At 46.1% G+C, this 144,179-nt stretch overlaps 1 protein-coding gene and 1 long non-coding RNA gene across 5 annotated transcripts; one reads left to right on the top strand and one right to left on the bottom strand.

Annotated features, from left to right (window-relative positions):
* Nucleotides 1–16,510: 16,510 nt before the first annotated feature.
* LOC135904749 (uncharacterized) lies at nt 16,511–74,924 on the bottom strand. Its single transcript, XR_010565197.1, has 3 exons — nt 74,682–74,924; nt 49,361–49,416; nt 16,511–16,652 (listed from the first exon to the last, which is right to left on the bottom strand). It is a non-coding gene; the product is annotated as an uncharacterized lncRNA (long non-coding RNA).
* LOC135904747 (muscarinic acetylcholine receptor DM1-like) lies at nt 16,536–103,308 on the top strand. Of its 4 annotated transcripts, none has more exons than XM_065435710.1 (5): nt 16,536–16,676; nt 19,646–19,757; nt 73,341–73,434; nt 78,492–79,934; nt 90,514–103,308. In XM_065435710.1, the coding sequence occupies exons 4-5, from the start codon at nt 78,537–78,539 to the stop codon at nt 91,042–91,044; spliced, it is 1,929 nt and encodes a 642-aa protein (XP_065291782.1). In that variant the 5' UTR covers nt 16,536–16,676; nt 19,646–19,757; nt 73,341–73,434; nt 78,492–78,536; the 3' UTR covers nt 91,045–103,308. The 4 variants fall into 4 exon arrangements, with proteins under 4 accessions (XP_065291782.1, XP_065291781.1, XP_065291783.1 ...); XM_065435711.1 differs by lacking the exon at nt 19,646–19,757 and adding an exon at nt 20,007–20,058 and having other exon boundaries at nt 16,592–16,676; XM_065435709.1 differs by lacking the exon at nt 19,646–19,757 and having other exon boundaries at nt 16,541–16,676.
* The last annotated feature ends 40,871 nt before the right edge of the window (nt 103,309–144,179 follow it).

The raw sequence follows: 144,179 nt of genomic DNA on the forward strand, positions 1-144,179 counted from the left end.
ATTCCATGGCAATAAACGCGCTAGGGCGGTAGGCTTAGAGCTTTATAACCACCTCCATCCCTCCCACTGCCGCTCGCAGCTCCTTCGTTATTGGAAGTGCTCTTCAAACCAAGCCCAACGATGCTCCACCAGAACCAGTGAACTTCACCGAAAGGCTACAATGTTAGATACATAGCGGTAAATATACTCCAACAGTCATTGGACACTTTTGCCTTAACCGGAAGGAAGTTGTGAAGCTTAAGTGGGAAGAAGTGGCGTGAGCCAATAATGCCCATAACTAATTAAGGCTTCAACCCTACGAGGAACATGCTAACACTTACAAAGTGTGTGTTTTCAACTTTTCCCGCCATTATGTGTTCTAGAAGTTTCAGATACCTTTTCGTTCACCTTAAACGCTCAAGATCATCTTCGGCACATTTGTTCATTTGCGACTGACTGTAACACGAGTACAAAAGCAGCATCGTTATCACCAACACTAGCAAAATCGTAAAATTTTGAAGGACCTATATTTGTGTATTCGACGCAGATGACGAAAACATTTTCTACGAATGGTAGACAGTTTTTGACCACATTGTAAAGGTGGGCCGCGCACCAGACTATAACAACAGAATACGCTTCACTTGCCCGCAAGAAACATTTTCCACTCGCACGTCAAGAGTAGCGGTGGCTGTAACGACACAGAAAGAGATGATGAATATTATGCATAAAACGTAGAATAATATTCAATAGTATTATTTAAAGAAAAAATTTCATCTATGAAAATGTCATTGGTCGTCGTGGTGCTAAACATCGCAAAGACATTTATTGTTTAAGCTGCTGCACCCCGGATCCGTATGCCACCCGTGAACTGCGAACCCTTATGGCCACGTAAACAGACATACGATGTGGCAATTTCGCTGCTGAGCACAGAGCCAAATGATACCACAGCAAAGTATACCTTGTAATCACTTCGCTTCAGTTCGAACTCTGTAGTAGCCCGAAATATCCATAGTGTCTTGGCTGCAACTCTGTCGCAATGGCTATTTATCAATAGGCCGTGGTCTATTCGGAGGCCTCTGTAGCGAATGGGACGCTATAGCATCATTATATTTAAGGCCAGATAGCCATTGCGTTCACTCACAGCGCCTATTTCTGGGGGATTGGCCAAGAGTGTGCACATACTAATATGACATAAGCACTGCCGAAGTTATTTGCACGGGCACGTAGCCAGCAACACGAACGCACGGGCTCATGCTGTCAGCTGGTCCAGACAGCAGCCACCCCATATTTCAGCGCCCAAAACTAGTAGAAAAAAGATGTAGGACGCTTAAGCCTCGCCTTCAAAAGTGGAACGCGATTGCATTCATATAGGTCCCTGACCATAGAGTTTCTAATATATGAAACTCTATGTCCCTGACTGATTCTCACGCTTCCCGGCTACTGGGGCGTATGTAACCGTAATGTTTGCTGGGAAACGCTGGCCGCGAACGCCGTGCATGAAGGCGGGCTTTCTGATAGAAACGCGGCATCTTGCGTGGGCCACGATGTGGAGGAGGCGAGTGCCATGTAGAGGTATTGCGAGGAACCACGCGCACAGCTCCGTGGCCCCCGAGATGCCCACGCGCAAATGGCGGACGCCATTGACTGTCCATGAATGGTAGAAACGCTGGAAAAGGGGTTTCCGTGAGTTTTTGCGTAAGAGAAATATGTTTTCGCGGATATTGAAATTGCAATCCGACGCTATCATGTCTGCAGGTTGTGTGTGAGCCGTACTTTACGATTTTTCTGCGTATTTTAGTTTGACAAATTCAATTAGTTCCGTAACTTCCTTGCTCCACATGGAGGGCCGGGGTATGGGTGGTTCAAGATTTCTTTTTTATTTGAACCGACGCTCGACGACGCGACCCTTAACGCTATCACGTTAAAACTTGCCTAAATAGGTATGTGCTGCTGCTTATTGTGCAAGATCGTACAACCATTCAAAGTGGCGGGAATAGCTGAAGGAAGTTATCGCTTAAAAAAAATGCATTATCCCGATCCACCACCCATGTTGGAACCACTGCGAAGCCATACTTAAGTAAATAGGTTAATTAAGTGCTAGATAGCTAATGGTGATGCGTGACACATGTGTATGTACAGAAAAATACTACATATATAGAGCATCATTTTGGAATTCCGCACACCTTGTGTCACAATCGGCAAAGGTGGGTACACCCGAAGTTGCACGTACACCATGGGCAAATCGAAGAATGTAAACTAAATGAAAGCATTCGTGAAATAACGATTCTATAATCAAATCGGTGCGGTTGAGAGATATCTGTGAGCCGACATTATAGTTTAATGATCTATGTACAAATCGCACTTAATGGCACGCGCCCAATCTGGAGGCTTGACCAAGAGCCCAAAGGCGCATATTGAGAAGCTAATGAAATAAATAAAATACTCCAGTAAATAGGATGCAGCGTTCTAATAACAGATCGGTGTGCTTCAGGGTTGCCTGTCAGCCGACTTTGTATGTGCAGGTTTTATGCAGGAAGTCATTCTTTGTCGCGCAGAACATAGTTGGACATATATGGACAGCATGCAAGGTTTATATGAGTCATATTATGTGTACCTTCATACAAACTTCGTATACATATATCTACAAATACGTTACGGAAAATATCAGCCATGGTCAGTTTTGTATTGGAGGTTCTACATTAAAATGTTCACATCTGCTTTCGCAACATCTGTCTGCTACAAGCTTGCTATTGTCGTTCCCGGAGAAAAAGTGTCTGTATTTATTTGACTATTCGGTTCGCATCCACAACGTTTATTTATATATACAGAGTGTTATTTTTTTACACTTTACACATTTTTTTTTTTAATAAGAAGGCTATAAGCGCGGCGAACGTGGTATTTTTTGCGAGCAAGTCCCTTGGTGAGGCGGCCATACTTTGGTGCAATTAAGATGAGTTTCGAAATACTGACTAAAAAAAATTAACTTTTTTATTAGTGCCTAGGAACACCTGCATTTTACTGCACGCGCATTCTTTTTCATCTTGCAGGTCCCACCTAATTAGACATATTTATCATCGAATTTCAATGGTAAATCCTGGTAATATCAAAACCAAACGGCACGGGAGCTCGGAGTAGGCGGCCTGGTTATCACATCAGACCGAAAGTCCCCGTCAAGACAAGCGCGAGAAAGTCTGAAACCGAACATATTGGCCAGTTGCTGCAAAATCAAATATGAAAGCGATTCCTACGAAAAAAAAAAAGAAACTCAATGCAAGGTGGCTAACCACATAGCCATCGAACTGGCCGTCTCAAGAAAGCGACGTTCGGAGACGTAGCCGGAGCTAGGTCTCCGCTATGGTTCATGATGCGTGGAACGCCTCCAGAAGTGTGACATTCCCAGTGGATTAAATGAAGCTGAATATGACTTTCTATGGTCGGTAGACAGCGAAAAGGAAGTGTTGTCGGACTCCAATAGCCACCATAGTCGCTAAGATTCAGCCGCGTGAGTGTCTGTGTGACTTCGTGTGTTCCGTAACATAGTTTCAGCAGCGTAAACGTCGACTCGGGTGCCGTTACTCCATTTGCGAGGTAGAATGGGCACCAAGTTACGTATATCTATATCCTAGCTGGTAATAGAACTGCGCGTTACAATCCGTGGGGCGGTAGATTCCTGCAAGAGTTTTTGTTATTGGTTCCGAAGCTTACGTTGATATATATATATATATATATATATATATATATATATATATATATATATATATATATATATATATATATATATATATATATATATATATATATATATATATATATATATATATATAGTAAAATATACGCACGCACGCGCACGCACCCCCCAGGCACATTTAGAGAACAACATGAGCTTGTGCATGCGCTCACCTTTTACTTTGTTCCCTTTCCTTCTTGACAAAATATTCTCAGGAATGCTCTCTGCAGGCCCTCCAGTTTTCTTATGCTGCTGTTTTCCCCGTCGTCCTGCTTTATCAGTATAATGAGGGCGCATGAGCCTTCCACTGAGACATAATATAGTTAACCATTCGAAGCTAGTAACAAGGCTTTGCTACGAGTGGGGCGCTCTTTATCAAGCAATGCTAGCTGCATATATATATATATATATATATATATATATATATATATATATATATATATAGAGAGAGAGAGAGAGAGAGAGAGAGAGAGACGCATCCACTTCCTGAACACGTATTGGCCACCAAGACAAATTTCTTTTCCTCTGCACCGATTCCTGTGCCCTAGCGCCCTCGATACTTCGATACTTCAAGAAACCGTCCAAACGGGACAGTCCTGGCTTTCCCGAGTCAAGCATCATTAAGCGGAGCACGCGTGGCAGTCATTCGATAAGAGTTCCCGTGGAAAAAAAAAAGAGCAGTTAGAGGTTCGTTGGAGGTTGCATATGAGCTTTGCTAAGGGAGCCTTTCGACAAAAAGCTCTGGATGAACGAAATAAGTCGATTGCTCTTGAGCTTGCAGGGCGTTGGCTCATAAAAAGGCCTTTGAAAAAAAAGGGCTTATTCGTAAAAGCGCCGATAGAACGTCATTTGGTGCGCCCACAAAGGTAAAGCAGCGAGGAGCACTGAGGCCGGATGATGTAAGGGAGTGATGAAGCGTCTTTATTGAAGACTAAATAAAAAGAAAGAAATGAAAAATTATGCATTGCCGCAGGATCTGGGAAATAAATACACTTTTGAAACTGGTTGCTCCCTATAAAACCTAAGAGCCTGGGCTAAACGGCCTTGCTGTTAAATTGCGCCATTCTTTGTAGACCTCGTCATCTGCACCACGGATACTGAATATAATGCGCAGCGCGGACAAAGGACAAATCGAGACAGGACAAGCGCAAGGCACTTGTCCTTTCTCGATCTGCTCTTTGTCCACGCTGCGCTATGTATCTATAGTCCTTGGAAGGTCTGATGCCTCTGGGCGGCCAGAAGTTAGCACTCCCGCAAAATATAAGCTTCAAGCGTGGAGCGGTTGTCTCACTCTTGCGGTCAATAAGCTGCAGGGCTGCTCTGTACTTGTCGTTGTCGATAGGTCACAGCTGCGTCATAGTGCTCTGTGGTTTGTGGGTAGGGAAGATATTCAAAAGTGAAAGCGTGTTCGAAGATTACCTGGATCGAAGACGTCAATAAATGTGTTTACTGTGACAGCAGTTAGAAGTTCGAAATTCGGTTTGACTCGTCCGTCCGTCCCATCCGCCCCCATATTCTGTTGCACACAACACCGAACGACACAATCGACCACACAGAACGAAGAGTTTTTTTGTCCTCATCACACAACTTAGGCAGCCCCGGCACCGCCCTGACCACAGCTTGAAAAATGGTATAGTCTTTCCCAGGAGTTGTTGATTGGGCTCAGGCTCAGCAGCACTCTCCCATGGCTCGACCACAACAATCATTGGTTCTTGTAGGTCACCGATGGCTCTCACCTTCTCTGCCCCCCCCCCCCCCCCTCGAAGGCTCTAGATCAGTGTTGGAACAATAGCGCAACAGCAACAGCAACAGTCGGTGTTGTTGCTCGTTGACATAAAAAGTGGCCGCACACAGGGCCTTCAGTTTCCCAGCTGGGATAGCGTGTAGCTATAAAGAGTCGAACACCACTGTGGCGCACATTTCTGGGAATCCTTCCTTCTGCAATTGTGGTAAAGTAAACGCCTTCGCTTGGAGGTGCTGTCCTCTAAAGAAACATGCCTTACATGCGGTCGGATGGCAAACGCTTATCCCATGACCAGGGATGCTCTGCCCCTTGGACGATTATGCATCAAGCCTAAGGAATCCGCAGGTACAGCGCGTGGCAAGTGGTCTGGCTGTTCTGCAGGCTGAGCCATCGACTCTCGTTGCAGCGTCCCCGCCGTCGCCCTGTTCTCTCCTCAGTCCACAGAACATTGCTAACGTCAGGAGCCAACTCGCTCGACGTGCTCCAGTGGGCTTGACATACGGATTCACAAGATACAAGCCGCACTTTCACCTCAGGCTTGGCGGTACCCACGACGGATTCAAAGCACGGCACCGAACAGGAAGCTCCCCATCCTGTGGACCCCAGACCCCTCCTCTACGAGAGGCAATGGTCACGCTGATATCACGTCCCGAGATCTCGCACACCAGGCCACAGAGGAGACAGCGGAACCCACATCCCTCGCGACTTACCAAAAAATTGCACAACTCTTCTGACTCAGTAGAAGAACACTCCTCGCACCACATCGAGGCCTCCCGAAGAGACAGTAAACCACAGTCCGATTAATACAGATTAACACAGTCGCGCATTCAATCAGCATGCACCTGCTGTTCCCGACAATGCCTAATGTAAATTCTGCAATCAGCCAGGCACTCTTAGACACATCAAATTAAAGTGTGTCAATAACCGAGGGACCCTATAACGTAAAGCTGTTCAAATCTGTCTTCATTCCAATCTCCTGACGTCACTTGTACGTAACCGTCAATGTAGGTGCCGGGCGGTGACCCAGAGCTTTGTTTGAACGACCCAATCAAACGCTCACATCGTTTGTAGGCAGTGACCTTTGTTTGATTTCAAAGCAAATAGAATTGCCGACTTTGACAGGTTTTTGTTATCCAATTGGCTGAATTGAGGCGACGAGCACGCAGAAATGAATATTCTTTCGGTGGAGCCAATGGAATGAGATCCTCGGATGTGGAGTACGGCGCAGGCTTCTGGGGATTGGCCCGCTTCCCATTGCTTAGATTACGGTGGCTTGTCGAAAATCGCGGCTGCGCGGAACAGAAGGCCAGAATGTCACTAAAACATGTCCTCAGCGAAGCAGACTTGACCGAGCGATGTCGTATATACGTGCCAAAAAGGCTCGACAACGTTATACTGCTACGTAAAACGTTTTATCATATGCAAATAAATTCTTTCTCCCCAGCAGCTCCGAGTAGCCAGACAGACGTATTCTATTCCTTTCGGAAAGGGGCTATTCCAAAATAGCTTCCGCTTTGTTCGATATATAACTGCATGTTTAATGCGTACATGTGAGCTTGATGTGGCGAGTTATGTCGGTTTTGCGATGTCCTATGACAAAAGAGCGAAGTGGGCGCAGCTCGAAAACTTTTGATCTACTGGCAGATATTTAGTGCCAAAGAAATGTGTCGAATCAGAAATATCTTTTTTTTTATTTGGTCTAATCATGCATAGTAAGCACGCGGACTTCATATTAGATACTGAGTTTACACGGTTTTCTTTACGTCGCGTGGCATACTGGCGAAGCGGGGGTAGCCCGAAGAATTTTTCACCAATCGTGGAGGGCTCATAGCATTAGCGAAGCACAGGCAGTTCGGAACCGCTTCACGTAGTAGCGCCGCAGACCTACCACCCACTTCCACTTCCCCTGAGTGTTGGGAGATTTTGCTGGGCAGCTCCCCACCTCGAGATCGACTCCTGCTTGTGGAGAAAGCAGGTACGGCGAAGATGGCAAGTGGCTCCCTGGAATAAGGATCCACCGAACTGACGAATAAATAATCTTTTGTCTCCCTTTCCTCCGCCACAGCAAGGGCGCCATTTGCGCTTCCGGTGTTTGCGGTAGCGTTGTGCTCGCACAGATTAGCGCTCTCGCCGAGAAGCCGCGTGCACAACCCACAAGGGTGCATAAAGCCCATTCCCCCCCCCCCCCCTTACCCCCCCCAAAAAAAGAACAACAACAAAAAACAAGGCTACGGTAGAGGGGCTAGCTTGATTCTACGCCGCGTCCAGCCGAAACGGCGAGTTAAGCCTGCAATTGTGGCACACTTTACAAGGACTTCAGATGGCGCCGCCGATGAATGCGAGAAATGCAAACAAACGTGGAGAGCGAGCCGTCGCTGCCCTGAACCTGCGTGCGGTGTGACCAGGACACCTTGGTCACACCGCACGCCCTTAGCGCGCGCGCCTTTGGGGCCCGCCGCCTACTTCTTTCTCGTCTTGTCCGCTCCCATGAGTTTCAACAGCTTCCGGCCGCGAAAAGTGTTCTCATCATTGAAAGGAGCTTTCAAGTTTGTAGATATGTTGTAGTGGTCTCCGAACGAGTTTTCCTTTCGTTTTTAAGAGACAGGATCGCGACTTCGTGTCGACTACAGAATATAGTTCAGTGACTTTAGCCAGGTTCCAGAAGGTCGTGCACGTTTCTATACCCCCATCTCTCTCTTTCTCTCCCTTCTTTCTATTCCCCTTTGCCCTTCCACCAGCGCAGGGTAACTGACCGGACTCTTGACTGGTTAACATATCTGCCTTCCTTTTATTTCTCTCTCTCTCTCTATTTCACTATCTCTCCCTGTAGTTACGAGGCATGTATCCACCCGGAAGGGCACGCGCGACAGCTCAAGTAATTATTGCATTCGCTCCTCTGGTTCGTCCATCAGCTGAAAGAATGCTTCGAAAGGCACCTTTCACTTCCCCCAATACGCCTCCTCGTTTGCCTGCGCAATCCATCATTTTTATCTTTTTTCCCCTCCATGTGAATGGGGTCCGCCGACACGAGTGGAGATGTACTTGAATGAACATGTCTCCCCACCACCTACTTACAATGGCCTGAGCAAAACGAACGGTAAACGTCAAGTTAAATCTATCTCGATTCTTTCTTTAAGCAAGCACGAAACGTTGACGTTTTTTCTTCGGCTTGATCTCTCACGCCTTTGAAATTCGGCCCCTGAAACGCCACTGGCTTTCTTCCTCATTACGCCGGCGCAGTATGACCCCTTCAGCGCGATGCCAAACAGTGCTATCACTTTCAAACTGCCGAAATTGTCAACCTTTTATTTTGTTCATTGCTTACAAGTTATAAATATACGTAGTAGCGGAGGGTTGTGGAATATATGTATACATATATTTCAGATATCCCGCAGAGGGATATCCTAATCTAAGGGGCGCGTCAAACTATCTCGGAATGTACCGTTTGTTATTTGAATTATTGTTATTTTACGCGCACAAACAGCGCTCCGAATGGCACCTCGTGTACGTTGTCACCACGATCAGCTAGTCGTGAGAGGCGGATGATTAGAAAGGAATAGAAAGGGCGAAAGGAATCATTACATCGCACTGGACCTAACTTGAACAGACGCCTTTTTTTTCTTGACGACCCTATAAAACCCACGACTTTCTTGATGAGAAGCAGATCCGCATAGCGTCTGAGCCAACACAGCTCACATATATACTGTGACTACGAGCAACTTAGAAGTAGTGTGCATGCTTTCACTCACGCTGGTGCGTCGACTGCGAGTACTTGGGGCTGATCTGCGCGTGTAGGTAGGCGTAGCCGTGGTGGGCCAACTCAATGCCAACCATACTCTAAGAAACACGACGGCCTTTGATCAGTTCAGGCCGAATCTGCCTTTTGTTCAGGCATATTAATTTACTTATCACAACGACCTTATATTGGCACTGTTACTTTCTCCACTATCGTGCGCGCGTTAATGTTTCGGATGTGCGGTACTTCTGTACGCGAAAACGCTTGCACGTATATGGCGTGGGACGTATGCGAACGGCTTTGATAACGCCCTTTTATGTGCAATGGCAGACGGGTGAAGTACTCTGCTGACACAGTTAAATTACGAATGCGCTGGTTTATACGAAATTACAAGTGCTTGCATTTTAACAGTGCATATTCTTTCCCCGACGCTCACCTTGAAATGCGCGACGATATCGACCATGCCCCGGCACTGTTGCTAGACTCGTTCCTATATAGAAAAAAAGGTTATGCGTAATTGTCTCCCGGTATAGGCAACCTTATGCTAACCAATCCACAGTGCTGTGCCACGACGGCGTCGTCCAGTGATGTACGCAATACCGATGTCATCATCTCTCGTGTGGACGTCTCCGGCTTTTCGAAAAGTGGCTCCGCCACCAGACACTCGGCCAACAACGCATCTACGACGGCTGCGGAAATGGCGCCCGATATGCGGCACCAACGTTGGGCCTGGAAAATCCGAGACGGCCGCCCAGCTTGAGTGTCTCGGTTCGAGCCCTTGGTGTGAGCCGGGCGAAACCACAGGCGTTCCCGTCAACATCCGGCTCTTCGTCAGCTCCCGGCAGTGCGAGCGTAATTGAATGGCTGGGCCTATCCGCGCAGCGGGCCACGCTTTCTAGCCCGGACGGTGATTGGGTTAGCCTAATGGATCGCGCGTGACGTCGCTTTCCACCCCCCCCCCTCTCACGCACACACATTGTGGCGCGGCGAACGAACAACAGCCCAGGTTCAGCCGTCTTCATGAGATGGCTGGAGAATGTGATACCGGCGTCATTCGTTGGTGAAATTACTATAATGCATTTTCATCTGTCTCTCACCCAGAGAGGTGTCCGTCGCTGGTGGGACTGCTGATAACATGGAGATTCGATTAGCGAGATGAGATTGCTCAGACCGTGCCGGCTAGTACTATGCGGTCGTTTCTGGCTCTGGAAGGGAATGCAGGGCCGTGCTTTGGGCACTGCTGGCGGTTGCACAAATAAGACTGCTGGCACATGGGTGCTGAGGATAGTGATGTAGGCACGTGAACGCCTAAAAAGCACATGGTTCCGAAACCCTGGGGACCGAATGCCAGTTGCAGTTCCTTTTTTCTGCGATTGCAGGTTCGTTTATACGCCATCCCATCAATTTGTCACATCCCATCGCCTACGATATTGCAGAGGAAAAAGCTCTAGGACATTGGTCCAGACGGGCTTCGGCACTGAAGGCCTTAAGGGCTTTGTTGAAGTTTTTAAGGACATGCGAATTGTGTGACCGCCTTTGAACGTTGTAGAGCGTAGTTTCGCGTTACTCTGTGAATTTTCTTTTTTTTCTTTTTTTACTCTTCTTCTTTCTCCTTTTATTCCCTTTACCCCTTTCCCCAGCACAGGGTAGCCAGCCGGTACTATACACTGGCTAACCTCCCTGTCTTTCCCCTCCTTTGTCTCCTCTCTCTCCTACGATATTGCCTATCTATTGAGAGCTCTTTGACGTCTCCTAAGCGACCGGAGAGTAAGAAATCGCCTTATGCCCGGATGCATTGCAGTCATGTCAGGTATCTGCCTTGCGAAACGATTCACAGGAGCCATACCCATATGGTAACTCCAGCCATTCGTCAAGGTGGTGTCTTCTAATCACAGTCACGCGCAATGGGCTTGTTCAAACCATGACAATTTTATCTATACGGCCAATGAAGGAAGAAAAATAAGTGTAGAACATATAATTTAGAGATATTGAGTGGCTGCGAAGGAAGTTTAAGTAAACAAAATTGTCACCAAATACTCTCACTGTTCGCAATCGGAGGAGCAGAGTATTATTTTTAGCGTCGACTTTGTGCCATTCCTGCTTCTTTTATAGTTTTTGTGTTACGGCAATGTGATGGTCTAGGTATTGCGCGTTGGTCTGTCACATGTAGTATCAGTAACGCCGAAAGTATCATCTCTCCGCAAAGTGCTGATTATGATTGAAAAGATAAACGTGTCGTCTGAGCACCATGCCATCTACTCTTACGTCAATACGTACGACCTATTAAACATACCTCTTTTGTGACTGCAATAGAATGGCCAAGTGCAGGGACTGCTCCCAATGTGCGTGAGTGCCGTTGAACACGTGACCAACGTGCACTAGTTGAACAGAGGAGAAGACGAGCTGATATTCTATGAAAACGAGACAGCATATGGAACAAACACGGGGTACATTAAAGGAGAGCCTGTAAAGTAACATTTACTGCAGGGAGAGATCGAACCTGCTTTAGCACATTTCCAGGCAAGGAGCTTTACACAAACAAGCTGACCTTGCAGATAGCCCAATAAAGATGTCTTGTATTCTCTTTCAGTTTAAACAAGAGGATACTAGAGTAGTTTTCTTGGTAAGCACCATCACTCGTTTCTTTTTTGTTTGATGATGTACGAAACAAATTCCGGCAGAACCCATCTCACGATGACTGTAGATAGTAAAATGGTTAACATTCAAGTAATGTAGTCATATCTGTTGCGATCATTCTGAGATTAACGTGGTTCGGCTACATGTGAGTAACACAAGCTGTCTACGGCATCGGCCCACTTGCTATGACACTCACTTGCCAAGGTCGGCCATGAGCATGATGGCATGATGACGACGAAAGAACTACATCGACGGAACGACAAAGGTGCTATGACGATGACGGCGTGATGACAATGAGATTACGATGCTGAATAGATGACCGTTGTATAACGAAAGCGTGACAATGACGATGATATTACAATGGGATGACTACAAATGCATGGTGACAATGATGTGGCGACGTCTGTACCACGAAGAATGTATGGCGATGAAAGCGTCACAGCCAGATGACGAAACTGGAACGATGACAATAGAATGACCCCGACTGCATCACGACAGCGGTAACGCAGCCAGATGACGAAGCTGGAATGATGACAATAGAACGACCCCGACTGCATCAAGACAGCGGTATCACAACGAATGCACGACGACCAGTGTAGGGCGACGATGCAATGACAACGATACCCACCGCGGTTGCCCAATGGCTATGGTGTTGGGCTGCAGAGCGCGAGGTCGCGGGATCGAATCCCGGCCAAGGCGGCTTCATTTCGATGGGGGCGAAATGCGAAAACACTCGTGTACTTAGATTAAGGTGCACGTTAAAGATCCGCAATTGGTCGAAATTTCTTGAGTCCTTCACCACGGCGTGCCTCATAATGAGAAAGTGCATTTCATACGTAAACCCCATAATTTAATGATGACAATGGCCTGAGAGTCTTATGAAGACACTAGAATGATGACTATGGTTTTACTAGGATAGCGGGAAGATGGTTCTGCGACGATGACCCTATGGCGACGATGTAATTCCATGACGCCGAGACGATGACATGACGAGGATCGTATGATGAAGGTGGAGCGATAATGATGGAGTAAATATAACGATGGTAAAACGACGAATGCATAGTGACTTGTGGACGATGATGATATGACGATGACGGCATGATGAGAGTCGGATGACGAAGCTACAATGACGACGATGTAATGAACCCGATGTAATCACGATCGCGAGCACATACTTTTAAGCCTAGGACAACATGGAAAACTGGGTCGGCGTAAACGGTGTGACGACAACGCCACGACGAGATGCGGGTCACACAGGACCGGTGCGACGACGATGGAATGGCCATGGGGGTATCACACCGATGGTGTAACAACTAATGCATGACGAGTGTCTAACGAGGATGGCGGAGCGAAGATGGCATGACGAGTCGGATGACGAAGCTGGAATACCAAGGATGGGACAACCCCGATGACACCATGACCACAAGCATATGACAGTGGCCCGAGTTATACTGGACAATTTGGGCCACTGGATCATTGTCCAGTATTGGCCACTGGTCCATTTGGACCATCGAATGTGAGCCACTGTTAGCTCACATTCAATTTGAGTAAACCCTATTGCAGCACAAAAGTTGGTACACTCTTGAGCAATATGAAATGGAATAGCAAATTTATTTCATAATTCGTGAGTTTGAATCTTGGTACTCGACACGTGACAATTACTTTTCTTTTTGTCAAAAATTTATCCTCCTCGAACATTTTTATCAAGGGCTTGCATGTTTAGCCCTTAAAGGCATTTGAGAAATTTCGGTGTTTGCTATCATATTGCTGACGACTGTGTGCGTAATAACTGTTTATGCAGAGCATACATCGTTCCGGCAATTCTCAGCGATTGTCGTATTTTACGAAAATGTTTATTTAGACTCAGTTTGTACGTACAATATTTTTTTCCCATCCATTCCTGCGATATTTCGCACTGAGAGCGGCAGCATCTTCAAATAAAGAGAAATCTTAAAGCACGCATTTAATACACCTGTCAGCCGAGCTGATGGCGGTCGCCGTGAGGACATCGGCGCAACTGAACACGTTTGCCCGCCCAATCAGCTCCGAAAATTGCCCCACTATGAAGTGCCCCTTTCGCGGACGCAAAATGGGCCGCCACTCTCCCGTGGCTTCGAAGTGACCCACGAATTCGCGTAGTTTAGACACAATACCTCTTTTTTCGGCCAGCTCTGTATGCGTATTATAAGGTGTGGAAAGTCTGCCCGCAACGACGACCTCTAGGTCGCCCTAGCGATAACGCATGCACTTAATGGCGAGGCTGTCGGCATAGGGTGCTCTTTTCAGGAAGTTTAATCACTGGCCACGGCAAAAAACACAAACACGCAAGAAGGCTAAAACTCCATATAACAGGACATTAGTGGAAGAAAGATGCTGTGTTTGAAAAGATGAAGCAAGATGTCTCACTTGCTATCCTCTACTTGTCCTACGGCTTAATGCTGTTGCCGTAGAGACAGTTTCTTTCTCTTTTTTTGTGGACCTTGCCTACGGTTGGCTTGGCTTGAAAGGAAGGCTAATGGGACAAGACCTCTCCGGGTCATGCGGGTAAAATCTGTCGACAAAGCGGGGAGTTTCTCTTCAAAAGACGGGCCTGGCTTCTTTCATTGGCGCTCTCTTTTGTGTTGCGAAAACAATCAAAAGGCCAAAGCTCAGTTTAAAATATGCAGAGAAAGTTCCTGCCAGGGCACGTTACACTGCTCGCGCCCCACGTGTGCTGGTCCGCGCCAAGCTGTCGCCACCTGTGCAACTTCATAACACTGGAATGTTCTTTTTTTTTTGCTCTCATTTCTAAGGAGAAAACTGTGGTCTTTCGAGTTCTTTTTTTGTTTAAATTCTGTCACCTAAACTTATGTGTATCTTCCCTTTCGTGCTACTCTAGCCATCACTTAGTATACATGAGTCATTATACGTGACAAAGAATGTGGCCGGAAGTTCATTTATGTGGTACATAGTAAGTTTGCTTTTGGTCTGCCGGTATAACCAACTTCCTGTTTCGTTTTCTGAACTTCGTTGGCTAAACGTCGCTCCCTGCTGTAAGAGTTAGTAGGACTTACCGTGCGCCGCTGTTGAGTTAAACCGGGACAGCTTTGTTCTTTGAGTGGAAGGTAGGAAAGTGTTTAGTGGAAGGCCCATGATGTTCTCCGCAGTGAATACATTTTGGAGGCTTCTCAGAGGAAAAAGCTGGATTAGTCTAGCGACAAAGGAAGGAGTGGTTCCTGTTTTTTTCGTATTATTCGCCCACATGCGGATATTGAAGGTATAAAGTACACTGCGTGTTCTTGGATTTACAATGGTGATTTCTTATGCTTCTTTTTTAGCTTTGGCAGCAGGCTTTGTTAGCGGATCTGCAGTGCAATGTCGCATGGCCATTTCAAAAGTATGCGCCTGGAACGATTAAACAAAATTTGGTGATACAATTTGGTAAAAAAAAAAGGTGCGGAATATGAGAAGAGAACGGTACTTTAATGGGAGCTGGATATGTTAGCGTAGCGAAATGCCTATCATGCTATTCTGCATGAGTGGGGGCAAGAAGTTAGGTAACAAGAAACTTGATATGCAAAAAACAAAAATAAAAAATGACGAAAACTAAAAAGTAAGGTAACAAAGACTGCACTGACCCTCATTTATGATAGAAAGAAAGAAAGGAAGGGAGAAATAAAGAAAGAAAGAAAGAAAGAAAGGAAGAAAGAAAGGAAGAAAGAAAGAGAGAAAGAAAGAAAGAAAGCCTGCGGAATTAATTATAACGGTCTTATCGGGCAGTTGTTTGGTCGAAAAGTTTAATTGGTTTTTTCCGCTCGTAAAACACAAGGAGCTTCATTACCGCCTTGTTATGCTCATGTTTTGCAGCGCATTTGTAGCTCCGTTGGGTTAAGGCGGACATAAAGTACACGATCACCCGAGAAACTGGATGGAAGCGCGGCTAACGTGGTAGCTAAATTGATAATGCAGCGCGAACGTAATGTGCGGAAGCTGCGGATTTGGTCCGTAGCTGCGACAAGTTATCCTTCTTTTTTCACTTTGTTATGCTATTGTCCTAGCATTTCTACATTTCTAATAAAAACTATGCAATAAATGTCACCTATGCTTCACTCTGGCTTCATTCTCTGATACACTTCATATTGCTTGAGAATGTTGATCAATGCAATGTTCGTTTGTTTGTCTTTTTCAGGTTACCGCGGAAGCTCTGCGGGCGCAAGTTCTCAAAAGGACGGAAACCTTCTCGGGTTCCTGGCGGAAGTCGTTAGCGATGACGTCTCGGCTTCTGTTGCCTTTGCATCGCATTGATTCTCCAAGATGCGAAGAAGACGACACTTGCAGAAGCAGCCGACCTGTGCAAACATGAGCGTGCTTGCCTGGAAAAAAGGAAGAAATCACGAAGTCGCACGGGACAACGTGGATAGCTCACTCAAACACGCCCCGTTGTGCACACTTCGCAGCGGGGAAACAGATATCTCCTAAGCCTCACGCGGCGTCGTGGTGACGAAATCGTTGGTGTCATTGTGCTACTTCTGCAAAGCTAGGTCGTCTGCGGGCTGACATTACTCACCATCACCATCGTCGAGTTCTCTGCCCGGCTCAGTGATACGTGGCCGGCGTTTGAAGCGAACATTTCCCCTTTTTTAAAGTTTATTTTGACAATCTGAGGGAACGGAAGCAAGAGGATTGTTTTGCGTAGTTTGGATCTCACTGGGCATCTCGCTGAAAAAAAAAACGAACTCTTCAGCACAACTACAGGTCGTCAAAGAGCGGCGCAAGCATCCAGCCCGTGTTGCCACGGCCTTGCATTGAAGATTTCTTTTTTTTTACTTCTCGCCCGGTCGATTTCACCGCTGCAAAGAAAACAAGAAGACATGGTGAGTTACCAGTATTCAAACTCTTCGTCCCTTCTTAAAAGGAAGCATGACAGGCCCCGATCCAAATTATTGCATCAACTGGCATATTGTCGACTGGTCACTCACGTAAGAAAGGGGTCAGCAGCCAGATAAAAAAGTTGCGTTGCGTCAAAGCCCACAGCTGGACGTCCCAGCCGGACAGTCACAATATTGGTAGAGTGTGCTAGACCGTCCTAAAAACGTGCTGATGGATAACATTCCGGGGCACTCGGGCAGGGCAAAACCACAGAGCAGGCATGAGCGCTAAAGACAGGAGTTGCCAGCGTCATTTTACCACGTCCCATTCAAATCTCGGACCCGCACCAAACTAACTGTAGGAACGACTCAGAACACTTTTTTTTCTGCCGGAACGAATTGGGCCTTTGGAAGCGGAGAAATGAACACAGAGCCGCCGTTTCTAATGTATTGTATAATATTTCGTCGACATTAAACATGATGGTCGAGGTCCGGGGTAGATGCCGTAAGGGACTGCTTGACAAAGTAACGGAGACTCGCTGGTAAACACGTTGACCCTGTGGCAGGCAGCGATCACACTGTGGCCGTGCAACCACTGAACAGAAAATTCGCGACCTTTCGTCCACAGGGTGAAGCTTTAGATTTGTGTGCGTCAACTGGTCGAGAAATTCATTACGGAGGACCACCATCTGTACACTCTGCAATGCGAGCGTGGAGTTTCAGAACATGGCACGTTCACCACGACTCTCTGAATCAATTAACTAAAGTGCACCGCGCTGAACCGCGGGTTCTGTGGGAGCAGATATTGTGACGCGTAAGGTCTTAAATCGCAGTGCCATTCCTCCACAACCGCAGCGCCACTAGGTATAATCCACATAACTGAAATAATGCAGTGGACGCGAAGCAAGAGGAGCGAGCTAAGTTGTTTTAGTGCGGACGGTGATAACGGTCACACTTTTTTTCCGAAGTGCCGGAGTTACGGGGTGTATTGAGGACGGCTCAAACATCAGGTGGGAATCAACGGCTCGGTCACGGAAGCGAACATTAACGAGAGTGAAGTGCAGTACGCAAAGGCTGCACTGAATGTCGTGCTGGGACTTCCAGCAGGAAGAACGGTGACATGGAGGGAACGGGCATTGGCTCAACGGTAATATGCATCGTGATTATGCAGTCTTGAGCGATGAGAATAGTTCCAACCACCGGCGCGTTTCGCGGTCGTGTAATGCATATCCTAAGGTCTCGTGCATTGATACTCTGAATTATACGGAGGTTAGTCCGGCGGGTGTCGCCGTCAGTCCAACAGTTTACTCGAACGTAGCGATTTCAACAGTGCCTTCTGGCAGACTTTTGGCGTGACGGTCATGTGTAGCGAGAGCGGCCGATCATCGATATGGGCCAGCAGGGTCAGAATGGCTCGTGTGCGTTATACCGACGACAACGCCATGAAAACATTTGTGTATTCCATAACTACGTTTTAAAACAATGTAATACAACTTCACGCACCTACGTTGTGACTATCTGGCATGTAAAGAAGGAACTGCGCGTTTCCCGCACCGTCCCTCACACACCGTTCAATCGACGCCACCCTCAAACTGCAGCCGTGGACTCGTCGATGAAGGCCCGGGAAGGCGGGGAAAGAAATGGGTGACGAAGGAAGGCTGGCAAGGGAGCGCGTCAGGATTTGTATTGAATTTGCGCCCATCGAATTTCCGCGTGTGCCACTCCGCCGGAAGGCAGGTGCTCGACGAGCCGGGATGTATAAGGGGGGCCCGCGCAGATCGAATTGTGTGCGATGCGGCAGCTGGGAAGGAAGACGGCGCCACTTTTTCCCGTGTTTATGGGGCAGCGAGCTATCAGCGTTGCTGGCGTCTCTTACTCAGTCTCATCGTAATGATAGTGGCCTTTTTTTCCCCCTGCTTTTTGGAGCGCAGGAATGTTTACAATGAAAAAAAAAGGTAATAATAAGTAGTCTTGCTATAGCTGCGGACAGAAACATAGCCTTGCAACGTGCCACGGGCAATGCAATTTCTCCGCCCCAGCCCGGCTTTAGGAATGTGTCTGAAGCAACGGTACTATTCGAAATTGCGACGCCTGAGACAGGTTGATGCTACCGCAGTAGAAGAAAGAAAAGAAAATCTTTCCCTCGACGTTTTCTCGTACTCCTATTCTCCACATAGGATAAACAAAAAGTTCACCTTTTCTCCCCCTTTTTGTTATTTTTTCTTCTTTGACCTTCCTTCTTCCAGGAACATTTTTTTTTACCTTCGTCCCCATCGTCCCCTAAGCAGTCTTATATTTCCGAAACAGCGCAATCTCGGAGCACATTAAAACAAAAATCACCATGCGGAGGAAATGGGAGGAGCTACACCTGGGGTTGAAGGCGCGATCGGCTGACAATCTTCAAGAAAACAACACGCGCGTTCATTGAAAATACGTGTCCTGATAAGTCTCACATGTTCTACTTAGCGTAACCTGGCTGTTTGGACGTGTTCGGTATGGTGTGCGATACAGTGCGTGCTTATCTGTACATGTATAATCAGCTACAACCACCAGCCCAGCCTCTGACTGTACAACATGTATGTTGCAGTCATGAGGGGAGCTTGTAAAGGTTACTGCAGTAATAGAATAAATGATGTATGGATACTTGTCTCTAAGATTACGAAAAAAAGTACCTTGTTCGTATTTTGGCAGTTATGCTTCGCAGTTGGTTCCCGAACCTGTACTCCTTTAAGATGGAATGCGGTCCATCTTTACCGTTAAAAAAAAAATAACTGGGGCAAAAACAGACGCTCTCAAAATGCATGACGCCACGGCAAACTGGTGCGGGGACCTGAAGGTGGCGTCACCACCTGCCTTTCGTATTTGAACTTATTCGGCTTACGAAGTCTTGTCTCACATTAAAGGTGGCTTCTGCAGGTGCTGCAGAAATGTAATTTACAAACGCAGCCTAACCCCTCCCTTTTTTTTCACTTCAGTTTCCCTCTAAACACGTGGACCCATCCGCACGTTTGCGACGGCAGCATTGCGATAGGGTGAACACAAAAGGAGGGATGCACGGCATGAGGAGAAAAAAAAACAACAACAGAGGCGAGTATAAGAAGGAAATAAGTAGGTTGGTGAGACAAACTTCTTCACATTCCTGCTCCGGTGATGGTAAACTTGAGCCAACGAATGTCATACCTCGGTGTTGCGAGCAAAGTAATCGTGATGACTTTTTTCCCGCATTTTTTTTACATTTCTTTGGTCGAAGCGCCTACGCAGCCCCGTTGCCAAACAGTAGCGTAGCAACGCAGTCACAGAGCAACAGTCTTATTTTGATTTTTCTTACAACTATAGGACTCGCAGTGAACGTAATCCCTATAACGATGTCATCTTTCTGATAAGAATGGTAAGTTTCTTTTTTTTTTGTATTTCTGTCGTATAGCATCCATCTGTAGGCGAACATTGCTGAACACTCGAGAACCCCAATAAGCTTTCCGAGCAACATTTTTCACTCAGTGTAAGAGTGGACTTTTTGATATTGGTCTACCTGATGTCAATGGAACGCAGATGTGCAAGGAATCCACTGTCAGTAAGACATACACACAAGAAAACGATAATCGGAAAACATTCCTTTAAACTTTTTTATTTATTGACCACGCATTTCCACGCATTTCCTTTGAAAGAAATAAAAGTTCGAGACATTTGCTTGGACGACGGTTTCCAAGAGTGTGTTGCCACATCGCAGATCAACAATTTCAGTAGTGCTTGAGGCGTTTCAATATTACGCCTTTACTCCCGCTTGGCCGCTTCGGGAGCTCCTGATACGAGATTCTCGTAGCTCTATAGCGTTCTTATCGAAAAAATAACCCAGATGCCAGTGCTTTTTGCTATGCTGCTCGAAACGTTTTCGCGGCCATCAGAATGGGAAAAGCATTCGTGTTAGTAGCGTGCACAAAAATTGTTTGCACAGCGTTTCTTCGTCAAATCGCAGGCTTCACATATGGGCAGAAGTTGCAATAGTTTGCGGCAGTAGTATCTTGTGTGTACACGTTGCATGCCATAACATGTAGATGTCAAAATGCACCCACAGCGTGTTTCTGATACGCAGGGCCCTGGTTTCTTGCATGTTCCTGCACCAAAGTTAATCTATTGTGCCACAAACCAATGGAACATCGTGTGGTGAAGTTAACGTTATGGTGTGCCATGGTATTGGTTAGTTTTTCGCAAACTTTCCACCATTTACGATTTAACGTGTCACCCGATTTGTGGACGCTTTTAGCAAAGCTGGTCGCGACGTCCAGTGAGAATTTGTGCAAATAAATTGCGCTTGATAAAAAGCATTTATGTCCACCGATTCTTCTCGTCGAAGGAAAAGTCATGCAAGGACTCGGCATTAACGATAATGACCGCACCAATGCATTACGTCCGCACTTAAGTAGTGTAATGCGGGCCATTACTCTAATATCTTTGCGCGCTCTTTGTTTAAAACCTGCGTCGCAGGATGCCGCTAACAGCATTCCTCTTTTTGCCATACATTTCTCCGGCAGCCTGGAATTCCGCAAACGCATGTAAGCTTGAAAACCAACTAAAACTCTTTATTGCCTGAACGCACAAAGTAGTATGTCTGCGTGGCGGCACAATAACTTCCATGAGATTGTTGCGTTCACTTTCCTTCAATTGCGCTGCAGGGTGCCGAATAATAAATGCAACCAATTTCTGCTGGAGCTTTGTGGGCTTGTGGCATTATATACGAGAGTTTGTGGCATTATATTCCCCCCATCAAGATTAACTAACGGCTCATACTACAGTGTACACTGGTCTCGTGTATTTTTTTGCCGCATACCTGGCGAACTATCTGTCAGCGTCTTGGATTCACCAACCTTCGCCATTTATTACAGCTTCAGAGGAGTTGACCAAAGTCTTAGTAGACATAAGTGATGCTGTTTATTTATCTTTTTGTGCGTCGTCATGGCACAGCCCTTCAACAAGTGACGTATACTTAGCACTTTGTTGTGAAACCCAGAATCCGACATTGCCTGAAAAATGCATTAGTATTTCTTCTCTTAGAGAAATGATCGCAGGTGGATATATATATATATATATATATATATATATATATATATATATACATATATATATATATATATATATATATATATATATATATATATATATATATATATATATATATATATATATATATATATATATATATATATATATATATATGCCATTGTAGGTTGAGGACGCACGTACGAAAGAGACGATATATAATTGCCTGCGTTCTGGGATCACCTTCTTCAGCTTCCCCTTCCCTGAAGATGGCTGAGCCCCGGCCGTAACCTAGGATATAGCGTGTCCTTTTTTTTTCGTACGAGCGTCCTCAAACTCAATTTACTAGTGCCTATTCACCTACCGGGTCCCGGCATACACTAACTTTATATATATATATATATATATATATATATATATATATATATATATATATATATATATATATATATGTGTATACATATATATAGACCGATTGATGATTCTTAGGTTTGGAGTAAATTAAGAAAATCACCTGCGGCTGAAAACAACTGGATTATTGAAAGAGGCGGATATTACTTGCACAAGCAATCGATGAGCAAAAACTCATTAATCACGTGTTTATTGAGGTAATATATGGCACATATTGGAATTGCGAATTGTAGCCGTTGATTTTTCAAGGCGTAACCTCTTTCAATTTTTTGAGGAGGACAGCAGTTTCGAGAAAAATATTGCCGAAGTATGCGACGAAATGCGTGGGTGTTCCAGTTAAATTTGTGATCCAATGCGTAAAAAGACACTTTATTAAAAAGTTAACTTGAAACAATCGTGCTTTTTTATTGAGAGTTTGACAGCGCTTAAAAACTTGTGCGATTCTCAACGGCATGTGCTGGTTAAAGACGTCGCTTGCCCGCTTTAACGTGAATATGCCGTGTGTTGGGCGTCGTAAAACATAACTCATTCGTAGACCTTTTTTGTCTTTTACAGTTTTTTTTTGTCACCTGCCACATACCATCGAGTAAGAGGTACCTGGCAGGTAAGGCACCAAGGCAACCAGTAGCTAAGCTCTCCCAAGTTACAAACGACCTACTAAAAGAACGACAGAGCATGATAACGTCTCACTCAAGCGATCAGATTGAATTCGTTGAATGAAGAAGAATAAAATAAGGGTCATTCCAAATTGTAACGTAGGAAAGACTCAGGAACCAGTGAGAAATGAAAGCAGCTTGAAAACACTGGGAAGGAAACATGGCATATGACAGGGCAAGATGTATGCGTTGAAATATAAGCAGGGTGATGCAACCAGCAATTTGGATGATATGGTAAGAGCAGAATTCTGTACTGACCTGTGGAGTGCCTTGAGCAGCCATGCAAAGTTCAATGGAAGCATTGATGAAAAAGATACAGAGGCTCTTTCTATTATATGAGGTAAAGTAGGAACCCCTTGCAATACATCTCCCGGCGAAAAGTGGCAGAAGATAGAATAGCAATCAATTTATTCAAAATAGAAAAGATATCATTGAGAAGCTTGCGATTCTTTATACACTATCCCTCATGGCTTCAAGTGTACCAGAAAGCATTTTGTTGCAAGAGAAGATGGAATAACAGCCAGTTCAATGAAAGATTGAAGGGATAAGCTTGGGGAGCTTGTGGTTATTTTTATACGCAATACTTCGCGAATTCATGTGCGCCAGAGACCTGGAAGAATGCCAACATTACACTGATCCACAAGAATGGAGAGGTTAAAGAATTGAGGAATAACGGGGCCATAGGCCATCAAGGCCAACAATGCAGTGAAAACACAGCGCATGGCGCACTCGGTCCCGTCGCAGATGGCTTTCAAGATACAGCGGCAGGGCGTGCGCGCGCGGCCGCCCGCTGTAGAACCTCACCCACCCCCTACTCCCCACCCTTCCCCCGAAGCCTTGCGCGCGGCAGAAGACGGCGCGCTTCCTCCCGGCTTTCCACCCTTCCGTGCGCGAGATTCAGGCGCCATCGTCGGCTCACCCTCGCAAGCTTTCACTGGCACATGCAGCATCCGGCGCGCTGCGACTGTGCTATCGCCCTTCGACTTTATACGGAAGTGCACGGCTACGGCGTCGTTACGGTAACGGAAGCGATCTGAGGGTGACGTAGGCGTGACGGCGACACCGGCGGAAGAAATGCGCTTGGTGTATCCATATTTTTTCGGGGTATCCATATACCCCGCACCTCCACCAGAATGTTGCGTGTGGAAAGACACAGCAGAAGAGGCTATTTACAGGCTATTTACACTGGAGCCAGGCAGCCAGGCTGACACTCGCTCGCGCCAAGCGCACCGACCAACTTCGTCGTCGTTCTCGCGGCGGCTCGTTTCTTGAGCATCGCTTGAGCATATCGTAATAATATAATTGCCATCGCAATAGAATGTTAGGCGAAAAGTTGAGAAACAGGCAAATAGCGGCGCAGATCAGATAGCAAACGGGCACAGCTGATATTCTATGGGACATTAAAGAAAGAAAGCGAACCTGGGCAGTTCATGCAATGTCTAGGGCACATAACCGCTGGACCATCGGCGTTCCAGAGTGGGGGCCGAAGGAAGGGAAGCGCAGTCGAGGACGACAGAAAATTAGGGGGGGGGGGGATGAAGTTACGAAATTTCCGGGCGCAAGTTGGAATCAACTAGCTCAAGACAGGGATAATTGTAGGTTGCTAGGCCTTCGTCCTGCAGAGGACGTCAAAAAAATTATGCTGCTTACCTAACCCATTTTTTATAATGAAGCGAGCCTCACCTTGATGTGAATACTGCCGGGGATTAACGCAAGTATCTCAGAACCGAATATGCGATCTAGAAATTTTCACTTTGGAATGTGGTGCCAAAGGAAAACTTTAGGACAACGCCTTATTGTGCCTTCGTTTTAATGTTATATATATATGTATGTGTGTGTGTGTGTGTGTGTGTATTCTGACGAAAGCGGTGCCACGGCCGAAACGTTAATTTTCGTAAGTGTGCTCCTTCGTTTATTCAACCACCTATGCACCGGACCTACAGAACCTTTCCTTGAATTATATATATATATATATATATATATATATATATATATATGTGTGTGTGTGTGTGTGTGTGTGTGTGTGTGTGTGTGTGTGTGTGTATATATGTGTATATGTACATATATAGGATATACGTACAACCTGCACTCATCTGGAGAACAATCCAAACGACGGAACATTCGAAAGAAACTCCCAGAACAATAGTGCGAACACAACATCGCTTCAAATTGCAAATGCTAATTGCAACATGGAGTCAGAAATAAAACACTGAACAAGAAGTCTTATTTGCAAAAGACACCCTATGGAGCATATACATCCACAAAGTTGTTCGGTTTGTTGCGTGTCCTTTGACCGCTTTTTCTTTTTCTTTTTTGAAAGGTTCCGCAGTCAGTTTTGTGTGCGCACTTCATTTCATAGACATGCCCGCTTTCATCATCAGTGCTTCTTTTTCGTCTCAGGCCGAGTTCGTTGGGTACACTCAGAACTAAGTGATACGCCGGCCTCCACCTGCGACGGAGATTTCTCTTCGCGCAACGGAAAGAAACTACGCGAGTGTACCAGGAAACGTAATTATTCCTATACGCGTATACTTTTCACATCACTTTATCTGATTTTTTTACAGGAATGAACTAAAAGCGGCAGAGCTAAGACAAGTAAAAGGAAAGATAAGCATGAAGTATTTCCTGCAACGAGCTCCTCTTATTCTAGACTACTCGCTGGAAATGTTAAAAAAAAAAAAGATGCATGAAAAGGAGAGTGGCAACGCTGCACCGTCGAATCGTATTATCCGCACCATTGCGCTTTCGATTGTTGTAATTCCAGGAGGAATAAACCCTCGCAAGCTATATGCCACACAGAGGCCCCAAAGTATTGAACTTACGCCTCGCTTTCATAGGAATCATCATCTCGCCGTTACTGGGTACATTCGTTTCGGGAGATTCAGCGTCGTCCCTTTTCCACGGAATCTTATATTTTCTTCTCCTTCAAGACCTGAAAGGTCGCAATCGTATCGCGATTTTCGATACCTTCAACGCTTTTTTGTTTTTGCTTCGTTCACGCTTCGCCAAAACGGTCAAATGAAAGGCAATAAGCGGCTCAGACTGCGTCGCTTTTAGCGGAAATTACCGACTTTTCCGAGAGGTCTTCCGCCGAAGCCCCGAGTGGGAGATAAGCAACGAAAGAAACAGCAAGAGAAATTAACTCGCATTAATTAAACGCTGGCTGACATCGCCAGCCGACGCGGCAGTGCAACCAGGTATATGTATATTTTCTAGAATCTCTTCTGTCGTTCCTCCGTCCAGTGTGTAACGACGCTTACGCGAAGGGAACATTAGTAACATAAAAAGAAGGGAGCGCCGGAGCTAATTATGACGCATCTGCGGTCTCCTAGGCAAATTTGAGCGCACCGTAGCTTTTTTCTTTCTTCTTTCCTGCGTTCTCTTGCATTTAGTTACACTTTTCCTTCGCCCCGGCGCAGGGGAAGGCAGGGGGCATCTGACTCGAACTTCATTTGCAGAAGCCGCACTAATTATTACGCTTATGGATTTTCATTTCCCTTCTAATTACTCGGGCTGGGCTGTGCACTCTTAATTTCACACTGTCGGCCAGCTGCGTAGCAGAGCAGGGCAATGCTGCGCATACGATTACTTGAGTCACGAATGGGGAGACTTCGTTTTATCTAGCGCCGTTATTTCGCGTGTGGCACCACGATGTTAACGTATTTGTACTGTAGGAAAAATTCAACTTTCCTTTTTTTTTGCCTTCGTGTACACGTTTGGCGGGTTTTAATGCTTGTCCTTTACGAGAAGTTTTCGGAGCCACCCTCGAGTGCATATGTAGAGTCTCTCCAACGTGAGCTTAGTGTAATAAACACAGCCGGATTTAACGTCCCAACTCAGCGCACGAGCTACCGTGGTGCTTTCGTGTATGCGGAACACTCCTTCTTTTAAACAAAACTGTCATATCTAGGCGCTTGTCGTTTTTGTAGACAGGTTACGTGTCTAGGCGGGCACAGCAAGAAACATTTCGATAATTGCTTCGCTAAACAGCTCAAATTTTCTAGTCACTTCTGTTTTTAAATTGATAAATAAGGGCACTTATTCCGACTGCGGAATTTACGTCGAGTAGAGGGGAAATCATGCCTGCTTAGCCTGAATCCTCTAAATATCACCACTGTTGAGACGTGTGACCTTAAAGTTGGCTACAAAACAAATTGGCGTTCCGTATAAAAGGTTTTCAAGAGCCTGCCTCTAAGAGTTAGGCGGAATCCTAAATGGAACGTCGAAACATTCTTTACGTGCGATGTGTGTGGGCTGTAGTTAATCCAACTTGTGTCATAATGTGTAAAATAACGTGTCAGTGCGGCTTTAAATAAATCAACTGGAAGGGCCTCTCCTTTTGTCCGTCAGTGGTCCTATGTCTTCCTTTATTTATGTGTGTTTTAAAGCGGGAGATATGCTCTTCATGAAATGCGGAGGGATCCGGCAAGTAGCAGCTGGAGAAGATTGAAGGGAAGATACAGGCAAAATGTTAGGTTGAGCCAGAATGAAAGGATAAGCCTCTCTCATAACAGATTCATCACTGTAAGCGAGAACAGAGCTTTCGTAAGCGAGAAAAGTGACTAAAAATAAAATATGAGCGGCGCCACCCGTTGTGCAGCATGGTACGTCTTATATGACGTGAGCACTGGCCAATCCGGCGAGAGCAGCATACAGGAGGGTCACGTGGTTATCACTTGAACTCGTCCTTCTTTCTGGCGCGGGGAGTTGGAAGTGAGGATGAGGTGGTGGGGAGGCTATTTTCTACGCAGGGAAATTGATATATTGCCACACACACACACACACAAAAAAGCGATGACATACTTCTTCAAGCAGGGTCTATTCACCTAGCTCGACCAAATATTTTCGTTTAGTGTTTCGTTAACCAGGCTATATAGTATTGAGATAACAACAACAGCGGAGGAATATTTGGCAATGCAATCGCTCCCCTTGCCCGGAGCATTTACTTGTTACGTATGCGACATGCAGTCGGGGTCGCTCAACGCCGCGTGTATTGGTTATTTGTTAGGTTGTTGCTCATATTTAGTTTTGTGACGCACAGTCGTCTAAAACAAATGCGTAGCTTATGAAGGAAGCTACGTTACAAGGCTCAAGAATATATTGTGCAACGCAATCGTCTAGGCCCTGCGACTATAGAGTAAGGTTCGCTAGTGTGTTCGTGCGTTCTGGTGCCGTATATTAAAGTAGGCCATGGTGGCCGGAAGTCGAAACCGGCGCCTTCTGCTTAAAAGCTGGACACTGGAGGCACCTACGCAACCCTGTTGGTTCCTTAACACTTACATATATTCACATACGCTAATGATACAATTCTTTGCGAAGTGTTCGTGTGCGCTAATAGGAAACCAGAGTTTAGATTATGTACGTCGATAATTTGACGACAATATCTGGACCGGGACAATCCTTATACGATATATATACATATATATACATATTTCTTATTGCGACCAGTTCTTCCTTATTTTCCCTTGTTCTAAGGCAATGGTGCTTTTGTGGCGCTTACAAGTTGTGTTGAACTAACTTTTTCCCGGTGATTATTCTACAACGCTGACAATTAGGCTTCAAGCGTACGCGTACGAAGCTTCCGTTCTATTTTTGCACGATCGACCATGTACTGGCGTCTTAGGAACGAGCCAGTCCAGGATAATCACGGCGCGCAAATCGTGTTATGGCAGCTTACTGTCGGAGCGGCCGCGCTAAATCACTGCGACGAAAGGCAAAACAGTAGGGAACTGCAGTGACCTCTGATGCGCGCAGCTGGCCGCTGGTGGCACGCTGTATTTTTCGATCGAAGGCAGGGCACAACACCGTTGACCGAAGTCAAAACAGCGCCGGGTTCTTAACGCAGGCAGCTGCCTCGCCAGTGGCGCCACCTTCGATCGACAACAGCGCCGCCGAACGCTGAGTATTGGCGCCTCTAAGGGGGTAATCAATGCGAGCTCGCTCGTCGATAGCGGCAGCACCCTTCTTTTGCCTCGCGTTCCTTTCCTTCGGGCGTCGTTATTTACCTTCGCTTCCCGCGCCCTTGTACACGAATATCGGCAGAGCCGAAGCAACGCAAGCTGTCGCAGCATTCGCTATCAGCGCTAAAGCAAGACGGAGCGCTAAATAAGCAAAAAAAAAAAGAAAAACGTCGGGCAAAAAAACAAAGCGAGCAAATTCGCCCGGCACAGATCTTCTGGAACGAGACACAAGGCGTATCGATTGTTTCTCGCTCGTCGGAAACCCGTTATCAGAGAACGAATGCCGTTCTCCTGCCGCCATTTTTCTTTTTTCCTTCCCCGAATGGTTTTCCTTTCAAGTTGGGGGCTGTCCAGTTCTGGCTGTATACGCGGCTGAGCTTTTTGTGCAAGTGCGTTATTAGTGCAGCTTAGGGAACCTGTTGTTTAGTTTTGAGGAACACGGAGTGCGTTATTAGTGCAGCTTAGGGAACCTGTTGTTGAGTTCTGAGGAACACGGCGGGTATATAAACATCGCATGCTTCAGCGGGGCAATCTGATAAGGAATAGGGTGCCTTCCGAAAGGTAAACGCAATGTCTGTATAACTCTTGCAGTTGTATATCTATTGGGGTGAAACGAGGGAATATCGCTGTATTGCTCCCATACATCGGAGTAAATATCAAGAATGGGGAGGTTATAGGGCACACCACCTGCTAAAAACTCCCAGGTGGGTTTATTTTCGTTTATAGTGTGCTACAACTGCCATTGCTAAAGAATGCACTGCGTAAAATTCTTATACACTGCTACCTATCCCTTCAGACAAGACAAGATAGACTGTCGATAAATATGTGAAATTTACATAATTTTGTGCGAGCGTGCTGGAGGCTCCACAAAAGCAAGTCAAGATGGGAGAATGTCTGCGCGTATATTATATGGTGACCCATCACAATTACAAAGTAAATAGATATTTACTGTATACACTCAGTCATGCTACGTTTCTTCATTAAACATACTGAATCACGTTTTCGAGTTACGTGCACATGTAAATATTGGTTACAAGCATTATAACAAGGTGAAAAAAAAAAGTATTTCGCGGTTACAACCAAAACGCGCCGCGTACTTCAAACATCCCGTCAAACACGGCAGTGCCTTCACCAAAGGGGTCGTCTGAAGTGATGCAGTTCACTCAGAAGTGATATCGGTGTACTTTATGAAAGCAGACTATTCAATTTACTCAAAGCTTAATGTTCGTTGTCTATTCTTTGCAACTACTGCACAGAAATGGCAGAAATAAGTCGCGTCCACAAACCTGTATGCCGTGACTGAAAGTGCCTAATAGCCGGTTGAAAGTTTTATTTCAGGTTGAGCGTTCACTAATGCCGCTATTGAGAAGTATGCTTTGTAAGCACAAATAATTTCAACACTTGGCCGATTTTAGTCCGGCGTATTTATTGTAAACAACAACAATAAAAAATGCGATAATTTTTCTCGCAACGCAGGGCGTTATACTTATGCATTCTGGTGGGCAGCCAGCTGCGGTCTCGCTACGGCTAACGGATGCCAAGGTCTCAGTCGGCGTTCGACAGAGGTTGGCCAGTGACCGAAACCAATGCTAACTCCAGAACCATCTGTTTTCATCTTAGCACGCGCGTAAAGCTGGCTTCTACTTACGGGACGTAGGGCTATTACCACACGCTTCCTGAACTTTTTGCACAGACTAGCGTTACGTTTAAACCTAATGGAATATAGGATGTCTTTCTTTAGGCCGTACCTAATTTTTAAAGATGGCCTGGGGCACATAGCACGATTCTAACCCATTATTTAATTTCCCGTAGCAGAGTCTTAGTCTGGGTGGAATATCAGTGCAGACTTTAAATAATGATTTACTATTCCACTAATTTAGGACGAATAAAGTGTCACTTTATTTGAGGTGCGAATGTACTCTACAATGGTCAGAAATAAACGTAGACAAGTAGCTTTACTTTAATTTTATTGTTCTGGAGTAGTGTTCATCCTTTGTGGGGTTGAATGTTACACCGATGAGGGTTTAGCTTAACAAAGTACGATGTCGGGCTAAATGGGGTTCTATAGCTGTCCATGGTTCATGGCGTATCGCCTGAGTAAAGGCTGCGCGCCCCAAGACGCCCTCGCGATGTTAGGTGAGGTGCGGCCATGTTTCAGTCGCGTGAAGCGCATGTTTAAAACAATGTTAAGTCCGACATGGCGCTCTGCCCTTGCCCATTTCTGTATTCCTCCGCTAACCTTTCGCTCCACAAACATCGACGGGTCGTAGCTCGCTCAGCAAATAATAATAATAAAAAAATAGAACCTTCACTTCGTTTCTGCAAGATCGCAGTGCAGAAGACGAAAATGTGTCCGTCGGTAATTTTGATGACGTACGCGGCTTGCTGTGCCGTTTGTGTCTGCGCTCTGGCGGATAGTCATTATCGCTACTTCTGCGTTAGTAAAGAAAATTTTTGGGCGCTGTTTCCTAGAGGGTGCCCATTGAAAATTTTAATTTTTCGACAGTTCTTTCCCTTTTTTGCGTGTGTATGAGCGCCGGAGAAGATTACACACTATACAGATCAGATTCGTGGTCCTTCGGTGCAAGCACTACAATAAGACCGCCTCGAAAAGAACGCGTACAAAAGAAAACACTGCAACACACCTCTGCCGGCAGGCGGCAGTGTGATCGGTGGCTCACTTCTGGCAGCACCGCGCAGTACACATATTCCTGCACGTAGACGTGATTCTTCAACTGGCGAAACAAACAAAGTTTAAACAAGAAAACGCGTCAAAGCTTAGGCATGGGAATACTATAGAATGATGTAAATAAATGATACTAAATGATGCTCAACGAGTGTCTATATCTGCTATGCCAAGCGAAATATGTCAGTGCCATTAGGCATACGTACTTGTAAAGGTAATGAGAAGGAAACCGTGGCCTGCTCTTTGATCTCCCTCCGGAAGCCGTAGGGCTTCTTCTCATGATAAATACTAACGGCATATAGCATACTTCGTGTCGAAACCCAAGACAACAAAGCAAAGAAGCCTACATGCAAAGTACGCACCAACGAACCGCCCGTTTAATATCGGTGAAGCGGTATAAGATGATGCAACGCCATAATTCATTATGGCCCAGTACGCCGCGTCCCATTTTCTGTTTCTTTCCTACAGCGATTCGCGGTTATTCCCTCGCCTGACTGCTCCCCCAAACTGCTCCCAACAAATTCGTCTAGCTCCTCCAAGGACATCGCTTTTGACGCAACCTTTATGATTTTTAGTGGGACGGCATTTCATTATAATTTAAATCACCTCGCTTCTCTCGGTTCTTTCCTTTATTTCCTTTTTTCTTTACTTTCTTTTTTTTCTTTCGTTCTTTATACGTCCGTGCTGGATCTGCTTCCGCCCGCACCGGATGTCGTATCCGGCCCTTTCGCTTGGACAGCACCACTGTTACGCTCGAACGCATCGCTGGTGTCCACAGGATCCGGCCATTCGCTCGACTTGTCCGCCTCTGGCTACCGAAGTTATTTCGTTGTTCGATGGAAAACAATCGCGTCGGCTCGAACTTTCTCTCTCTCTCACTGTCTTTCTACCCGCCCCATAGAACATGCCGACCCTGAGGCTTCTGGATGTGCAGCTAGCATTACACTGTTTCCTCAACTTGTTTTTGTTCTGATTCCTCTTCGAGGGATGCTGACTGGATGGGTAAATGAAAAGCGCTTGGCGTGTTCACCTTTCTTTCTTTCTTTCTTTCTTTCTTTCTTTCTTTCTTTCTTTCTTTCTTTCTTTCTTTCTTTCTTTCTTTCTTTCTTTCTTTCTTTCTTTCTTTCTTTCTTTCTTTCTTTCTTTCTTTCTTTCTTTCTTCCTTTCTTTCTTTCTTTCTTTCTTTCTTTCTTTCTTTCTTTTCCGCTCCTTATTATTGGTGTCTCCTTGCTCTACGAGGTGGGTGGACCTCAGGCAGCGGTCGCATTGATTGCTCCCGCCCTTTGTTCAGGCGAAACTGCAGACTTAATTTGACGTCGATACTGCTCTGTAGCGAACCACTGCTTCATAGGAGTGGCTAATTAAAATCATCGAGCTCCTATTTGGTAAACTGACCGCAGTGGTCTGAGGAGCGATAGATTAATAGGTCCGGTCACCGTGCCTTTCACGAGTGTATAGGTTCAATCTGTGAAGGTATAGCTTTCAGTCCGTTGTGTCGATCTCTATGTTAGCGGTTTGGCGAACTTCGGAAGGCGACCTAATGAAAAAAAAGTTTGCGACAATGTAATAGCTTCTGTCACCGTAATTTTTGTATCATGCCCGTAGCCAATCAGTTGAAGTTGCCAGGCTTGCCCATGGATGAACTGTGACAATACCGTACGGACGTCCTTAAGCTGCGGCGTACTTTTCTTTGGCACAACTTCCCACAAAAGAGAGTCCACGATCGGAAATCACAACTTACGAATTCATTGTTAGATGAACATCTGCAACGATCTGCTCATGACAGTTATGCCGTTAGCTGATAATCTTGAATTGAATTGAATTATGTAGGGTTGCGCGTGCCAGAAGCCACCATTTGATTTTGAGGCACGCCGTAGTTAGTGACTCCGATTTTGAACACCAGGGGTTCTTTAACGTACCCCAATGCACTGGACACAGGCGTGTTTTGCACATCATCCCCGTCGAAATGCGGCCGGCGCGGCCGGGATTTTCTCTCGCGATCTCGTGCTTAGCAGCGCAATACCGTAGCCGTTAAGCCATCGCGGCCGGTAACCAATAACTTTGAACTTTATAATTGATGTATCGTTTGAATAGCATCGATCGGATCGATGTAATAAACATTTCTGCGGCATTCCTACAGCTTTGTGCTGTTGGCTTCCCTGTCAGAAATCCTGAGCCTTCGTATCGTATTCTTGGACTCAGAAAAAGGTGCAGTGACTAAAGCATGATAAGCCTCTGCCAATGAAAAAAATACGAGGGCAAGTATACGGCAAGCATTTCAAAAAAGATTTTAAGAACTGTTTTTCTCACACCTATAGGCTGTAGGTAAAGAACGCTTCTTGTAGAGTTTTATGTGTATTCTTGGAGGCAATGTCACTTTTTTGTATAAGTAATCGACAACGAAATATAAGTGCGCGTTGTATTTTCAGCATGCATTGTATTGTACTTCTGTAATTGTCTGATGACTATCGATTCTTTGTGCGTAAGTGAGAGTGTCTTTTTACGCTGATGCGATAACGTCTAGTAAGCTTTTTCCAATAGAGCCATGTGCAGTGGCTCTACAGGCCTGTGTCAAACTGCTGACCACTACTTGTGGCTCAGACGACCATTCCAGACATCTTGAAAAAAAGAAAAAGAAAGAGAAGCCATTTGATACGACCTTCAAAACTACGCAGCTAAAAAAAAAAAGACAGGACTAGCGTGACATAACAGTGACAAACATGATCAATTGGTTTTATCGAAAGGAAAAGTGCAAACGTTCAAAAATATAACCGTGCCAACTTTTCCCAGCTGTCTATACTTTCGATATTATTTTATTCGTCATTAGTCGCACACACCGTTTTGCTTGAGTGTAGTGAAGCATCGGGCTCTTCGGGATTTCGGTGTCGCCACAGGGTTCGACGGGTATTTACACGGCGCGAGCTCCTTTTCCAGAGTAATTCATCGCTAGTGGAAGCCGAGGTGTGGACCGGTGGTGGACGCCAGTGTCCATACGGATCACCGGTCGCTTACCGGTGGCAGCGCGGTTTTGAATCCACGACCGCCTTTTGCCGAGGCCGACGTTCAACCACGAGGTATTATCGCTCCGTGCGGTGTGACGAAAGGAATCATACAAACGTAATTTTGATTGTGGTAATCGGTGCACCTTGAAAGTAAAAAAGAAAAACATAGCTAAAAATATTTCTTAGCCTTTATTTCTAAACAACCTAAGGCTGGGGTTTGCCTGCTTAAAAGACAAAAGAGAGAAAAAAAGAAATGGGCGAACGAAACCAGCAACTGCGGTCGGCAACGCTTTATTTCTCTGCGGCATATAGCCAGGTGGAAGCTGTGGATGAGAGGGCGTCCTGACCACGGCACGATAATTTAAAATAAATTCATTCTGGTGTTTTGCGTGCTAAAGCTGCGGCTTCATAATGAGGCACGCACTAGTGAGTGACTCGGCATATATCTCGACAAACTTGGGCTGATCAGCGTGCAGCTATATTTAGAGAGAGAGAAACGAAAGGGAAGGAAAGACAGGGAGGTTAGCCAGTGTAAATACCGGCTGGCTACCCTGTGTTGGTCAAAGGGGTAAAGGGAATAAAAGGAGAAGTAAGAGAGAGAAAAAAAAACAAAAAATGCACACAGTAACGCGATGTTACGCGCAACAATAGTCAAAGGCGCTCGCACAATGCACATGTCCTTAAGAACTTGAGCAAAGCCCTTAAGGCCTTGAGTGCCGAAACCCGTCTGGACCAGTGTCCTAGAACTTTCTCTTCTGTGAAGGGGCGATTGTCCAGTTTTTCGAGCACGGTCACGAGAACTTTTCTTTGCACGTTGTAACGTGGACAGTCACAGAGGAGGTGCGCGATCGTCTCTTCGCAGCCGCAGGTGTCGCAAGCAGGGCTGTCGGCCATTCCAATATTTAATGGTAATGTTAGCCATATTTACGTGCAGCTCTAACTAAGTGCAAAAAAAAAGAAATGCCGTCGTGCATGCACGAGGGCTTCGAAATGCGGCCGCCGGGACAGGGATCGAACTCGCAACCTCGAGCTCGACAACGCAGCGCCATGACCGTTAGGAATGACGCGATAACGGTGACGACTTTACGACGACAACGGCTGTCTTCCTTGGCACACGAGAAAATATAAGGACCGAGAGAAAGAAACACAGTTGCAAGCTTGTAAATGATGTTGCAGTAACATGAAAGAAAGGATTCGTATACCAAGAGGACCATATCTGCGATACGGATACTCGTACGATATGCAATGGCCACTTTACCATTTTTTTTCACTATTACGTGGGACTAAAGGCCACTATAGAGTAAACAGATAACTTTTATCGGCGAAATTGTCTTTCAGCATACCGCAGCTATAGGCCAAAATGCAGCCACTTGTGCCGTTGTCGATGATTCCACCTTTCTGCTTGTGTGTTCGTTTAGGGACAAAAAAAAAAATGTCAGTCAACTGGGCTAAGAAACAGTTCTTTGGAGCTACGTGAAATGAAGGTAACTGTAGACGAATTTCCGCAGAATTAAGGCAGGCAAATACAAGCGCCCGTTAGGGGTATCCCGTTCCCCAGCTTCTTGCGCTGCATGCATACTGCAAACATAGCCAGCATATTCTGTCAAAAATGACCTAGGACATTGGCGGGTTTCAGTGTGTCTTTCAATGTGCCTGAGGGTATACGCATGCCAAGTTATAGAAACATGTAGTTAAACCGGCCACAGTAATTATAACCTCAGTAATGACATTCTATGTAACGTGTGTTATGCAGACGAACGAGCAACATTGCGTTCACGAGGCGATAAGAAAATGATTTGCTCGAGTAACCGGCTGCCATGCAAGCTGCATACTGTCGACTGTAAGCTTGTATTTATTTACGAACTTACTTAATTACATCCCTTTTACTCTATCTTATCTGTCGTTCATTCTCATCTTTTTTTTTTAATTTTTTTTAGCATTGCAATTGTTATTTTCCATTTTATTGCACTCATTCATGTCACAGCGTTTTTTTTTATTTCGTGCCTTTCTTACCCGCCTTGGTGTCTTAGCGGATATGGTGTTGGCCTGCAAAGCACGAGGTCGCGGAATCGAATCCCCGACGCGGCATCCGAATTTCGATGGAGCGAAATGCAAACAAAAATAAAATAAAACAATGCCCGTGTTTTGTGCATTGGGGGCACATTAAAGATTCCCTGGCGGTCAAAATTATTCTGGAGTCCCATACTACGGCGTGCTTCGTAATCAAATTGTGGTTTTAGAATCACTTGTTTCAGAGTATGTATGACGTGTTCTAAATTTAAGGCTTGACAAATTGATTTTGTCTGAGTCAACTGATTATTGGCCAATTATTCATGGTCACCATGTGCCGCAGATACTTCAGGTATCACCATTATACTTACGCCTAAACTTTCTTGGGTTTAAATCATTCTCGTTTTGGTGCTGCAACATTATTCTACCTACTGCTATAGTTGCTTATAACCAGCAGAATGAATCGTAAGAGTCACCTAGCTGCTATAGCTTTCAGCTCTCTTCTCCATAGACGATCGATTCTTACTTTTCAATAGGAGCTGAATGCACAAAACATTTCCGTTCTTAAATGTATTTTGCTATTGGCCGGGCAGTATCGCTACCGATATGACCAGTATCGGGATTGGCTTAAATTATCTCTTATGAAAAATTCTGGCGTAAGACCTTTTTCTGAACACGAGCCCAGATCCTTCGTCTTGAATCTTTGCAAGATTGCCCTCAATAGTTACCGATTTTTCGCGTGTGACCTCTCTCAACAGTGGTTATTCCTGTAGTAAGCAAGATGAAGAGCATCCGCAGTTTATTCAGTAGAATTTGACTGCTGCATAAATTCAAGCACTTTGGATGGAATTATCTTTGCTTCTGCTTCAAAAACTCCGAGCACGTAGCCTTGCCTCAGCAACAGGAAAAAAAAGGTTAAAGATTTCCCTTCTATTCAGGCGCATTAGCACACCGCTAGGCTCTCCGCTAGTCATATACTATCGTCTTAGCATCGCAATCTTTCATAGCATGAGATGAGCTGCCTGACTTCAAAAATATTTGTATACGTTGTGATTTCTCGACAACCAAGATTTTTTAGGCGGCCTTGTCTGGTAGATGCAATCATGAATATTCACGTCAATGTTTGAAAAAAAACCTGATTCAACGTGCGTATTCATTAAAAAAGCTCTTGCACTGGAATTGTTCAGAAATGGATACTGCACACAATTGTGTTGCTCCGCGTACTAGTGAATGCGGCCGACCAACTGGAAAATGTTCCTGTCGACAGACCTTTTTGTGCATTCCACTCCAGGTTGGCACGTTGTTTAGAAAGCTGCTCCCTGTCACCGTCTGGCAACGTTGAAAGCAGTGGCTCGATCCTGCGCTTTCAAATCCAACCGAGTATTTTTTTCTTATCCTTGTAGCACGCGTTTTCTTAAAGTCGTACGGAATCGAGACGCGGTTATGCAGTTACATCAACGGAGCGCACTAAAACGAAGTGAGTGTAGGTGTTTAGTGCAGTATGAAATGGAGCTTTACAAAACGCTAATAAATAGTTTCTGAAGAATAATCTGCAGTCGTGGAAAACGACGAAAAGGCTACCGAAGGCTTGCTTGCTGTACTACGTGACAGAGCCCGTTGTGAAGAAGCCCCATGAATGGTCGTAGCATAAAAGATAAAAGTGGTACTTGATTAGACTGCCAAAGAAAAATAGGTGACCGACTACAATCAAAACTCAAAAGTTATGGTACAGGCTTCTACCGGGAAACCGTGAACTTGCATTATCCATCTTGTACCTGAACTCCTAAAATATTTGTCGTTCTTTTACTTCTGATAATTTGTAATACTTTGCTTTGCAGGAGGAGATACGGAACAAGACTTTTGTGCTCGGTTGTTGGAAAGTATTTGTTTTGTTTTGAATATTCGGAAATACCAAATAGTTCCTCGTCAGGTGCGAATACGAAAAGTTGGTGTGCAATATTTGTTCCGTGTTCGAAGCTTCGTATATTTGCCCAACCCTGCTAAATATAAAAACAGACAAAACCTAACTAGCTCAAGAAAAAGAAACTGTGTATTCGTTTTGTCCTTATATTTAATTATCATTTGTTAAAAGTGATGCTATTGGGAGAATCACAGCTGTATACTTTTTGAAAAATACACAATGTGCACTTTCTGAATATGTCGAAAGGATTTCTTTTGTATCAAGGCCGTTCATTACAAGTCAGCAGCAGAGCTCGAGCAACTAACAGGTGCAGGCGCGGCTGATACTTCAGGTGGACCACGCTCCCCGTTTGCTAGGGAACAAAAAGGGAAGAAAGGGAAGGGATATTAACGCCATCTCAACGACACCTGTTTCCGACCACCAAACGATGCCGGCGGTGGGGCGATATCACACCGCGACGGATATAGCGCGGGTTGGGGCCGCCGAAATAACCGAGGCAATTAGGGACACCGACCGCGTTCGAGAACACAGTCAGCTCATCCCTTTCTCCCGTTCTTTGTCCCTCTCCTAATTTCTGCACCGCGTTCCCTCTTTTTCATTCTCGTGAACTCTTTTTTTTTTCTTCACTCTCTGTCGGTACCGGCTGCCAAGCTCTGAGTCCCATTACACTCTCTTCATTCCACTCATTCTCTCGAGTGGCAAGAGGCAACATATTAATAAAGGAGGGCAGGGAGAGGGGGTGAAGTGGGGGGTTACTGGAAAAGGCCAGCGCTTGCACAGTTAATGCGTCGAGTAGACAAATGCACGGTAGTCATTGGAGCAATGTGTACCTCGGTGAGTGTGACCGGCAAGTGAATGTGAGAGTTTCTATGATTAGATGCGTGGAGCTTGGTAACAGCTTCGGTTGACGTCGAAGGGTGAGCGGGATGGGTGAGGGTGGCAAGGACCGATCTGCGCCGGATGGGTGAGAGGGGAGAGCGCAAGAGAGATCAACCGCAGGTCTTCCTGTCTTCGAGCCTCGGAGAGGAAACGCTCCCGCTTCCTCAGGCACTCGCGCGCTAATGGCTTCGTAACGATGTAACGACGTGCTAACGGGTTTACGGCCGGCCTTTCCGTCGCACTCGCAAGCTCATAACGGCAGCGCTGCTCTCTTAAGCCTCGCCGGCCTAGCTTGTCGATAGGAGGAGTCCCCCTTGTGCCAAGCGCCAATTCGTTTACCGCTAAACAAAGGTATTAGCAGAATGCGTAATTAGAGACGTTGTATTTGTGCTGAAGTTCTAACGGCTCGTGCTCCATAGACAATTCATTTCCGTTAATTTTGACGCTGTTATCACAGAAGGCTAAGACAATTTTGCTTTCGCGCGCAGTCGTTCCTGCGAAGGTTCATCGTTTGTGCCTTCTGCGCCAGCCTTTCTGAAGTTACTCGTGTGTACAGCTCTCTGCGACCGATTATATGGATGTATATATCTATATGGAATATATGGATATTTTATTTATATCCCCTAGTGATCTCTCTTTTCCCCTCCTCACGCCCTTTCTCCAGTACTGTGTAGCGAACAGGGTGTGCTGCTAGTTAACCTCCCTGCCTTTTCATCCTTTTGTCTCCTTCTTGGACGAGGTGTGACTACACATTTTCTTTTAGACGGCTTCGCATAGTGCACGGTAACCTCTCCGAAGTAACTTGATCAATGCTGTGAAGCGACGGGATGGCCACTGTGCCAGAGTGCGGGATTGGGCGCGCAGTTTGTGTGTTGAGGGGTCCAGCGATATTTAGCGGCCCTTGACTTTGGATAAGCTTGACTCTGGATTAAGCTGGCGCCGTGTGGCCACGGTAGCACTCCTGAGCGAGATCAGCTGCATTGACGCCCACGAAACCGTTGGCATGAGCATCGCCGTCCAGGACAGTAGGTCTGGCCCCGCTCTAGACGAAGCAACCCAATGAAAAAAAAAAAAAAAACGCGGTACACACACCCACATCCGGATAGTTCTGAACGCACCCGCATTTGCTGTGCATGGTTATTAGCGCTCTTTAGACGTGAATTCCTTTGCGAGAGTTTGTCCAAGCACAATTTATTATGGAGCGTTTTACTTGCGAGATATATGAGAGGGCAAAGCTAGAGAAAAAGGAGCACTGTTCATCGAGACCACACATTGTGGTAACCGCAATGATAAGAGCGTTAACACACACCAACAATACGTTTTCGTGACTCCACCTTCTAGAGAGAGAGGAAAAAAAAGAAAAACTGAATGGCAGCTAAACAGCCGACTTTTGTGCTTCGGCATTTTGTGTTGAAGACGCGCCCAATGCCGATGAAATTTTCCCATTATCTCGCAGGCTGTTCTAGTTGTCATCAATTACGAATTCTAGGTGAAAGTTATTCATGCATTTTGTAGTTGTAGCGCAAATATCACAAGGACGTCGAAGGAAAAACAGACACACACACAGGCGCTAACTCCCCACAACCACTTATTCCCGGGGCGGACGACACTTTTACACCTTCCTGGTCGCATGTCCTTAGGATGGAAGACCACTGCCGAACAGGCTTCAAACGTCTTCAGGCCAAAACGTTTCTCTAATACAAAAGGCCAATTGCCCGCGCTCTACATACGGCTCTAGCGATGAGGGTGACGGATCCCGGGGAACTGCAGAAATCGGCGCACGCCAAGCTTGCATGAACCAGCAAGGAAAAATGGCGCTTTTCAACAAGAGATGCGCTGCTGATTTCAGTTATACGAACACGTCCGCGGCCACCACGGATGACTTTGCAGATCACTGTTCCCTTTACTCAGCCTTAAAACGTATTGAATCACACACCAATGCGTGCTTGACCTTGCAGAAACGTGTCTCGTCGCCACAGTAGGGTGAGAGACGCGCAGCAAATGCCGGCGACGAATGCCTCCCATAACTTCCATTTTACTTCGTCAGGCAGAACATGCGCATGGTCACCTTTTGTAAGGAAACTTGCTGCTATGCGACGCTCCTAACGCGCCAAGCGTCTCAATGCGTTGGCTTGCTTGAGGGATATTTGTAGAGGTGTTTAATTCCGTGTTTTACACCAGTCGAAATTTACGCGCGTGAAAAAAAAGAAACATAACAAACAATAGCCCCTGGCATATTGGTTAGAGAAATCAGCTTTTGTGCTGGGGAAACATGATTCAAAACGAACTGCGGAAATGTATTTGACACACACACGCACGCACACACACACATGGCCGCGTACGTACTGTACGTACTGTATGTCTGTATATATATATATATATATATATATATATATATATATATATATATATATATATATATATGTATATATATATATATATTTATATATATGTATATGTATATAAATGAGAAGAGAGCGGGTTAACCGAGGGTCCCGATTTTTATTAGTCGTATTATAAGAAGCCAACAAACACTGACGCCAAGGACAACATAGAGGAAATTACTTGTGCTTAATAAATGAAATAAAGACACGATAAATAATGGAAATCAAACCCACAACCTTCGCGAAATGCGAAGGTTGTGGGTTCAGTTCCTACCTGCGACAAGTTGTTTTTTCATCCACTTTAATTTCCATTAATGTATCGTTTCTTTCTTTCATTTATTAAGCACAAGTAATTTCCCCTATGTTGTCCTTGGTGTCAGTGTTTGTTGGCTCCTTATGATATATATATATATAGTCATATAATGAGAAGCCAACAAACACTGACACCAAGTACAACATAGGGGAAATTGCATGAGCTTAATAAATGAAATCAAGTAATGATAAATTAATGGAAATTAAAGTGGATGAAAAAACAACTTGCCGCAGGTGGGAACCGAACCCACAACCTTCGCATGTCGCGTGCGATGCTCTACCAATTGAGCTACCGCGGCGGCGTTTCCCCATCCACTTTCTTGGGTATTTATGTGTACTAGTAGAACCCTGGGAGTGTTAGCCAGCGCCCCCACTCACAGACCTTGGCGGCGGACGTGGAACGTCATTTTTGCCGCAGGCGTCACGAGAACGTGATCTTTTTCGGGTGAAGGCAACTGGTAGAGCATCGCACGCGACATGCGAAGGTTGTGGGTTCGGTTCCCACCTGCGGCAAGTTGTTTTTTCATCCACTTTAATTTCCATTAATTTATCATTACTTGATTTCATTTATTAAGCTCATGCAATTTCCCCTATGTTGTACTTGGTGTCAGTGTTTGTTGGCTTCTCATTATATGACTAATAATTATCGGGTCCCTCGGTTAACCCCCTTTCTTCTCGTTTATATATATATATATATATATATATATATATATATATATATATATATATATATATATATATATATATATATATATATATATATATATATATATATATATATATATATATATATATATATAGACTCCGCAAAGTGGGAGGAAGGGTTAACGCTAGTTACCGCATCCGTAGTTGTGGCTGAGGAAATCACGCTGGCCCCGGTAGTAAAATGAAGAAAAAGAGAGTACGACGGTGAACCCCAGTATCCTTACCTTTCTTGTAAAGGGTGGCTTCTTTGCAGATTTGTTCTGCAGCAAAGCCAAGCTGAGAGGACAGCATCCATCTCATTTACAGCAATCGGCAATGATAGTCCCGCTACCAGCACATCACGCTCGGCGAGTACCATGTAACGAAGTCCTTTGGTTGCATTATTTTGTTCTCTTTGCATACTGTTCACAGTCCTGTGCTGCAACCTATAGTGAATCGCCCATCCATTAATTGGCAGCGGTGACTGGCGGTTCCTTCACACTGCCTCGTGCTTTCCGGGCTCACATTATGGAGCTTTCATACGCACGCCTACGCCATAGCAGATAAGCGTGAACGTGTACGAAGGCTTCCTAGCTCACGTTGTCAAAGTTCCGCGACTATAGGACGGCACGCTAAATGCAATACGACGGTAATCGAACAGCCAGTAAGAAACTGATCCCACACGGCTCCTTCTCACAGGGAAAGTCGATCTTTGGGCCGCCAACGATGAACTGGCTAAACAGTGACGAAATGCAGAATGTCACATCGCCGAACGCAATGAACAGCTGAAGTACTTAGGAGGCGCTATTGCGATGTTGATACTGCACCGTAGCCTAATTCAATTGAAGCTACATAAGCACGTGGCGCTCAAATCAAATGTCTTGTCATTTTTTTCTTGTACGGTTGAGAAGCTGAGCAATAAATGTTGAACATATATATTGGCATTATTGTGAGATTTGTGGACTAAAGTTTCTTTGACTTCTTTTTTTCTTCTTTTGCCACAGGCTGTTTCTCTTATATCTGCCGGCGATTGGTCCCCTTCGTTCTCGGGGTAAACCTGCCGTAATGCAGTCTCAGCCGTCCTTTCTTTTATGCGAAGCAATTACGAGAGCTCAACCCAGCTCCTCAGGCGCGGCGGTGTCGCCTTCAATACCACGTGACACCAGAGGAGAAGTGGCTTTGGCTCAACTCTTGCAAGACGGGCTGGGTGGGAATCGAACCAGGGTCTCCGGAGTGTGGGACGGAGACGCTACCACTGAGCCACGAGTACAATGCTTCAAAGCGGTACAAAAGCGCCTCTAGTGAATGCGGTGTTGCCTTAGAAACGAGCTGTTTCTCAGGCGTGCGTCGCTTGCTCAGGCGCACATTTCGTTGCCGCGCCGAACGCTGCGTTGCTCGACGCTCAACGCGTCCAATGCGGGGCGCGTACTCGCTGCGCCGTAGCCCATTGTCTCACACCCCTTGGCGGGTCGACGGGAACGCTGTCGCGTTCCACTCTTGAAGGCGAAGCAGAGTAACGCATGAGTTGTTTCTTCGTCTAGCCGAACCAAATTTAGCCAAGCAACAGCAGTTCACCAGGCTAAACAGTGGTTCAACAACTAAAATAAAGGCTAGTATGCTTCGCATCCTGGGCTTAACCTTAGCTAAGCCACAGCCATTTTTTATCTTTCATCACAATAAAGCGTTCTTCTATAACTAAGCTTTAAATGACGATTTTTGCGTTCAGTGAGCTGATATTTTAACTTTTATAGCTCCTTCCTTACTTTACCGTTCGTTTCTGGTTCTTCACTCATTCGGCGAAGCACTAAAATTTCATTCGTATTGTTTTTCTTTTCCTCACTGCCATGTTATTACACACACACACACACACACACACACACACACACATATATATATATATATATATATATATATATATATATATATATATATATATATATATATGTATATGTTGTTGGCTGGCTTCTGATGATATATATACATACATATATATATATATATTCCACACTTTCAATCCTTCATGGGATTATAACAGAAAGGGCAAGTGCAAATGGTAGTATTCGAGAACAAAGCATACATAGATACATTATACAATCACGAGCTGTTATTCCAAAGGTTCTTGCTTCGCTAAAAAGAATTAAGGACTTCATCACAAATGCTATATATAGGTACAATAGAGTATAACCAAGAAGAATCTGAGAAAAGAAGAAATCAAATAAGAAAAACGCACCTGTAAACACTTGTGATATAAAACACGCAATGAACATGATAAACAGGATGCAGCCATGCAAATAATGCATAATACAAAAAGAACACTTATAGAATACAGTGTTAGCCTTTGAAGATCGGTAACACACGACAGTAAGTCAATCAGAGCTGTAAGGCGACGATATATATATATATATATATATATATATATATATGTATGTATATATATATATATATATATATATATATATATATATATATATATATATATATATATATATATATATGTGAGAGAGAGAGATGCTTTCCGTACCCCTCCAATTCTCTTTTTTTCATTCCCACGGCGATGTTTCCAACAACGTGACTTGACGAAAACTAATGTCACTGACTGTGAGTGCCACCTGGACGGTTCTGTCGCCACCAAGATTTACACTATCGGATGGAGAAACAGAAAAGAACCAGCGAACTAGCACTATTTAGTGTTGCATTCGCGCTAATACTGACGTCGTTGTAGGTGCATGGCTTCGCGTGCCGTCGCCCTTACGTTCCCTTGCTTTTTCTCTTTAACTGCACTGCCTCGCATTTCGTGCAAATCCTCCACCTGCTTCACTCCTTTGTAAGTGCGAACATAAGTGATTGGCGAAGCTTAACCTTCGCTTGCCTTTTCATGCCATCAGTTGGTTTACTTTCCTTTTGCCCTGACATACGCATTGGTTTCCCTTCGTCAATCAGCGACTGCTTCATTTTGGTTTAAAGTTCAACAGCACACACCTTGTAGCTCAGTTTGGGCCTTTAGCTTCCTTCGTTGCATCGGTAACTCCCGTGGAGCTGAATGTTCACCCTTACCTTCCGTCTCTTTTTCGCTCGGGCTCCGTTTTTCTCCTGAATTCGGTGTAACACAACAGCTATACTCTTTTTTTTTATTGCGATGAAGGCTTGCCCTTAAGGCATAATTCTTGGAGCGTATACTCAACACAACAGCTATACTCATACGTCCTCTTGTCAAACCACTATACGCAATAGACGCAGGTTTAAAGCGATGCTCTCTGCGGATTATGTACCAAGAACTCCGACAGGTATACATGTCACCATTTGTTACTTCGTTTGAAGACTGTACTACCGCAGCCGACGACTCTTTATCCGTTCATGACCTGGCCTTTGACCTCTACAATGGACGACGTCCACGCGGAAGGCGTTTTCTCTTGTCCTTGTGTGCTAAGACAAGTGCGTATGACGTACATCCAATGCCCTACTTGGTCAAGAAGACTTCTGAGTGGAAACCGAAACGTCTTCTAACTGTCCTGAATACGCCGATTTCTTAAGCGTTACGCTAACGCTTCTCTTGAGATGAGTTTACTTCCCGATTGACGACAACGTGCACGTCAGGTGACCCACTATTCTATCTTGTTGAGTAAGAGGGAGGTTAGGTCAGAGCAGCGAAATCAACTGGTACTCTTTAGGGAACCCTCATCTGTGGAAAGAAAAAAAAAATGAAAGAGCAAAGCGTAAATACGAAGAGGTCGGAAACATGGGCGAACTGGAAGGTCGAGCACTACGTCATCGACCATCGCTCGACCCAGTTAAATTCAATAGCTGCGTAAGAGATATTGTTGCTTTCTGTGGCTGTGATTTGAGAGGCCGTACAGATTTATCACGCGCCTTTGGCAGCAGTGAGCAACGACAAACTTCCAGTTCCGTGTCCTGTCGATCAACTGTGCCATAATTGGACATGTTCTCAAGTATGTCCAACCTATGACGCACCCCTTTGTACGTTTTCAAGTGACAAGTGCGCACCAAGCCAAAGAACACAGTCGAGCTGCCTGTGCGCTTAAACGTTTGCTAACGCGAAATTCCTGTTGGAGTTTGTGATTTCTGATCGCGCACTGCAATTGAATTTGTAATTGGCGCACTACAGAGAAACGCCATCGCCATTCTGTCCCGCTCTGCTTACGGGGTGAAACTGTAAGCCTGTCGGCGGCCTCGTTCATAGACTTGGAAATGATCTATGGTACCAACACTTTTCTCTCCGTGAAAAGTACTCCATCTAGATTGTTATTATACTATAAATCTCCTTTTCCCAGTAACTCGAGCCTGGCAACATGACGTCTCCACAACGAGAGAGATATTTTCTCATTTGCGCAGGCAGCGCAAAAACGGGCAGCGCACTTTGTTAATTCACGAATGTGATGAAGCGTCGGGTGAAATCTGCCTCTTTGCACCAAATAGTCGCACTGGTACAGTGGTCGTGTACGCGGGAATACTAGCTCTTGGTTTTATTTTCTATTTTTATTGTGGTAAACTTAATTCATATAGGCCCACCGCAATTTTTATCTCCCTTATCCGAGCGTTCTTGCGGTGTAGAAAGGTACTGCATAATCTCCAGGGAAAAAAAACATGACCGGGTAGAAGAGAGACCTACTTGGAAGTCAGTTTTTATCGGAGCGGTCAATTCACCAGTTGAAAAGAGTGCTTTACGAGCTTTCTATGCAGGCACGCAACACGGAAAAGAAACATCGCATCTCTAAGAGGCATACTCTCAATGTCCTGCGCGACGGCGACGAGCAGTTCTTCACATCTTTGTGGGAATTGGTTGAAGTAGACGCGTACTTAGGTGATTTCGGATTTCCTCTGCTTTGCCGTCTCATTCAAACGGTCAGCGCGTATCCGCATTCTGGTGCTTCCTTTCTAACGCACAACTTGGTTTCCTATCGACGTGCAATATGTTTTCCTGTGCTGCGTGCCACTTTCCTCGGTTTGTTGACTGACCACTTTGAATAAACCTAATTGCGAGTGGTGTTCTTTTCTGCTCTGCCATTGTGAACGTTTTCTTTTTGGGTGTGATTATGCGTACTTTACGCCGCCAGTCAATCATTACGAATCGGCTAACCCGGAAACGAGTAGAAATGAAAAAAAAATAATATTAAACGAGCCGCTTTCATAACATCGTAGTTGCTTGGCGAATGGCCTTGCTTCCCATTCGAGTTACAATGCTTGCGCGTATCCAGCTATTCTGTGAGTATTGCGGGTTACAACATTATGCGTCTCCACTACAGTCCTAATGGACGTCGTGACATTATCAGAAATAATCTTAGCCCATTACAGTTATGTTGCAAGCAGGGATTTCAATCATGCATTTTGCGTCACTCCAGAAGGGCAGATGAATTTAGGAGCTTTATATTAGGTTGCCTTTTTTGTTCTTTTCTACTGTGTCATCACTCATCTCATTGTTTCGTTTCTTCGCTTACTACAGATTCTGAGACTCGCCCTGTGCTTTGTTTTTTGGTTGTTCAAATGAAGACGCAGCTCAACAGGCTTCTTTAGCTTCCCTCCGCCCCCCCCCCCACCCTTTCTCCGCAATCCTTGTACATTATTCCCGGCTGTGGCTAATGGGACTCTGGAAGCGCAAAAATATGCCATCGGATGAGGGAGAAAAAAAAGGACGTATAGAAATGCAGAAAGTTGAGCCAGACAAACCTTCAAAAGCAAGTTGGGCAGTCTCGTGTCATTTTTTATTCAGCGTACCAACGCGAGATAGGGAGTTGCGCCGAATCCTGACTGAGCCGCTCTCGCAAGCCGTTGAAGCTCCAGCGAGTACAGCCGAAATTACGGATGAGCCAGTCGTCGAGACAATCGCAGGGATCACCGGTTTAGCTTCGATTGCATGCAAATCCCTTTGAAGCTCCTCAGACCTCATCGTCCACGGACTACCTACCCAGACAGCATGAGACTCCCAAGAAACAGGCTGCTTGGTAGAAAAGAAAAGGTTATTAGATCGGTACAGCGAATGCAAACAAAAAAAAAATACCGAAGGCTGACAGTCGCAATCCTAACAACGATATCTTCCGTTTCTTTTCATTCTTTTTAACTTTCTGTTTACCTTAAAGCCTCTTGAAAAAATCACAAGGTCTGAGTTACAAGCGACTTTCTTCCCTGACCATCAGCGTAAGGGGAGACGAATTTCCTGGACAGAGATAGATTTGCTTCTAACTGGTCTTTCTACGAAGAGATGGTAAGACGAAGACGTTGCAGATCAGCTGGCCCCCGGAGAGCCAGATGGTGACTTGTCTCCGGTTTATCTCTTTCTTTTTTAAAATATTCCGCCCTTCCATTTGTGCTCCCTACAGTTTACTGCACGTTTCTTTTGTCCTGAACTCGTAGCGCTTGTAATCCCTCTCAGTTCTTCCCTTGCCCACCTTTACAAGCCCCCCTTCATGTGTAAGGGTGTATTCGCGCGGCAAATTGAACTAGAGCGTGGCAGTGAACATTAGCGTGGTTTGGTTAGGTTCGTCACATCTCAGCCTTTCGCTGGTGCGCACCGTTGTGTAATCCCGGGTGCTTTAAAGGCCTGGCAGTGAGTTCCTCGTGCTCATTTCCATTTGCAAGGCAGTGTTTCAAGTCCGGTGTTCTGCGCTCTGCTTTAAGCTATCCAAAGCAAAAAAAAAATAAACAAGGAAAACAATGCTAGATGAAGCGTAATGGGGTAGTTGGAAACCTTGAGTAAAGGAACGGTTCCACGTGTATATTTAAAAGCTAGTGTACTTACTTACTGGGGATCTTATCCGCCAGTCTTGTTCATCTTATTTCTAGGAGCTCTTCTTCCTGCAAAGTTGAAGAAAAAAAAAAAAAACAGTGGAGACTGCACTCGCATCTGTAATTGCGAAGTCATACGGCCCAGTGGTACTCAGGTTCTTTAAGCAGTCCGACATGCCGATCTCTGGCTTATATTAGTCAAACATACTTAGTTCGCGTTTGTTCCTGATGTTGAGCGCTGCTGCTTCATAAAGGTGTTAGATTATCAATGCGGGTTACATCAAAACTTGCTGTAAGATTAGTTACGCATAATTACAAGCTACAGTCAAGGCGATTTCTCGTCCATGTTGCCTAATGAAATGCAAATTAAGAGGCAAAAGATCTGAGAATGGGCGCCACATCGCAGTGCGCGAGATACTTTGTGTGAATAGGACAATTCCCATAAGCAACTGTGTTTACGCTTGCAAACTTCGCGGACACGACGGAAATAAATCTGCGACTTCACAGTGAACAATTGGTGCCGTGTCATTTAAGTAAAACGGGCTGCGGTACCCACAGCGCTAGGCATTCATTTACCATGAGGGAGAATCCTTTCGATGTGCGCGCTTTGCTTTATGTGTGCACTTAGCGCTTTCTTAATAAATACTGTGGCCAGCGCTTCAAACAATTGCAGGCAACGACAACGTATTGCAGACAGCACGGGCAGAGTCATTCATACGTTGTCAACGCTCACGCTAAGGCAATAACGATGCGACACCTTAATTCTCATGTCAGTCGTTGCTTGGGATACACGGCTGCCAGTTGTCGCGCACAATAGCCCAGTCTCTGAGATCCTGAGAAGTCTTATAGCAGCCGTGGTGGCTCAGTGTAAGCATTGCTGTTCAGAATGAGCTCGAAGGTTCGATCGCTGGCCCCGGAGATTGTATTTTCACAAAGGCAGCATGCAAAAAAAGAAAGATAGAAAGAATGAAAATGTAGATACCACGCATTATACGAATCAATGTTGTGCGAAGTATTTTACAGGTAGCTGGGTAAGCAGCACTGCTTGGGGTTCCGCAAAATGACACCAGGTGGACCAACGCATTTATGTAAATTACGTAGCTGTGTGTGCGACGTGAGTGTATGTGTCGATGACGGCAGTAGCAAGCCGACCAGGACGGTGATTACGATGCTATGACGGCAACGGCATGATTCTTACTGCTTTGTTCGATTTTATTGCGACATGACTATTCGTGTGTTAGTGGGTTCTAGGCATTGGATGGGCCTAAGCGTGAGGAACATGGATTTTGTCAGCAGCGGCGAATCGGTGCCAGGATTCGGCGGTGTGAAAAAAAAAATGTACACCGGCAGCGAAGTAAAATACAGTGGTTACTGCAATATTAGCTCTGCGGGTGTCTGACTGAGCTCTGTGCCACCAGGTGGCTGCACCGCTCCGGCTACTTACGTGTACATCCCTACCCATTCCTCAAAAAGTAGCGTCCGCCTGCGTTTGCAGGAATACTGGTCACGCTACGCTCTTTAATAATCGTGACCGGTGGTAATCGTCGTCGCCGAGAATGGAGCGAGAGTCCCCCCCTCGCAAGCCGAACTGCGACAAAAATTGGGGTCACGTGACCGTTGAGAAACCACATCTCTCGGCAGCTTCGAGGGCTATGGAGGGGGAGACTCTCGGCGCTCTGATCGGGAGTCGGACGATCGGATACGACCACCCGAGTGTAGCAGGATAACTCCTTTTCGACCTTCCGAACAAGTTCAGCCTTTCGGGAGCGCTCTAAAGCACTCGACAACGACCATGCGAAGGGGGCGTTATTCAATAACCACATGAGGGCGAAGGGAAGCATATTGCAGTCGAAGACCACGGAAAGACAGAGAGAAAGAGATATAGAAGAGATGAAAGGTAAGGAGGTAAACGAGACGCACGTCCGGTTTGCTACCCTGCACTTGGGGAACGGGTATAGGGAGGAAGAGAGAGAGAGATTGAGGGAGAGGAGATAGCTAGAGCACAGTTTCGCGCACATTGAAAGGTTCGCACTGACTCTACACACGGCTGCCAAGACATGCCGACTTGAAGTACTTTAACTGCGCTTTCGTGTGTTCCTGTGCCGTCGACGCGTATGGCCATGGTCCAAGGATCATGATGTGCGAAAATGGTCTAGAGTCCAGCTGGTCCAATGCTGTCCGGAGAGCTTCACGCTCGACGTCGTGCCGGGGACAGAGACATAGGATGCTTTCAATCGTTTCTATAGTTCCACAAGACTCGCACATGGGCGTATCCCCCATTGCAATGCGGAGCGAGCCAGTAGGCTTTCGTAAAAGACAGCAGAAGATTACATGTATAGTGGTAAGATTAATATTGAACTCACTTGTTCTTTTTTGAGAGCTCCAAAGATATCCTGGATGCGCGCATAATATTTGGTTGCTCGTTTTTCAGCACACGGAACAGGTTGGGCTTGTTCTCTTACAGCGGCCCGTTAATATTGCGGTGACCTGGTTAGAGGCCCTTCATTTGTTGGTGTGGCGTCAGCCATGGTGGTAGCGGACGGGTGCCTCGGTGGTGGTGCGCCTTCGTTGTTTGGAACAGAAAAAGCACTATCGTTTTATCGCATTTAACCTTTCACCTTCCGTTTGCTTTGACCAGCGTTGGCACGCTCGGCTCAGGCACACCTTCTCTTGCTCCAACCTAGAGGGATCTCCGCGTCGGTGCAGTCAGATTCAGAGCACTGTAGGAACCAGTCAAAGGTACCGTAAGAAAGACCTTAGTATGGGGAATTCATAGGCGCGCTTCAGTAGTACGATACCTATGGGAGTTGGCTCAGAGAGGCGGCCTAATTGGGCTGCACTGAGGACTTCGACTTGTTATTTCTGTTGTGACTGTGGCAGTCCTTGCTCGTATATTGATGTGTATGATCCTTAAACAATTGAAATCTATTCATTGCTTTTCGTATTTCCTTAGAAATGCCTTTAAGAGGAAGCTTAGCTCGGTGGCTCCTATCTAAATATATGGGAACGGCGGCGCTGTTTTTTTTTTCGGCAACTACTGCACCGTGTGAAACCTTGTTTCACTTAAATTAAGAAAGTAATATCTAGTAACAATCAAAGCAGGTTGCGATTCACATCGTCAATTTCTTATGAAACATGTTGAAAAGAGGTAAATTTTAGTAAACGAAACTTTCAGGTTTACTACCCTGTTGCTAAGCCATGAAAAGCGCAGTACTGTAAACTGCACCTAATGATACATTTAAATTGGGCAAACTGGACGCATTAGACACCGATCTGAAATATACCATTAGTATGTGGGTAGGACTTCTGCAAAACCACTGTAAACATTCTAAGGAATTCACGTAAGCTTTAAATGCATGTATAAATTTATCCGCTTAAGAGGCTCTAACTGATGCAGTTTACATAACCGCATATCTGGTTTTGGCGAAGCGGTAGGGCATTTTAAAACTTAGTACTTCTGCTTTTGTTTAACTTGGCGATTTTTGTCAATTTTTGTAAAAAATTGCAACTCTCAGATCAACGTTTTGCTTGCTACGCTCGCTAGAATTTATGTTTCTTCTTCAAATCCAGCAAATTTATTCCAACTTATTCGAGCGGTTGTCTTATCAACTATCTGCGTTGTACGTGCATTTGAATAGGCGGCATCGGAGTTAGCGCCAGGCTGACACCCCGTCCTAATGCCGTAGTTTCTAAATTCTCAGCGGTACCTGAGTGTCCTTCATGGAACTTCTTAAACCATACTGTACAAAAAATAGCATTTGTTTCTAATTTTACACCTAATGTAAGTAAAAAGACACATGTCTCTGCTGAAATTGCTAAATGTTGCTTGACGCTTCACCGCCATAATGAATATTAAAGAAGACGCGCGTCCAATATTACAATCATAGCCTGGCAGAAATTGGAGGTTTCAAATTCTGTGCAGCTGTGACTGAACATAGCAGGCTGAACAAAAATTAAGAATCGTTTTTCAGACCTAATATTCGCCATTAATCTAGACGGCTATTGTCCATCTGGCCTCAAGTTACCCGAAGAATAGCAGGGAGATATCACAGAACTAGGGGAATACGCTCGATAAACCGGCGTGTCAACAACATTCGCAAAACGTATTCGTCTTTCTTTTTTCGCTGGTTTCACGGTGTTTGAAGGTGTGTCGTGCAACTGGTGCTGTCAGTTCACGCTAGTAAGCGGCCGCGTATGCTTCCAGTAGCATGGAAGTGCGCAATGTCGACCTACCTTAAGTAGGCACACCATCAACATTTAAATTCTTACGAGCATCTGGTGACCACGGCTTCTGTTCCTCTACGCACGCACCGCCCTCTCCGCTAAACGGGATTCACCCATCGACGTCATTGCCTTTCTGCGCAGCAAAACGAAGCAGTTTTCTTGGCTAGTGCCATCTTAAGCGAAGCAGCAGGTGGCCTGTAAGCACTTTTTATGCACGTTGAAGCAAGCTGCACTCCGTAGGCGACGAGGCGTCACATGCTAATCCGACGCGAAAGACAAACTATGTGCGGAAACTGCGTCGTCACCTCACCGGAAGGCCTACACCACCTACACCAGGCTACAACGCATTGGAGACTCCGCTGCGCTGAGACTACCGAAGCGCTCACTGTCAGCGTTTTTCATTCATTCATTCATTCATTCATTCATTCATTCATTCATTCATTCATTCATTCATTCATTCATTCATTCAGTTCGTTAGTGTCAAGATTCAGTACTTCACTTCACCACTCCTAGGTGGTGTCGCCATCGCTCTCAACAATTTATATTTTACGCGTTCGACGCCGACGTCACATCCGCAACAGGAAGTTGATCGTGGATCCTGACATAAAACACATTCGTATATAAAAAAAAGAAAAATGATAATTACAGCACACAGAAAGGTCCTAGTACGCAGTCTTCGATCAAGATTTCCAGTGTACCGTGGGGAGCAGCTCGGCAGTCTAATCTCGATGTTCATGTCGAACAGCCGCTTGTTCTGTGGGAAGCGTCCCTACCGCGCATGCGGTTATGGCGTCGTTAATTTCTCTCTCTCTCTCTTTCGCTCTCATGCAATCTCTTTCTTCATTTTTTTTTCAATTTCGGTTTCAAAGATGTGTAATTACGCGAGCCCTTCGTGACGTGTTCGCTCGTATTTTAACCGTAATATTTTGCACGGATAGAAAGAAAGGGTGAGACAAGAAGGAAAGACAGGGATGTTAACAAAGGTCTCGGCCGCTTGGCCACCCTACCGGTTGGGAAGGGGAACTCAAGATGGAAGGAGCATGTAGCGCCATATCTACACTATCTGAAGCTGGGCGTCTTGCTTGACGAAAGATTGTGTTGCATTCGGCCTTTATTCAAAGGAGGCTTTACCTTGGGAGCTCCTATATATATATGGACATGGAAATGGAGAAATTGTCTTTTTCGATAGCCTGTGCACTGATCGTGTTAAGGTCCATTGCACTTAAAATGAAAAAAAAAATGCCTGCATAACCTGATGAATGTAGGAAGCAAACTTTCAATTTATGCCATCAAAAGAATTCTCGGAAATTGCCAAGAAAGTGCGAAGAAAGATCTATCGTGCTTACAGTTCTGTAACTAAAGAAAAAAATATGTGTATATTCTTGAAAGTTCCCGTAATAATACACACAATGAGGACAAAACGATTGTGTTTCCCAACGTTCTAAAGTGTAACAATGATATGCGAGTAGGAATTGTGCAATGACCTTGTAAACACTAACGGTTTAACGTCAGCTGCCAATCAATGCATAAAATTTATCTTGCTCAAATGCTCTAAGACATGCAGTTATGCGGACGGTGATATGAGTTTTTTTGGTGCAAAGTGAAGCATTTGTAAACTTTCTGCACAAATGACTTTTTTGCCACTTGCAGGCAAAATTTGTAAAACAAAATATGAGATCTTAAAGAGAACTTTTCAGGCGTATACTTTCTAGAATTCAATTCCATTTCTTATACAGGACCTGGAATGTTCATAGCTTCTTTGCTACGTACTATTAAGCCACAGTGACTCCTACAGCAATGGGTTCATTTTGACTAGCTCATCAGTTCACTCTGTTCGGCCATTATTTCAGTCTGTTCGCCAATGACACACGATCATTCATTTTCGCAGGAGCTGCTCCCCTGTACATTTCCATCTGTAGAACCTGCAGCCAGAACAAACTAGTGACATTGCGTTTCTAGAGCACAGAAGCTGGCGGCGTTTCAGCTGCAGTGCAGTACAACAAAGCTAGACTATGCACCGTAGCAATTTCATTGTAGGGACGCCGCCGAGCTCACACGTAAATGCTGCAAAATGCACAATGTCGTGCTGGGCTAATTGAAGGTTGAGAAACTGATGCCGGGGCCGTTTGGTGTCGTAAATGGTAAAATTAAGTCACTTGCATGCGCGCACATTTTGCGGCACTTAGGAAATTTTGTAAGAGCCTCTCAAGTGTAAAGTATTCACAGACTACGGAATCGTCTTATTGTACCGTATAGGGTAATATGTGTTCGGTGTGTGAATATCCTGAAACCATCGTATAACCTTCGGCAATATCTGCATGGACACTTCCGTAAACCAGGCGGAAATTTCCGACGTCGGTCCAGTCAACGAGTGCGTATTCACCACCGATAATTACGCTGCCGTAAGCAACTCTTCGTGCAGTGAATTAAGCTGACACAGCTAGTGAAAAAAAAAAGCACGTCGCACTTTCAATGGAACGGCCGCTAGGGGAAAAAGCACGTGAAGCGTCCTCGTTAGGAACCACCGTGCAAGCATTCACCGTTGTTCTCGACCCTACGGATATAACACAGCAGGGCCTTTACACTTCGGGCGCAGGCCTCGCAGTGCCCTGAAGGTCACGCCTCCAGCTTTCTTCGGAGCGCCGGCGTTGGGTCCCACTTAGCCCGTACAAGCACACCCCCCGGCGCGACCTCCCTCCCAACTCCCCACGCCATCTTGTCGAGCCGCGCCTCCTCCTTAACAACTCTTCCGCTCGCTTTTCCCTTGTTTTTGAAGAGCGTCCTTTCTCCTTCCCCCCTATTCCCCAACCCCTGCCCAAAACACGCACACACCTTCCTCAAGAAGAACATCTGCGCGAAGGTATACGTCTCGTCAGCAGGCGTTGATGATTACATACAAGCGGCGAAGTGGTTTGGGAGATGGAGGGCGCTCGGCGGGTTCTCTGCGAGAAAGGGTTGATCGTATGCGTGGGTTTCGCCGTGGAGAACAGTAGGTGCTAGCGTTCGTGGCGCCGAGTGAAAGGAGGCGGCGTGGGAGAGGGTGCGAGCAGCTGCTCTTGAGCCCGTCGTTAGCGACTTGCTTAGCCTGTAGTGGAGGAGAAAGACTAAGGTGCTCTTCTCGGCCGCGCTACGTCGCCCCAAGATATTCTCGTTAGCGCGTCTGCAGCTTCTGCTCGCCGTCGTACAGGGGCACCGCCACGTCGATAGTGGTGAAATCCCTTTAGACAGCGGCTTCCAGCTCGGTCCCGTATTACTTTGGTTGCCGGGTGGTCGGTATGGAAATTCGGTATTAGGAATATAAACGGCCGTATTAGCGATGTTTGAGTGATTCTGCTAAATAGTACCTCTAAAGGGACTGCGTACTAGGCCATGCGTAACGCCAAAGGTTTCGGACACTTCATTTCTGAAAATGTCTATGTGGTATTATATATATATATATATATATATATATATATATATATATATATATATATATATATATATATATATATATATATATATATATATATATATATATATATATGTATATATATATGTATATGTTGTTTGACTGAAGGACTACTGCGTTGGTCGCACAATGTCCATAATCTGTAGCTCGCGCAATATCTGGCGTAGTTGTTGCAATTTAGGAAATTCCTGCTCTCCTACACTGTTGTTAATACACGTACCTGTATTCTACATGTTTAGTATAGTGTGCGCATATGTATTATCTGTGCACGAAAGCATATTATTGTTAATCTTTGCACACATAGTAACTAACCTTTTTTTTCTAAACTGAATGTACCAATGTAACTCCTGAAATCTGTTACTGTTACGGTGCTGACGAGCTGTAGATTGGAGCTAACGGTGGCGCAAGCTGGAGGCGAACAAAGAAGTTGGCTGGGTAGTACAGATAGTCCCGTGTTGCCATTCGGTAACATGGGCCTACGTACAGTAACATTATTCGTTTTGAGTTCTGTGCGCAGTTTTTTTCTCGGACTCAAAAAGTGCTTGAAACGTATACACGACCTTGTGATCGACCACTTTCAACACAGGTCATGGAACGCAGAAGTTTTTTTGCTTTGACAACCCGTGCCGGAGTCAGGCGGCCCCTGCGACCACACGACGAGCGACGCCCAGTTCCCAAGCGATCAGATTGGCTTGGCGGTACAAGTCGCAGCTCTCCGCGTTGAGTCACGCTGCCATCGGGCTGTACAACCAATCTCGCTTGCTTCGCTTATGTGTTCACGCTACACGTCTTTCTTTGGTTAAGTGATGTTTGACGATAAGCTGTTAACGACAAGCCTCCGAACCACATAATTGACTATAAGGCGCTCCTGATAACAACGCGAAGCACGCGGCGCTCTCTGCGTACGTTTCCTGGTAAAGACTAACGTAGCGCAAGCTGCCGTCGCCGAGGAAGCTTGGGCAACGTGGAGAGCGACGTCTCTAGCCTTTAGCATATAAATAAAAAAAAACAGCAACCAGCCTAGTAACTGATTCACTGTTGCAGCACCGCTATGGTTAGGCTACGCATAGTTAGGACTCCGGAGGAGCAGCATGAGTACGAGGAGCGGCAAAGAAAAAAAAAACCATAATGCGAACAGCAGTGGCGTGCTGCCAAATCTACCGTTACACCCATTGCTACCATTATTCTAAATTGCCATTACTACCATTACTCTAAATCAGTGAAGGATTGCGTAACCCCCTCAGCAGTTTTAGTGGTTGTTTTCAACATCTTCGCCGCACATCTACTTTCGCAGCGCGAGAACGGCGAGTCATTTTTTTTTTTGTAATGCAGTTTTCTAAAGTGCTTAGAGATGGTGAGACGGGTGATCACTCGTGCGATTGAAATCGGTTGAACAAAGCATTCTAGATAAGTTTCTGCAGCATGCTAGCATCAACAGAAGTGATCGTTTGTATAGAAATGCGTATATATGTATAAAAAAATAAAGGAATGACGCTCAGGACAACACGAATGTTACTAGCGTGCTTTGCATGAGAAATACATAAACACCGCTCGTTTTGTTTCACACTTTTCGAAGCGCAGAGGCTTTTGTTGCTTTGAATTGACACTGCAAAAACAAAAACAATATAGCAATGTGGACAACGCGACAGAAATGAAACGGGAGGGGCAAGCTCTTCGCCTTGCTTTGTGCACATTTTATTCGACAATTTCACTTGAAGGTGATATGCGCTATCTGGGTTCATGCAATGCATATATTATTTCAGCCACGGAAGCTTACGATATGGATCGGTGTTTGCTGTGGCCTCCATAATAATTGATTTCCTTTTTTTTCGCTTTATTACTGTAGCTCTCTTCCTCATCGTCATGATCTCAACTCATTCGTTTTTTAGTGCTTGAGTTCTCTTTCTACAATTTAATTCATATTTGTTGATATATTCGTGCGAAGATGTCCAAATACAGTCGGTGACTATATGACTTCCTTGCGTGTATTTTAGCACGTGGAGCGCTTAGGTTGATACAATAAAATTGCTATCTCACTCGATTGCTTTTGATGAGTCATCTGAAAAAAAAAATATCAATGAACAGTTCTTTTCCCTGCGAAACGACGCCTCTCGTGTGCCACATGTTTTTTTTTTTTTTCAGTTTCATCCGTCGGCTTCCAGGCAAAAATGAAATGGATAGAGGGACTTGAAATGGTTCAAGTCCCTCTATCTACACCTCTCAATTCCTTCTTTTTTTCATTCTCCGCCGCTCTCTGTCGATGCCTGTATCTGTTTCCGATAGTCTTTTCTGTTCTTTTGCAGTTGCACTCAAATAACGCACTCAGTATTCATTTTTTATTAGTTTTGCTCCGTTTTAAGCCATGCCTTTTTTTTTCGTCGTCACGAATTTCTGCTTCCTCTAATGTTCCTGCCTACCAACTGCCGATAAGGTAATAAAAAAGCCCCGTATATGCCCTTGCTTCACGCCCTGTTCAGATTCCAATTTAGAGGGAAAAGAAGTACTTGGGACCGTAACACGTCGTTACCTACGTCTCTTTTCATAGTGATAACACAGTGAAGCACTCTTGATGTTGAAGCGATGATGACCGGTCCGAATTGAAACTGGTCTGGAGCCCGTGAAAGCGAATCGATTTCAACTCGACCGAAGGTCGATATCGGCTGCGGCGTCCCAGCGTACAGAGAAATCGACCTCGACCGCTGGATGAGAGGCCGAAGGCAGGGTGGATACTCACTGGCGCCACACTGCGGTACACAGAGGGAAACGATTGTGTCGCGCGGCCGTCCTAGCGGCGTCAATCTATGTAGTATCTATGAACCGTAATAACCGTTATTCCTTTTCAAGGAAGCGGGTCCCATCGGCCATCGTCCAATTCATACCTTATAGGATTTTCTTTTTTTTTTGAGGTAGTAGCTTAGGACGCGGCAAAAGCAGTCTCTATACAGCATCAGAGGGGTTCGACATCCCTCTTCGGGGTTTTTGGAAAATGACGACCTCGGCAGGTTGCGCGAAGAAATAGAAAATGTGGCACTGCGTTGTCGTTTCTGGAAGCGTTACTACGGATGGGTTATTGTATGGCCGGAAAAAGCAGGCATACAGTGATCATGGTGGGGAGTACACATAATGAGGCACACTTCTATTCTTCGTCGCTACATGTGCTAAAATGCAGAGAAAGTCAAATTCATTTACAGTGCAGGCCAATCTAATGACCAACCCAGCCTTTGCCACGCCCATCCTTCGGCCTACAGGCTTTAGCTGTGCACCAAAGGATCTTTCAGTGAATCTGCGTATATGAAAACGAATTGAGGTGATGCTTGAACGCGCAGTGTAGTAGTCATCGAACGGATGCTGTAGGCTTGGAAAAGCTGTTTAAAACGCAATACTTGGAATAATATGTATGCGGATAAACAAGCAATTATAATTGAACCCTGCGGTTCGCAGATGACGTTGTTGCGCGGAGCTACGCTGGAGACTTCGGGCTCACGATAACTCTTCCACGATTTTAACCAGCAAGCCGCCCAGGTGGGTTCGAGGATGAATATGCGACAGGCTCAGAGCAATATTCAAGTGCCTGTAAAGTGACCAAGAGTTGACTATTTCTATTGTAAGCCTGTAGAATCTGCGAAAGAAGATACTTACGTAGGGGAGGTATACGGTGAAGGGGAATTGCCGGTGACGGGCCGTGTAAGTGATGAGAACTTGAAGGCAAGTATAAATGACTGTATTGCGGCGCATCTTCGTTGTTAAGTTTCAATTTGCAGGCCTGCAGCTCTGGACCCCCCACCTCCCCCCTAACCCAAACGCCAACGTCGTTTTTTTTTCTATTGGTGGCATTTTTTTTGTCGATGACCGTTTGCTACGCAATCTCTCCGGTGAACATGGTGAGCGCAGAAGCCCTAAGGTAAGGGGTTAAATGTGTTCGACTGGAGAGCTTGGATGCAGTACCTCTCCGGCTATACCCCAATTCGCTAATAAGTAAAATAATATTCTTTAAAATTGAATAAATAGAAAGCACGGGCAATGGCCTGAATCAGAGCTGACGTAAGAAGATATTCATCCCGGCAGCCAGAGGAGTTGTTTATGTCACTTATACGCAAGCGCCTCATCTTTTAAATCTAAAATGGTACGTTGCCCCACAGGGCCTAAACCTAATCCAACCCAGGCTATAGGCACAAGAAAATTCCACAGGGCTTTCTGTCTGCGTATGATACGAGTCATGCAGCTACACCACTGCCGCTTGCAAGAAAAACGGAAACAAGGAAACAGATAAAAGAACACCCCCGCATCTCAACCTACCACTACTGGTGGTCTTGGAAACGGCAAATATAAAAATCACGAAGAATAACACCGGAAGAAGAAGAAAACCTGCTTCAGAACGCTGCAGAGGACCAGGAAGTGCAGATAAGGGATGACCGTGCCTTATCCCCATACCTCAAATCGCCGATCCTTCAGGGCTTCGATCCGTCTCGCCCACCCGCCCTTATTTTTCTTCTCTGCCCATCGCCGAAGCGATCCGCGGCGCGACGTCGAAGCGATGGGTTAAGAAGCGGAGGCCGTTATTGCAGGCGCAGGTCCTCTTTTTTTGGGAGCGCGCCAGATACCGACCCAACCATGGCGCCGCAAAGATAAACTGGAAGGAAAGAATGATGGACGGACTACGCGGCTTGTGTACGGTCAAGGAACAAAATAAAAAAATAAAATAAAAAGGCAACAAGTGTTCGACCGCAACGTTAGAGCGCTGTGGAGAGAGGGCTATCTTCTTCGTAATATTCGCTGGCGATACAACAAATTCTGCCCATAACGTCAAAAAAAATGATAACGCAATCCTGTATAGTACTTAAGAAAAAAAAAAAGACAACACGATACAATGGAACGAACACTGGCTACCATCAATAGGTTTAGCGGACGTATGTAAGGGTGTACGGGAAGCCGTCACGCCAGGCAGGAAGCGCAGATGAAGGTTGAGGAAAGGGAGGCTTACCTAGGGGCCTCGGATCGCAAGGCGATGAGCCAATGAGGTGCGGAGATTGAGGGAATGGAAGATAAAAAGGATGAGACACGAACTAGAGCTACGAGAAAGCTATATGGCCAGTGGTAAAGGCAACGAAAACAACGAGAAAGCTACAGGAAATGGTGGCGGCTACGTGGACGTATTGGGGAAGACCTTTATAGAAGGGAAGGCCACACGGCAAGGGGATTGCTGGCGAGTGCTGGAAGTAGGAAAAACGACAGGCTTCAGATAATTGAGCTGCCTACCCTACTCTCTTCTTTCCTTTCTAATGCTTGCGGTTGCCTTTTCTTTCTTTGGTTTTTCTTATATTTTTCCCCCTTTTATTTGGCGCCTAAGCCAGTCGTTCCGGCACGTTAACCATGTCCTGATGGACGAAGTAGTGGGCGTTTACCTTGGACGCTTGATGTACGGGAGTGGATCTCGTCTTGCGACGACGCCCGTGTGTACGTCATACTGAAACAGTTGATTCGGTAGCAGGCATTCGCTTTTGTGGGAGTCTCTCAGGAAATCGAGACAGTGTTCACGATGGGCTCTGCTTCAGGTTGTTTGACAGGAGCATTGGGAGTTGGCATTTTGGGTACCGTTTCGTTGATTAAACATTAGAGACGTTTAGCGTGTTCGCTATTCCGGCAAACAGGGGTGGTTTGGGGGGATTACCAGATGGTCGGGGGCTTAAACAAGAGCGGCCAGATTGGTGGCGCCAGCTGGTGGTGCAAAGTTCAACCACCTGAACACAGAGTCTATATTACTATATTACTATATTTTTCTTAGCTGGGGTGTAAGTTTTAGACAGTGGCGTAATTGTGAACACAATTACGCCGCTGCCGAAAATTTACACCAGCAGCGAAGCAGAATGAAGTAGGCTACGGGAATTCTAGCTCTGTATTTGCCTGGTTGAACTGCTCAACACCAGGCGGCTGCACCGCTCCGGCAGCTCCCGTTTACGCCCCCGACCATCGGGTAATCCGTCAAAACTGCGCGGGTTTGCCGGAATAGCGGACACGGTAAAAGTCTTTATTGGGACCTAAACGACTGTTAGATATTGCGCTCGTCACAATTTTGCTGCGTATTTGCCACATTAGAACGGGTCCGGATCCACGTCACCCGTACTGTGACGACTAATAACAGACGAAGTGCAAGTATGATTTGGCTGGGAATCCTCGGGGAAATGCGGACATAAATTAAGCTCCACCTGTTTCAGCGCATACAACTCGTTGCTCTGCGTCACAAATTCGTTATTTCTCACAAATTCGTTATTCTGTAGGTGCCTGACGTTTGTCTTTTTGTTGTGGTGCGTACTTGATTGTCCCCTTGTAATATTGCAGAAGGAGAATACAATGCAGCAGGTCTTTCAAATAAATAAATTAATTGATTAATCAAATAATATGATAACTTCCGAATGCTGCGGCTATCGAACAGCAATGGGTGACAGAATGAAGTCGAGCGCAATACCAACAGCACACCTTGAGGTGCTACATTTCCCAACTCGGACCAAATCTCTCACATCCATGGCTCTTTTCTCCGGAACCGCTATTTCTTAAATTAGATTTCTTCTACGTGCTCCAGGCTTATGTGTTGTTTTGTTGTTTTACGTATTGCTTCACCGGGCAACGACCGATAGATGTTGAATAGGTCCGTCTTTCCCCCTGTTCGCGGTCTGCGAATATTCAAAGTCCTCGAATGCGGACGGAGTAGTCGTTGGCATTTAATTCGTGTTCGGTTCAATAATTTACTATTCGAAGTTCTCGAATATTTATTTAGCGCAAATATGTAAGGCAGTAAATACACTCATCGGAGTATCAGAGGTGACATATTGACGGATTCGATGAGCTGTTACGAAATGTTGTGCTACAGAATAGCCTCGTTACGGGTTGCACAAGGGAACCAGTTCCCGAGTGAGCGTAGAACGCAAACAACTTCTTCCCTATAGATTCCCGTAATTTAATAACAAATGACTCCCTTTTAAGGAGCCTATTAACAAACTTGTTCCGAATTGTTACTTGACCAGGCTCAGCATAGTTGCATGTTATGTCTTAAGCTGGAAACATCATGCGCATCTCGTAACACGCGATTTCCTTATTTCTTTGTTCTACTTACCACGGCGCTCCGTATTATCGAAAGCAGATTATTATTTCAAAACTCCTCAGGTAGTCCAGTCATGCAACGGTAGTACAGGCATACGTAGTTGTATAGTACACACCTGGGGCCCTATAACGTAAAACTATTCCAATATGCTTCTACTCCAATCTCCTGACGTCAAATTTGCGTAACCACCGACGCAAGCACCGGGTGGTCACCCGCAGGGTTGCCTGAACACACCAATAAAACGCTCTCCTCGTTCATAAGAGGTCACTTTTGTTTCCTTGGAAAACGAATAACATTGCCTACACTAGGCGGCTTGTCGTATCTAATTGGCTGACAAGAGGCGAGGAGGACGCTCAAGTGGAGAGGGATTAGATGGGGCAGAGCCAGTGCACTGAAAATCGATAACCGAATGATGAGGGTGGTGCTGGCGTCTGCGATTGGTCGGCTATCCCTTAGCTTGCGGTGGCTGGTCGAAAATCGTGGCGGCAGGCAACGGAAGCTTAAGAATGACGCTAAAAGGGAGACTCAGCAAGGAAGAATTGGCAGAATGAGGTAGTAAACGTGTAGAAAGTGCTCAAAAACGTTTTGCGACCACGCAAGAAGTTTTATTATGCGCAAATACACCCATGCTCTCCGGCAGGTGCGAGTAGCCAGCGCCTGAGCGATCGGCGGCAGCCATCTTTTATTACTTTCGGAACGGGGCATCCTGCGGCTATTCAGAAGAAAATTCAGTTTTGTTCGGCATATTAATGCATCTTTAATGTGTACGCGTCACTTTGACGCGGTGAGTTTTCGCGGTTTTGGGACGTCGCGTGAAAGGCAGGTGAAATGGCTGCAGCCCGAAAACTTTTGACCAATAGCCGGAGGCTAATGGCGAGAAGGCGTCGAATCAGGAATAACTGTTTTTCCTTTTTCTGTCAAATCATGTATACTCAGTGCGTACACATCATATCAGATGGGGAGGTATCGCGGTTTTCGTGACGTCGCGTGACAGACAGGTGAAGTGGGCGTGGTCGAAAAAAGTTTTCGACCAATCGTGGAAGTCTGGTAGCAGAATTGGAATAGAAAAGTTTGGAATAGTTTTACGTTATAGCGCCCCTGATTCTATTCTTTGTTAGCAACCCTACTCAGCGCAAATGTGGTAATTTACTTTGCCTTAGAAATTAGAAAAATATTTGATGTTCGATTGGAGATTTGCTGGCAGCTTTTGTAGAATGTTCGTATTCGATCAGATTACGAAATTTCCTGGTGCTTACACCCCTACATTCTCTGCATATGGCTGTCGCAGCGAAGAAAACTGAAGAAGGGCTGTTGCGCGGATGCAAGCGCTTTTCCCGTCTATGCCTATTAATGCGGACGCGCTAGAAGTTGCGTAGAACGTTTTGCCTCGCGTGAGGCAAAATGTTACTCGCGTGATTGCAAATGTCAAACCTCGCGTGATTGCAAATGTTACAGCCACGTCTTGGCCTTCCTGCCATTTTCGGCGATCCGAGAAAAAAAAAAAACATTTGGTGAGATCTTCGTCTCGCGTCGGCGACGATCGAAATCTGCCAGAACGAACAGCGCGCTTTTAACGTTGCCCGCATAGCACGCAGTACAAGTGAACCACATATAATAAGATCAAAAGATTCTGTGTTGAGCTCCCTCGTAGAATTCGTGTCAGATTGCCGACCAATATCCTTCTGCTACTCACGACTCCCGGGGCGGTTGAACGAGATTTTTCTCATGCAGTATAGTCTGAAGCTAGGGATGTGCTAACAGAAGTTTGTTTTTAGATTGCAATAAATGAGAATTGAATGGAGTCAGAAACAAATCGAATCGAAATGAATATGAAATAGCTTTGAATTATTGTTATTTGCTTCCCCCCCGCACCATGTATTTTACTGCACGGCAGTTAGGGTATTAGAATACAATATAAAACTAAATAAATTATGAGCACTAGTTTTCCCAATTAATGTTTCCTCTCTGTCATATTTCTAAGCCCTATCCCCCAACACTAGTGAAGGGTAGCAAACCGGAGACTCATATCTGGTTAACCTCCCTGCATTTCCTCTTCATTCTATGCGTATAAATATATATATATATATATATATATATATATATATATATATATATATATATATATATATATATATATATATATATATATATATATATATATATATATATATATATATATATATATATATATTTATACGCATAGAATGAAGAGGAAATGCAGGGAGGTTAACCAGATATGAGTCTCCGGTTTGCTACCCTTCACTAGTGTTGGGGGATAGGGCTTAGAAATATGACAGAGAGGAAAACGCTAAAAAAGAAAAAAAAATGAAAGACGCACACATGTAACCACACACCGAAAAGGCGTTCCAGTTATAGTTATATAGTTATAACTATATAGAACAATGTTCACAGCCTATACTATTGATAACGTTAGCACGTTTCTGTCACTAGGCTTCAGGTTGTGAAGCTTTGTATATTGAAAGCGCCAATGCAGGATTCGAAACAGATAAGCATTTTGGTCGCATACACAGGGCTCTTTGGTGAGTGCAAACGTACACGGCACAGACGGTGAGGTCTGGCACCCTGAGTGACGTAGCCTTGTGCCCCAACCTAAGTTCTCATGTCCTGTGCCTATAATATGCCAGCGTGGCTGAAATTTATCGTACTTTTGTTAAAATATTACGCTGATTGCGCGCAGTTTGGAGTTTCGAAATATTCGATAACTATTCGAAAAAAAGAATGTACTCGTGTTCGTCGGATCGGATAGCTACTATCCGATCCGACGACCGAATCGAGTGGAACACGTTTCGATTTGTGTTTGGAAATTTTCGAATGTTCACATAGCCCTGTAGATAATGAAACTCCATCGCTGGAGTGATGGCGGAGTACTTAGGGAACGAGTATTTTTGTCAAGTTAGCTGTCTGCGTCAGCTATGCGTATTCAGTGTGACTGTGTGCATCGCACGCTGACAGTAGACGTGCCATAACACGCTTGCGCGATTAGGAGACAATGCGAATAGTTTAATGTACCTGGTTCTAAAGTACATAAGAAACTGAGTAGTCATTCCACTCTGTGAAGGTGGATGACCGGATGAGCTCTGCCACATCACACGGGGTTAGACAAGGGTGCATCTATTCATTTTCACCATCTAGTAATGGTAGTGACGATAGCTTTGTGCGATTACGGTGATATACACTAAGTGGCATGGTTACGACCTTAGAAAGATCCTTGGCCAAAGTTAGATCTATACACGACCATTGTTGAGTAGCTGAGTTACTTGAACTGGCGTGGTAATTCAAACCAAACTTTTCTAGCACGAACTGAGTCGACCATTTCTCGTCTGGTTTTGAAATACTCACATTCAATTGACCAAATATGATCCCTGAGGTAGTGTCATTACGGCTAACCCATGCAATGTGCGTGTTCATGAACTTTTCGATATCACGCTTGTGTGTACCTGGAGATATATACACAGTGGATATCACAATTACGTTTTTCATTTGTACGGCGCAGACGTCCCGACAGTCGGCGGCAGCGTCCTCTTGCGAGTCAAGGGTCCATTGTTGTGCATACATTTTGTCCTTTGCGTCGGTGACAAGCCTCCTGCTCGAGAGTCCATGTGGCGTTCACAAGCGATTGCAGTATACCCAACGAGTTGAAACAATGACTATTTACTTATTTAATGTATTACTACTTAGTTTTATTATTATTATTTTTGTTAGGGGCGGGTAGTGATTGAAGCCTGATTTACCTCGGCCGCGGGTCGGCCCGGTATTGGACTATCTTCGGGATTGGCCTACGCTAACCATTTTTATTGTTCTCGCACGGGCACGAAAAACACATGAAACCCTAGCGACATGCAGCTTCGCAGTAAAAGGCGGTCATTTCACCTTTCCTCCGCATTAAACGCGCCATGGCCAATTCACATGAGTGCAGTTTCAACGTATTCGTATTTCTTTCTATTTAGTGTCGTCTGTTGTTCGACAAAGGCGTGCGCAAATCAGCGTGACGACGACAAGTGATGGGCAATGTACGTACACTAAAGGAGAAAAAAAGAAATATGAATTCCTGGGCTTTTATGGTAATTTCAATCTCCCCAACCCTCCACACCTACCTCGTCTTTTTAAGAACAATTAAACTAGAAGGAAGCTGACTGGAAACACGGTGTTGCGGAAAGGCACAAAGAGTCTTTCACATTGAAACGCGAGTGGCCCGTTCCCTCGAATAATTACGATGGTAATGATAATGGTCATGATGATGACGATAAAGGTGATAAAAATAAAAAAAGGCTTGCAAAAAGTAATGAGTACCCTTTTTTTTAAACGAGGTGGCGACACACGTTACATTGCTCTATAATTAGAACTTTTTCCCACAATTATCTTAATCTACCCTATGCTTACACGCCAAGCTGTGGTATTCAGCGTAGAAATACCGATTCAATTAAATTATTGCGCAGTACTTATGCCATTGCACCGGCAATCTACCAGCCGCATTTAACTCCTTTAACCAGTTTGCGCAGCCGCAGTTTCATGCATGTTTCCCCTACTGTCCTGGAAAACCCGTCGTTGAACCGTAAATGGCCTCCTCCGTCGAATGGCTCCTATTTATGTCCTATTTGCGAGTGGTATTTCTTTATGAGCGGTTCGTTTATTACCGCCGTGCTTTCTAAAACTCAAATAAAGACGTCCTTGGCCGACAGAGTGGGGTTTACAATTTATTGCGACGTTGTGTTACGAGTGGAGCACTTACCTATAGTGCAAGGTTTCAACAGAGAACGTTTACTAAAGATAAACGATAAGTATAAAAGAAGACAGTGAAGACGCTGCCACTTCTTGAAGCCGACCTCAAGCGAGTGCCCATATTGTTCCAAAGCGGGATGCTGTGCCGAACGAAGTAACAGGAGAGCATATCATATTGACCGCAAATAAAGACGGGGACAGCGGCAAACAACACACAGACGACACGCCCGTGTCGTTTATGCGTTGTCTTGCGCTGTCCCCGTCTTTATTTGCGGGAAATATGATATGCAGTAAACACTAACTAGGCCAAGCTGGAGTTCTTCCGTAACAGGAGAGTTTGTAAAGAGAGCACAATGCTTCACAAATTAGAAAAAGGTGTGTATGTACAGAAGGTGAAGATGTTCATCTAGGCACGCACGTATGCGCGCATGTAATGCATGCGCATTATGCAGAAATGTTCACGAATACTGTGTTTCTCATTTCGAATTGTCCAAATTCATTGGCACTTACCCCTTTCATTTTTACATAAGCTGGCGCTGTAAAAATGTGACAAATTGCGATGGCCTTTTCTATATTTAGGTATGATTTTAAGTTGCGGCGTAGTATATCAGAATTCTTCCTTTGCGTAATGGGGCAAGTAACGCAGCAATGCTTTAGTTTGTCTGGTTAAGCCCCACTGCAGCAGGCAGTGAAGCGTCTGTTTCAAAATCGACCTCCTCTTTCATATGAACCGATAATACGGGGCTTTATTGCATGTTTGGAGAAGCGTTTGAAAGAACTCGTTTCTGCGTTATTATGCGGGAGCTTTTTTATAAAAAATAGTTTGGCAGTATCATGCGCAAGAACAATCGTTTCCGTATTGGTTTTCCGAGAAAGTGTGAGACGGCGCGTTTCATATTTTTTGTCTTCTTTAAGTCCACATTATCGTTCTTTGCTCTGGTTACAACGTTTCATCAGGGCCCAATATTCAATTATAGGGCCGCGCGTTTTTTTTTACATACGCGTCGCAAAACATCGATCGCCCAGGAAAAAGAAGGGAGGACGTCCCCCTTTCCCTTTTTCCTCCCCTTTTCTTATTTGCTCTTTTCCACCTCAAGTTTACGCGTTGGCACTACCTTCAAGTCCATGCCAATGAGCGAATATCGTTTCCTTTTTTTTTGCATTTCACGGCAACCCTTATAAACGCCATACGGCGCAGTTATGTTGGCGGACGGTATACGTGAATCAAATCCCTGTGAATCAAATCCGGCGTGATGTTGCAAATACGAAAGCGTGACCAATTTCGCGAAAAAGAAACGACCTATGAGAACTCGCAAACTTCCCCTTTAAACCGCCACCAACAATCAAATATTCCTTGTTGTTTCAATATGGACGTGGTAGGAGGTATTTGAGCACAATAGTGTTGTGGCCAGTTAGTTCTCCGCAGTGGAGTTGATACTGGACAGCTGGTGTTTTCTGCTTATTACACGGGAAACGACTACGCGTAGTCGTGGAAGTAATTGAATCTGATTTTTTCCACTACCGTTTTGAGGTTGTGCCATGCAAACATTTATCCCGCTCACCTCCGAACAATAAAACAACGTTTAAGAATGTGGCTGTACGCTAGATATTTCGGTGGGTATCTGGAGCATAAAAATATCATAAAGCACAAAACAAGCTTGAGAACAATCCCCTGTTTTCACACCCTAAAGAACACCGCTGGGCTCCAGAAGATCCTCGTTCATAGCGTGTAAGCTCCTGTGAACCCCCCCCCCCAAAAAAAAAAAGTTAAACATGAAACGTAAAAAAAATGAATAAAGAAAACAGTATTTGCGTACATTTCTAAAGCTTGGGTAACCTTATTGGTGGTATGCTGTGCGTATATCAATAGTATGGTTCTTTCTTTTTATTTTGAACAGAACAACATTTGGTTCAGTATTCCCTGCAACGCAGAGCTCGCCGAGCTGCTACCGCCATCTGTCGGCTCCGGCTTGGCTCGCGACGGTCGTGAAGTGCTATAGTGAAGCCGGTTCCAGCCAACGTTCATTATTCAAGTCGCCGAACGGCCGCTGTCATTTCCCGTTGCACCGCCTGTTAGCCCTGATTGATGCATTCCTTGTCCCTTGCTGGCGAATCTCTTATATCGAGATTACATATATTGGCTCTTCCTTTTTTTTTTTCGGACTCGTATACGACCAGCCATGTCTGCAAACGAGATGTATGTTTGCGCATAGCGAAAGGGCTGCGTATGGTGAAACCCTTCAGCGGTATTGTGCGAGACGCTCGGGCGGAGCAATTGCCGGCCTTGTTCGCCAGGCTAAACCCGCCTGTTGCTACAATTCACCACCACCACCACCACCAGCGTTTCAAGGAAAGGCTCGGGGACAAATTCTAGCGTTCTTTGTTTGTGAGGTTGATGTTGCGAGTGTAAAAATGCAAATAAATGAAAAAAATCCTTACGCCCCTCCGACAAGCTAACACGTGGTGTTTCCCTTCGCGATCTCGCTCGCTTTGTTAATTTCGTTTCATATTTCCCGTTTGGTACCAAAGACCCCCCCCCCCCCCCCCTCTTCCTTTCTTTTTTTTGCGCCTTACAATTTCGTACACTTAGCATAATCGAATGTTTCGGCAAACATTACCCCATTACTGCTCCGTGATTTACGTTTGTGAAATGAAGATGGCGGTGCTTCTGGGTTTTTCCTCACGTACTGGATAAAAAATCTTGTTATTTTAAAGACCTTTCCCTGTTGAGGAAGGTAGTTTCAAAGAACTCAAGAGATCTCTGGTATATTTAACTATTGCCTGTCTGTCCAGCTCTTAATATTGGGAAAGCCATAACCATATTTGCTACTGGTGTCCCCACAATGGTCTGTTTCGAGACATTTCAACAGATTTATTGCAGAAATGAGTAGTTCCACATTCCTCATTAGAAAGAAAATATATCCTATATCGTTATACTGATCTCGCAGTTTGCTCTGAATGGCTGAATTTAAGGTGAAGCGCAAAGCGTACCAGGATGTAAAACATAAATTCGAAAACATGCATTTGGAGTCGACAAAGCAAATAAATTCCGACATTGCTCTTCTTAAACCTATGACAGGTGCTGGTTTATGGAAGTTTGCTGCGCAAATTAAAAAACGCTTTTTTTTTGGTATGCTGATGTGTATACGATTTATGAAGTTACACGTACGATATTATGGAACCCTCGCTTCTGGCCGAATATATAGGCATACTACAAGTACTAGAGTTTGTGCACAACAAGGCTTTCCAAGAACGACAACCCTAAAGTGATTGCAGGAATTGCGGATTCTGCTCGGGCAGGGCTACTTTGCTACGGGGGGAATTTGTCTTTGGAAAGGATTTAACCGCTTTCAAGTTTCGCAAGTGCGCTTCTCTGCACTGTGTATTTTCTGAACTAATGGGGGCACCATGGTTATGGTTTAGGTGAAGATGGTTTGCATAGCCGCATCACTCTGGGGCGTGTCCACAGTGCGTGTTTTCATCCCGAGAGTCATATCAGCATTTTGCACCAGATAATACAATCAAACTGTGCACGCTGTTTACACACACACACACGCGCGTATATATATATATATATATATATATATATATATATATATATATATATATAGAGAGAGAGAGAGAGAGAGAGAGAGAGAGGTTCGCGGTTTGCCGCCCCCCCCCATTCGCGAAATAGTTGGTATGACATTGGTCTCGCGATATTAGTACGATTGTAATATCCCCTTTCTAGACTGAAATATACCTCCTGGTTGGCATTAAACATGACTGCGTTAATGGAGGGCAAGAACTATAGTTCTGAACATGTGGTTGTTTCACTGTATAAGTGGGACTTTAAAGTGACTTCTTGTGTCCTACGCTTAAATTGGTTTTCATTTCGTGAGTGAAGCTTGAGGAATGATGAATATGTTCACTTTGCCAAAATAATTACTTTCCTTGCTTGTTCTGAAACAATCAGAATCAATACATCAGACATGAGCGATGATGTCACGCAATATCTGCAAAAATGTATTCTGCAATAATCCCACCATATTTGCACCGCAAAGATGTGCTCACTTTAAAACGTATTCCCCTCCTTTTTATGCATTTGTCTAAAATAGCTTGAGTTTCTTCCCTAAGACGTTTCCCCCCCTATTACTGGTGATAAAGGGGAGCGGAATGACAGTTCAAAAAACTTTTATAGAGCTAACACGGTGCTGTTGAATGAAAACACTTTTTTTTCAATTTGATGAGAAGTAAAGAAGTTCATAAGATGGAAAAAGAAAAACACTTTCTCTGCGCCATTGTGTTCTTCGTATGCGTGTCGTCTTTTGCGCACCCCCCAGAAAATTCTAATGGAATAAAACTTGCCATTTTGCTTCCCAGATTCGATAAGCCCCCGACAACATTACATGCCGTGTCTCTTATCGCTCCTTGCAAGCAAGCAGGATGTAAAAAATGTCTTTCGGAGCTCCGTAACCAAACCCTTCTTGTTTTTTTTTCTTCCAGGTGACAGCATTGGGAAAATGATCGTGACTTCCCTCGGTACATCTTCGTGAAGTGGACTCAATGAAATGCATTCTATTCCTGAAAGGACAAAAAGGCAAGTTCGTATTTTCGAGGCGTAAGGCCACCAACTAACAGCAACAGCGAACTTTCCAGTGCGGTAACTTTCCAATTGCGCCGATGAAAATCGTAATTTAATGAGTGGAAAGTGCAAATCAAAGTGACGCTTCACGAAGACACGTATATTCCAGTTATCTTCAATTTCCAGAAGTGTCTTTTCAACAACATTAAAAAATATTCAAAAATTTTTTTTGACAAGGTGCACAACGCGGTGATCAATAACCAATCATACATCAATAACCTATACAGTCATTCTGCCAAGCTATACTTCCATTGTACAGCAAGGCTTTGACAGTCTTTGAAAAGAAACTTGCTGGGTTAACTTCGTGTTTTTCTTCTACGAAACCGACTGCTCCACTTTCAAGACAACAATCTGAACTTAACAGCATTGTGCGGAGCCTCCACAGATATAACAAAAAGGAATAAACAAAGAAAAATGCCATTCGCCTAAGCTGACCCATACAATGTAATAGAAGCTAAAGCACACGAGAAGGTAACTCTTATGTCTTTCTTTTGTTTTGTTTTCCGTCTTTTCAAATGTCGCTTCTTACGCGTATCGTGTACAGCTGACTGCCACAGTACGTGAGATAATAGGCGTGTGTGTGACCTTATGAGACACATAGCGAGGTTGCTTCCAGCCGATCGTTGACGCATATGTCCGTTTTTCGCAATGTTCTTCAACCATGAACTGCGCTTACAATTCAAAGCATGTTCTCGTACCTACCTGAGGACGGTGAAGTGGATGACGGGCTGGCACTGACCGATTAGATTAAACTCCTCTTCACGAATTCCCCGCTAAGAAAATGACTAGACTGGAGAATATGACAAAATAAATGATAAAAGAGTGCTGTTTGTTTATGCGGCCTTGTTTAGAATGCTTATGGCGATGTTATGCATTTGTGGTGCATCTGTACATGTTCTACAATGGCATATTATATTTAATTCTTTTTTTGTTCGTAGGAAACCGGACAGTCAGCAAACACCCACGTTGTCCGCCAATCACTGTGTCCCCATTGCGGAGCTTGGGATTAATTGGGGAGTTTCGAAAGTGGTTTGATGGAACGAGCTGTGCGCCTCTCACGCTTTCTTCTTATTCTTGGAACGCGCTAGCGAAGCGATAGCTCGCGTTAATACGGACAGATGCCTCGACATGATCGCGCGCTCGCGTAACCGTAGGCCTCCCATCGCTCACCACGCAAAGTTGAGCCCAGACTTGAAACTCACTGGAATGGTCAGTTGTTGCGAGGTGCCTCGATCACGTCCGTTTCGGAGCATCGCCGGTTCATTTCTTGCCTTACAACTACACAGTTTCCAGCGAAACTAAGAAACGTAACCAACTATAGCCGATGCAACTGCACCGATAGCTCGCTTCGGCGAGCTCCGTGCTGGAAGCTTCCCCACGCACACCCGCGCCCTCCTGCGCAGGCACTGCGATGCGACCGCGGTGCCAGGACGACGTAAACTGGAAAGCCGCCGACGGCAGCAGCACGCTGTCGTAATGGGCCCTCTATAAATCGCGCCCCGCTTGGCGACAAGGCGCCGACTGTCAAGTGCCGGGCGGTGGTGGCTCGATAAACAAAAGCCCCTTCCTCCCGTTCTCATTCATTTCAAACCCTCTACCGCTCTAGTACGCATCTGAAGGACTTCTCCTCCGCCCCCCTTTCGCCCGCTTATGGCCGCAACGCCCTCTTCATTTCTTGACTGTCGTCTATCGTGGCTTGAGTTGTGCGTTACGCGCGACGCATGCGATTGCATTTCGCCGGGGCTCGGGATTCTCTCACACTCTTCCGTCCCAGCTGGCACGCGTCGCGTTTCCTTCCGGTATGGCACTCCTGTGTGACTGGGGCAGCGGCTTCGAACAGCCTAGGTCAGCAAATCGGCCGGCTGGGCGGTTGTCACGGAGCGAAACGTAAATACGAAGCATTCTTGTACATTTCTTTGTTGCATCCCATAGCGAGCACCGAAATATCTTTGTTCAAAAAGAAACAACAAGAAACTTAGTTCTGCTCCGTTCCGCGGCACTAGTGCGCAAGCTGGCACCACATTATTGCTTGTTTGTTAACTTCGTTGCTTATATGAAAACAGTGCTACCGGGCATGCAAACAGCGACGTCAGCTGCAGCTTCCGGTGCGATCAAAGCTAACGCGGGCGTAAGTTATTGCGAGCGGTGGGCTTATTTTGTTCGCTCGATTGTATGTACGTTTGCGCTACTGTTCAATGAGTTCTGCTTTTCGAAAGGTCGATCCTAAACTTTATAGGAGGCTCATAAAGATATGCTAGAACTCTTCTCAGCAGCGGTGCTCGAGTTTTGACTGCAGTGCACATACAGCTGCGTCTCATGCTATGTGTTGTGGTATACGCATGCCTTTATATCTTTTCCCCATAATTTGCTTCTGCTTCCTCGTCTGTTTCCCCATTTTTCTTTTCTGTAAGCGGATAGGAGGGCTTCGTGTCGCCATCAGAAGGCAATAGCCAGCTTGGTTTTCTTCCTCAATGTGTGGCCTTTATTAACATTTGCGATTTGTTTATGTTTGTACCTCTGTGGAATACCCTGCACGATGGCGCGCATTTGCTTCTGAATGGGCCTCAGTATATCCAGCTGTATTGTATTTCCCTCCTTCCCTCCTCTCTCTCCCTGTGATCTTTGTTTTCTCCTTTCCCATTCCCCCGGTGTAGGGTAGCCAACCGGACGTTATTCTGGTTAACCTCCCTGCCTTCTATTTTTCTCTTCCCTCCTCCTGTAGTAGTTGTGGAGCTTTCGACATTTTATTTCTTTTTTTTTGTAACTGTCTGAGTCCCGTGCTTGGGATACTTCCACTTATAAGCAAATAAAGGCAGCGTGACAAGCTAAAGTGGCTGTAACGGGCACCTTTTGCGTACTGGCTGGGACAAGAGACTCCGGGATACGCGATCTAAGGAAAAGAAAAATATTTCCCCAGCGTAGGTTTTACCATTGTCTCGATCTTAAATCTGCTACACAACCAGTGACGTACTCTACGTTCTTAATAGCTGCAAGCTAAAGCTGGGCTGCCATTCGACATTCTCGCGGACTTCGTATCTCGTTTGCTTTTGACGCTGTCTGCACGCGCTTTACAACTGCCTTACATCAGTGGTACTAAAATTATCGGGAAAAGGAGAACTGCAGGTGAAGCTATCTCGAACTAGGCAAAAGGACAGGGAGAGAGAGGAACTAGTAGAAATTTCGTTTGGAAAGGCGACCAAATAATTCTACTTATACCCTTCCTCGAAAGTGCTTGCAACGGAGAGAAGTTCATCATGCAATATTGCGCTGCTTTAGTTTTGCCAAATAAGCACGGCAGTGCGTGATAGCTTGAAACACATCTCCTGAATTAACAAAGTACCAAGGCTTGTCACTGAGCCGCAGCACCGCTATATTTGTCCCCGCCTCCATTCTCCAAAGCGTACGTGCTCACACTTCAATGGCGACAGCATTAGTCAGATCTTTACCCCTTGAAGAATTAGTTTCATAACCAAAAGCAGTTTCTATGCGAAGGCCATGGCGATTGCTACCGATTTGTAACGTGAACTTCAATTTATGTTAACTGAGGTAGCATGATGCTATGTGGTCCATATGCAGTCTTTGGCTATGGGACCTCCTCTTGTATTTCATATCTATCAACACGTGTAACCCCTTCGAAGCAATAAACTTTGAAATATTGAAGAATAAAAACGGGTGGTCACGCTCACTGCCTACAGGCCGAGAGGTCTTTGAAGGCGAGATTTCCTCCACAAATAAAAACATTTGAGTTAATTTTTATAGTGACTGCTTTACACTTGCGAAGCTTTTCTGGCGTCATGCAGGGACTAGCATGTGCAGTTGAGTTCTGGCTGGCACTCTTTCCGGTTGTCGTTTTAGATGCTAAATTGGCTGTAACATCCATTGAACACGATGTGGTGCGTCTAAAGCTGGTTTCCATAAGTTGAGAACTGCGCTCGCAAATTTAAATTGTTGTGGTCGGGCGGAAAGAAGGGAGGAAGGAAGGTGAGTGGTTGGCGCCCCTATTCCAGAGCATCGCTGAGCCTGGCCACTTTGAGAGCGTGCTGCGCCAATCTTTTTTGTACAAGAAAGAGAGTAGTAAGATTGCCTGTTGTTCGCGTGTTTTATTCAAGCGATTGAAGCCTAAAAGAAACTGGCCCGCGCACACACACGTGTTCTCCGGTGCACATGCTCAGGCTCGTGTTCTAGGCAACGTGGCGCACTGGCCAGTCACATCAAAGAGCTGTGCTGGCGTTTTCACGATAAGTGCAAGCGTGGGAGTGTTGCCTGATGCTAAGAGCATCTGAATTTTGGGCTGGGAGGTCCCGGTGCGATTCCAATTGAACGGGCAACTTTTTTTTAAGAGGCCCAAAATGACGCGAGACGGCAACCTTACATTGCTGCCCACCATAGAGTGCTTAAAGAGAGGCCAACAGTGCGCTTCGCACTCGAGGCGCGAGCTATCTCGTTATCAAGACACCATCGTTAACGCTCACGAGATGCTTCGTCACTTTCTCTTGCGGTTTATACGACACTTGGTAACCTCGCTCTGTAGTAAATGGTGAGTCTCGCTCGGTTCTGTTTGTCGCATGCATTGCCCTTTAACTTTACTGAAGCCGTTAGAAACGTTATAGAATGTATCACCTCGGTTCTCACATATTAACAGAGCCCCACATGTCCCCAATGTTCTTATCGCTGTGTTAATACCGTTTACAAAGGTGAAATTTTACCGAGATATTTCCTGTACATTACCCACTTCTCGTTAATGAGCTAAAGTTTTCCAAGCTGTACCTGCTTTGTTAGTCGTCAAGTTATTCCTTTTAGTGTACATATAGCGACAAGCCTGGGACTATTTTGTTGCAGTTTCAACATTTCCTTTAAGGTTTATAAACATATAGCATTTTCGTGTCAGATCATTACATCGAGTTTTTTAAATCTTGTTCTCAGTAGTAAGAGGTCTTTTACAACTTACCTATATTTGCTCACTCTTGCCTAAGCAAAAAAATAAAAAAATATCGTTCTCTTCCTATGTGCAGGTGAATACTGCGGCAGGATGAAGTGAACGGGCGGTGGCATCGAGCATGGGTCTTTTGGAAGCCGCACTCAACGCCTCAGTACTGCTCGCCGCCACCGAAGCCGGAGGCAGCGGGGGTTTGAACGGCGTGCTCGACGACGGCTCTGCAGGCGGAAGCACCACTGGCGGAAGCGGAAATGCCACAAACGACAGCGTGGCTTCGGACAGCGGCGGACACTCGGCGCCCTACTCGCTTCCCGAGGTGATACTGATAGCCTTCCTGGCCGCGTTGTTGAGCGCAGTCACCATCATCGGCAACCTGATGGTCATGATCTCGTTCAAACTGGACAAGCAGCTACAGACCATTAGCAACTACTTCCTGCTCAGCCTGGCCATCGCCGACTTCTCCATCGGGGTCATCTCGATGCCTTTGTTCACCATGTACACGCTGTACGACCACTGGCCCCTCGGTCCCTTCATATGCGACACGTGGCTCGCATTCGACTACCTGACCAGCAACGCGTCGGTGCTCAACCTGCTAATAATCAGTTTCGACCGGTACTTCTCGGTCACCCGGCCGCTGACCTATCGGGCCCGGAGAACCACCAAGAGGGCCGCCATCATGATCGCCAGCGCCTGGGTCATATCCCTGGTGCTGTGGCCGCCGTGGATCTACTCCTGGCCCTACATCGAGGGCCAACGCAGCGTTCCACTGGACCGCTGCTACATCCAGTTCTTGGAGACCAACATATACGTGACGTTCGGCACGGCCCTAGCGGCCTTCTACGTGCCGGTGACGGTCATGTGCATCCTCTACTGGCGCATCTGGCGGGAGACCGAGAAACGCCAGAGGGACTTGACGCAACTCCAGGCGGGCCGGAAGGAGACCGGCGGCAGCCGGAAGTCGACGTCCAGCGACGACCCCGCCGAGTCGGAGGACTTCCGCCGCGGCCGCAGCGACTCCTGCCCGCCGGACGTGGAAACCACGTACGTGCCCACTTCGCTGTGCGTCGAGACTTCCAAGTACCTGCCCCCGGCGGCGCCCAAGAGGCGCCGACTCCGCGACGTGCTCCTGTCGTGGTGTCGCATCGACAACGACAAGGAGGACGACGACAGCACCAGCCACGGAGGCTCGCCCGGCACCCAGACGCCGGCGTCCATCGAGACGCCGGTGCAGTCGGCCTCGATGACCTTCCGGGCCGACCAGCTCGTCCAGCTGAACCCGGCGGGGCGCGCCGGAACGGGGACTACCAGCGCGATCTCTAGCATAGGAGGCGGTGGTGGTGGCGGTGGTGGCGGCAGCGTCAGCATCCCCATGACAGACCGCAACGGCCTCCGACGCAACGAGAAGACTGGTGCAGCGGCAGCGCCCACGTCGGCGTCCCGCTCCTACTCGTCCGATTCGGTGTACACCATACTGATCCGGCTGCCGACGCAGCCGTCGCTGGAGGGCGAGACGTCGCAGGTAAGAGGCATGGGCGAAACCCTGTAAATTAGCGCTTTCTGGACGCCGGTCTCCTAATTGATTCTCAACAGGCGTCTCGGCATGCGCTGCTCGTCTACGTCTGCTGAGCTGCCATCAGTGTTTCAGGTGAACGGTTCACAGTTACCTGTTATGACGAAAACATCATACGCGATCCAGAGAGAATTTTGGGCTTGGAGCGTGAACATAATTTTACGTCATTTTTGGTGCTCCTAATCAAATTGTTGACAAAAAATTGTGACGTACAGGTTACGTTGTAATGATTAATTATGTCAACGTTAGCGCAATAAAAACGAGGACAATATTTATGGCCTCTTTCTCGGTCGTTACCCGCTGGGGTGGCTTAGCGGTATGGTTTTGCACTGTTAAAAGCACGAGGTCGCAAGGTCGAATCCCGGCCGCGGCGGCCGCATTTCAATGAGGGCGAATGGCAAGAACGGCCCTGTCTCGTGCATTGGGGCAGGTTAAAGATCCACTACTGCGCGCCTCACAATCAAATCGTGGTTTTAGCAGGCAGAACCAGTGCATTCAATTATTTCTCCGTCATTCTCTTTATCGAGATGCCACTTATATAATGAAACCTGTTATTAGTTCTGCAAAATCAGCTATAATAAATATGACGATCATTTACGACATGAAAGGAATGCTTACACTCTTAAAACAAGTTTTCACGCTTTGGGGCTCATCTTGTCTCACAACGATAATTGTCATCTGTCTGACTTGAGTTTCCTTTCTCGAAAACTCCGCGCTCGCTAATTTCCTCTCGAGAATGCTATGTCACGCTGGTAACATGCATGCCATTCACGACTTGGAAGTGCCCGGCTCGTAGTGTTAACGAAAGGAAATGTGGGAAAGCTAGATGACGATTATCGGTTGTGGGACAAGATGAGCCCCAAAGAGTCAAGCTTTTGTTCAGAGTGTACTTGAAAGCAGGTGCACGAGAGAACATATACATGTGGAACTTCCTGTCAATCATACATTTCTTGTGACTGCGATATTATTTCGATGGCACTTATATGGACACCCCAAGCGAATTTCCGCCGTCGGCTTGGCCGTGGGGCTCCGCCTATGTTTAGGTATGTGTATGCTATATAGCTTATCCATACCGTGAATGCGCGTTATTTTGGTACGCAATTCAATTCCTGAAGTTCCTCGGGTAGTGTCTTACGTTCCTGACTAAGTTATTCCTCAGAATTTCGAAAATGGCAGCTAAGAAACAAATGTCATGAAATATATTATTTGCAGCGCTTGCTTTTTTAACACAACTCTTCTCAGACTTTAAATATTAAGAGCGCACCGCAGTAACAGTGCTCATAGCTGAAATTATTTACGCTTTACTGGCGCGATTCTTTACGGGCAGCGTATTGTGGCACCTTTACCATGTCATTACGGGCCATACATGGCGTCTTAAAGATTTTAAGGGTGCCAGAAATTTCGGAGCACCCATGTCGAACCTGCGTTAGTAGGACCCGCGTTTTGTTAGAACATCGTCCGAGAGGCTCAAGCGCAGTGTTAAACCTTGCTATTGCAGTGACTGCGTTGCCCTTCGCGCAAAAAAGAAAATTTTCGCAACAACAGTATTTAAAAGTATTGTATTCTTGTTTCTTTTTTATCATGTCCGCGATTTGCGTTAAATGATTAGTACGCAGAGAAGTATATTTATTTACGAGAAGTGGCTCTGTTCCTCCACTATCTCTAAATATCGCTTATCGTAAATTAATATCGCAGAGTGAGCCCAGTGCATTTGCCAGGTCGTTATAACATTGAACGCAAGAAAAAAGAAACGCGCCCCATGTCTTTTCTTTCTTTTCCCAACTAGCAACATGTCGGTAACTTTAATACAAATTACTTCTATGACTGGTGTCCGAGATTGGTATATACCAGGGCGGCGAGTTCCAAAAAAACTTCTCAAGATCTAGAAAGGGGCTGGCAGATGGAATGGCACACTGTGGTATAAACTTTTTTAAAACAGGGTTGAAGTGCCTCAGACAGGCTGGCCAACGTTTCGATAGGTGGACCTATCTTCGTCAAAGGCGGCCTCGTCATCCTCGGCGTGTTAGTTTTAAAGGGTTAGTGCAGTGACGTCACGTGCGGGTGTTGTCGCTGGCGGCTGGTTTTAAAGAGAGAGATTACAAGAGGGAACAGGCGTTGTCGTCCGACGTCTGTGAGCCTCATTCTCAAGACGAAGGGACAAGAGCGTGAGAGTGGGCACGCGGGGAGGAAAGAAAAGAAATAGAAGCAGAAAAAAGGGGGAAAAAAGGAAAAAAAAAGCAGGGGGGAGCCATGGCCGTACCAAGACACAACAAAGGGGGGGGGGTGAAAGAAAAAGAAAGAGAAAAATGAAATCTTTTAAGAAATACGGGGGCTTGGGAGCGTGTTGGGGATGTGAAACGTTAGGAGGTATTCAGGGGAGTCGTTGGCGGCATGTTTTTGAGGCATTAGAACGGCCGGTCAAGCAATAGGTCGAGTAATTTTGAAATAGTTAAGGTGGCGGCGAGGAGTCTGCGGTGCAATGTGTGGGGGTGGCTGAAAGGCAGCGGCATGGTCTTTCAAGGGGCACTGCCCCACGCGCTTAACGTAGGTGTCGTTACGGCGGCATCCAGAAGGCGATACTCCGGGTTGAGGCGCCGAAAAAGGCATATTGACTTCGGAATGTGTTGTCGAGGGGATTTCAAAAAAAAAAAAGGACTAAAAAAGGGGGAAGGGGGAAGGGGGGGGCGAAATCGGTATAGCAAACAGGAAGGTGACGCGTGCAGAAGCGGGCGCGGGCAAGTGTACATGGAAGAAGGGGATCGTACACTTGGTGTAGACGTAAAATCCTGAAAGAGTACATTAAATTGAGTAGTAGGCAGGAAAAATTTTTTTTCCCCTTTCTCCCCCTCTCCCTTTCCCCTCCCCCCTTCCTCCGAAATGAAAGAGTAGGTGAGGTTAAGAATTAAAGTTGGCTGGTGGCCTAATGTGTTTTGTGTATTGGTTGATGATATGAGAGTTTCAGATTTAAGTTACAGCTTTTAAAGATTCTAAGTTGCCGCGTGCCAAATTAATTCCTGTCGGGTGTAGGCAATTAAACTTGTGTATGAGGTATGATTCCGTGTACTTCCTTTCGCGAGGGGAACGGAAATTTGTTTGTAGTATATAGAGCCTTGCTTTGTCAAACACATGTCCATGTTCATTAAAGTGGCTGGCTACTGCTTTGGGTAAATTGTGTTTTGTGTCCGCGCGGTGACCATTGAGTCTTGTATTGATTTGTTGTCCGGTCTCACCTATGTATTGTTTGCTACAAGCGGCGCATTCTAGACAGTAGACTACATTGCTTGATGTGCAGGTAAAAGCCGAAGTTACCTTGTGTGTGTAATTCGACGCTGTACTTTTTACTGTAGTAGTGGATTGAATGTGTTTGCATGTAGAGCACCTGGGGCGACCACAGGGATTGGTTCCCAACTTCTTCTTTTTCTGTAGTTTGGCGTGCACAAGAACATCTTTAAAATTAGTGTTGCGTCTGTAGGCTACTCTGGGAGGGTCGGGAAAAATCTTCTTAAGTTTCTGGTTGCTGGTGAGAATCGGGTAGTATTTACTTAGGATGTTATTCACGTTTGGGAGTGCGTTTGAGAATTTAGTAGTAAGAAGAGGCGTTGTTGTTCTTGTGATCTTCGGGCGGGGCTTGAGGACCTTGGCTCGATCAAGTTTGGTTGCAGCGATGTAAGCTGTTTGAAGGTCACTGTTTGGGTGGTTCCTGTTTGATAGCGTTTCTTTAAGGTGATCGAGTCTATCTATGTAGTCTTGGTTTTCAACGCAAATGCGACGTAGTCGTGTGGCTTGGCCTTTAAAGATGCCTTGTTTGCAATGTCTGGGATGGTGGCTGGTATATTCTAGGTACTGTTGTTTGTCGAAAGGTTTCCTATACAGCGTTGTCTTTAGTTCACCATTGTCAATGTATATTGTTGTGTCCAGAAAGTTTATGCGCTCAGTTGAGGATTCTGATGTGAATTTTATTGTTGGGTGAACAGAATTTAGAAAGGATACATATTTATCTAGACTGTCTTGGCCATGTCCCCAGATTATGAGTATGTCGTCTATGTATCGTAGGTATGTGTGGGGGCTTGGTAGTGCAGCGCGATAGGAAATCTGTTTCTAGAATCGCCATAAATATGTTCGCGTAGGTTGGTGCAAAAGGCGTACCCATGCTTGTACCATGTATCTGTAGGTAGTAACTCTCTTCAAATTCGAAGTAGTTATGTGTGAGAACTAATTCAAGGAGAGACAGGTAAACTTCAGTAGAGTGTTGTGCACTGTGTTTAGACAACGTTTGTTTTATCGAAGATAAACCATCAGGGATTGGAATGTTGGTGTACAGCGCCGTGACGTCTAGTGTTGCGAGAATTGTGTTGTGGGGTAGTGTGCCTTTAGTATTAATGTCTTCTATAATTCTCAGCAGGTGGGGCGTATCTTGTACAAATGACGGAAGTGTTTTCGGCAAGTTACCAAGGTAGTGGTTAAGGAATGTGGAGATGCTCTCTGTCGGGGTGTTGTTGTTTGATACTATCGGACGGCCTGGGATAATAGCAGTGTATAGTTCAGCGGATGGAATTTTATGAATTTTCGGAAGGAGGTAAAAACGTCCGGCCGTTTTGTTGCTTGGTTTAAGAAATTTGTATTCTGATGGTGTTATCAATTCATCAGCCAAAAGTGATTTCAGCCTGTTGGTAATTGTCACTGTATAGGACAATGTCGGATCGTTATCTAGTTTGCGGTAATGTTCTGGGTTGTTTAGTTGTCTGTAAGCCTCGTGCTTGTATTTTTCTATTGGCCAAATAACTATACTTCCACCCTTATCTGCTTCCTTAATAACAATGTCATTCCGGCAGCTCAGATTTGAAATGATATGACTCTCCGACGCAGTTATGTTTTTAGGTCGCTTAGATGTCTTGGATTGGCTTATAATTTCTTTAGTGATAGTTTTAAGGTATATGTCAAGTTCTATGGCTTGTTCTGGTTCAGGAGTCCAAGTGGATTGGGCTCTAAGTGGTGTCGTCCCGGTGTCTGGTGTGTCTGCAAAAAAGTGTCGGATACGCATTCGTCGGGAGAATTCTGAGAGGTCCTTGTGAAGCTCGAATTCATTTATTGTGTTGTTCGTGGGGCAAAAGTTTAAGCCCTTGCTGAGTACGGCTATTTCTTTTTGACTTAATGTTTTAGAAATGTCTATAACATTGGAGCGGTTTAGTTCTGTGGAAATTTCCTTACTGTCTGGTCCTTCTAAGCTCGAGGTCCCTCTTGTCTGGGTGTGGTGGCTGTTTGGCTGGAAGGTTGTTTTTTGATTAAAATTTGCTTTTTTCCTTTGTTTTTGAACCAATTTTCTAGATTGTTTTTCGCCGTAATGTTCTAAATCTCTCTTCTCATCTGGTGTCAGGGTTATGTTCCTAAGTCTGTGGTTAAAAGTTTCGATTTGCTCTTCGCAGTGTTCTTTAAGGATACTCAAAAGTGAAAGTGAGGCACTATGTAATGTTGTTTGCCAGTTTGCGCGATGGTGTGGTGGGAGTGTTCCTAGAGCTGGTACAGCCTTGAGTGTTAGGCCTTTAGGAATTATATTTTTCTCGGTGCAGCTTGTGTAGGTTTTCAGATGGGAGGTGTAGCTCACATGTTTTTTGGTAAGTTTTCTAGCCTGTAGGAATTCGGTGCTTCGTGGCATTGAGGAATTATCTTTTTCTTTCACCCCCCCCCCTTTGTTGTGTCTTGGTACGGCCATGGCTCCCCCCTGCTTTTTTTTTTCCTTTTTTCCCCCTTTTTTCTGCTTCTATTTCTTTTCTTTCCTCCCCGCGTGCCCACTCTCACGCTCTTGTCCCTTCGTCTTGAGAATGAGGCTCACAGACGTCGGACGACAACGCCTGTTCCCTCTTGTAATCTCTCTCTTTAAAACCAGCCGCCAGCGACAACACCCGCACGTGACGTCACTGCACTAACCCTTTAAAACTAACACGCCGAGGATGACGAGGCCGCCTTTGACGAAGATAGGTGCACCTATCGAAACGTTGGCCAGCCTGTCTGAGGCACTTCAACCCTGTTTTAAAAAAGTTTATTCTCAAGATCTAGGGATTTAAATTTTGTTTATGCAAGAAAGAGAAATTCGTACAAGTCTCGTGGTATCTTGCGCTAAGGCACGAACTAAAGAAAAAAGAAATTCACCGGAGACACGTAAGACTGCTTGCGTGCGGGAATGCGAAAGCATTGTACCGTTTGTAGACCTCGCAACGTCTTGAACGTGTTCATTTTATACACTGAGCACATGGCGCCACCGCCTCCCCTTTGGCGGCACCGTCACTTGTTCAATTACGCACCCACAAGGCCACACGTTTATTCAGCCAGATGAGTGCGACGTGTCGTGTGCAGTGACCCACGCACTTTGGCACACCTTTAGTCCGTCAGAGTCTTGGAGTCAGAACCGCGGTTTGCACTCCAGGTGGAGTTAGCCGACCTCTGAATCTGGAGGGCCTGGCTGGTGCTTCGATGCCTCATTCGCCACTTCGGTGCCGTGTGCTGGAAATCTGTTGCATGCACACGTTTGAGGGCGACGTTGATCAAGCGTTCTCTCCGTGATTATCTCAGCTGATGGTGCGGTAACGATGCGCCTAGCGAGTGTTCCTGTTCTAATTGCGCTGAGATGTCACGCGTTCTACTCGACAAGGCGTTGTGTGTTCTACAACTCATGCCGGCGGAAAAGTTCTCGTCACAATCTGGCTATTCACAGGCCGATTGCGAACATCGGATTTTGCAGTCTCTGTGTGTGAATATAGTGAGTTGGTAGTCGACATAGGGAGCAACAGAGGCATGGCCAAATTGATATTAGCTTGCGTCGACAGGACTTACGGTTCGGCATGCTTTCTCACTTAATTAAAAGTAGGTGCAGCTGACACGACATTGATGCGCGATGATGTCCAGTCGCTTAATCTTCAACGAGATCGGTTGACACATGGCATCCGAGATTGCGCGCGCGGGTAGGTATTGCTGCGGCCGTCCCGTTCGCAGGAAGAGGGCGTACGTTCAGTGGTGGGTGTGACCGGTGATTTCTCCGCTCCGCTGTACTGCTACGCTTTTCGTGCGTAGAAAAGGCTCTCGGGCGGTCTGTTACACCTGCTTCCGCTTGGATGAGGCGAGGAAAAAAAAAAGTGATTACGCCCTGCTAGACGCGATTCTTTACTCATTTGGAGGAGGAGGGAAGAGAAAAGTAGAAGGCAGGGAGGTTAACCAGAATAATGTCCGGTCAGCTACCCTACACCGGGGGAATGGGAAAGGGGAAACAAAGATTACAGGAAGAGATAGGAGGGAAGGAAAGAAGGAAATTGCGGCGAGTTCGCTGACGCGTGTGGTCTTACAGAAATTGCATTAAAAGTCAGAGATGGTCGCACAAACCCGTCGTCCTTAAGAAACACAAAAGTGCCTTCACCGCTTTATGGGCTTTATGATGGCTAGAGGTCAATGAACGGCAACGTGCGCTCTGCTACCTATTTACTCTCAAATGCGTTTATGTCTTTCTGAACACACGCTCACTGGATTTTGCGTGGGTGCGTACAAGCGAATATCTGTACGAAAATTCGTCATGCACAATAAACGCACTCGACTTAAAAAGTATTGCGGATTAGATGTATGCTTATCATTTCGTGAGGTGCTTTCAAATAACTGGCTGTGCGAATAGTGAATTTTTAGGCTGAGTAGAATACGAATCGAATAGCGCCAAAAGCGAATCGATATAATCGAATATCGAATAGTTTTGCAACTATGCACAGCTGTTATCTAAATTAATGTAAATTGATGTTCCCATCGAAGTGTTCGCGAAGTTAGCAAGCTTCTTTCATTAAAGAACACGTTAAAAAGCGCTGTTTATTAAAAACACAAATGGAGCTTTAGGAGCAAACGACTAGTTTCTTAGCACGCATGGGGCTCCTCAGAGACTATGACTGCTAGCTGTGTAGCTCGTAAAGTAGGGCTACCTAAGCGACCCAGCCAGCCCCAGTGGGCCATTCGGCATGTTTTATGTCTTTACTATGCCCGCGAAAGTGAAAAGTTACTCTACTTTTGATCCACTTTTCTGCCTATTTGATCCCAGTTGATGTTTTGAAATATCGAAAAAGTATTCGAAAAGTATTCGCATTTGCAAATTATGCATATTCGACTCGAAGACCGAATCGAAGAGGAGACTATTCGATCCGTTACTGGAAAGTTGCTGCAACCCTACTTTCAAACCTTCGAACAAGGAGAGAGCGAGGGAGAAAGAAAAAGGCAAAGGAAAGACAGGGAGGTTAACCAGAAATTATCTCCGGTTGGCTACGCTGTGCCGGGGGAGGGGTGAAGGGATGGTAGCGGGCTTGTGTCAGTGCTTGCTTTCATCTGTGCATATCGCTGCCGTGATAGGTAGTGGCTTAAACACGACGATCCGCTCACGGACACCTGCCGCCATCGATTGTGTGCTACAGATTTAGGTGCCCATAGGAGAACCCGAAGTGTTTCAATTTAAACTGGAGTTGCCATTAGGGCGTTCCTCATAATCACTTCGTGTTTCTGGCACGTACACTATATAAGTGATTTAAATGATTATGTTTTTTTTTGTGCCGCGCTAGCCACAGTAACGCTTCGTCGTAGTAAGTCACCAAGTCTAACGGGAGTGACCGTCTCATTTGATTACGAAACTTTACGCCAGGTTTACCGGTAGGAACCGGTGTTTGGCGTACTGACATTATATCATGTAAGAAGCGAAAACATTCGTGGCTTTCGAAAGAACAATTTTGAAAACGCCAATTTGGAACAATTTCAGAAAGAACAATTTTGTGCTTGTTTATGTTTCCAGTGTTCGCTTTGTTAGCAAATGAACCGTAACTCGCTGGATGAATTATTCCAGTCCAAAGGTAAATATTCAAGCTGAAGTGTCACCGAAATGTGCACACCCGAATGATACTTGAGCTAAGGTGAAGTAATATTAAACAAAGGTTTATTTGCGGATTAAACAATATCCGTCCTTTTTACTGCGTGAATTTTGATGTCATGGCCTGCTGCGCCTGCTGCTTCTCAAGGCTTGATAAATGGAGAAATTGTGGACGAAGTGCCCAGTCATAAATTATGCAATTTATACCTAGTTTATTAGTACCTGCAGGTGCCACCCAAGGAGGCATTACCATAACAATAAACAGTAAATACTAAAATGCTAATTACACCAATCAAAACAAAAATACTAGTCGCTTCCCTCGCATTTGCTTAACGTCACCCTTATTTTAATAATTCATTTCTATTTCACTTATATGCAAATACCTTACATGTACACAGGAAGGCATTAACAAAGGGAGTAGCTTTGCCTATATCAACATAAAAGAAGCGCATTTCAACTGAGGAAAAATAGAAAAAATATCAACGTATAAAACAATAATTATTCGCACCACGCAATGGCACGTAACCTCAATACAGTCAATAAAAATATGTGCAAGTGAAATTAAAACTAAGCGCAGAAAGAAAGCAAGCGCCGGAAGATACAAAGAATTAGCTCATTACAACAAACTACAAGACACTGCATTACAATACGCCGCAGAGTTGACCTATGAATGAGAAAAATGCCCATATGATTTTCTGAATCACTCTAACAGATAATGCAAAAAAAAAGAAAGAGAGAGAGTAAGCCGGCAGCAATTAGTGCACTCTACGGTGAGTTGCAAGCTTACAGACAATGAATGGGGTGGGAACGCATAAACCATTTGCTTAAAAAACTGGAATAATTAACGTACTATAGGTACTGGAATTCTACTAAATGAATGGATAATCATATAGGGATCTACAGAGTATATAAAAGGCACAAATGAACTAGAAGGTTGAAATGGCAAAGTTTTCGAGGCAGAGCACGACGCTGGTCTCAAAAATTGCTCAGGATACAGCCAGTGAAATTCTTGCGCAAAACGTGAAAAGAGACACAATGAGCTCGTGGAGATCTCGCGCCGTGCCCCTTCTACGGATGTCTCCATGTCATCCAAAGCCCTCGGCTAACAGCGCCATCTCGTGGAAGACAGGCTCGCGCACTACATTACAGCTGTTTTCATAGAGAGCGTCGAATGGGACGGCCGAAACCAAACCTCAAGATCGCGCGATCTCGAAGGCCATTGTTGAGATACAAGCATTACGTTTAGTGGGGGCGTCATGCTTTCTTCTTTCGGCGTTGTACGGATCAATGTCTAGATCGGAAGCCGGATGTGTTGGCTCTTGTCAGCCTACGCAAGCAAACCGTGATCTTCCGTCCCTCCCGATAGTTACCGACAGGGCATGCCGAGATTTAAGTTGATGGCTCATCCGTGACTCTCAACAGCTCAAGAGTCCCCATTGAGCGGGGGAAATGTGTTTCCATTGTCGCGTCCAACCCGATTAGCACAGAAATGTTTGAAACGCTTCTTCTTGCTGTCAGAAAGCTGAGCTAGTTGGTAAGGAAAGGTTCATGTTCGTGTTGGTTCGTGTCGTCCACTTCTCTTCTATTGTGTCCTGTCTGCACGCCTCACCTTTTTTTTGCATAGTGAATCCTCTTGCCGCCTACTTGCAGGCTTCCATCAAGATGATCCTCGAAGAGGACGCCGAGAAGCACGAGGCCGGCAGCGGGACGGCGTCTTCCGGCGCGGCCGCGGCGTTCGCCAGGGCGTCGTCCGAGGACTCGTCGGCGGCCATGCGTACCGGGGACTCCGGCCTGGAGACCATCCGGATACCGCTCAACACCAAACTTGTGCACCGCCAGGTGGTCGCCAAGCAGCGGGCGGCCCCCAAGAAGAAGCGCAAGCAACAGGAGCGCAAGCAGGAGAAAAAAGCCGCCAAGACGCTGAGCGCCATCCTGCTGGCCTTCATCGTCACCTGGACTCCCTACAACGTGCTGGTGCTCATCAAGACCGTCTCGTCGTGCGACGACTGCATACCGACGGGCCTGTGGAACTTCGTCTACTACCTGTGCTACATCAACAGCACGGTGAACCCCTTGTGCTACGCGCTGTGCAACGCGAACTTCCGCCGGACATACATGCGCATCCTGTCGTGCAAGTGGCACAACAAGCAGCGGTCCATGAACCGCGGCTACTTCACCTGAAGGGCGGGATCCCGATCGCTGGCGCTCTCTGGCTCTCTTCCGAAGACCACGGCTTTATCGCCTCGGGGGAATGCGGCCTTCTGCCTCTTTCTCTCTGTCGCAAACCTTGCGCTGTACCGAAGCTCCAGCGGAGCCGAGTTTGTAAGGGTTCTGCAGTGGCGATTTCGGTTACGCCTTTCGCGACGCCCCTGGAAGTTACGCACAACCCTCGCTATCTCAGGAGTGGTGCATATTGTTACGCTTAGTGTTTGCTGTAGCAGCGAGAGTTGAAGAACTTTTAACGAGTCGAACACATCCCGGGCCGAGAACACAAGAAAGCTGGATCGATAAATCTTTGCGTAAGTGGCTTCAGCGATTTACTGAGAGTGCACTTAACGTGTGCGATGTAACGCTGGGGAATTGCCGGCACCTTCTTGTACCACATTCTGCTAGTTTCTATGGCGGAAACAGTGACTGACACGCGGGTCTATGACCCCGCTTCGGCGTCTCGACAACGGTCGCCAGGACTAGGTTGATGATTTCTTTGGAAACTGTCTGCAGTAAGTTCGAGGGCTCCCGGTAGAACAGGGTCAGCAGCTGGGTTTAATAAATGTCAAATGGCCAGACGTACCCGAGCGTAATAACATAATTTCCACTTCTGCAAGTCATACGCGCGTCTCGATTGCGGTATCTTTGTTGTGCCAAAATAATTCCACTGTCGTTTGAAATACTTTCTTAGGAAAGTTTTTTTTTTTAAATTTTGTAAAGAAAGAGTGACTGACAGCTGTAGATGTGGACAATTACTGACTTGCTTTGCGTTGTAACTTGGCAAGTTGTAAAGCACACACACTCACCGAAGTTTCCCTAGCAGCTTGTGATAGTGCCAAAGTTTGCTAAAGTTAGTATTGGCTGCTTCGCGATTCCGGTGTTTCAAGAAGGCAGTGAAAATAGTGACATCAAGGTAAGGACTTGGCTAAACACTCTGAGATTTAATGAAGAGTAGTCATTTGCGGATAATTCAGGATAAATATATTCATCAAAGTACGTACGCAAATAATAAACGCTTTAGAACAGTGTGAGAGCCGTCGCTTGCGTTGCACAGATACCCATGTCGTAACCAATTTATAATTCAGGTAATGCGAAGCCGCAGATGGCAACACGCGTTGAAAGGTATCATTGCCAAGCGCATTCGGGCTTAGCAATTCCGTAGTACTTAAGCGAACCCTCTGTTTCGCCGGTTTGACCGGGAGCATCTGAGGTCACTGTGATTCGCCCTTCCGGGGTCATTCACTGTTTGACCACGTCACTTCGTGCTCTTTTATAAGACGAAGGCTTCCCTTCATGTTTTCTTACCATCAAAGACATCGTTATTGCCGCGAGAACACTTCCGAACACCAGCAAGATCAAAGGAGAGATTAAACGTTTTTATTACGAAGGCAATTAGCCAGTGGAACACGTCGCATCGGTAACGCGTTTCCGAGTCTTAACACTCGCCGATACACGCTGATTTCGTTATAAGTATATATCGTATAGGGGAGTCGTGAAACCGTTGCTCCTCACTGCGCAGAGTCTCGCTAGATTGTAATAATAGGTCCACGTGGTGCGCCATCCGATAAGTTGTACTTAGGCTCATGTGTGTTTACATTTGAGACGCACATTGCGTAGCCATTTGCTTGCGGTTCAATTGCCGAACATCCCTGTCTGTTTTGAGCCTCTTTTTTTTCCTTGCTCTGCAATTGTTGGAACTCCCGAACTCGGCACTGTTGTGACCGCGACGATGTGGACCCGGGGGATCGCCTGGTGCGTCTGGCAGTGGGCGTCGGGCGGCGGTCGCGGAGTGGAACCAGCGGGACCATCGGATCACTCACAGCATGCCATCTAGTCCTGAAAGCATCCCGTGTTTAGCGGCTTTTGCTTCTTATGGCATGCGGCGCTTTAGAGCAGAAAATGTTGCCGTCGTAGCTTCTTTTTTTTCCATATGACGAGCGCTATGGTGGTGGGTGCACCGGTGAGTGGTTTTGTCACGGCCCAGAACAGACGAAACTCTGTCGATGCTCCAAGCCACCATACACTCGCAATTGGTACAGAAACGACTAACCCACAATGTCGTAATCAGAGACGCAACTACGCTGATGATTTCGTGATGTGCTGCAGCTGTGATTGGTTGCTGTTTGCTTCTTTTACCGTTATTTGGCCGCAGTTGACTGAGGGTACAGCACCAGGCGGCTCCACACTTTACGTTCCTTTATTTTACCTATTGTAACGTCATGGTGGCAGCTCATAGCAAACTAGTCAGCTTATTTCATTCCCCGTGAGGTGTTTCATTCTGCTGTGGGTCAAACAATTTCGTTAACTTTATCCGAAAGATTTGTGGCGTTGAAGTTCTGCCTCGCGGCGCCTTGTAGCGCAGTAAGGCCAAACCACGCCTAGAGCTTGGGCAGCAAGGCCCGTCGCTTGAGCTGAAACGCCGTCTTACCCATGTGATGCGTTCTACTTCGCGGCCGCCGCGAAATTCAGGAGACGCACCTTGCACATTGCTATATGATGTACATATATATGAACATAGTCACTGTGCAATTTCTTATATCACTGTGAATGAACCCGGGGTACATTTTAGTTTCTTCTTACTCTCTTTGAACTTGTCACAGCGCGGTTAGATGCCGCAGTACATTCTCGGCTCAGGTTTCCCTTTTTTATAGTGTGATACACGTCCGGAGCTTGTAACGCCTTGTCCAGAGCCCGTAGGAAGAATACGTGTGTATCGGTGTGTGTGTACCAAATCTGTCGCCCCCGCACGCGTCATGTGCTCTCATTCTCACTTATTTATGTTTTTTTCCGAGTGACAAACACGTGGTAACCACACGGACCCCCGTTCCGCACAGTCATTTTTTTCCGACAGCGGTCACCGCTTGCAACATTCGCCGTGCATGGTCGGCCTCCTGGCATGTCCGGCTACTGGCTTTACAGAAGTCTGCAAACATTGTGCTTGGTAGCACTCATCAGCATGCGATACCGTTACATCCAAGGTACGACAACTCTGTACAGTGGTTGAGAGGTTTGGTTATTCAATTTGCAAGGCGTCGAATAGACGGAATGCGTAACGAGAAGTACGCAATATGGACGCTGGGCCGTCGATCTCCGGAGCCGGCAGTGCGTTATTCGCGCTTCCTGTCACGTACTTCTTGCTATGTTGTTCTGGTCATCTTCTGATGAGCAACCTTATGTTGAAGGAACTACTATTTTCACCGAGCCTCCGCGAGCATACGACGGAAAAGAGACCAAGGCAACGTTAAGAACAATTTGTACTTTTGATAAGTGATAAGAGAGGTTCGTAGCGCAAGTGAGTTGGGAAGAATAAAGAGTGAAGTACACAGGGTCGAAGCCTCGACTATTCTTCCTTCTTCCTCGTGCACTTTCACTACGAGCGTCTTCTCAGACAAAGACAAGCTCCTTCTCGACTGGCGCTATTAGACCTGGCTTGATGATTCACTAAATTGAAACAGCAGCAGTGGGCTTGTGTTTGATAGGTAGCGGTTTGAATAAAACATTGAATGAACGTGCGCTGAAATTGACGGGAAGAAGTTAACGTGCGCAGCAGCACCGACGAGGTGCTTCATATATCAAGATGTCGGAAAATAAAGACAATGCGGTAACGTACGGCAGATGATCCGATGGCTTAATGAGCTTTAGAAATCACGGAGGGACGTCATATGACAGGGAACGGAGCGAATAGAAGACGTATACAAGACGAATAGAAGACCTATATTGTAGTCGAAGAGCTTTAACTGAGCCACATCCGAAGTTATCTACGTTCCTGGGGCTTAGGAACCGTCTTTCGGCAAAGAATAAGCTTCATGCGGTCTGCGGTCACACTACAGCCACGAGCTAGTCCAGCATGAAATGTGAATCTAGGTATGACCTCAGCACGTGTCGGACGGCCAGGAGGTCAGGAACGCAGGACGAATGACGCATTTCAGATAAGCACGCAACGGATTTGCACAGACACAGATAGACACGAAGCCACGACGTCACGCGCACCACAAGACGACCTCACTCCGTTTCCTGGAACAATGACGCAAAACCTTGCCGCTGGCATATGACGACTAGCACTTCACACATAGCCAGCGCCACCTCAGTGCGGAAGGCCTGCGCCATTTGTCTCATGGCATCAATTGTTTCGCCACGCGAGCGCATCTTAAGAGTCGATAATATATGTAAAGATTCGTATTTATGCTAGGCACAAATGAAGAAATTTTAAACACCAGTGGAAGGGTAGCTTCATAGCACAGCTGAATCACAAGATCACTGGCCGATTCTCCTTTCTCGCGTATCCCTATGGTGACCCTAGCAAACACAAAAAGGGGTTGGTGGTTACGCTTAATGCCACGCATCAGTCAGTCACTCTATCTGGGGACCTTTCTCTGAGAGGCTCGTTCTGGACATTGCCAGACAGTGACAAAATATGCGAATTAGGACTGCCGTGAATTCTGAGCATCCTCAGTGTCAGTGAGTGCGAGTGAGTTCCCTTTGGGGCAGTGTAAGGAAAGCTACAAGTTGAGTCGTCACTCGTAAAACGTACCTGCTCACGTCGTCACGCTGCTAGAGAGAGACGCCCGAACGGCAACCAGAATTCTTAGGCCACTGTAATTAATTCCTTTTCTCTCGGTGCATTTCCTTGGGAGCTGCACGAAAAAAAAAAGCTACAGGCCTAGCGTGCAATACTAAAACCATCGTCCTAATGGCGTCCCGCTCTCCTAAACAGTCCCGAGAATCTTAAGTGCAGTACTCAGGCCTTCCGTCTCTCGCAGGCGGCGTTCTTTACAAAGCACAAACGAAAGCGCCATCGTATTGGCGTGGCGTGGTGGCAGGCAGGTGTGGAGAGCACACAACCAGAACAACAGAGCATCGAGAATGTGCAAATTACTTGTAAATTTATGCCTCCCTCCCCCCCTTCGAAGCTTTCCTGCTGTAACTATATCTTTCGATTTATATCATCACTAAGACCTCGCGTTTGATTTCTTCACATTTTTCCTTTGATATAGCTGCACGAGCCTGACTGTGTCACTAGACTCGCGCGTCGTTTGCCACCATGAGCACGTTTCTAAATTTGGTAAAATCAATGTTGCCTCTCGGAAGGAGCTTCCATTTCACTTTGTATAGACAAAGCCAGCGTCGTTTCCAAGCCACCCACCGCTTGAAATAAAGAAAATGATTTTGCAGCTGTACCTAATCATTGCTGAATTTGCGTTCAAGCAAATAAACAAATCTATCTTTTCGTTAACATTGACTAAAGTTCATAAACTACAGCCATCAAAAATGACAGGAAAGCCAAATACCACACGCCATTTACGGACTCAGAGTTTGTATCCGTAGCTGTAATAATAAGAATATTTGGGGTTTTACGGGCCAAAACCACTTTCTGATTATGAAGCACGCCGTAGTGGAGGACTCCGGAAATTTTGACCACCTGGGGTTGTTTAACGTGCACCTAAATCTAAGCAGACGGGTGTTTTCGCGTTTCGCCCCCATCGAAATGCGGCCGCCGTGGCCGGGATTCGATCCCGCGACTTCGTGCTCAGCAGCCCAACACCATAGCCGCTGAGCAACCACGGCGGGTGTATCCGTAGCTGTAAGATTATGTTTTGCATACCGAGGCAAAACGTAAAAGCTAATTAAGTAAACACGTCAAAGGACGGTTTCTTAACTGGTTCAAGGAATTATCATTGCTCTAGAGTGTTTTACTTTTAAAGTGTCCCCTCATTCTTACTTTGAGTTATTTCGAAATGTGATTTTTTCCCTAAGGAACTTTTGATAACTATGGTGGCAGCGTGATGAGGCCTCTTGAAGTTAGCGCACTGTTTCCCGATTTCCCGATTTGATAATTTGTTGTGTAGTATGCTTTATATCAAATGTCCACTACGCCTCTTCTTGCGTTTAGACCGTAGCCGCGAGCAATGTCCTTTAGGGTCAGTGCTGTGCTTATTTATTTATTGATAAAAAGGAGACATCCATGACACAGTGTAACAGAGCGTTCCGCATGACTCTTTAGCAGCTGTATAGTCGTACCATGGGTATAAGCGAGTACAGTGTTTTGTCTCTAATCAAAATCACCTCTGCGCGCCATGGGGCCGTGGTCTCGGTGATTAAGCACTCAACTTAAGCAGATCACATGTGAGTGTGTCTTTTTTAAACTGTCTCTCTGTACCTGATTGTGTAGCAAATTTACTATATATATAAATATAAATATATATATAATCGTCGAGCCACTTCGATGATGCGTGCACACACAACATTGCGTGTGCCCCATATTGTGCGAGCAGATATACAAGGGGAAGTTTGCACATTGATATACCTGTTTGCGCGCTTCGTTGGTCACTGTATGTGTTATTACATATGCACCTCCGCGAGGAACCCGCTGTTTGAGAGTCTCTCTGTGTGTTTTCAGGGGAAATGAGGGGAAATGTTTGACAGGGTGCAGCGAATCAAGGTGCGTGCACTCTGCTACACGACTGTCTTTCTTATAGCAAAGTTGGGGAGTCGCGCTAAACTTCTGTGAAGTTTGGCCAGGACGTACGCGTGACATAGTGCTGCGATAGCCAATGATGTGGTGTTTCGATTCAATTCCACTAAAATGGAGAGATTTTGTGAGTATTAGATTGCAGCCGGCGATCTATAGTGTCACGTGACAGCCGGTGTCGAAGAGATGCTGGCTTTGTTTGATCCGGCCTTGATTATTTTTCTTTTGGAAACATGTTGTTTATGAGCGTTATTTATTCCACAGGTTAGAATTGGAGCCTAAGCTGAACCTAACCTATGCAAAATGCTTATTCTGCTGTGAACTAAAAGATTAGCATTATTTATTTTCAGAGCTATAAGCCTGGAGGCAGTTTTCGAATTGCTCAGTATTGCACCCGCCGAATTAAACAGTTTACTGTGATCGAAGCTATTGGAATGATTGGTTACGCCCACCCTTTCAACTTATTGGTTATGGCACTGTATAGGTTAACGCAAATTGCCGGGTTCAATTCTGGACTGCTGTAGCAGCATGTCGACGAGTGCCGAATTCAAAACCTTTCGTTTACACAGATTTGTGTGCTGTTTATTCTATTACATATTCGCAGAATTCTGAATCCTGCATTGTGGAGCTCTAGGTAGCCTCGATAAGGTTTTGATCGCTAGAACTACAAATATGTATGCTGCACAAACAACCGTTTTTGTGTGACTCAACTTGACTTAGAAGCGGCCATCGTGAAAGAAGCGCATTTTTACTTTTGGAGGGGATTCGATCCGCCGGTAACACCGCGGATGGCAGCGCTCCCAGCGGATGTGTGTGGAAGTAGAGTTTCCACAGTTTCTTCATCGCTACCTTGATCTACTGCATCCTGTCAGAATGCCTGACCTCGTTGAGCGCAACGTGATGTTCTTTGGCTTTGTCGTTGTCTTGTCCAGCAAACGTTTTCTTTCCATACTTCGACTGCACCGCTTTTATGAGTGAATGCTGCGCTGAGGAGCTTTATTGCGGTAAACGAGGGAAGTCATGCTTTAAAGTCTCCTTTCATAAGTTCGACTGCTTGGCCGTGACCTCGACGTTCCCTTATCCCTTGCTGCTTGACTTTCTGAGTGCAGGGAATGTGTTCGAGGTGCTTTTGGATGGGCTCAGTTGGCACTCAATGCGTCAGTATGCGGTTGGCTGTTTCATTCTTCCACAATATCATAGCTCGGACTCTAAAAAAAAAAAATCAGCCACATGAAAGTAGAGTTCTATAGGCAAATAATATTACTCAGCAAGACAAATTTTTGCTCAGAAAGAGGCTCTCTTATTTGGGGAATTCGGGGCAGTATGTCCCGTTATGGACTACGGTTTTCCCTTGAGACGTTCTGGCCATGCTCATGGGCCTGCGCCTGGCCGTAGGAATGACTTAACGGATAACTAGTAAATAGTTCCCTCTGGAGCATATCAATTTCAGCTGTTGTTTTTCTGCCGTCTTTTTTTTTTTCTCTCGAATCGAAAATTCTTAGAGCCGCGACTGTTTTCGTCTCTGCAACTGCTATTCACTCAACATTTTGGTCAAGTAATTGCTGTTGCCAGAACGAAGAAACAGCTGTCTGAGAAAATCTAGTTCCCCCATTTTTTTTTTAGGCTCAGTTTTCTCCTTTTCAGCCGAATATCGCTCCAGATTGAACTTAACGAAACTTGAAGCATACAGAGAGCGAGCGTGACTAGATACAACTGACTGAAACTTACGCGAAAGAAAAAGTATCTTCAGTAGATTTAGAGCTGGCCGTAATACCTTCGGGTGCTCTCGCTCTCCGCTTTTCCGTCGCGCTTCGTTGCGATAATTCGCTGACGTTGGTACTATAGCGCTGAACACAAAACAGAGCAAAGAAAAATTTACGCAGCACTACGGCTGACAGAAAAATGACAAGTTCGCGGCTGTTTCAAGAGGATCAAATAAGTCGTCATTTCCGATGAGCTTCCTCTCGACACTAAGGCGGAAATTGGTCTCGGAAATACGGAACAGGCGCAAAGAGAGAGCGCCACATTTATCTTCGCTGTGTCGCTTTCTTTTCTGTTTCCTGATGTGATTCGTCTTACTTATCGAGTGGTCGCACTATTATCCTTGGCAGATGACTTTCTGCCACTAAGAAGTCTTTCTTTTTCAATGATTTTTTTTTGGTCTGCGTTCCCTATTTCTATTTCTTGTCCATGATTTTTAATAACTGTCGTATGCATCTATGTGAGTTAACAATCTAAGAAAAAGAAAGAGAACCAATCTGTCATCCGACCAGTGTATTTTTATTTACATTCATGTATTTGTCGATCGATTTCCCGCGCGAGCAGTAGATTACCAGGCAAACGATTATCACTTTGGGGCATCTAAATGGCAATAGTATCAGGAAAATTACCTAAAAGCAAAGAAATGCTTTCTTTTGTGTGGATGCAGATTTTCGGTAGGAGTTTCCGAATTTTTTTTTAACTAACACTCATGACGCCGTTATCGGGGCGTTTCATTTATTCGCACTCCACAATCTAGAGTGTCCTTAATAAATCTCTTGTGTCACGTGACTACTCAATCTTGACGCGTAAAGACCTGACAGCAATGTTTCAGAAGCGCTGGTTAGCTATGGTCTCGCAATATGCTATGTTGTCAGAATAGATCTGCAGTACGAGAATGTCAGTCAGAGCCCATTTCCTATCGAAGGGGAGCGCTTTAACGTATGACTTCGTCTCTAGATTCGTCTCGTACGTCTTTGTGTGGCTTAGTGGAGATGCGCGAGTGTTGAAGATGAGTATCTCTGAGCTTGCAGTGTCAAAAGATTAGAGATGAAAACTGTGACCACAGTGAGCACACGCGTTTGCATCAGAGACGGATACTGTCAGTGCCGTCGATCAGCAAGTTGGTGCGAAATCGGAGCTCGAACGAACTCTGCAAAGCCTCATCAGAGAGTGCATCTTTTTGGGCCCCCTGCATTACCCCATTATTTCTTGTTTTATCTCGCACTCCAGTCGACCTCTATGATATCTATTTTCTGCGTTGAATACCGCAGTTTTACCTTAGGAAGAAGAAAAAATGCCGTGAACAGTACTGTGTTATCCCGCTCAAAATCCAGGCACTATTCAATAGACCTGGCATCAAATTTTGGACCCAAAAAGAGAACTTTCTGCTATATACAACATAGGGCCAAGTGCCCCCATCTACGCGTATTCCATTTAAATGAGACCGAGGGATAACTCAGTGAAAGTGCACGGTATTTTTAAAACCTGGTGTGTGTCTTTGTAAACGTGCAACTGCGGTTCTTTCAGGAACTTGAAGCGTGAGCTCAAGCCACACTTCAGAAGGCGACCATGCCCAAAGCGATAAAAAAACATTGTGTAGATCTATGCCAGTCATCTCGTTGTGATTGCCCTTTCTTTCGCATGCCTCGCAATTTGCTAATCCCCTTTGGATCTCTTAGCCAACACTTCGAAAGGTGCAGCATGAAAAAGACCGCTAATGAACAAGTGCTTGATTATTAGACAGGCAGCAATGTACCCAAACAATGCATCCATTCGCGCACTATCTCTGTTCTGATGGGGTACTACAGCTTGTCTCCAGTTTTACGAGGCACAAACTGTGCCAGGTGAAACTGTACTCTGTGAACACAAGCGCGCTGCTCAAAGCCTGCGAGCTTAGAAATTAGCGCCCTCTGTGCTCACTCGACCACTTATTCTGGAGTTTTCACCGCTTCTCTCCAATCACCCCTTCCAGGATTTTTGTGACGGTTGGTAGGCGACCTCTTATGTTTACTTTGTGGGCAAAAAATGATCTAAAAGAAACTTCTTGGTCCCCTTTCAGGAACTGTTGGAAAAGATTTAACTAGGTCACATTGTTTCCAGCCGTCACTCTTTCTGAAAAAACATCAAGTTATACAACTCGGTCGTAAATTCTTATTTTTCGGTAGCGCCCCCCCTTTTTTTTTCCACGATGGGCCGCATAACTTTAAAAGCTTGAGCGTCTTCTCGGCCTGCCACAGAAAAAATAGCTGTATATTTTTTATTAAATTCACGATTGTGGATTCGATTGATTGAATTTATGAATAAATCAAAATTTCGTTTTTATTTATATGAAACCACACTCGATAGTCCCAGTGGCGATTGTAAGTGGCTAAAACTGTAGCAAACCATCACTGCATTCATCAAACGCTACGTGCTAATGAGGCCCAATGATATTCTTGGAGCCAGAAAGTGTAGGCACCAAAATGCACAACGGGACGCCTCCTTAGCACAATCAGCAGCTCTTTATCATTGAGACTTTTCTTCGGCCTGTCGAGAACCAGTGGCTGCACAGAAAATATGTACATGCCATGCCCCTTCTTTGTGTTCTCTCGCTATATTCTGTGAATAGCACTAACCCACTCTTTAAATGCGATGTCTGACAATATGCGTGCGCTAATTTTACCTCTGTGTTACGCTTATCATCGGAAATATACTTGTTGTTCAATGAGTTTACATCCTTGACACCCTTATATGTGGCGCTAGCGATGGAACTACCTGCGAGTGCCACGTGATGGCTCCAGGGTTTCGGACATGCGTCCCGAGTGATCTCATTACGCGCGGTAGCATTATCTTCAAGAGTTGCATGAGAGTCCTATCCGCTGCGCCACTTTAGTCGAATTCACTTTCATTAAGTGATCGATATCTTCATCACACGCAAATTTTCTAGTATTGTGAAAACATATGCATGGTGACTTAGACGCAAGATGCTGATGCCGAGCTGTGCTTTTGCTATTCTATGCACATGGTCAATCTCGTTCGTTGCTGTCCTCAATTCGACGAGGTTGAGCTGACTCTCGTCACGGTCACTTGTGTTGCGCGCCCAAATAGTGAACGTTCAACGGAAATAATACTGGACCATTCAGATGTCCTTCCTACAGATGTCGCGGTGACCTTGCTGTCTTTCTCCGTGGAACCACTTGTATCTGGTAACTTGTGTCTGTAATCACCTTTAGCTTCAGTCCCACTTGACCCGACCTCACTCGCATGCAGAAACGGTGGCTGGATAGACAGGCGCAACAAGTGATGTGCTTTGACGGTGCGATTGCAATGTACAGAGCGAGTGCGGTGCTAAAGATGGGTGCGGCGTAAGGTGCATTGTTTTCCTTGAGTAGCGCAACGTATGAAACGTGGATGCGTATGTTTTCGTTTCCGAGTAGACATGTGCTTGAACGTGTCGCGTGGTAGCGAGCGTGAAAAAACAAAAAAAGTGGCAGCGCGTGTTACCTAGTCTGTTGTCGTTGATGTTGTTGTTGGTACTGTTGCAGTGCTCTTCCGCAATTCTTTCGTATGGCCCTAGATAAGCCAGTAGCACCGCAGTGTCGCGACACCTGCCGGCACCGCGAGTAAGTGGTGGATGTGTACGTGTTCGCGCGTGTGGCCATTTGCCTCCCCGTTGAGACCCAATTGCGCAGCTATGCCAAAACGATGACGCCAATGCCTGCGGGCAAGTTTTTTTGCTTGCGCGCATGCGTGCGAGCATCAATGTGAGTGTGTGTGTGCCTGGTGTGCTGTTCCTTTGACCCCGTTTGACGCCACCCTGTCTGCTGTCTCAGCCGACTGCTGCCACCAGGTGTCGTTGCGCTGTTCTTCTTCAACACCACCAGTGCGTTTGTCAATAGTGAGCCGTGTGTACTTTCGCCCGTGGTCACTCAGTGTTTCTCTTCGTTTTCCTTTACCGCGTACCGGGCCACGCGTGGAAAAAAAAAAAAGAAAGCGTACTGCTATATTCCGGTTGAACAATAAAACGACAGCGTCCGTCTTTTTCCTTGTCGTTTCGTCGCCGTACCTTCGGAAGTCGGGGCTGTCTGTGCGGACTACCCGGACGGCCGCGAAGAAGTGCGCTTCTAGGAACTTGACACTTTCTGGAGAAAACTTTGCGTGGCTGCCTAGCCACTTCATGAGAATCCAAATGACTCGGAAAACTGTGTAAAAAATTCCTCAGGGGCGTTTTATAAACTCTGTTATAGTGACTAGTGCGGTTGAAGCTAGACCCGTCACCAGAAGCGTGGGAAACCGAGATGGACAAATAAATATGAGGGGGTTTAAAAATTTCACCTCCCGTTGAAGCCCATGACACACCATACTTTCCTTTTACGTGACCTCAAAATTAACAAAGAGACAGAAGGGGACACTTTTTTATCAATGCTTTTGAGTAATGAATAGGATACCGAACACAAGATTTTTATTTCAGTAGTACAGGGGTTGAGCCGCACTACAGGCGTCTGTGACGATAACAAAAACCTCTTTGCAAATAAAAAAAGAGAAAAATGAAATACAAAATAAAGAAAGAAAGAAACAAACAGAGTGAAAATTCTTGGCAATGTCTGGCCTCGTGCTTACAAATTGTATTTCTGCCATAGCAAGAATAACCAAACGGAAAAGGAGCATCATTTCGTTGCCTTTGGACGGGCACCTGTGTCATAGCAAGAATAACAAAACGAAAAAGGAGCAACATTCCGTCGCCTTTGGACGGGCACCTGTCGTATTACAGATTAACCTGAGTGTGGGCAAGGCGATGCCTTCGTACGACACGTGATTACAGCTAGCCCATTAAGACATCTTAAACTTAATTAACTATGCAAGTCGCTCCATAGTTAATGCTGTCTTGACCAACCGCGGTCAATGTTAATTTTGCACAGGCAGAAAGTTACACATATCATATTGAAAGCAAATAAAGACCGGGACAGCGGAAGAGAACACAAAAGCAACACGGGCGGTAGCATTCAACTGGTTTATTTTAGGGGTGTGCGAATATTGAAATTTTCGAATACGAATCGAATACGAATAAGGAGAAAAACTGTCTTCGAATATCGAATCGAATATCGAATATATGTGTAGTATTAAAAATTGCAAAACGAGGTAACAATAGCTTTATTACCCTTTTAAAAATAATATTGCATTTTACGAGGCTGCTTCATGTTAAAGAGGCACTCATTATAGGTAATGCACTCAGGTAATGTCAGGTAATGCTCTGTCAGGTAAACGCTTGTTACAGATTATCGCGAAGGAAAATATACTGCTCAACATGTTCAGAAAGTAATGGCTCTCTGTGCACTGTGACAACATTTGTCCAGGTAACATTTTCTAGGTGCATGTTTTATTGCGCATATTTACAAAGCCCGAAAGTACATCAATATTGTTATGAAAGAGCCCTGGAATAAAGCTTGGTAAAAAAAAATTGAAACTGATCATGTCTCACGGGCCTGATGCAGATAGACTGGAACAGAGCGTACACATTCATAGTAAGGTTCGTTACAGCACTTAACATCACAGTGCTGTAACGCTGTGTCGTCGTTTTGTACCTTCTTTTGTCCCTGTTTTGTGTTGTGCTGTAACGAACCTTACTATGAATCCCAACAAACTGGCCCAACTTGCCATATTGATGCATAGCATACAGATAATGAGCGGATCATGTGAAGCTCTCAGTGAATAAACATGTTTTAGGAGAATGTGGAGCAAGCATATAATTCGTTAATTGCTAAATTATTCAGTCTGTCCGAATATTCGCTGTTTCGACCATTATTCGGCCGTCCTCGAATATTCGGGAATTTACGAATATGCATTTCTCGAATCGAATACGCTTCGAATAAAGAAAATATTCGATTCGTATTCGATACTTCGAATATTCGCACACCCCTAGTTTATTTACGGCGACCCGTGGACATATATAGACAAATAGAACATGCACAGAACGCAGCAAACAAGAACACTCATCAGCCTGGTGGGGCAACCCATTCTCAAAAAAAATATATCTCCGATTGAAACAACCTAATGGAAGCATCACTACCACAGTCTTGGCCTTTCTTTATTATGTGATATGCCTCCATCAGTTCACGTGTAGTCTGGTCCTGGCTTCCCGCCAGAATCTTTATCTCCTTAAAAAGTGGTGCACAGGGGCAGGCATTGCAATGCGCTGGCAAGTGCGCTAATTCATCTTTCCTTAACTTTTGTTGATCTTCTCTGGCTCGATCATTCAGGCACCGTCTTATCTACCCTATGTAGGTCTTGCCACACGCCAGGGGGATTTCATGCACAACTCTTACATTGCATTTCGCATATGGCTTGGTATGGTTCTTGCCATAGCCTTGCCTTCCTTTAGGATCACGGGAGGTGCTAGGCCAGAGCCGCGCCAGCTTAAAAGGAGCTGAAAAGACAAGGGGGACCCCAAACCTGCCTGCCACCTTCCTTAGGTTGTGAGTGACCCTGATAATATACAGTACCACTTCAGGTCTAACGGCTACAGTAGTCGTCCTCACCCTTGCTTTGCTCCTAGATCATTTTACCTTCTGCAGTAGGGTTTCCACCACTGGCGTTACCACCGAGTCAAGGAACCCTGCCGTCTTAAGACGGGATGTCGCTCGTGTCGTTTTTGCGTTCACGTCCGCTGTCCCCGTCTTTAATTGTGGTCAATATGATATGCAGTAAGAACCAACTAGGTCAAACTGAAGTTCTTCTGTAGAAAGCTATAGATTATTCGCTATGGTCTGTTTCGACATTTATTCAAGTACCTACTCACCTGATATACTAATACCAATTTTGTAAAAATTAATATGAACATGCACCGTGAAAAGCTGCTACTCACATCAATTCAAATATACTCAATGCAATCAGGTGCGTAGGAAGGCTACTCTCTTGGGAGACAATATGGGCTTTTCTCCTAGAGCAATGGCGTTAATGACCTTCGTAACGTAATCATGACTGACACAAGACAGAGGTAATTTCTTATAGGTGGGTGAGGCCTTCGTCCAGTATTGGACGTATCATAGCCTAGTGATGATGATGACACGGAGAACAAACGTAATCTTGGAATGGGATAAAAACAAAAGACGGAAGACGTGATTGGCGACAGCCAACTGCGACTTATCGCATTGTGCCGCAATATGTGGACCCTTTGCATCTTAGATGTGGAAGCAGTGCGTTCATGACCCCAGAGGACTTCCAGTCAGCCATTTTCGACACTCCAGTTAGCAAAAAAAAAGGAAGTGTTTTGTAGAATAGTATGTTGTAGGCACATATTCTTGATGTTTTCAGATATAGAGAATGTGAGCCATGTGTTGAGCTCATCGATGGCCTTTTCTTGTTGTATTTAACAGTGCTACTGACTTGTCAAACACTGTAACACTGCGGCTAAACTGGTGCCAGCTGGAGGCTCCTATAAATTTATAGGCTATTGTTACTTGCGTTGTTCCTGAGGGCTTAACCGGAAGTCTTCTGGGAGCTCTGTAGGAGGAAGAGGAGGAGGAAATGAAGAGAGAAGGCAGGGATGTTACCCTGAAAAAAACGTCTGGTTGGCTACTCTACTCTGGGGGACGGGAAAGAGGGAATCGAATTGGGAACTCTGTAAGCATGAAAAGGGACTCTGTAAGCATGAAAATGGTCTAGAGGCTGATGCTTACATGACAACATGTTCACCACGAACTTGTTTCAATCTCCGCGGATGGCCTCGTCTTTCCAGACGTCTCTTCGCTAACAATAGAGGGTAAGCTTCTTCTTTATTTTAAGTGACCCCCCCCCCCTCAAATGCGACTTCTTGTACAACTTATATTAATGAGAAACAGAGAACAGTCTTTTCTTTATTTTTTTTCGCCTGACTAGCAACTGGCAGAAACCAGAGTACCCGTCATTACAATGGGCAAACAAACACAAAGACGTTCAAGCACTCACATTGCTTTGGCAGAACCGCTTTAAATTCGGGCACCGTCGCTAGAAATATACGCTAACACGAAAGCGTGTGGTATGGGATCGTTCGGCAAATGAAGTTATCCGTAATAACCGTTTCCTTCAGGCGAATGAACGAATACGCCATCCGAGCACGCTGCAAGATTGGATTTGGTAGGACCGACACGGCACATCTACTTGTAGCAGAATAGTACGTGATGGCCGGGGATTGTTCGAGAGCTCAAGTTACGAGTAGGCGCGTTGTGGAAACCCTTCTTCGAGACCACCAGCCGCGTTCACTGCACGATTGGATTTGGCAGAACGGACAGGTGGCTCTCTACAAAAAGGGTCCAGTTCACCGTTGACCAAGACGGAGAGAGTCGTCGCTTCCAGATGACGTTTTCATGCAAAGAAGGTAAGCAAAGGGTTCCATAACGTTTGTTTTTTCTTAAATATACGCTCAATATTATCACATTTGAACATGCCCAAAGCCAGGCCACATTTTAAGCTCAAATATACCAACGAAGTTAAGGCGTAGGGCACATGCTGACTCATCGTCCACAAGGCAGCCTTCGTCGTACAACTATTAGTATTATGTTCTCTTTAAGCTAAGACTTGTCTCGGCCGAATACCTATAACATCTCTCAATCATTTCATGAAAGCAAAAAAAAAAGATGCTGCCGAGTAAGCAACTCCGTAGATTTCTAGCTATATCCTCTTGACTAGAAGCGAAAATTGCGCTCAGCGCAGTTCCATACACCCCGATGAAACCATGTACGAAAGGAGCTAACCACTTAGCTCCATGAACGAGGGATACTGATGTAATACTGCACTCGCGAGCAAAGTCGGCGATCGCCGAAAATTTGATCAACGGTTCAAGCACATCGGGTTTTACAGATGACTCAACAAAGGCTCCAGCGTTATTGCTGGTGCCCGTGGTCCTTCCAGAAAGCATTACACAAGTCACGTAGCACATGCAATCAGATGACGATATGTTTACTGTCAAGAGACAATGGATAGAGCCACCGATAACATTCGAGAAACTTTCCATACATACCGGCGCGTTCTTCGGCGAGAGATAACGTTTGACTTTTGTTAGCAAAAATTGTCGTCACAAAGAAATTCAAGAATAGGTGACACTCGGGGAAAACTAGGCAACAGGAAACACGTCACCCCTAGTGTTCACCCCATCCGTTAATAGAATATGAAATGAACTCACAGACGACGTGTTATTTTTTTTCTTAATATTTTTTCCCGGTAAAACTAAAAAGCATTCCGCATAAATGAGCTTGTACTTTGTGGCTCATTTTTCTTGCGTTACCTAGCAGGAAGGTGACTGCATGCCAGACGCGCCAGATGCATGCGTCAGGCGCCAAACACGACAAAACCGAGCGAGGCCGGCTGCGCATGTGAACTTTGCCTGTGGGGCGACCCGTCTCTTTTGGATGTAGCCTGTTTGCTGTGCTCCCGGTGTATTCTTGCGTTCCATCTGCACTTAGACATGGCACCACTGCACTATTGGACTACGCCAAGGTAAGAATTATTGTTTGATGGTCTGTGGCGGATTTCAAGGAATTTAGGCGTCTGACGGCGCGGAACCACCACTTGTGACGCAGTTAGAAAAAAAAAAAACAGCTAGACCGTCCTGACCTAGCTACTTTGAGTTGATAAACCGTACTGGGAAATGTTTGTGACACTTTCTACGAGCCGTAACATTATTGTAACTTATTTCGGTAGTTTTTGGGCGCGCTTACCGCACCCGACTTTGTGACGCAGTTAGCGAAAAGCACATCGGCCGTGTGACGCTGTTTCGCCTGTACTAAATCTTACACAGGCAAGTTTTGGCGCTTCCTCAGACCCCCAATATTATTGTAATTAATTTAGTTACTTCTTTAGGTACTCTTGAAGCACAGTGGCCGCGCCAGGCGTTGGGACGCAGTAAGCGAAAAGCAGGTCGGCCGTGTAACGCAGTGAGGTTTGCGTGCACTGAATCTTCCTGGGGCAAGCTTTAGCGCATTCTGTTAACCCCGCCATTACTGTAAATAATTTCTTTACTTTTTGGGATACTTTTGGGGCATGGCCGCCGCGTCTGGCGTTGTGCCGCAGTTAGCAAAAAGCAGCTCGGCCGTGGTGACAGTATGGCTTGTAATAAATCTTAGCGCGAAAAGTTTGTGACGCTTTCTATGGTCCCGCAGCATATCCCTTCTTACGCTACTCACACTTGTTGGAAACGCGACAAGCGATTGCCAACATTGATAACACTGCAGCGTGTTATCTGCTTGCGTTGGCAGCACGGGCTAAGGAGGATGCCGAGGAGCTGAAAAACCAAGACCTAGAAAATTATGTCTTCTGAACAACTGAAAACAGGCCTTGCAACCACGTATTTTTCTTGAGTGCGAGTAGAAGGCATTCTGAAATCATCTAGCATAGTCTGGCTGAGAGCCTGCGTTGTGGCTACCTGTGTGTATGTAGCGTATTGTCGCATCGACTGAGGCCAAGCTGTTTTGGAAACGCACAGTCGCCCCTGTATTTGTGCTCCTAAAGTGCAAGAAATAATGCGGGGGAGGGAGGGAAGTATTGGAAATCAGATGTTTCCTTCGTATCTTATAGTGTTCTTTGGGGTGAGACGGGTATTTTTTACGCCGTGTACGTAAAAGCGAATTACTTTTGTTTCTAATGCTCCCCTTTCACAACCTTCGCACCTTTTGCCTCTATACGCAGTATTTCTAAAAGATCTCAATAAAAAAATGGCAATTGCTTGCGATTCACTTTCCTTCGGCTGACACCGTCCGGTGAAGCTTCGTACGGGCGAAATGCGAGGTTGCGGCATCAAAACCCGGCGACGGCGGCCGCATTTCGATGGCGACGAAATAGCAAGACGCCCATGTAGTTAAATTCAGATGCAGGTTAAAGAACCCCAGTTGGTCAAAATTAACCCAGAGTCCCCCGCTACGCCGTTCCTCATAATAAAATCATAGTTTTGGTGCGTAATACCGCAGAATTCGTTTATTGAGAATATGTGGATACAATAGGCGCCTGCTACGACCAGGTACATATGGACAACGGTTGCAATTGGGTGAAAAAAATTCACCGACTATTACGACGCTTCCTACTGAGAAATTCAAGCTCAGCTCCATACGTGTTTTCATTTCACGATATATTGGCTGGCGCGGACAAGAGAGAAAGAAAGAGACAAAAGGGAAGGAAAGACAGGGAGGTTAGCCAGTGGAAATACCGGCTGGCTAGCCTGTTCTGGGGAAAGGGGTAAAGGGAATAAAGGGAGAAGGAAGAGAAAAAAAGCAAGAAAAATGCACACAGTAACGCGATGTTACGCGCAGCAATAGTCAAAGGCGTTCGCACAATTCACATGTCCTTAAGAATGTTACTCGTGTGCACGTTGCAAACGGAGTGAAGTGTGACGCGGCTGCCACGCGAATCGGGTGGGTGCGATTAATAGCAGCCACAGCAGACGTACCTCCGGTCATGCAGCGCTTTGTTTCCGTGTGTGGTCTCGGTTGCGTCATCGGTGAACAGACGACGCACCCTATTCTGGCGCCATCTCGTAACCATCGTCGCCGCAAAGCCCGGTTTGCGCGGTACCATGCTTCTTTTCTCACGCTTTCGCCACACCCCCTCGTCCGCTTACCCCCTCGCGCTCTCTTCGCCATCGCCGTCTTTCATCGGCGCTCCACGTTCGCTCTTTCATCCTTCGCTGTTCCCCGATCGCTCGCTTGCGAAGACGCCGAGGGACGACGCCGGCCCTCGCCGCAGGACAGGACGCAGAGCTGCGCTTTAAAACCTTTTTAGTTTTGCTGCATTGCCTTTAGGCAATAACATTCGTCCATAAAGGGTTATTTAACATTATGCCTAAATTTTCAAACTGTAGTATCTCTTGGATCGACGTAGATTTTTCAGACAAATCATCACCAGAATGTCATCGATTCATTGCGCGTTTCCTTCCCTCCCACTACAACCGGTGATAACTTTTTGCGGCAGCGCATTCAAAGCTACGGAGCGGAAGCACACTCTTTCTTTCTGCTAATTCGAATGTAGTTGGCGAATGTAATTAATGGAAACCTACGTGGCTTAAAGCACTAAATATAAATTATAATGTTTATTGTTCTGGTCCGGATTTATTTCATAAAATATAGAAAGCTATATATAGGCAAAGGATTTGCATTTCTTGCTGCTCTTAGTTTTCTGTCTTTCTGGTGTCCGTACCTGCTTTTCATGGTTCTGTAAACCACTGTGGATGAAGAAAAAGCTGACGGATGCGGGCGCCTGGCGTCCAGAAAATATATGTTTAGCCGAGCCCGCTCAATCAAGCTGAAGCCTGATTCCGCTGATTGCACTGCTCGCGCACCATCAGCGTGCTGGACGTCTCCTCACATCGTGTTTTGTGTCCAGACCACTGTGGCGCGTAGTAGTGCGGTACAGGGTCCCCGTTCTAGCGAGGAAGGAGTGAGCTGGACACACGGCGAAGTGCGGATGGCGGTGGGCCGAAACGCGCGCGGCGAGGATGGACTCGGTTGAGAGGAAATGCGACAGTGGAAGCACTTAAAGCGTCAGAGTCCAAGCAGGCGGGCTTCAGACAATCGACGGAGAACGTACTTTCCCGGCCGTTGATGAGCAATAGAAAGTGTTTAGGGACACGTTTGAGTACATGGAACGGACCATTATACGGGGGCCGTAAGGGAAAACGCACAGCGTCGTGGCGCATAGAGACGTGCGTGCAGTTCTCAAGGCCAGGTTTGACGTAAACACGCCGGAAAGAATTTCATTGTTGGGGGCCACGACAGCCCGCATAGCGCCGCGTAGTCTGTAGACGTAGTCGCAAACGTCAGCAGGTACGGCGGGCGAGTCGCCGAAAAATTCGCGAGGAACTCGCAGAGTGGTGTCAAACGTAAGCTCGATGGCGCTGGTAGAAGAGTCACTGTGAAGAGTGGTACGGATGTCAAGCATAACGATAGGAAGCCGCTCGATCTATGATGGAGAAGTCGAAACCATGAGAAAAACTTTCAGTTGGTGGCGAAAACATTCGATGATCCCATTGGATATGAGGTGGTAAGAAGTAGTCTTGATATGATTGACGCCGAATATCTGAAATAAATTGGCGAACAATGTTCAGTCGAATTGGTGACCATGGTCAGTCTTAATGGTGGAAGGGACACCGTAGCGGCTAATCCAGAATGTGATGAGTGTTCGAGCTATTGACTGTGCCATTATGTCCCGGAGCGCATCGCTTCAGGCCATCTGGTGAACCTCTCAATGCAGGTTAACAGGTCGCCATGGTTCTCGCAGAGAGGAAGGGGGACCAACAATATTGACGTGCAGATGACTGAAGTGAGCGTGCGGGGACGGGAATGTGCCAAGGGCAGTCGCACTGTGGCAATGTACTTTAGACTGTTGGCAGTTGAGGCACGCGCGTGACCAGCGACGAACGTCTACGCTGATATTGGGCCACACATAACGAGAAGTGACGAGTCACTGTGCTGCGCAAATGCCAGGAAGAGCCAAAGAATGGAGGGCATCAAGGACCACCCGGCGGTATGGACAAGGCACGGTAGGATGAGGACGTTCAGTCGACGTATCACAAAGGACGGGCACGTCGCAGTGAGAAAGCAAGATATCTTCAACAACCGGAGAGGTGCCGCTCGTGCGAACCAGTTGGAGCTAGGCGTCGACACTGGTTGATTGCCTAAGCAGTAAAGTCGATGACCGGTTGGCCGTGGTCCGTTGCATGGATGGCGGCGCGAGAAAGTACGTCGGCAAAGGTGTTGGATTTTCCGCTAACGTGGCGAATGTCGCTGGTGAATTTACAAATACAGGCGTGCTGTCCGATTTCGCGGGGCAGCTAGGAGGTTCTGCAAGATGTTAGGGTGGAAGTCAGCGGTTTATTGTCGGTACGGACATGGAAGGAGCGTCCCTCGAGAGATTGTCTAAAGTGTTTCACAGCCAAATAGATGGCGAGCAGCTCGCGGCCGAACGTGCTGCAGTGGGGCTCAGGAGGCCCAATCTTTTTCGAAAGGAAGGCGATTGCCTGCCAAGCACTAACAGTAAGGTGCTGCAAGAGTGCACCGACAGCGGTATCCGATGCGTCAACCATGGCAGATGTTCTGGCGTCATATTTGAGAAGGAGGAGGAGCGTCGCCTCCGCAATGATTTCTTTGATGCCTCCAAACGCGCAGTCAGCGGTGTCGTTCCAGGTCATGGGAGTATTCGGTATCTTGAGGCCCGAGAGAAGGTCGTGTAGAGGCTGCAGTATATTGGCGCAGCGAGGAATGAAGCGGTGGTGATAGTTGGTGGGGCCAAGGGATTCACGCAGGTGCTTGGTGGTGGATGGCTGAGGAAACTCACGGACGGCTGTGACGTGGGTCCGGAGTGGGTGAATGCCGTGTGTTGACGCGATGGCCGAGGAAACGAGACTCCGTTATGGCGAACTGGCTCTTCGGACCGTTAACGTCAAGACTAAACTTGCTGAGTGCGGCAGGCACTTGACGTATATGGAGCTTGTGAGCTTCGGCGCTGGTGTTGTAGACGAGGATGTACGCAAGATTGGCAAAGCAGCATGTCAAGCCGCGTAATACCTCGTCAACGAAACGCTGAAAGGTCTGGGCCGCATTGCCAAGACCGAAAGGCATGCGCAGATATTTTATAGAAATTGACGACATAAAGAATTCAAAACCAACAGTCACTAGATTTTAACTTTTGCTTTTAAATGCGAAAAAATCTCCCGAAATTTGGTGGAGGGGTTGCCGAGAAAACGAATTCTCCTTTTACATCTATTTAGATAGCAGCACCCGTACTAAACCTTCCTTTTAAGGTGGTGATAGGGGCGGTCGACGGGCGGTGGGGCGTAGAACATCGCGAACGATCGCCGCAATAGTAGGTGGAAGCACTCCAACGACGTGGTCGAACGTGGTCAACTGTCAATGGACGCTGTGGCGACGGAACAAGGATTCGATGGTAAGGAACCAGAGTTCCGAGTCCGGCGACCAGAACACCGGGAGCTTGACAGCAAAGATATCTGGCTCGCGGGGTAGGGGCGTTGACTGCAGTACTTCATCGGGTGAATCCGAGGTCATGACTGACTCGATAGAAGGCGGACCGCGAAGACAGATAGGCTCGAACGCCTTGAGGTGGTAGGCCCAGCGAAGCGGCTGGGACACCCGGAACTGGGAGAGAGGACACGAAGTCCGAAATCACCAATTGGTGGGTGAAGAAAAACCAGACACACTGGTGCCTGGTGTCTACAAATAATAACTTCAGCCGAGTCCGCTCAATCAGGCAGTAGCCTGATTCCGCCGATTCCACTGCTCGTACACCGTCAGTGTGCTGGCCTTGTCGTCATTGTCTTTTCTGTTTATACGATTGTGGCACGTAGCAGTGCGCTACACCGCTAGCAAAACAACGGCACTACTTGGCGTAGCAACGCGAGGGCAGAAGCTCCGCCCGTGCGAGGCGTCATTATAGCTTTTGGTGTGCTGCCACAGAAAGTTATCGTCGAGATTAAGCGAAAAAAGAAGAAGAAAACATGCGAGGACATCTCAGCACTTCTTATGAGTTGTGAATGCGAAGTCACTAATGGCCGATTGAACGGCGCTGAGCAGTCCTTCGAGTTTTGTGCTGTGGGTAATGTACCATAGGGGTGTACGTGCTGCCCGAGCTAGCAAGCAGCAGCATTCTGCAGTGCCAGCGCCGCATGGCAAGCACGTGGCGATGCCCTCCGGGCGATGCGTTGTCCACTTCCCTCACGCAACAGCTGGCGCACTAAGGCATCAGCAGGAGTTTTCTTTAGCGCGCTCTGCCAACGCCTCGCATTGCTCCGTTGATTAGCCCTCGTGCCGAGAGTGAGGGTGGTGTCGTGGCGATGCCCTCTCTCATGACGCGATGCCCGGTGCTCTTCTCCATCGAGGCGCGCTCCTGGCGTTAGGGTCACATCCGATGGCAATGAGAGCTTAGAAGCCACTTCGCTGCTACAAATGACAGACACCGTCTTTTTTGCTCAATGGGCCATCCGACGTTTTGCCCTCGAGAAGCATTGCGTTTAAAATTGCTGTCGCAATAAAAGTTGCCTTTGCGCAAGCACGGCACGTAGCAAATGCGCGAAAACAAGGTTTGTAAAAGGGATGATATACAATAGACCGTTCATGGATCAAGCTTACATCATACATCTCAAACCAATCTTTCCTACTTTGCATTCTACAACTCATTCGTTTAGGCCACCGCAATGACACAAGGTTCCTAGATGAGTATTTGTTTTTGGCTAACGCAGTAATTTGCGAAATTGTCAAGTTTTTTAAGCCATAAGGGAATATTTCTAAAGGAGCACCAAACTACATTTCAAATAATTGAAGACAAACTAGCAAAGTAGTAAGAACGGGTGTTTGAGCCCGTCGGTATTCCGTGATGAGAATTGTCATGCACGTAAATAATTGCGGTGAGGTAACCGCTTATCGTCGTCCCCCTTATTTCCACGAGTGCTATGACACCTCGCATCATATTGTCAGTTTTGTTTACAAATGGTTGTCACCCCTGAGTACATAACCTTCGCCTTAATGATTGCCTCAATCCGCCTCATAATGATTGTGGGACGAACGCAAATGGGCCATTTTATCGCAAGATCTCGGCCGACAATAACATAGTGTGAGCATTTTAGGAAAATCCTAAATGATATACCGTTGGTCTCATTCGTATAATGCGCACCGCTCTATATTTAAAACTTGCTCCTAGTTATGTGAGACACGTAGCTGTATTAATACGTCACGCCCTTAAATGTGTGACAGCGTGTCCAACCAGAACAAGAAAAAAAAAACTAAAGAGAGACAAACACTCAGTATTAAAAACAAATGTCATCAATACCTTTCACGTGGAAAACGTGAGACCGAGAATATTACGTGTCTATCGCAGTCGCTAGCTTGATTGCGTTATCATTGATAAACGCGCAGAGTATCGCATAGGCGCCGACAACGTGTGGGGCCTCGGGGCTGGAGCCCCCTCACGAGTCTTTCCTGGGGGGGGGGGGGAGGGGGAGTGCAGAGCCCCTCCCGGTAATGCCGAAACCTCCCTCCCCCCCACCACACACACACACACATACACACGCCTGAAGTGTCATCAACAGTTTTGTCCCCCACATCATTTGAAATTTCGTTTAACTTTCCGCTACCATTTCACTAAACATTTCATTGGGGCAGAAAGCTTACTGCCTCATTGTTAGCGCGTATGTGCACGGCTTTTAATTCATAATTTCGCTTTATTTCATAAAATCTTGACAATAGGATCAGAAGCGCATTAGAAGCATAAGTGACGGCTGCCTCATCCATATTTTCTCACTTCAAATTTGTTTTAAATTTTCACTGTAAGCACCATGCAGATACACAACATACGTAGGAATACACACATGAGAGTCAGTCAAGAACTTTATTGAAGTCCTGAGGAGTTTCAAGCCGTTCTAGATCCCACGCCGGGAACTCCTCCGGCCGAAACCGTAGGCGACGCCCAAGTCGGGACGGGAACGTGGTGACGCTCCGCCACTTCTTGGGCCCTCTGGACGGCCTTGAGTTGGAGTTTGAGGTCCGGGCTTTTGATGGCTTCTTCCCATACGGGCTCACCGGAGAGAGGGCCTTCTGGTAACGCGGTACATTGCCATAGCATGTGCGAGAGTGAGCAAGAAAGTTCTGGGCAGTCTGGGCAATACACACAGGACAAAGTTTATTATATTTCTTTAAAGTAGAACAGTTAGTCAATTAACAGTTACTTCTAAAGGTATGGGTGGCCTATGTCTAGAAAATGAATGTTTCTGTGTATTCACCTACCTTAAAGTTGCTTTGCGTGCTTTTTTGACCCTGAAAAAAACGTACATACTTCAGTGACCCTTTCGGCAGTCTTTTATCAACGGCGTGTTAAATACACGTGAATAAGATGTGTTTCAGTATTGCTTCTATTTCCTGTAAGAAATGTTACCGACCCATAAAAAATAATAAAGAGCGGCTCTTCCAATAACTAACAACCTGTATTAGGGATGGAAAGAATATGAAATAGGCTGTCTTAAATTAACGCAATTGCTCTTTTTTTAAAGATTTCGTGTATGATAGTTGGGACACCATGTATAGTTCACTCAATAACCGAGATGAGGCAAAGCCGGATTCACTCGAAATCAGAATCAAGAGCAATCACGCCGCCCAGCAGCGCTTGTACTAAAACTCACAGTTCGAGAAAAAAACAAAAAAAAGAGAGAAGCTGCAGTTTCTCCGGAAAGGCGAAGCAGTATAAGCGATATCGAAGTTCTCGACTATTACACGAAGATTACAGTACCGAGAGAGGCCAGATTGTTGGCGGTGAGAGAAGACTCGGGCTGTGAAAATAAACTGTCTGCTACTATGAGGACTCGTAAATATTCGTACATGGCTGTCACTTCAGTAAATAATTCTTCGAGGTCACACGAAGTTCGTTCAAGCGCAATTGTTATTAACGGCTGTATATATATATATATATATATATATATATATATATATATATATATATATATATATATATATATATATATATATATACATGCACACACATCGGGTTCGGTAAGCTGGCCGGGCGCTAGCCGGCCCCTCCCTCGAAAATGCAAACTTTCCGCCTATGGAGTATTGTAAAAAATCTTCAAAGAAATTAGATCACCTGCTAGAGTCGACGTGTGCCCCCGAAATTAAGCACAGGAATTATCATTCTCCACAGATTTGCCTAACCATTTTTTTCCTTGCTGCTACGGCAACTTGCACACACCACATGAAAAAAAAATCACCGACGATTAGGATACTGGGTTATGTTAATTTTGAGGTCAACTGTTTCGGTGTTTTGAGTTCCCGACATATTGTGGATCGGATCGGAAAACATTTATTGGGCTCTAGAAAAGATATCTTCGCGGCTTCAGACGGCCTCCTCCATCTTCTGATGGATTCTTCTGTCTGCAATCACAGGGTTCGTGCCCTAGTCCAAGGCTCCACTGAGTATGGCCAACCCGCGAGCTCGCTCTATTAGGCGCTATTGGCCGTTCAAGCTTACGCTGGAAAGCATACTCTCCCACTGTTCCGCACTCGCGTTTTTAATTTTATAGGTAGTTGGGGACTCAATATTTTGACAGGCCCATGATATGTGGTACAGATCTGGTTTCTCTCCGCACCATGGGCACTTAGCCTCATATATTGTAGGGAAAATTTTATTCAGAAGGTTTAGATTCGGGAAAGTACCCGTCTGCAGTTGTCGCCATGCAAGAGCATCCTCTCTGCTTAGATCCTTATCCGGGGGTGGGTACTTCAGTCTGACCCCTTCATGATAATGTGGCAAGAAATTTGTTTCTGAACGACAGGGCGCACTCGGCAGTGGCGCTGAGCTTCTGCTCGGGCATCTCGTTCAGCCGCAGCGGCAGGCGAAGGATTTCCACCGGTTGCCTGCCCTCGCTACGACGTGGAACGCCTCTCTCTGAGTCCAAGTTTAAACAGAGTGGACTCAAGAGCGTCCTCCGAGTCAAAGACACGCGGAGCGCGACCGCACCCGTCACTGGCGGGAAAAGCGATTTGTGCACTAGTACACTACGTGAAGTGCACCGGCTTATAAGACCACTTCTAGTGTCTCCGTGCATCCTCCCGCGCGCACTCAGTGTTCACTAGCTCCCTCTCTTCCTCTTTCTATTCCTTTTCCTCCACCCCCAGTGTAGGGTAGCAAGTCGAGTGCTCGTCTGGTTGCCCTCCCTGCCTTTCCTGTCTTTGCTCTCGCTCTCTCTCCACACCGGGTGCATCGCTTGTTCAGAACGAAAGCACGAATGCGGAGACGCGTGGCGTGCACAGAGCGCATTCTCTAGCTGCGGCAGCCACTGTGTTGCGGAGTTAGCAATGAGGAATTGGAATGGCTCTGGAATCATTCCACATTTTTCGTGACCCCGCAATGGAGTGGTAATAGAATGGCGACAACGCTCGGAGGGATGGAATGGGAAAGGAATTAAGCGCATTTTGCCCAGAATGGAATGGGGATATAACTATGTCGCTTTCCCGAAAATCGAAAACTTTTGCTTCTGTGCGCTGTAGACGAAGACGAAATATGACGAAGAATTAACCAGCCCACGTTCAAACAGTAACAACAGGGCCTGAAATTCTACATTAAAGCAGTATCTTTTAAAATGGCTTTGCTGATTACAAGCACGGTACATTTATAAGCAACGCGCCTACTACCATTCTGATCTTATAGAACCAGTTGCTCTGAAGTTTAACCCAATTTTTCGCGTAACCGCTGTTCTATGCCGTTGGTATCGGTCGTTTGGAAATACGACGGCGGCATACTCCCCTCCTCATTACTCCTTGTGACTTCTTTTTTACCTCGGCGGGGCCTTCGCCACGGCCGCCTGCTGTCTCCCTACTCTTCATTTTTTTTTTTGCTTATGTTGCCGTCAGTGACCCGGACGCACATTCGAAAAAAAAGCGCTTCTCTAAGTTTTGATGCATGTTGACGCTGGCGCGATGCCTGTGTTCATTTCAAGCTTTTGCATACCAGCTTGCACGGCGTCTCCCCTCCTCCCCCTCCACCAGCCCTTTTGCAATACTATCCCCCCTGGATAGACACACGGACACCTTTGCCTGAAACTGTCGAAGAAGGTCTGCAGGTCAGCGCAGCACACAGTCGTGCACGACAAACTGTGTGCCCTCTCCCTCCAGACAGAGAGAGAGAGAGAAAATAAGCTTTTGAAGGCATTGGTTCGGGAAGCTAGCCGAAGCAGGAGAGCTCACGTAACTGCGGCCATGGTGGTGCCTCCCCGTCGATTTGCGCCGAAAAAAAACCCACGTTCGCACTTTTCTTCGGTGCTTTGTTCTAGGGGAGGGGGAGGGAAGACCTGCATGGTGCCACTGCCGCGCTGGCGCTTGTTGAAAGTCTATCTTCTGTTACAAATGAATACTGGGATTTCTGGGCACACTACAGGGGAACCAGGATACGATATCCTCCCCCACATAAATCCCTCACGAGGGCGGAGACAACTGATTGGAGACAGCACCAGACAGGAACTTCCCAAAATTATCCCTACTCAGTAAGATGCACCCCAACAGATACGCAGCTAAATACGCGGGGAGCGGTCGAAAGCCCACCCTGTATCACAACACGTGGGAATGCCAACTTATAACAGCAGTCCCCAAGATCATAAATCCAAGTGCGGAGCAATGCGACGCACTGCTGGCTAGCGACCGATGCGAGGACCGAATTGGTCTCGTGCAGCAAGCGCGCAGCGCTGCTGACGCCATCGGAAACCCTGGACAAAGAACCCCACCCATGCTAAACCCAGTCAAGAGCGTCCAAGAAGGCCCTGACGGACTGCAGCAAAAGCTCCTGCAGAGATCAATGAATGTTTTTGATGATTATGATGATGATGATGGCGGCGGCTAGAGAAGTCCAACGGTTTTTCTTAGTAGCTCGCTCATACTGTGAATGCTAGATACTGCTTCGAAGCATCCCCCTCGAATTTCGATGCTACCACCCCCCCCCCCCTCGTTTCGAGCATTCTATTGCAAATAAAAAGCGCTTACATAATGCACTGCCACAATAGCATCTGCGCCCAGCGGCTTACGCACGCAGTAAGTCCGCCAAATGGCACATGGGAAACAATTTTTTTTAAAGATTACCCCCGAAGCAAACAAACAAGCTGAACCCTGCAAGCTTTGCTCCGAAACTATACATGCTGTAGTCGGAGCTTCTCCAAATTTGATTCGACACGTATAAATAAAGCACGACCGTGAGTACACGCAACAAGAGAAAGGGATGGCAAGCCAACCGAAGATGACGTCGGCCTTGACCGCTGGGTGCAGCTCTGTGCCTGCTCATTGAAACGCTGCTCTTGACGACGCTATAATCAACATGATTTGCACTGACATCGAGCCCTTTCCTGTTGTCGGGAGGGAGGGATTCAAGCAAGTCATAAACGTAAGTTTGACAATAATATAAGCCGCCTTTCATCAAAGTAACTGCTTTGTATTCGTTTAGATTCAGGTCACTGTCCGGGGCTACATTTTTCTATAGTGGGACGACCTCAGGGAGGTGTTCCTGCCCAGGAAAGCATCCGCGCTGCAAGCCAAAATAACATCGTCTTTGGCGGGAGCGGAGTACATCTGTATTGCATTAGACCTATGGAAGTCCCAGTCTACGGAGGGCTTCTTGGCTGTTGAAGCAACATTCATGGACAGCGACTGCACGGCTCATACGTACTTCCCCAGTTTCGCTCGCCTGACGGAAAGCCACACAGCTGCTCGGATCCGCTCCTAGTATGACGCAGCGTGCCTACAGTGGAACATCGATGAGAGGGTGAATTTGTATTTTCATAGGATTTCGGCCTCCGTTAACAGTTCATTTCATTTTTCAGGTTCTTCGGGTGGTGACAGATAACGCTTCATCAATGATGAAGGCACATTTACCAGGTGGGAGACTGACGACGACGATGATTATGACAGTTTCGACGACTACCCGGAACGCTTAACCAAGGAGCCTTGAAGCGATTTCCGCCAGTTGGAGCAATTTCGATTTGGCTGCGCTACCCACAGCCTGCAGCTTGCCGTAAAAGACTCATTTTGGCAGGAATGCGCTATTAAATAACTTACTGGTTTCATCTTATGCGCATTGATACGTCGTCCATTTATTACTATTTTCATGAGCAATTGTTTGGGCCAAGCTTTGTCAAATATTTTTCCATGAATGCACGGACAAAGAATGTATGAATATAGTAATTGCAGTTTGAAAAGTAGGGGTCCGCAAGCTCACGTCATGAGTAAGCTAATGTTCAGCAAAATTTTCGAGCATGCTTCACATTTCATCTTGTAGATTCGTCGTGCATTTCCTTCCGTGGCCGAGGTCATGCACTCTGCTTCCCATCAAATAGTGGCCGCGGATCATTTCTCTGCCGCAGGCCAGGCACCAAGATTGTGCGACTTCGAGGTTTACTCTCACCACGTCAATCTACCGTTCTTATATACCTCTAAAGAAAAACAAAAACAAAACCGGCACATCATGTAAAGAACGCCAATAGTGCTCCGAAGTTACAGTTTAAAAGATTTGGATTTGGTTGATTCCTTGTTCAAGCTATTTTTGTCTTATTGTATTTTGTGCTCCTTGTTATTTTCTCTTTTCGTGATCCCCCCGCCCATCCTTTTGGATTACAGCTCCCCCCACCACCCTGCCTGGGAAAATGAAATTCTGCGTGCGTCGCTCCTTCTAGTACAAGTAGCTCTGCCCGTAAACACAGTCACCTGGTATATTACGCCAGTCAGGCAGCCGAAAGTCTGCTGCTAATGTTTATTTGAATTCATCATCACTACCATCATCATCGTCATGTCCACTGCAGGACGAAGGCCTCTCCCTGCGATCTCCAATTACTCCTGTGCCAACCGATTCCAGCCAGCACCCGCAAATTTCCTAATTTCGTCGCACCACCAAGTCTTCTGCCGTCCTATACTGTGCTTCCCTTCTTTAAGCACCCATTCTGTCACCCTAATGGTCCAACGGTTATCTAATCTCTCCCTCTCACTCCCCATTCCCCTCCCCACGTGTAGGGTAGCAAACTGGACTCAGTCTGGTTAACCTCCCTGCTTTCCGTCTTCCCTTCTCTCTCTCTCTAATCTGCGCATTATATGACCTGCCCAGCGCTATTTTATGCGAAGCATATTACGAGAGCTCAACCCAGCTCCTCAGGCGCGGCGGTGTCGCCTTCAATGACCTTTGACCCCATGCCATACCACGTGACACCATGACGTCACGACAAAGGAGAAACGGGGCTCCAACTCGCGCCGTCGATCAACTCTCGCAAGATGGGCTGGGTGGGAATCGAACCAGGGTCTCCGGAGTGTGAGACAGAGACGCTACCACTGAGCCACAAGTACGATGCTTGAAAGCGATACAAAAGCGCCTCTAGTGAATGCGGTGTTGCCTTAGAAACGAGCTGTTTCTAAGGCTCAGGCGTGCGTCGCTTGCTCAGGCGCACATTTCGTTGCCGCGCCGAACGCTGCGTTGCTCGGCGCTCACCGCGTCCAATGCGGGGCGCGTAGTCGCTGGCGGGTCGACGGGAACGCTATCGCGTTCCACTCTTGAAGGCGAAGCAGAGTAACGCATGAGTTGTTTCTTCGTCTAGCCGAACCAAATATATCCAAGCAACAGCAGTTCACCAGGCTAAACAGTGGTTCAACAACTAAAATAAAGGCTAGTATGCTTCGCATTCTGGACTTAACCTTAGCTAAGCCACAGCCATTTTTTTTCTTATTGTCAATTAGAAAATCATCTATACCCTTTTGCTCTCTGATGCATACCTTTCTCTTTATGTCTCAAAGTTACGCCTAGCATTCTTCATTCCATCGGTCTTTGCGCGGTCCTTAACTTGTTCTCAAGTTGCTTTGTCAGTCTCCAAGTCTCTTCCCGAAATGTAAGCACAGGTAAAACGCACTGATTGTATACCTTCCTTTTCAAGCTTCCAGTCAGGAGCTCAGGATGCCTGCCGTATGCAACCCAACCAATCTTTATTCTTCTGTGAATTTCCTTGTCATGCCCAGTGTTTCCTCTTATTAGTTGACCTAAGTAAACGTACTCCTTCAGACTCTAGAGGCTTACTTTATACGAATCCAATTTCGTTAAGGAAATACCAGCCCTGCTGCCGTAACTATAGCACTATGTGCACGACATTTATTCCTAAAGAACAGTAGGGTGCAGCCAATGCATTAATGCGCACTCAGTTTATCGTAGCGCTGGAGAAAACGGCTGCATCTGTTCCAATTTTATTTTTGTCTAAAGCAATGTTTAAGAGTGTCAGTGTGTCGTCGAGTGCCATACCGTACGATTACAGATGTCATCATTATCTTTCTGAAAATCTATTGCATTTCATTTTTACCGTTTGCTCTGGCTGTACCCAGCAGTGGAAATATTCACTAATTTTCATCTTTGCTTTATCTAGGGACCGAAATGCCGAGGAAGTGGTACAAAAATACTGTGCTATCGCTGCATCTATACACAAAAGCACCGTCGTCACAGAATAAGTGTTGAATGTGGCCGGTCTGCATTTGGAATCTTACAACGTGCCTAGGTGGAACTCAAAACTGCGAATGATGAGAAAGCTCGCTACCAGTTTTTCCAGTCATCCAGGCCTGACAGGAACTTTGCACGGATGCAAGAAGGCTTAAGTGTTTAAATATGAACTGCGGCTGGCGACATACTTCATTGAGCCTCTCCCCCCTGCAAAGGAAACCATGGAGTAGCAACAGAAAAGGCAGGAAACAGCCGGGCTTTTGGTTCTCCCGTTTCGAACTATCGAAGTTTCCCTTGCGGGAATCTTAAGCAAAGGCAGACTTCTTTGTAAAGAGGCGGCTAAAGGCGTACGTTGTAACTTGGTGAAGTGGTTCGCCAGCCCGTGGACTGACTGTTTTTTTATGGGTGCCTTCCTAGACCCACGGTTTAGGTCTTCTTGCTGTTCAGCTGCAATAGCCGGGAAGATGCGTTCTGCTATGCTCGGGAGGGGGCCCTTTCTTTAGGGCAGGACAGCGCCAGAATTGTCGCGAATGCAGGCTCTGCAGCAGGGCCAAGCAGACTGATGTTTGAAAACATCAGGCCAAATTAAGGGAAAGGGAAAGAGATAAGTAGAAGGAAGGGAGCTTAACCAGAATAACGTCCGTTTGACTACCCTACACCGGGGGAATGGGAAAGGGGAAAGCAGAGATCACAGGGAGAGAGAGGAGGAAAGGAAAGAAGGAAATTGCGGTCAGTTTGCTGACGTGTGTGGTCGTACAGAAATTGCATTAATAGTCGCAGATGGTGGCACAAGCCCATCGTCCTTAAGAAGCACAAAAGCGCTTTCTGGGCCGACGGGCGATGGGGGTGATGTTCCAGCAGCACCTGCACAGAAAGCGGTCGATTGTCCAGTTTTTGGAAAGCTTTGGCAAGTTCTTGTCTCTCTGGGGAGTATCGTGGACAGCGGCACAGCAGGTGGTCGATGTTTTCTTCGGTGCCACAGGCAACGCCAACCAACACAATGAGCCTGGATCCAATACAGGGGAAATTTCTCTTTACCTTACAGAGGGAACCGTCGCAGACAAGGTTGAGCACCTGACCTACTGGAAAGAGAAAGCTAGCCGCTTTCCCTTGCTTTCCCGCTTTACAAGGGCAGTTTTCGCGGTGAATGCGCAGTAGCTAACATGGAACACGTGTTAACGCGATAGCGTTAAGGAGCTCGTGTCGCAGAAAAGCCGGTGTCGTCGGCGTTGGTGTCGGCGTCCGCGGCGTTGACCATGAGTGATAAATCACGGCAGGCACTTCATAAATAAAAAGCAACTTCCAAGATGTGCTGGGTGGGAATCGAACCAGGGTCTCCGGAGTGTGAGACGGAGACGCTACCACTCAGCCACGAGTTTTTTTTTCTTTATTGTACTCAGCCACGAGTTCGATGCTTCCAAGCGGTACAAACGCGCCTCTAGTGAATGCGGTGTTGCCTTCGAAACGAGCCGTGGAAAGTTATACTGCGGTGTATATCGGTAATTATGAACATGTAACTTACAGAAGTCGCAATTACACGAGTAGCGAAGTGCGTTTCCGTTGCATTTCTTGTGCGCTTTCCGCACACGCAGAACCACCTTGCGGCAAACACAGAAGACCCCCTCCTCTCTATGTATGGCGCTGCCCCGACAGATGGCGCGCCACGCGCGCATTGGAGCTGCGAGGTCCGGTGCGAGGCGGTTCGCGGCCCCGACTCCCTCTCCCCTGACAACGCTTCGCCTTGCTCCCTCTCCAGAATCAAGCGTCCTTCCTTTCTTTAGATCGCTATCTGTCTATCTCTCTGCCCGCGCCGATCACGACGTTTGGCTGGCGTGCATCATTTCCCCCTCCGACATACCGAGTTCTTCGGTTCGTTCCGCTTGCTCAGGGGCATGTTTCGTTGCTGCGCCGAACGCCGCGTTGCTCGACCATATGGCTCGACGCTCACCGCGTCCGATGCGGGGCGCCTCGTAAGTGATGGCTGCCCTGTAGCCCACTGTCTTACACCCCTTGGCGGGTCGACGGGAACGCTGTCGCGTTCCACTCTTGAAGGCGAAGCTTAAATGTCCTCGAATTTTTCTACGGCATCCCTGATAATGACAGCTAAACGAAATCGGCTGCCAAGCTCCTGTTTGGAGCAGCTCATTTATGTGAAGCGTAGCACATAGTTGAAATTGTTTTATCGCACTTTCATTGTTGTTAGAACTAATCGTTGAAGCAGCCATCACTTACACTTCAAGTTTTCAAAACTAAATGGCGAAGCGCCCATTTACCTCAAGGCATTTTGTTGGAAAATTTGCAAAACCAAAATAAAGCTGCTTTTTGCACCTTGCGACCTTTATTGCAGCATTTAAAAATTGCGAGGAGACCTCGGTAAAAATGCGCAATGTCACCATTTTAGCATTAACATATTTAAGCTTAAACAATATTAAAACATCACAACTGATTAAAACATGGTGATCATGCATTTACTATAGGTTGCGGGAGAACTGCCCCAATTTAATTAGTAGGGTGGTTGTACTGCACGAGATATGTCACGAGGCTACTATCCCTCGACCTTGTCAACGTATTCTGAGTATATTAAAGCGAAAGCTTTACTGGCCGCGAACTTGTGATTTCGCCATGGCTGTGCTCCGAGGAGCCACATGACGTCACACTACGTTCGCCGTCACACTGCTTTCCTACACCGCGTTCCTTGTCGTTGCGCTCGCCTCCGCTCGCTTCGCCAGCTGCGTCGCATGGCTGATAACATGTTGGAGGATTGAAAAGGAGAGCTCGCGTGCGCCGCAAGGACAGTTGAGGCGGGAGTATGGACGGCGACAATTCTGATAAGCAGGAGCAGGCCTGGAATCGATATCGGAACGAGAAGAAGAGGAAGCGAATGGCCCAGGAAACAGACCAACAGCGCGCCGAACGACTGGCTAAACGCCGCAACATAGCTAGACAACCAGAATGACCTGAACTTGCAATCAAGATTAACCAAGGCTAAACATGCTATGCGTTAGCTTTCGCTACGTATATCCTGGCATAGCCGAGCTAAGCCACTGCCAATTTTTTCCTAACTCGTATGATGATATTAGCTTTATGGTGCGTTGATCGGCAACTCGATGAAACTACCAACATGCGTTTCCTACATTGAGGAATTACAGAAATAAAGTTGAACTGCCCGGTCATTCCTGGAGAGGGAATGGGCTACGTTCTTGAGTTCCGAGGAATTGAAAGCAATGGAATTGCTGCAGGTTCTAATTCCTGGGAATGGAATTTGAATGCGATGGGGGCGCCCATTCTGAAACAATGGCGTCGGCGTCGGCGGTGAAGTAGCGCATGCGCTGTGGGTCCGATGCACACGCGAGGGCTCTTTCCGCGCTGGCCGCATGCCTGGCCATAGCCGGCCTCCGCTTTCTTCCTCAACCTTTCAGCATACCCGCCTCTATTTTCCTAAAACCCCTTAAACTTCATAATGTAGCGGCACTCTCCTCGTCCGCCTTCAGTCCTCCTCGTTTCTCCTCTTTAACACTACCCTTCTCGAGCATGGCGCCGCCTACACTGCTTGAGCATAGCTACGGCGCCAACATGCGTTCTTCGCCACTCCAGAGACGCTTGTCGAGCGAAAATGGCGCTGAAGCACGGTGCGAGGGCCCACGTGATGCTATTAGACCAATAGCGGCGCCGCGTCAGCCTCGGCCAGAACGTGCGAGGAGGAGGCGACATTCTTCAAAGTGTGCCGCTACTTTACGAAGTCTAAGGGGTTTTACATTTTCCGCCTCGTCGTTCCGCAGCACCCTCCTACGCTTTCCTCCGCTATATCAAAGCCGAAATTTAGCAGTGCATCTTGGTGAGTCGCTTCGTGCGTTGACATCGGCGCCTGCCCTCCGTTAGCGCTAAGGAGCTCGGCATGGCGTTCTTCTTCACGAGATTACGCTAATGGGGTTTTGCGAGCCCAAAAACAAGCGTCAAGCCTAAATAAAAAAATTAAAAAAAAAACGTTCCATGCCGTGCACTGTTTCATTAAGAGAGAGAGAGAAACAAATTTACTGAGCCGAGCTCGACATCTTCTTAGACGCCGTCGATGGGAGTGGTTCCCTCTTCACGGGACCCATGTGCTTCCCTAGCCGCCTGGCCCCTGGAGACCAGGACGAGCTGGTGTTTCATTAAGACCGTGCTGTTAGAGTCCTGGTTGTTGCGAGGGTTTTAATTCATGCTACCAGCGTTTGCGGCGCCTACATCTGCTATTCGTGTTCCGTTTCTATCATTCTGGTAATATGAATGGAAGATCTAGTAAGAGACCTGCGTGCTGTAGAGCTACGTGTGACCAGACATTTTTATTTGCAAGTTCTGTGTCGTTATCTAGTTGATTACGCTGATCAGAGATGCGCTCACTGGCACTCCTTGGTAGACATCCGCTCCTCAGTCACCGATGTCTGCCTTGCGAAATATGTGATGACGTCAACAAGCACAGGGTGGCCCATAAAAAAAGATGCGGGTTCGTGGGCGCGATGATGAAGCATGTATGACAAATTTTAAATTAGTATATTCTGTGAATCCTGGTGGGTGACTTTCTGTCGTGCTATGTTGCACAGATGATCACAGTGGCACGATAACACGTAAAAAAATGTAGTTTATGTAAGTCAACCCTAAAAAGTGTCCGGAGTTCATCTTTAAATATTATGCTTGATTTTCCAATGCCTGTGAGGTGAAGCTGCAGTTTGGGCTCTGGAATAATTTCGAGCAGCTCAACTCCCATAAGGTGCACCCAAGCCACGGTACACGAAGATGTCTTGGACTCGACTTCCAACAAACATGCAACGCCATTTGCGGCAACCGAGTCCTCGGCTTCCTTTTCAGCAGCCAGAAGGCCATAACCACTGCCACAGTTCAACAAGCCGACCATATTGATGACACGTAAGCCGCATAAATGGAAATGGTAATGGCGGGAAGGATGAGGCGCAGGACTGGTTAGGTAATTAAGCGTTACCGTGTAAGTGATATGCTCAGTCTTATCAGTATGCCATCTGCAATGAAACTCGTACCGGCAGTCCAAACAAATACTTTCTTTCTGTACAAGTGCACCACAGTCCTTTCGGTGGAGTCATTGCGCACAAAATCCTCACCTTTCTGAAAGCTGCGGACACGGTCGTTTCTAAGTAATGCTAGAGGAAACAAAGCTAACAAACCGTAGCTTCAAACACCGTGGTCGTCTTTACTTCTAGGTACACCACAGGCAGCAGCGACCTTGTGTCCTTCCTACGGCCTACGTCGGAATGAATCGGTAAACTGCACCTTTTGCCCCATCGGTCCGCTCTGTTTACCTGCGCGGCGCATCGATGATGTCGCCTCCTCGCTCTAAGCACACAAACGCTTCGCCTAGCCCGTTCCAACGCAGGAGCTACGCTTCCCAATCAAGGCGTGCCAACTCTGCCTGCGGACACGAACCACATTGGGCTGTGCCTCTTGTTTGCCCGTTCGTTGGCCAGCCACAATTGTGATGTCCTCACGGCAAAGTCATTCACCGTTCAGTTCCGTGCAGCGGATCCATTACTGAGTGTGTTCCCCTTACTTTATCTATAGACCCTACCGTTACACACAATTTGTTTGCAGCTTCCTCTTGATTTGCATCGCTTGCCTTTATCGTTTTGAGAGTCCGTAGAACAGAAATGTTTAAGGCTTTCAGCTAAGGCGTGTTTAGTAGTCGAAAACGTGCGCAATGAATCAATTTCAAAATTGACGCAAGCCTCCTGACGTCCGCTGCAAAGGCAGTACTGCACAGAATAATTGATGTGGTAGGATCTGTTGGAACTTAGCAACTCCTATTAGATCTGTATGAATAATGTTGAATAATTGCCCTCAGGCAGAAATTATTAGGCAGAACATAAAAAAAGCATATATTGAGGAGGGCCATATGACGGCGAACCACGTGTTGTTGGCTTTACTCAGCTGCAGTTAACCATTTTTTTATAACCTTAGGGAAAGTTACGTCACACACCCTGTGTATGACCATCTGTATCCGTAGATCTAAAAGCAATTTCACCACTTGAGAAGCAATGGTTTTACTTGACGCTTTGTTCCAAAAGCACGAGCTGGCGCACCGACAATGAATTTACAAAGCGATGTTGATGGTTATGTACGAATGAGGAAGACGGCGTCCCTAATTTAAATGTTCACAACATACATATCTATTGTTGGAATGCAACAGACTATAGAAGGCTGGCCCAAGGCCCCAGCGGAACGGAAGACGAAGAAGGCTACCTGGGCGTTGGACGAGGGATAAAGATCTCTGGCTGACCGGCACTTGTAAATAGATTTCAAATATAGCCGGCCTGTGTTCCTCCACTCGTAGCATTGTGGTGGAAGTTCTAGGTGCAAGCCGTTGAGAAACGAAGATGGAGTCCAGCTGACGCGGAGAGCGCAGATGCTCAGCTTAGTCTTCCTTATGGCTGGTCCCTTACTCGGTCGGTCCCTCACGAGTCTCTTGCATAGCGACAATATCTATTTGAATAGGAAAATGAACTGGGCAAGATTGTATTGATTCATGGCTTATAACTGCAATACACTCAAAACGAAGACGAAGGGAAGTGCAGGCACTATACAACACCTTACTATGAACAGCAAAATTTATTGAGAAAACGAGCTAATAAACACTTCAACTGTACATGTACTTGCAAGGCACCGAACGGATATCACACGGAATCATGGTTAGACCAATTAGCCGAAAGTATATATATATATATAAAAGAATAACAAGTCATACAACGGTAAAGCAGTGGCCAGTTCGATTGGCCCCGGTTTGCGTAATCCAAAAAAAGGAATTTGTTCTTCCTAGAGGGCTACTGAGGGCTAACATAACTTCGTCCTGATCTTTGCACCTTATGGCTAGGTCTCACAAACTTGACGGGCCAGTTAGTTTGTGCAGCGAAACGAAATTTCGGTCCGCACGAAGTCTGCTGTGCGCGCACAGTCAAGGCAATACGTTGCTGAGCAGGGTGAACAGACTGCCTCTTTAGCGTGATTTGGTGCTCCCTCAGGTCTAGATTTAGGGCACCGCCCTGATTGACCCACGTACACGGAGCGGCACACGAAGGGAATGCTGTAGACTGCGGAAGTGGTACAGCCCACGAACTTGAAAGCGTGCCTTACAAGGTACAGGCATCCTTTGCCGCCGCTCCTTGCTCCACACGCCTGGAGTCTGATGCGCCGACACCACCCGCCTTCTTCGTGCCTAGGCTAAATCCGTGAACACCATGCCGGAATCCCAGCTTTTTCAACCGCTGTGAAAGCTGATGGACGTATGGCATAATGGCCACTTTCTCGCTTTATTTTTCTTTTTTCGGGGGAGCTATATATTTCCCCTCCCCCATAGCATGCTTCACTTCTTGCACGAGCTTCACACAAGCCAACAATGGCGATCTTTGGCCATACCTGGCCCTTGCGCCAAAAAACCCCATACATCATCATCATCACACAAGCCACCAATAGGGCACTGTACGAGTACTTGGCTGCTTTGATCACTGCAAATCTATGCTTTTAGTGTCGGCCATTATGTACTCGAAAGGCTTGATAATCGGCTTTGAATTGCGATGTCATTCCTTATGACCTTAAAGTGGGCGGAGTTGAAGCAACGCAGCGATTGTGAAGAATCGGGGTTGTAAAGCAGAGAAACTTGTTTTACCAAAGTTCAGCTATAAATCTAGAAACTGTAACACACGTTGTGAAGGCATTTAACATGCGCAGTTTAAGCCAAGTCCCTATTCCGTGAAGGTATTAAGAATAATGATTATGGTATTTGTAGCAATAAACCCTTCTAAAAAAATTGTCGTCCGAAACTAAAAAAAAAATAAACTAACGTTTTCGCAGATAGACTGGTTTCCGAAATTTTCCATCTCCTCCACCACGGCGATAAGAACTCAGGACCTTGCAGCAATGAGGACTTAAGAATCAGACGCACTCAACCACACTCCATCACGCAAGATTCACTTGTTGCTTCACTTTGCTACACTGCAGCACATTCATGTTCGGCCATCTGTACCACATTTTCCTCGCCACACGTAATCAGAGAATGGTGGCGTCGGTACACGTTTCGAAGATCATAAGCAATACGGCATAAAGTACGTGCGCAATGCTAGGCCACAAAAAACATTGCTATGGATATTGTGGTGGTGCCCACTGTGAAAGCCTGCCGCTGTTACTGTAAACAGTTTTAGTACAAGAGAAATGACCTAATGTCGGCTGATTTCTTGACTTATTTCGCATCTGCGAGCGCGATGTTGCAGCCATTTCTTTACTTGTCATCGTACTTTTTTATCTTTTATGTGGTGCAAAGGTGACAGCATACATGTGGCTGACGCTGCAACTTTCACATATTTCAGTGCAATCTGAGAGACGGTAAGTTGCGAAGTACCTTTCAAGTGTTGAGTTTCCGCTAGTTGTACGCTGCAAATATGTGAGCTCTTAATTTCTCTGCTTTCTGCGGTCCAATATACCAGTGCTGGTGAACCGCACGTAAAATAGTCGTAATTATACAATAGAAGGTATTGTAAAAGGCCACTCTTTAAACATCCATATCTAAGTGACCCAGACTTCTTTCCCCTAGCGTCACATTTCTCTTCCTTCAGCAATCTGACGCTCTTCCTAGGAAGCGGTGACAAATTCATTAGGCCGTTTTACTTTGTTTCGCTGAGGCTTGCGAGGCGGATTCGTACTGGATAAAGCTAGATACCCTGTCTCGACTTTATTGCTAAAGCCCCCCGACTAAGCGCAACCTTCATTTACTGCCGCTGCCTTTACTTGCATGCAAATTCGCGTTGCCTAGGCCGTATATGTATACACGCGTGCAGTTATATGCGGGTATACGGCGATCCCTTGAGTCCTTTGGGTTACGGGCAGACGACCGCTCGTTTTGGCAACAGTAATACGCGCCGAGAGGAATAAATCTTACCCAGTGTCGGCGCCGACAGCCCCTAGCTTGTTAAGCTCAGACATTTAACGACCCCAGCTTCTGAGCCGGGAAACATAAGTTATAGCTGGCCAGCGACCTCGTATGTTTTAATATGATATTCTCTTAAACGGCACCTCGAACGGGACCTGCCGAAGCTTTAACTTGAGCTGTATTAGACTGGTTTGTACACTGTCCTTGCGCATCGGTGAGTAAAATTGCGTAAATGGCCCCACGGGACGTCATCTGTACATAATAATTTGCACCGCCAGCTGATTTTACTACTGTTTTCGAGTCGTTCCGTCGGAAAAAACGAGCGCGAACATTGGTACTAGGGCACATATCACGTGCAGGGAGTGGAAAAAGCAACACGACACGGTAGTGAGTAGCTCTTCGAGTAGTTCACTTGAGCAGGTGGATTTTGTTTTTCTGCCATAGTAAATTTATGCATGTCATGCGAAAATATTAAAACGCCAAAAGAAAGTACATAGAAAACGAGGAATTGAAGTCTTAGTGAGGACCGAGAATGAAATTCCGGTTTTCCTTTCACGTGACACTGTTTGACAACTGAGGTGTTCTAGGGCGGTAAAGATGATTAAGACTGGCCGGCCCGAAACGTAGACCACTAAAGTGTGACGACAGGGACGCGATTTTCGAGCGACGGCGACGACAACGGACGGCGTCGAGCGACAGGTTTTGCCTTCACGAAGGCCGATCCGTCACTGTCGCTTATCGCGTCGCTGGTTTTTCTGCCAGCCAGAAAACGTCGCTCGGATTTCGTAAGTCAGCGCGGCGACTTGTGATTGCACCGCAACACGATTACGCCAGACTGCGCAACAATAAGGCGGCAATGAGGGTGCCAACTTCGATCTGAACTCACTCTTTAAACACGTTCTCTGCCCTGACATATAAAAACATAAAGATAAATAAGTAGTAAAATCAGCCATCACTTAGTCTCATCTCAGGCTTACGACAATGCAGCGGCGTTGTCTTGGTTATTATTTAGATCAATGGTTTGCTTCGACTCTGTAACGCATGAGACGCCGATGAGAGCTGTTAGATTTTTTTTCTTGAGTTTTGTTTACCAAATGACACCACCGCCATTCACACTGGCGGCATAACACGAATTTCACCTTGGGGTGAGATCATATAAAAGCTATATTATTACACCTTGGTTAAAAAACTGGCCTCGTACGTCTGCTCTTTGTCAACGGTCGGACGACTGTATTTGCTTTGAAAAAAATGTAAGTTTGTCGCTACCTGTCTTTTTTATTTGCAATGTCGAATCCATATGGTTTCTCCTCGCGCTCACAGTGTCTACCTGTCACATCGCTTGTCGTCGTCACTCTTCGCACCGTTCTCAGTTTGTAACAGCTAGTGGTCATAACTCACCTCATAGCAAAGTTCAGTCCGGTGTGCCACAAGGCTCCGTCCTGGAACCTCTATAATTCCTTTTCTATATTAACGACTTACCTTAAGCGATAACTTCTGACATAGTTATTTGCAGACAGCCATGCGATCTTCAGAGAAAGCACTAATGAACATGACATCCCCCTACTTCACGACGAGCTTAAGAGGAAGCTTTAGCTCGGGCCCATCTCCAACGCGGCCTATTCAAACACATACAAAACGCAAAACCGTTTTTCTGAGAACTCCACGACCAATTTTAATGAAATTTGTTGTATTCGAGAGAGAAAGTTAAATTCTAGTGACTGTTGGAAGCGGAATTTCGATGTATTTCTTAAATTCTTATAAAGGAATTATCAAAAATGCGAAAGTTCGAAAAAAAATAGAAGAACGACGTTTACAAATTCATAACTCTGCATCAAAAACATATATCGTACTTCTGTAAACGGCATTGATTACACCATTAAAAGCGGACAAATTCAATATGTCATTTTATATATTACATGAATTTGTTACGTTGTTTACAAAGGTTCTGCAAAAGCTGTATTTACATATTGCTAAATTTCTTGAGATTCATCTATAGCATATCAATTTTGACCGCTTTACATGTAGGATTAGATGCAATTCACAGCATTGTACTATCGTTTTTGGTTTCAGAGTTACAGAGTTGTAAACTTGATAGCTTCGTTCTTGAAAATTTTCGATTTTTGCCAATCTTTAATAAAATAGTGAGTACCTAAATAAAATATTCGAAACAAACAGTCACTATATTTTAAGTTTTTCTTTTAAACGCAACAAACCTCCTCAAATTTGGTGCAGTGGTTGCCGAGAAAAACGAATTGTCCTTTTACATGTATTTAGATAGGAGCACCCGAGCTAAAGCTTTCTCTTAATAATGTCAGCAAGTGGTGCCGATTGTGGCGTATGAAACTGGACATTACCAACCGTAAATTTGTGAGAGTACCCCGATATAACCTTAACCTGCCTGCGTACTACCGGAATAATGCTAATTTAGAAACAAGTTCGTGTAAATATGTGGGCGTCCATATAACATCTAAATTACCCTGGAATCATCCCGTTGGACATATAATTAACTAAGCCAACGCTTTACTGGGATACTTGCGCCGTAACATTTTCTGGTGTTCCACAATGTTTAAAATTATCACTTTATAAAACTGTGTTAGCGGCAAATTAGAATATGGTGCAGCTATATGGGACCCTTCTCACGAAAACCCAATACATTCTCTTGAACCAATCTAAACCCACGCAACTTGTTTTATTCTTTGCAACTACAACCATGTTGCGAGTGTATCATCAATGAAATTAAATCTGCATCTTCAGCCACTGGCAACACGTCAGCTGATTTCTGGCCTTTCATTTTTTCATAAGGCGCATTGCCACCTTACTCTTCATCCGAAATTCATGTCGCCACCACGTGACTTATCTCACCGTACTGATCATCAGCATCAAGTTAGAATTGGTGCATGTAACACGGCATATCTTTACTAATTTTTGCCACATACATCAAAATATTGGAATGAGCTTCCCTCTGATGCTGTTTCCATTAATAACAGTGCAAAATTTGCCGAGGCACTAGCTAACATTGTAATAGCATGAATTTTTACGAACTAATGTTGGTTGTTTTTCCTAATGTTACTTATATAATGTTAGCTGAAACTTTAATGTATACCGTAATAGAATATGGCATATAATAATATGCAAATATTGCGTTTAAGCTCATAAGGTATTACATCCCTGTTGTATAACCCACTCCCTTCTCTAATGCCGAAAGTCCGTGAGTGTAAGTAAATACATAAATGAGTAAATAAGTAAGTAAATGAATCACTAAGTAAATGAGTTCTGTTAGTTTTTGCCCTTTCATTTTGTTTATTGTTGTGCCATCACCACAAGCCCGGATTCCGAATCTGCAAGATGCAGAATCTATCCTGCGAGCGCCCTAATTCTCCCTTCACCAGTCAAGATGCTGAGCCGTCAGGCAGCGGGGTCCTGCGGGAGAAGCCTCGACGAGCCGCATGTTTGGACGTGCCAGCGTGTGTCAGACAGCCCGGCGCCGCACCTCCCTTTGCCTGGAGGTCACCGCGCGCGCGAACTTTGAAACGGGTGGCCAGCGCGGTCGCTGGTTGGACTCCTCGGACGACTGTCGTGTGCTGACTTTGTATTGGGCCGTTTGCGTGACAATGGTTCCTCGGGGATTATAAAAGAAGCGACGCGCCACCTCGAAAACAGGATCCGCCGACCCACCGGGAGACAGTGTCGCTCCCGACTGGGGTGAGATGTGTCACGCGTTTTCGCCGGACGTCGTCGTGCGAGAACAGTCGCGTTTGTTGTGAGCACTCGGCCCCAGTGCCGACCCGTTCATGTCCTGTATGATAACCTGTATATAATGTATAAAGTCCCTTTTGTTATTCTCATCGACGCCAGGCTCGGAGTCTTCGCTACCAACGCTCTGTCACGAAACGGGTGACGAGCGCTACGGGACCACAAAGCCGTAATCGTGGTGCAGCGGTGCAAGTTCGTAACACTGGATGGCAGCTACGGGATTGACCGGCATCAGCTACCTCGGCGCGGTGAGTGCTTGAAGTTTACCTCAAACACCAGACTTTCTCTGACACAGGTTATAGTAGCTTAGGGAAGGATTTGGTGTTGCATTGTGATAACCTTGTGTGTTTCAAGCCTAGTAAGAGTGTTTTGAAAACCAGGGGATGCTGAGGGGGTAAACAGGGCAGTGTGTGAAATACTTGCATATGTCTTACTAGTAGTGTTATAGTAGCGTACGGCAGGTATATTCAAAAAGGGTAAACAGCAGGAGGACAGTGTGAACGATGGAGAAGTACAAGGTGAAGGAACTTCTCGAAATTTGTGAGGAGTTGGGCATTGAGTTGGGCTCAACCAAAAGAAAGAATGCGATCCTTGAGGTCATGAGGACTGGGGACGTAACGGCTGAGGAAGCCGCAGAGGCCTGGGCGGATATCAATGAACGTCGGGAAAGGGAGGAGAAGGAACGTTGCGAGCAGGAAAGGAGAGAAAAGGAACTTCGCGAGGAGGAAAAGCAGGAAAGGAGAGAAAAGGAAATTCGCGAGGAGGAAAAGGAGGAAAGGAGAGAGAGGGAGCGACGTGAGCACGAGCTTAAAATGAAAGAGTCGGAGATCCGAAATAACTCGCCGGCGCCTAGTCTCACTTCTAATGTTCCAAGAATACGCGATCAACTTCCACCCTTTGTCGTCGGAGAGGATATGGCCAAATACCTCGTGAAATTTGAGCACGTGTGCGAACGGAATAGCATTGAGCGATCCCTTTGGGCACAGAATCTGTTAGCGTTGCTTCCTGGGGAGGCATCAGACGTAATAACTTGCTTATCGAAAGAGGCGTTTGAGAGCTACAGTGATGTGAAGGAAGCGCTACTGCGGAAGTACAAATTGTCGCCCGAAGCTTTCCGGCAGAGGTTCCGGTATGCAAAAAAGGGTAAGGAGTCGAATGTTGACTTCGCGTTTCGTCTAAAAGCCGACCTGGTGGAATGGCTGAAGGGCGAAGAGGTTTACGACGACCGCGACAAAATTGTCGAATGCATCGCGTTGGAGCAGTTCTACCGTTGCATTGATGAGGATGTCCGGCTCTGGCTGCAAGATAGGCTAAAGGAGGTTAAGCTAAACAAGGCAGCAGAGTTAGCGGAAGAGTATTACACCCGCCGCAGCTTGCACAGCAAGGCAGTGCGCATAGAAAAAGCAGATAGAAGAGATGGGTTTTACGGGAAGCCCGACGAACGGAAGGAAATCACGCGTCGCGAGTTTCGGGAAGACGAGTCCCTTCCCAAAGAAACTGTAAGGGATGGACAGAATGCATCTCAGAATGATGACGATGGTCCGAAACAGCGAAACGAAATGACGCGTTCTTTTGAAAAACGGAAACCGTTAACCTGCTACAATTGCAAAAAGCAAGGGCACATCGCTGCAAGCTGCCCAGAGAGAATTGCTTTTGCAACGATACAGGAAACTCACAAGAACATACGTCTATTGGAGCCCTATGTGCAGGAAATTAAGGTAAACGGCAAGAAGTGCCGAGCACTGCGGGACTCTGCAGCAACTATGGACGTTGTTCACCCGTCTTTCGTCTCCTCGAGGGATTTTACGGGAGAGTGCGTTAGGATACGGCAAGTGGCCGAGAAGGAGAGCGTCTCTTTACCGATCGCAACGGTTATCATTGAAGGAGAATTTGGGAAACTTAACACCGAAGCCGCTGTGTCAGCCGCCCTCCCGGAGCAATTTTCCTACCTCTTCTCAAATAGCTCGGAGCAGCTGCTGAGGGATCAGGGCAAATCATTCTTTGCCGACGTGGCGTACATGGCCCCCACGCGATCCAAAGCGCGCCCGCTGTCGAGGGAACTTGACTTAGCGTCGGTGAGCGAAAGGCGGTGCGGCACACGGACCGATCACAGTAACTTGAGTGGCGAGCAGTCACGGGAGAGGCAGAGCTCGGAGGCTGGCCTAGACGAGCGGGTCCTGGAAGTGAGTGGGAGTGACGCGTGCAGTGCTAGCCGCGATATAGACGCGACGCCGCAATTAGGCGACGCGGGCTCCACACTCGCTCCGGTTTCCGCCAGCCGGCAGGAGCAGGCTGCAGTTGACAGAGAAAGTCTGATTCGCGAGCAACAGGAAGGCTGTTCATTAGCCGATCTGAGGAAGAGCGTCAAACGGGGAGTGAAAAAAAAGAGGGTTTCATTTGGCAAGGAATCTGGCTTATTGTACCGCCGCTACACGGATAAGCAGGGTCGCAAATATAAGCAGCTTCGGATTCCGCGAAAATATCGCCGGGAAAAATGAATGACCTCATTTGCTTCCTCAGAAGTATGTTTTCGGTCCAAGTGATTTCAAGGGGACCATTCTATTTGTCATTATTATTGCTGATTATTAATTGTTTCTATTTTCTTGCGTTGTTAATTTGAAAACTGGTTGTTTGAGCCTTGTGTACTAGATCGTACACCTGCCTCCTGTTGCAGCGGGAGCAAAAGGGGGATAGCTATTTAGTTAGGTTGATTTGGATTATGGCCTTGTCTGGTGTTTGACGGGAGACAGAGGGCACTTGTTCGTGTTGGGTGTTGCCTTTTGCCGGTCGGTTTTGCAAGCTGCAGAACGACCAAGCGGGACCAGTGGCGAGAAGCAAGGTCTTAGGAACGACCCGAGCGGAGCTGGTCAAGGTGCCTTGGCGACGACGCGGTGAGCAGAGCTCCTGTCCTGGCGAGTCGGACCTGGGCACGTGAAGTTACCTGGCGTCCCGACACTGGACGTGAACTTGGACGAGCCTGACGAACGTGCGCGCCTGGCATCCGAGCCACGTGGAGGCAGCTCGTCTTCCCGGCGCCTTATCTGAGGGCGGGGATGCTGTTGTGCCATCACCACAAGCCCGGATTCCGAATCTGCAAGATGCAGAATCTATCCTGCGAGCGCCCTAATTCTCCCTTCACCAGTCAAGATGCTGAGCCGTCAGGCAGCGGGGTCCTGCGGGAGAAGCCTCGACGAGCCGCATGTTTGGACGTGCCAGCGTGTGTCAGACAGCCCGGCGCCGCACCTCCCTTTGCCTGGAGGTCACCGCGCGCGCGAACTTTGAAACGGGTGGCCAGCGCGGTCGCTGGTTGGACTCCTCGGACGACCGTCGTGTGCTGACTTTGTATTGGGCCGTTTGCGTGACAATGGTTCCTCGGGGATTATAAAAGAAGCGACGCGCCACCTCGAAAACAGGATCCGCCGACCCACCGGGAGACAGTGTCGCTCCCGACTGGGGTGAGATGTGTCACGCGTTTTCGCCGGACGTCGTCGTGCGAGAACAGTCGCGTTTGTTGTGAGCACTCGGCCCCAGTGCCGACCCGTTCATGTCCTGTATGATAACCTGTATATAATGTATAAAGTCCCTTTTGTTATTCTCATCGACGCCAGGCTCGGAGTCTTCGCTACCAACGCTCTGTCACGAAACGGGTGACGAGCGCTACGGGACCACAAAGCCGTAATCGTGGTGCAGCGGTGCAAGTTCGTAACATTATTCACTAACAAGCTGAGAAGCACCACGAAACCAGGCTGTTTCAATTGGGGTCCACTCATCCAGCCACCCAAGGCCAGCAACCTACCATCAAAGCTACCAACCAAGGCAGCAAGCAACGTTGTTGGTCGCAGCAAGCATCCGTCACACGGCCGCGCCTTTCGGGAAAGCAAGCAGAGTCCCGCTTCTTATAAATGGACCCCCGACGAACGATGGCCCCAAAACTCGAGGCGCGTTCCACCGCGTTGTCCTACGGCTGCACAGAGGGCGCCCGTCGTCGAATGTCATTCGTGATCGTGACACTCCAGCAAATCGTTCCGACGAGAGAAAGCCACACGATTGAAGCACTGAGAGGATAGAATGTGCCGTTTCGTCGGGCCATATAATGGACATAGCTAGGGCAAGCAGGACGGGAAAGGAAGCGATTGAATAGAAGTAATTGGGGAGGAAAGGAGGACGCGCCGAAAGAGGAAAGTGTGGTTGTGGGTATTCTGGGAGACGCAAGGCGGGAATGTGGAATTGTGTAGGAGAGACAAAACTGCTTGTTTTTTGTTCTTTTCAACAATGACAACCGGGCCACAGGGGAACAAAACATGAGACATGGGGATGAAGCGCTTCCTAAATCGGGATAGCCAGGAGTCAGAGAAAAAAAATAACACAAAATAAGGTTGTCCTGCACAATACAAGCAGAAGGATTTGAGAAAGGACATATTAGCTGCGAGGAACACAATTTTTTAATGAGCGGAGGAAAAAATCAAGTACGCAATTGTCTGACAAGGGCAAAATACAGATAAGGAAATTAGGAAGAGACAATCACCTGTAGAAATAGAATTGCTAACCTGAAGGGTAGTCCTCAAAGGCTGGCCTACGTTTCAATAGGTTGACCTATCTTTCTCAAAGGCAGCCTTTCACGTAGATAGATTTACCTATGGCAACGTAGGCCAGCCTTTCTGAAGCACTTTACACCTGTTTGTAACTTTCATACTGCTCCGCAATTTAGCATAATTTTACTTTTATGCACTACAGCATTCACAAGCTATGCCGAAATGCAAAGAGTAAATTAGGCACAATCACAGCATTAAATCTGTATGGAGCGATGCCATCAGGACGTAGGTGCTGTGTTCTGGTTGTTAATAGGAAAAATGCCGATGTCAAGCGTATGTGCAGATAAGCACAACACATATCTCGCTACAGTTTGGGATTCTTTTCCTCTTGTGTCACACTGAGACATACTCTTTTTGGGGATTGTCCAGTAATGAGCCCACATCGTGCGGCAAATACAAATTTTATTTATTTATTTATTTTCAATACTGCCAGTCTCTTTATCGAGACCATAGCAGGTGGGCATATTGTTACAATGTAAGCGTTGATACAACATTATTCATAGAACATGTGAATACAAAATACAATAAAATAGATACGCTACATGTAGCTACACAGTACAGTCTGGAAAATACAAAATGCAAAAAAAGAAAGACATCGTTTCATGCATATAATTAGTGAAGTCAGATATAACAATAAAACAGATGTTATAAATACAATAAATTGTCATTCAATACAATCTCGTGAAATATAAATGCTACACAACAATTTACAACCTAACAGTGCATAACTTAATACAATCTAACATAACATAAGAGAAATCTAAACAATGTAAAAGACAAATTTGCATAAGACTAAAATATTTCTAGCAGTCATTCCTTATTCTTTTCTACCATGTCACGAAAAATAGAAGGCGAGTCTATATCAGCTATTGCTGAGTCGAGGCGGTTCCACTCCCTAACAGCAGTAGGGAAAAAAGAGTATCTAAATGTGTCCGTTTTACAAGGGTACTCAACTAACATTTTATTATGCTTATTGCGTGAAATACGGGACGTAGAGAAAGTGATGTATTTTGAAGAATCTATGTTAAAGCGGTTGTGCAACAGGTTGTGTATGAATTTTAGCCGAGCTTGCTGTGCTCTGTTTACCAGTGTGTCCATTCCGGATGAAGCCAGGAGTTCTGTGGGCGAGTCAGTGGTTTTGTACTTGTTGTGAATAAACCGTATTGCTTTCCTTTGAACTTTTTCCACTTCGGCTATGTTTGTCTTTGTGTGAGGAAACCAAACCGTGTTGGCGTATTCTAGTACTGGCCGCACAAAGGTTTTATAGCAAAGCAGTTTGATATGACTGGGAGCAGATTTCAGGGACCTTTTAAGGAAGAAAAGCTTACGGGTGGCTGCTGAAGTGATGTTGGTAATGTGCTCATTCCACTTCAAGTCTGATGTTAGAGTCAATCCTAGATACTTGTGTTGCTGAACATTAGTTAGGGGTGTACCATTGAGAAGGTAGGTGAATCCTGACTTAATCTTCTTTGTTGTTACTACCATTGTCACTGATTTCTTGATGTTGATAGACATTTGCCATTGATCACACCAGGCATTTATCTCGTTAAGGCATCTGTTCAAAGTGAGGTGATCTTCATAACTTCTTATTTCTTTATATATAATGCAATCATCTGCAAAAAGCTTTATGCTGCATGCTATGTTATTGACGATATCATTGATGTAAATTAAGAATAGTAAGGGCCCCAAGACCGAGCCCTGGGGAACGCCAGATGTGACAGGAACTGTATCAGATGATGCTTCATCATGGAAAACGAACTGTGAACGTTGTGATAAAAAATCCCTAGTCCAGGCTGTAATGCTTCCATTTCCAATAACTGACTCCAATTTTGCAATTAGCTTGTTGTGAAACACACAGTCGAATGCTTTGCTAAAATCTAGAAATATTATGTCTGTTTGACCTCGATTGTCAATAGTTTGTGCTAGGTCATGTATAACTTCAGTCAATTGTGTTACTGTTGACATTCCGTGCCGAAATCCATGCTGATTGGCTGTTAGTATGCCATTCTCTTCAAAATATGTTGTTAGGTGTTTTAAAATGATATGCTCTAGTATCTTGCACGACGTACTAGTTAGTGATATTGGTCTGTAGTTGGAAGGAGAGTTTATGTCACCTGATTTATGGATTGGTATTATCTTTGCTTTTTTCCAGTCATCTGGCACACGTCCGGTTGAAAGTGATATGCGAAAGATAATGCCAAGATACCTGCTGCACCATTCTGCGTATCGCTTTAAGAATTCGTTCGGGACGTCGTCAGGGCCACTAGATTTTTTCGTGTCTAATCCGAGTAGGAGATTAAAGATTCCTGAGTCAGTTATGTTTAGTGAGTCGATGGTGAAACCTGTAGGAATTATTGCGGGGACAAACCCGTTATCTGCAGTAAATACCGATTGGAAGTACTTGTTGTATGCATTGGCTTGAGAAACTTTTTCATCGTGGGGTCGTTCTGGCGCGATTACTTTGCGTGCACGGAAGTGATTCCAAAATCTGTGGGGATTACTTTTTACGAAGTTAGGCAGGGTAGTATTAAAATATTCTTTTCTGGAGTGGCTTAGTTTGACTTTGAGTTCTGCCTTGGCGCTAATCAATTTTGATGCCTCAAGTGATTGATTTTTAGTCTTCTTCAAAGACCGACGTAACCTTTTCACTTTTCGTTTGGCATGA

This window comes from Dermacentor albipictus, chromosome 7 (assembly GCF_038994185.2).
Source record: "Dermacentor albipictus isolate Rhodes 1998 colony chromosome 7, USDA_Dalb.pri_finalv2, whole genome shotgun sequence".
NCBI classification, from domain to species: Eukaryota; Metazoa; Arthropoda; class Arachnida; order Ixodida; family Ixodidae; genus Dermacentor; species Dermacentor albipictus.

Coding starts and splice junctions, on each gene's coding strand:
- LOC135904747 (XM_065435710.1), top strand. CDS start 78,537: ATGGGTCTTTTGGAAGCCGCACTCAACGCCTCAGTACTGCTCGCCGCC. Junction 79,935..90,513: donor TGGAGGGCGAGACGTCGCAG/GTAAGAGGCATG, acceptor GCCTACTTGCAG/GCTTCCATCAAGATGATCCT.